We start from the raw sequence: 144179 nt of genomic DNA, 5'->3' as shown, positions 1-144179 counted from the left end.
CCCTCTCCGAAGAGAGTACTGTATGTCCGCCGATGAGCTATCGTGATCCGGCACCTTTGTAATCACATGCTTAAGATTGCTGAAAGAAAGATGAGTTTTGGGAAAGCTGCACATCTTATTTCTTTGGGCTCTTCGTGGATTCGTAGGCAAGCACCCTCGGAATCGTAGCAAAAGGGTCTTCTGAATGTTTTTTTGCTAAAAGCAGGTTCTCGCTATGCCCCTACCTGCTTGCGCCTTAGCAAACGGTTGACCAAGAAAATATCGCATTCAGTTTTCTTACAAACACATAAAATTGCAGCATAAAGTAATCGCACAAAATTGAAAATGAATATGAAGAACTCGCACTCCGAAGAGAAACCATGTCAGTGCGTCATGGGTTTTTAACTCCCAGATTAATGTAGCTGCTGGCAGGAATGCGCACGCTGTTCTGAGGAAAGATCACCGTTCACACGGAAGAAAGTTGCCTCAAATGACTCTACAAATCACTTGGCAAACAACTGAACTAAATACTTCTCGCACGAAAAAGGAATGGTGTAATCCGGGCTACACCTAGACTACCCCATTGGTCTCGCTCCTCTTCTGTGGTAAAATATCTCGCCTGAAGCTTGCCTCGGCAATTCGACTATCATCCGTAGTAAATGTCCTGCCTGTCGCTTCCGAAGACGACTGCGTTCTCGGTGTCTGGCAGCAGTACTTGCGTAAGGTTACGCCGATGTCAAAGCCATTCTGTTTCGTCACAGTAACACAGTTAGCGCGAGAAATTTTCAGAGTCGGACAAATAGGTAGTTCCATCTTCGGGGCCGGATTATAGATATTCGCGCCGCCAGTGTGCACGTGCTGGTTGGTTCTTACGTAGGAGGCCTGCGCGCCAGCGGATGGATACATGATAGGAGCGTTCCCTTTGAAACGGGGTGGTGGGAGTTGTCATCATGCTCGGTTTTTTGTTTCTCGTTTTTTTTCTTTTTCGTTCATTTCTTCTTTGTATTTCTTTAGCAGTGTTATAAATTTGTCTACAAGTTCACCATTTTCTTTAAATAGATTTTTAATATTGCACTTGTAACATTATGTCGCCTCTCTGCTTTTGCGCCATCAATCTTTCAATCACTTTTTACTAACTTCCACCGCAGATTCCTTCGCATGACCATTATTATCTCTAAACCCTATGCCCTCAGGGGGAGTGACTGTGCCTGCATCGACATCCGGAGGGACTCCATAACTTTCGAGAATAAGATGTTCAATTATTTCTGCAGATTTACCAGACACTGCACATGCGTTCTAAGACATCCTGATCCAGCTTCAGAAATAGTGCACTGCCCCTTGAGTTTTCATAGAACGTTTCCTGTCTGATCTGCCTTTCCCAGTTTGTATATAGTTCTGCAGGCTGATTCTTTTCAATTGGATTAATAATGTTTGTACTTTCTGCGTTAATTAGCTATCGTTTTAAGCTCTTTATTTCTCTGCACTTGTTTCCTGCATACTTAGTGGTTATTTTCCTAGTTCTTTTCCACCACAGTGAGTTAACGCTCTGAAAGGCGTTTATATTGCACGTATATTACACACACTAAAATATCTCACCTTCATACTTTTCGTTTGAGTATAGTTTCATCTTAAATAAACTAAAAAATACAAAAAATTGTGTTTCAATGCAAAGAGAGAAATAAAAACATGTGCAAGTTGGTTTGGGCAGTGACTTGCTCCGTGGCGCACATGTAAGCGTTAACAAAGGAGGTAATCCGCTGATATTCATGCTGTGGCAAATTAACGCTATTAGCGTTTCATGCCGACAGAAAAAAATTTGTCGGTGGTTTAGCTTTGGTTAAACCTGGAGTAACGCGATGGCTACAGCTGGCCGAGTGGAGCTTGGTCACGTGCCAACCACGTGATCTGCCACGGCGCTGCGCCGCCGGCAACTGCTCCGCACCACGTGACCAACCACGTGACGGCGGGGCAGCGCAGCCACAGGGCGGTGGCGCCGCCACGCTGAAGGCTCGAAATGCTACCGTAATGTAGCTATCGCTACAAAACTTTGGCCCCCGACCTGTGTTTCATGAGGAGAAGGAAAATGCCAAAAACAAGCAGCGGTGTTCCCCGGCCATCAAGGCTCAGGCGACCACGCCGTGAGGCGAAGCACTAATCGCTAACACGTGCCGGTGCCCTCCTCCTAAAAGATGCGAGAGAAGGAGATGAGATTGTTTTGTGCCGCACGCCCCTGCGAGCAATTTTTCATCGAAGATGCGAGCTGCTAATTATCAGAGGCGTAGCGTAATCGTGGCATTCCCGCAAGTAAAATACGCCAAAGCCGTCTGTTAACTCAAACGATCTGGAGGGCGCTATGAAATACTATACTCAGTTGTGCACACCGTTTTATGAACCCCATAACAATAGGGCTGACACAATTCTTGATTTCGCTACCTTGTCTCCTAGGCGTGCAAGCAGCATTGAAAACGAATCCTGCACATAGGTCAATAAGGAGTGTTTCGAACTGGAAAACCTAGCCCTACTCGTTAGATATTTTACTCGTAAATGCATGCGCACATTAACGCCAAGTTTCAGACGAAGGAAGCGAATGGGCCTGCCTTCACGACGTCGTCGCTTGTCCCTTTTAGGCTTAACCAATCACAATTCTGTCTGGTAAATCAGAGCAAGTGTTGTAGAAATACGAATATTATTTGCACACAGTACTGCACGCACCCATTTACAGGGCACAATGTTCAATGCTGAAAGTGAATTCCCATGCCATGCAGATGTTTTCTTTGAAGAGGTATGTTCTCTCCTGGCCTTTTGCCCCGCCCCCCCTCCCCGCTTACCACGCCCCTCAAATTTATTTTAATGAGAAAGCAATATATTTTCCTTTAGCAGAAAAGCTGGCGTCCGCGTCGCCGTCTAAGGCACAAAATTCCTCAATGACACCACCACGCTCTCGCATGATGTCAGCAGTAGATAGTGACATCTACAGGAAATACAAATAAATAAAAATGCTCCCACAGATATGAGCAATAGAACGAAAAGCCTTCAGACTGCGAGGCGAGGAGGCAACCCGTAGGCCACAAAAACGCTTATTTTAAACATAGTATTTGTTACAATGAAATTGTTTACATGAACTTATATTTATATTTACATGAACTATTTACAGAGCCTTTATGAAAGCCACGAAGGAAATCTCAAAACAACAAACAAACAGAGCGCTAGATGGCAGGTAAGGCTGAGCACATCGATTTAAAGCGGGTTTGTTGATTTAGTTCCCTCACATAATCAATCATTCGTCAGAAATGAGATTTTGGCGAAAGAACTGAATCACAGCGACGGGTCATCAATCTGGTTTTCAGTAAGCTGTTAAGTCCAATATGAAAAACCTATCAAGAGGCTCATCAACGTATAGCACTACGGAGAGGCATCGTATTGTATGAGAAGTCAATTAAATTCGCCTGTTCAAGGTTTGTTGCAAGCTATTTCAGAAAATAATTGCGTCCTTACAATAGATGAAGCAATTTTCAATTTTTTAGGAACATTACAGAGGCGGCAGTTCACTGAAGAAACAAAAAAGCTGTTTTGCTGAAGCTAAGTTATCGCGGGCAAGTTTCCATTTTAATTTTGGCGAATAAAGGTGAACTTAGTGTTTACTAATGAATACTGTATCATACCCAAGAATTCTGGACAAAAGCATTTTTGAACTGTAAAGAGTTTATGAGCGCAATTTTTTTCATATATTGTAAGATATCGCTATAACAATCAATATATCTACAGATGTCCTGTCGATAGGCTTGAATTTTTTTGCTATTAACGTTTTTACTATCGTCAAAAGTGTTGCCCATTCATTTTTCATGCCGGTCATAACTGCTCGATGCGAGCGATGGAAATATTTTAAAAGATTTTCCTAAATGTCGGAAGAATAGAGTACTACCTTCAATATTTTTATATCAGTACCTTATGATTTTCAAATCTTCAAAATTTTTGCCCAGGAATGTTGGACACGGTATGCTGTAATGCGACTGTATCTTAATGAGTAGTTGTGTAATAAGTAAGAAGGAAATCTTTAATAAAACCCCGAAACAGAGCTCACGATGAAACAAGGCTTTCCTTCACATTCGAAGCACGTTAGTAGTCTTAAGTGGCCTCTGTATTTTCTTATTTGTTCTCTTTTTGAAAGCTAGAATACCGGGCGTCTTCCTCGCAGTAGTTCGAAACAAGTCACACTGAAAGCCTAAAGCTTCGAAAAACTTAGTTGGGAAACTGCTACAGCGCGAAAGTTTTCAACGCAACCTAGTAGTTAGCTTTCGGGTTCAGCGTTGTAAAGCGTACTCAATCCCCTTCTCTCTCAATTCCTCTGCTAGTTTTGATTTTTCTTCCTTGGTTCTTTCTAAGAGCCCTAGAAAAATGTCGCAAGCAGCGCAAGACAGTCGCCTCAGAAAATGACGCATGCACAGAAGAAACGCCCAGAAGCCTAGAAACGCGGGCTTAAGTACTGCCGCCGCCAGTGCAGCCGAAGTAACACATGTTGGTCCGTCGATTAGAGCGAACTTAAGGTTTGAGCGTTCCATGTTGGGGCTAATCGATCGATAGTAGGACAGCGTTCTTTGGCCGCTTGAGAAGAAGAAGCTTTGAACCAGGAGCCTGCTTTGAACAGGAAGAGGTGAAAGGCCACGAGGGCAGGGGGGAACGGAGACGGGTCGGTCGACCTCTACATCTCTCACCGTCGCACCCTTTTCCTCCTTTCCTGCCAGCACTGGCGGCACCGGCGCCTTCTACAACGGGCAACACTGCCCTACGTGCGTTCCCTCCTTAAATATTTACCGCACCGCTTCTCGCGACTCGCAGCACTTTCAGTGCGTCCCTATAATTAGATTTCTTCTAGGGGAATGAATTTACTAGTTAAGCAGATTTCTAGTTCGCTTCTTCTCTCCCCCCCACCCCATCACACTCTTCTAACCCAAAAGTCCTCGCGACCCAAATCTCTTGTCTTTACTTTCACTTATTCCCAAGCCGGGTACTCTCTCTCTCTCTGTTTCATTTCTTCTTTTGTTTCGGTTTCCCTGTGTATTTTGTTTAGTTGCCTCCTCCCCTTTCCATTGATAAGTGTGTGTGAGCGAACACCGCCATCTTCGAAAGTTACGCCACCCCTTGCATGTGCAACTCTGGCTGATTTCTCAATAACGAAGCGTCGATAGCGGGCGCTCCTGTTTTCTATCCTTCCTTGTATTTTTTTTGCCCGCACACGCGTGCACGACGATTGACATTGGCAGCTGCACCGAATAAAAGGACATTGTTGGAATCCGCTCTTTCATCTGTTCCACCAAGCGTTATTCATCTGTGCGGTGCTGCTGCTGCCAGCTTATCCCCTTGAAGGACATTTCACGCCGTCCCATCGCTCAGAATGTATCGTCAAAGCATAACACCTTGTCCGGTTATTAAGAACGCGAGATGAAGTGCGACTAAAGGAAATTATTTATACTGTCACCGATGTCGACACTTCCTGCTCTGCTGACAATGCGGGTGCGCATACTATACGCTGCGCAAAAAAACTGAGGTGATTTATCGGCACGCGTGACTTCGTGCGGGTGCCGGGCGGGCGCAAGTTTTCTAAGCCCGTTACCTAAGAGTAAAAGGCAGTTGTGGGTTTTGCTGAATTTCCACCGAAGAATAAGCGATATTAACGCGTGGAAAGGTGAAATGTAAACTTTTTTCTTAAAATGAAGCACGACTTTCAACCATGAGTATTTAGATCTAGTAGAAAGTGCGTGCATTCGGGCTTGACCAGGCCGGCGTTCCAGCTTTGAAATGTAATAGTTTCAGGACAGGAATTTTCAATTTCCGCAGCAATAATGACCGCCTCTTTTACTCTGCCCATTTAAGAAGTTTCCCGCAAGATAATCATGCTGAATGCTTTTAATGTTCGACGACAAAAGTCTAAGGAATGCATTGTTTAAATAGGATCCCACCTTCCCTCGGCCTCTCAAAAAGGGACCCGTAAATCAGCCCCCAAGAGGCGGTAAATGCAAATCCGTCGTCACTGCAATTCTTTCGCACTGTCACCAGTGATTGACGGTGCGTAACACACGTAAACCTGTGATGTTGTGCAGGAAGGCACGCTTGCGATTGAATTCCACTCTCCAAATTATTAAGACAGCTTCACCACAACTCTCCTTGTCCTCTAATAACACAACACTCAGGTAAAACCGCCAAATAAGATTTGTTGCCACAAGCACTGCAATTCTTACTGCGACGTCTGTCCGCTCTCTACTTCCGCTCTTCCCCTCGCCCGTTTCATTCGCTGCGACTGTCATGACAGATTCCCACTTTACATGGATGGATGAGAGGATGTGCATGACTCATGCCTACTTTACAACCTCCTTCTACATCCCATGACTGGTGGCCGCACCTTGCTACTTGAACACTCAAAAAGTGAGTTGAGTGAGTGTGAGAGCTGCCTCTGCGACCGCATAGCCAACACTCTCCTCCTGTTTGCACTGCAGGCATGATTTCTCCTTTCCGGCTTGCTTCTTCTTAGCACCCTCCAAGCACCGTGGATCATTGTTTCCTTGTTGCTGCCTCATGGCTCCTATGTCCGGCTGCACATGCGTTCCCGAGCAGTCTTGGGTTGGCTTCGTGCTGCCCTATTCCAGCGACCACACGCGTACTGTGTGCACTCCTTGTTAAAATGATTTTCGCTGACCTCTCTGATAACATCTGGTCAGCCATGTCAACAGCTTACTCTTTTGAACGTATAAAGTGGCTGCAACCCGAAGTCATTGTCAGTGAGAATGAGAGCTGCCACTGTGACAGCATGGCCAACACGTAAGTTCTATTTGCGCCGCAAGTTTGTAGATGCTTCTTTATAAAAGCTGAAAAATATGACAAGTTTTCTTGGTCTTGCTTCTATGGCCGCACGCGCTTTGTGAATAGCAGGCGGTTAATTTGATGAGGCACGATTGTTGCTCGCTCTGGCGACACTGAGGTTATCTATACTTCGCCCCGCTAACGATTAAATGGACGAAACTAGTGCTATGCATTAGATGCTGAAGGCCAGAAATAAGCATAAACTTTGAACCGAAATTAAAGAAATCAAAACTAGTGAACAATCTATTGAAATTAATTGCTTGACATATCCACCTGGCTACAAAGCATTGAGACCTAAAAGAAAACGTTCGATGTCTGAGCATATAGTTTTCCTACCACCGCACAAAGTTCCATCGAAGATCTGACCTCCAAGCAGGCTGCACTACAGTCTCGCCTTGACGATCTCGAAGATTGATCCAAACCTCCCAATGTGATCTTGATAGGAACCTCTGACGCACGGGAGACACAAAACCAAACAGAGGAAAATGTTATTGTCGTCTTGGCTCCCATCCTTAATCCAGGTTCACTAACCTCGTGTATCGAATCTGTACATTTCATGGGCTCCTTTTCAGCTTCGAAATACACAGCCCCGCTCAAAAGAACACCCCCTACAGTGCGCTTTCCTGTGCAATGGACTTCGCTTCTGACCGCTAATTTGGTTCCGCACGATATTTTAAGAGTTGATTCGAAATTAAACGGGCCAGTGGAAAAAAAAATCACGATTGCGCGCTGCATATCGCCAAACCTTGCAAGAAGTTTATTGAACTGCTCTTTATTTGCGCTGTAGAATTGAGGAGGTCATGTCGCTGGGCGCCTTGTGTCTTTTGTGTTGTGAAATATCTCCTGGCGCTTAAAAGATATCTTTTAATGCGGTCCATTTGCACCGAAAACTTAATTCTCACACCAACATCATCGACCAAAAAAAAACAGGAAAATGTAGTGTTATATCTCTTATAGAACTGACCATGGCCATTGATTTGTTTAATTTCAAAGCATTCTGTGATTTTCTGTTGAATAAATATTCTTAAGCTGCCGAAGGCAATGCAGGAAGCTTCTTTGATGCTGAAGCGTCTATTTGTGCTTTCGCGTTGATGAGGACTTCTGTTGTGCAAAAAAAAGTGAACTTAGCCTGGAGCATATGGAAGAGGGGCTGTATTGAGTCACATACGATACCTCTCTACACCCTGTTATGCTGCTGCCCCGAATACTCCATCCCGGAATATGTGCTTTTAACATGGAATTCCTCATGTAGGAACCAAGCGAACATCTTCCGAATCAGGCGTTCATTAAACGCAGAAGCGCGGGATAGATATCTCCCCAGACTTCCGTCCCAAAGGAGAGCAAGCAGCGTGGCAGGGACCAAGAGAAAAGAAACCCAGCCGCGAATTCAGTTATGTGTAATAACTGGGAGTCTGTCTCGAAGGCGAGCCTGGTATCTCGGAGCGACTAATGACATTGGCGCGTGATGCCTCACGACGCAGCTCCGCAGATTAGTCACCCATAGTAACCAGCCACCGGTGGTGGCCCCCTTTGCACACGCACACAGCAACACAAACAGAGTCGGGGAAGCTGTCGACAAATATCTAGACCCACACGACGACCTAGATGGCGCACCAGAATTGAGTGAGTGTGGCCCGAGCCCAGTCTTTCGGTCTGGTACTGTGCCTGCGCGGAGGAGTCTGACAGAGTGGTGGACCGAGGAAAAGACGGAAGAATTGAGGACAGGGGGGTCGGAGCCTCGGAGTCCGCCATCATGCGCCGGGTCTGGATTTTATTACCAGCGCTAATGAACCAATAAAAGGCAGTCGGCCCGCCCCGGATGTAGAACTGGTCGGGCTCCGGCAGCACTCGAAGAAAACAGCATTTCTCTCAGCCCTCTCCTGGATTATATTGGCTCCAGAGGCGAAAATTTCCCTGGGTAGGTGGCGCTGCGCTGGAAAAAAAACAGAATTCTTCGCTCGACGGAATTGCTCTTCTTCGCCTTTCTTTCCTAGTGTCATCTGCGCCATCCGCATTCTATTTTCTTATCATTTCACGCCACTCACACAAATCTTGAAGCTTCCTGGAAACGTGCTTGCTCGACTAAACACGACATGAGCGCTTTTTTTTCCTCCTGCTTCGACGCTCTTTCGTTTTCCTGTTCTCAAAGAATGGTATAGGGCATGCACTAATCATTTGCAGAGTAGTAAGTTTTTCTATTTTTCCTTTTTGCTAAGTTCAAAAGCATCAAACTGAGGTTAGCTGTTTGTCCCTAAAGTGAAAATGTGAAAAAAATGTGTCTTTGCTTTCTCCTTTTTTGTTTACAGGAAGAGAAAATTAAAGTAACAAAAAAGTGCGCCACAGTTGAAATTCAGCAGTGCTGCTATAGAATTAAGCCTGGCGTTCGGAGTTTCACGGAATCCGGGCTTGCTGTTGTCAAACTGTGAGCTCTCAGACTCTTACATGTCTGTCAAGGAACACACGCTTCTTTACTCGGGCTGCTGAGCGGTGAAAACATTGAAAACTTTTTCGGCCTCACAATAGCAATGTGACCGAAAGAGCACGCAAATATTTTCGGACTTAGTTTGCCGTAAATGCTATTGCTGTCTTGTGAGCTCATATTACTGCTCACATAGATGAAATTGAGTCATTATTTAACATAAAAAGTGACGATTCTTTATATCAGTTTCCGTAGAAACTGTACGCGTGCACACAAGATCCTGTTTGTGGTGTACAGACTGCAGCGCGGTAAATTTTACAGGCTTCTAAGCGTTGATTAGGCTTTGAAGCTAGAGAAAACTTACCGCGGTAAATGCCTCAACTCTACACAAACACACACTTTTTTTAGCATTGCATGAAAGGAAATCTTGAAAAGCTGCGAGGGGATTGAACAGCTGCATATTCTAATGCTTTTCGTCCGAAACCAAAGATTCGAGGCCGCGTTGCGTCAGTATACTAAGTCGAGAGGAATAGTAACTCTGTTATCTAGAACGCATTTCCTGTCTTTCAGCAGCTTTTTCTATCTCTGGAAAGATGATTGCTACGTACGAAAAGTGCAACCTGTCGATGGGCGCAACGCTAGAGTCTTACGCCTACTGCCTCCCTTTAGTGTTTGGGAGCCGAAAATAAATCACTCTAAATGCTAACGGTTCGCTTTCGGTGGGTTTGTTGTTCAACATTCAAACGCTTGGCAATACGACGCACATGGTGCAAAACCCCAGATATAAAAGAAAAGTGTCGAGATCCGGTGCTTATGTAACATGTGGAGATCGAGAAGGTGAACGCGAGAGAAGCCGAGCTGTCAGCGTGACGCAAACTCGTTGAGCCAAATACGAGACGCCGTTACTGCGAGATGACGCAATTTTTTTGTTTCGCAAGTTCTCTATTGACATTACTGCGCGCTGAATTGTTCGCAGGAGAAAGTGGCGCGACCATGCAAGCATTTGCAGGAGTGAAGAAAGCTGCTTGCGTTGTCCCGTTCTCAGCCATGTTTCGTCATATCGCGCATGGTTTCTCCATCTGAAGCAATTACGCGGCGCAGCTTGTCGCTGATATTCACTGAGTTTATTGCGCCGTGCGAACGTCCCACGCATGACTTTCTTGGAACATGACAAGCCCCCTTGTTTCTTCTGTCTCTTTTTCCTTTGGGAAAAAAGGTGCGGGGGACAAGAGTTTCAGAAAGATGGGTTCGCGTCTTCCTTTTCTTATCCGTGGCAACACAGCCGCCTACCTTGCTGGGACGACCTTTCTGTCTTGTGCTTGTGCGGCTTTTCCCGAGGCGACTTTCTGAATGCCGAGTTCCTCGCCGCTAGCATTTCTTTGTATGCTCGATTCCGTCCCTATTTTTGTACATGTTCATCGCTTCGCACATGTGCTTGTACTTCTCTTCTCGGTGCTCAGCAATTCCGGCGCTGGCGAAATTGGGAAAGAGTTGAGCGGTGCAAGGCTTAGGTATGAAAGAAGAAGGCCACTTTCTGAGAGAACAGAAAACCAAAAGATAAAACCAGGAAAGAAGGGAGTGAGGGCAGTCTACAGAAGAGCCCTAATTGGAGGCGGAGCGCTAGACTCCAGCGCGTCCCTAGTGTGCGTCAGTCGTTCCCAGTCCCTCTCGGACAAGATAGGAACCCAACCCGCTCTCTTTTCATGTCCATCTCGCGCCGGTCAGCGAGGCTTGGCTTCCACCACACTTTCTCCTTTTCCGTCCTTTCCTTTCTACCTCACTCTCGTGAATGGATTTTGCTTGTTGCCCAATTCTGTCACACCTTGAACTCACGCACACACGGCCCACCGCGACGCAAGACACAAGAGAAATGAATAAAAAAATTATATTTTACTCGGAGAATTTGGTTTGGTTTATAGGGGTTTAACGTCCCAAAGCGACTCAGGCTGTGAGACGCCGTAGTTAAGGGCTCCGGAAATTTCGACCACCTGGGGTTCTTTAACGTGCACTGACATCGCACAGTACACGGGCCTCTAGAATTTCGCCTCCATCGAAATTCGACAGCCGCGGCCGGAATCGAACCCGCGTCTTTTGGGGCAGCAGCCGAGCGCCGTAACCACTCAGCCACCGCGGCGGCTCGAAGAATTTGGATACAAGGTATCGTGCAGACATAACAGCACAGATTAAAATTCCGCTCCCACTGAACCAAAAGAAATTTGCAGGAAAATTCTTGCATGTACTTTCGTTGCACCATCTGCGCGGACATCAAAGAAATATCTGGCACGTGAAATAAATACACTGCAGTGAAAGGTAAATGAATATTTTTTTGTAATTTTAACAATACTTCGCATAATAAGTTCGTCTCTTAGTGCGCTTAAAAGTTTGACGACAAGCAAAAAAGGTTATTTATTGTAAAAGACGCGCTCTGTGCTGAAGCCAGGGAAGTTAAAACATGATGCGAATGGTTGTTGTGTTTTAGTTTTTCATAGTACAGGTCTAGTTTGAAAGCAACATTTTCAAATGGTGGCGCACAGCCTGCATATATCGCATAGGAAGCGGAAAACTTTATTTTTAAAAATTTACTGTTGAGGGTGCGGCTATTAATACAAAAGCCCAGAGCTGTCTGTAATCTCTCACACACGGCCAACCAGCAGAAGCTGGTGCGAGGAAAGTGGAGAAATCGCCAGTGGTCCTAAAGATGCCTCGATGGGCCAGCGTCACGTAGCATCGAGGCACACTAGTGGTCCCATGAGGCCCCTGAGGGGTTGCGGATGGGCGGTTGGGGGTGCTGGCACATTCCCAGATCACGTGTGCGGTAGAGTGTTCTAGAACCTCTGCATATGTGCACGTTAGAGGGTAGTCGGTCGTGCGACACACATGTGAGTTTTGAGGGCAAGGGCTGCCGATTGTTGACAGCTTCGTCCCTGGATAGTGTGCGGCGAGGTTGTGTCGTATAACAGTATCAACAGTAATACAAGGTCTTTTTTTTTCATGACTTTTTCTTCCCAGATAAAGAAAGCCAATCATCAGGCTGTCCACGATTCTTGTTCATATCATATCATGGAGCCCGTGTCAGCATGCGCTTTATAAATGATAAACTTCACACTTCCCTGCGTAAAAAATACCGATACTTCAGCTCCTTGCGCAAGCACTGCATTTTTCCGGATGGATGCCTCGATCGCTCATTCTCAGCTTTTAGCATTTTAATAGTGTCTTTGTACTCTATACGAGAACGAATTGTTCCAAGACGAAGAAGCTACTGACTATATGATGCGTCGATATCCTTCCTCCGCAAGTAATTCATCAACGTCAGTGGAATGATCAATGCAGTAAATAGTTCAGTTTCGCCGGAAGGTCTGGATAACCATTTCACTTCAGTGGCGTGGAATGCATGTTTCAAATTAATTTCTCTCGAGCACGGAGATAAGTGAATTTATTTCATTCTTATCACAACATTTATGGCTATAATATAACAAAGGAACACTAGGCACGCCGTTTTATTTCGGAACCGTGGACTCAAATTAGGCCTATTTAGGCCGTCTGTCCTCACAGTGATTCCAACAAAAAGCAAGACTTGCTGCAAAGCTATCTATTGTTTCAGATCATTATTTTTGCTTCTTTATGGGAGCGTCGATTGACACAACTTATTTGATGTGTTCAATGTGCACTGAATTACCTCTTTGCAGAGAGCAGCAGTAATTTGCGAGAGTGAATTTAGTTCAACCACCTTGCTCATTGTTACAGTAAACTAGTGCAAACTTAGTGCACTGGTGTTTTTTAAAATTAATATTTCTCAGCATACTCAGTTCAAAAGTGGAAAAAATTACGTCGAAAATTTATAATCGGCTTAGAGCAAATCAAGAAAGCAACAATCAGGTGGAGAAATACAAAGGTCACAGTACAATGATGGAAGATTCGTCACGCTTGAAGACGTGGCTAATGGTGCAAAATTAAGCAGCTTGTCAAATGTGCGTGTGTAAACATGCATAACAGATGCTGGAATCATTGAGGTGTTATTTTTGAAGTGTGTACTCTGTGTTTGGCACAGGCATTGTTTTTTTTTTTGCATGAAAGAACCAAGAGATTCCGTTTTTGCCATCAACATTGCGTGAACTGATGATTCCTAAGTTCGAGACATGGAACCTGTCAAACTTATAAGCTTTAAAACTTTCCATTCATAAGTCCTGAACTTCGAAACGCTGAAACTTTGGGAGTTTAATGTGGGTGTGATCAGGCTGACATTTTGGAACTAATGCATTGTAATGTGATGTGCAATAAACACTGGACACAAATGCAGTACATAGCGTTAAGATTCTCATTTCGTTCCAGTCCTTGGTCAGGTATTAAAAATACAGGAATGCAATCGCTTGTATGTGCGATATCTTGTCAAGTTTGTTAATTAGAACACGTTTAATATTGACCTTTTTTAAGGAAAACTAGCGTGCTGCTGAAACGTCACTTAGGGGGCATTACAAAAAAAAAGAGAAAATACAGTGCGTATAGGATCATTAACTACAGAAACGGCTTATAGTCGGTACCTACCGTATCGCGATATCTGACGAGTCGTGTACTGAGGCAATGTGAGTTTGATATCGCGTTAAGGTCACAAGAAATGACAGATTTGGAAGGGATGAAAACCTTACTGCAAAAACCGCTGCTGCAATTTTCCGAAAAGTTCAAGAAATCTCTGCAGCATACGCGTTGTTAAGTAACGCTGCAGATGATTTCGTACATCCAAGGAACTAGTTTCGGCTTTATGGGCAGTGCTCGCTGCTACAGCTTTCAAGCGTTTAGATTCTTTTTTTTTAATGAGGAAAGCGCATTCAATGAGGCCGTTTGTATCTCCAACATCAATTCTACTCATGACGTCGTCATTGACGGTAATATAATAAACATGGTGCGGTGGCTTGAAATGACAATTTTTTATAATAGAAGCCGTTTTTTTACCTTCTAGCGTCTATATACTGACTTAAATAGTGGCATGGGCCAACTGGCTAAGTCAGGATATTGCAGTCAGAACTATCCCAACGGCTTGAGGCTTATTGCGTCAAGAGCAGAGCATGCATTGCGCAAGTCGCCGTGAGTTTTCTCTGCTCCATTTTTTACAAACAGCGTCTTGGGGAGCACTGTTGCAGTGGACAGTAGTGTTTATTGTATCTTAGTTTAAAACTAAAAGTCCTAGTCCTGTTTTATTCTAGTGTCGCTTTAGTATAAGTGCGACTCAACATAGCAAAACTGTGTTGAACACGCCCTGGAGACTTCTTCCCACCGAGTTCACAGGGGGTACACAGGATCTGAGATTTGCTTAAAGTCCGTATTAAGGAAGAACCTTTTCTGATCGTCAAGATTAACTTACAACTGGAAGTTCAAAGAAGCTCTTGACCTTAGCAGCACCAAGCTGGACCGAGCCATGCAACCTTGGGATTAAGGTTCTCCTTGCATCTAAGAAACGAAGCTCTGCCCATCTGTAGATACGCTGAGTGAGAGCGCCTCACTCTTGCAGCTGGTGCGGTGCTTAGAAATACAGAGTTGGAGGTGCAATGAGATGCAAAGCGCGCAGTGTGACCAGATATATTCTCAGGAAACTCCCCGGACATCCTAACGAATTTTAGACTATCTCAGCCGACCGTTAGGATATTCTGCCATTTCCTCTCTCCTATCAGTGAGCGTTCGGCGTGTTGGAGTTGATTAAACCTTCATCATTTATAACTGGTTGGGGGCGAGCAGATGGTTCGGAGCCTCGCGGCGAAATTTCCCTTTTTAACATGGGAATATTGTGTATAACTGCATAGCTGTCCAGCCTGCAGTGGGTGTTCAATATTGCCCAGAAGAGAGGTCGTGAAAGGGCTGGGAATATTTGAAATATGTTTGATGGTTTATAGTAGCTTTTCTGTTCATATTTTGCCGCGTGCCTATTAGTGCTGCTTACCTAGCCTTGAGTAAAACTGGCTGAAAAATGCTAAGGCCACGCTTTAAATGCCGTTAGCGTTTATCAGGCCTGTCAACTCGTCCACGTACCGCGTCGGTCATATAGCCGACGGTGATACCGCCTCTTCTAAAACGCATTCGCTCGGCGTAGGAAGAATGCCTAGTTCATGCTGGCAATAGATAGCACAGCGGACGATGTTAACTGCGCCCAGTACCAAATACATCAATCGCTTATAAATACCTCATTGTGTTTATGGATCACCAAAGACACGCAGAACATTTCCTGTGCCACTGTTTTTTTTTTTCCAACAATGGTTCTTTATCGCCGCCGGCACTTGGCGTTATTACATTGTTTTGCCTTCGAAAGCAAGTTATCGGTCGTGTCCTTGCAAGACGCCACTGTATCCCCATAGAATAGTAGTAATAATGCATGATACCTTCTGCTATGAACGGCACTGTTCACGACGTTGAAGGCGCACCGTATGGTAAGGTTGAAGTCACCTTTAGGGGCAGTGCTGCTGAGAGCGGCGGTCAATGTTATCCCGAAAGCTGTCGATTGCATGAGATGCTACATTACCACCAAGTATATCTGTATCCTGTGTAGATGCTCTTTCGCACAAGAAGCTGCTTTTTCGATCTGTATGTACGGTACGTCAATCTACTCGTCTGTCGACAACGCCTGTGTCCCTGACTATCGGTAAAATCCCAGGTTTAGGGGATAGACGCTAAATTAAACGTATTCTTTATCTCTTTTTCACTCTCGGTGTAACGTCACTTTTTTGGTGAGCTACGTTAAACGTCGAGAATTGTCTAGTTTGCTTCACCTGCTTAGACAGCGTTCTAGTGGCAAATTTTACGTAGCAACTCGATCGCCAGACGTGTCGCTGTCGCAAACACACGAGCATGCGCACACGCGCGCGCGCTTATTTGCCTTTATATGCGTGTGGGTATATGCGGGGTATGAGTGCCTTTCACAAATAGCAGCTTAAATGGGGCATGGGTTTGTTCGATGACTGCTCTTTTTGCTATCACCTCTAGTCGTCGTCGTCGGAGAAAAATTAGGAACCACTCTCCAAATACCTTTTAAGAATAAAGAAATCCATGTGGGCCAAAGAAAATAACCTTTGCTACTTCAGGAAGCGTGCGCTGCTTACGTAGCAGCTGTCACAGGCGAATGACAGGTGCCGCTTTCGGCACTTACTTTTTTTCTTTTTTCGGGTTTTTTTTCCTGCCCTTGCATAGGCGTCTCAAGTGGCGGCCGCCAAGCAAGCTTACGCGGGAACACAGGCTGGAGCACTTTCAAGGCGTCGCCACAACAATGTGTCATGTGCCACGCCAAGATATGTTTTCATGCTTTGCTGCTTGGTAGTTTATGGTACTGCCTCGCGTTTATTCTGTCATCTATTTCTCCTCTCCTGTCGACGCGAAATGCGCGTGATAGTTCTCAAGCGCTCAAGTGCTGCCCAAAACTTCCGCGCACCGAGAACAGATCTTGAAAGACAAACTGCCGGCCTCGAAGGAAGAAAGCGAAAAAGAAAGAAAGCGAAGAAAGAAAGCAAGACCGGCGCCGGGGCCAAAAAAGACCACGCGCAAAACGAGGGAACAGAGATGTGAACAGCAACAGCAAATGGCCCGGGTGGAACAGGTTCGGGACAGTGGCACATTTGTTTATCTTCCCAAATTATGCGGGCCCGCTCTCTGTTCTAAGATGCACCAGAGTGGTCAGACGACGGCGTGTAAGCTGGCCGGTGCCGCGTGAAGGAAAAGCTGTGGGCTCCGGCCGAAGGCTCCTCTTTCTCTTTCTCGATGGTGAAATGCGTGTATAAAGAGCGTCAAGAGGCAGTTTTAAACCAACCTCCTTGCTGGTTAGCACAGCTTTCTTTTCTCGTTCCCCTTTATGTCACATATTCCCTTTCCCACAGCGAAGGTTAGCAAACTGGTGCCTTCTTCTGGTTGATGTCTGCGCCTCTGTTTATCTGCTGTTTGTCCATCTCTTTCAGATTCCCAAGGTTTCTCGAGAAGGTACGCTCGAAAGAGTGCTTTTCCAAGGCCGTGAAGCGAAGAAAACCGATGACTTTGGGCGAAACCAGGAATCTACCCTCCGGCGTCTCGATTCCAAGGAAGCCACTCTGCTTACTGATATTTGAGTCCACAATTGCAATCACGTGGTGTTGCCACCGGCGTAATGCCCGGTGCACGTTTAGTGCACGTTCTAACGCAATAAAGAAATTACGGGATGCGTGGTCTCGGAATGAAATATTGCAGCCTTAACTCGCCCCACAGTCGCGTCTTATCGCTACCAGCGATAAGAGCATGCAAGTACCTTGACATATTCAGACAATTAGAATATGTGACTTGCCGTAAAATTGGTTTTGGAGGAAAAGAAATGGCGCAGTAATTATCGCACATTTTGATGGACACCCGAGCCACACCGTAAGGGAAGGGACGGAATTGGGAGTGAAGGGCTCCGGAATAATTTCGACCACCTGGAGATCTTCATCGTGCACTGACATCGCACAGCGCATAGATGCCTTTGCGTTTTGCATCTATCAAAACGCGGCCGCCGCTACTACGGTTCAGTAGCCAAGTGCCCTAACCACTGAGCCACCACGGCGGGATGCAGCTCTTCGCACTGTTCTTTTCGCTGAGGCCTTTTTATTCTTATTCTCTTTGAAGCCTCACCATAACTTGAGGTCTTTTTCATGAAACACTAATCTACTTCCTTTTTGTGATGTGTTCGTAGAAGGCACTATACGCAGCTAGAGGCAGATTTGGCCCGATCGAGACACCGGAAAGCTGCACAGAGAAACGTGTCGCTCCGTGAACAAAACCAAGAGGCAAAAACTATAGTCATGGTGAGAGAAGCAAGGCGATGTGATGACCTGGAGAACAGGAGGGAAGGAAAAGGAAAGAAAGGAACTGCTGGTGTTTGACAAAGGTCCTGAATGGCGTTTTGGGGCTCGCTGTGGCGTGTTTCTTTAGTGTGCCCGTTTTGCATCGATCTTGAACTCTGAGGACAGGATAAGGCATGGGATAGGAGAGGGGGAGAAAAGGAAGAAAAGAAGAAAAAGGAGAAAGACACAGGCCATGCCATGAAGCACATGAAGAAAAACCCTGACAAGCCGCACCACTGCCTACAGAGACCTGAGTTGCAGCGTTGCTGCTTGTATGTTTGTTGGTGCGTTCGTGCTTCTATTCCTTGCATCTTGAAGAGCGCCACACAAATAGTTTCCTGTAGTGTTTAGCCACGCTCTTTTAACCTTTGATATTGAACGCTAATCGTTGGAGTTCCGCCCTATTTAGAGGACAGGAAATGGGCAACACAATACGACTGGATTTGTGTCACTGAACGAGAAAGATAAGCAGCCTTAAATAAAACTGCAGCAATACTTCACAGCTGTTCAGGAAAATAAAGTAAAAGCAAATCTCGTCTGCAAGTGCGATATATTTGTGCACGCGTTTGTGCGCGCATATCAGCGTAGCCTCTGTTCACAACGAAACCTTAATGCTTGCAATGATACTTGGAATTAATAAATGAATTTATTCTTCAAAGAATGGGGGGGGGGGGGGAGTCCTGAAGATTTTGAGTGTGCGTAGTAACAGTTGCAGGTAGGGAAACGCCTGCTTCTGTCCTGAGTCTTCCGCTGTCACATGTCTGGATGCAGTACAGCACACTTGACAGGCTGCACAGCAGTGCAAGCGGTTTGCACTGCACAGTATGTGATGGGGTGGAGTTCACATTTGCTGGGGAAGTTCGACAGGCTAAGGACAGTGACGGAGTTATCTTGTTTTGGTTGGATGCAGTAGTCGCATCATTGGACGCGTGGTGACCGGTGTCATCTCCATTCCGCGCCGAAAGCCTCGGATCGCCACGCGATGTGCACTGCGTCGTGCTATGGTTTTTAGCAACGTAAGCATAGTGCGGGTTGGTGGTCATGTTTAGGCTGGTTCTTGAGAACTTTATAATGAATGCGGTCATGTCATTCCGACTTGCTGAACACGTCGTCGGTGACCGCAGTGCACGCACACCATGTGATATTGGAATTAAGTATGTTTATCTTAATTTGTTCCTCGTGGTATAGACATTGGCTCATGATATAGTGAAATAATGGTCATTGAAACAAACGTCCGTGTTGCTCAAAATATGTTGTGAAGAAGTCTGTACAACAAAAACTGAGGCACATCAGTTTAGACTCACACCGAAAATGCCACATCGTTTCAGTTTCAACGTTAGCAATATATTGATTCTCACAATCTTGTTTACATCATGCCCTTTGTTGCGTTTTGTAATTGCCTCTTGTTTCTTTCTCTTTTCTGTATTTGCCCTGTTCCTTATGTAGCCTCATTACCAGGTGTACCCTTCTGGCTTATGTGATACAATGTTTAATTCCGCGCTAGACCCTTAGATAATACAAAGCCCCTTTTATATTTGAATAATCGGTCATACAAGCAGCTTGCTACAAAGCGACGAAAACACAATTACTCGTAAATATGGAAGGTGGGAGTTTAGCTGTTCTATCCAGACGAATGAGTCTGTGAAAGCACCTGGACCCCACCAGGGCTTCGGGACAAGGTGTTGTTTCAGTCTAGGCATGCATGATGTATCCTGGCGTACGTGCTGCGGAGTGTACGTTTTATGAACGGGTGGCTAAATTTCGCGATGCTAAAGCTCTGTTTGGGCCTGGCAATAGGCTGCTAGGGAACAACGCCTACCTTGGCATTCAGCATTAAAAAAGCCCGTTGATGTAAGTAAGGGTTTGGTTCCCAATTAGAACTGGCTCCCCCCTCCCAATCACTGCTTCCTACTTGGGGAAACCACGCAGGCGGAGTTTCTCAATCGCGTGTGGACTCCCGCTAGTCTCAAAGGTCGCAAGCTCAGGAAAGTGGTACGCCGGTTCCATGCAGAGTAGTGCAATGATCTTCCAATTCGGCCGCTGGCCGGCTTAGTCGCGCTACCACCCAGTCGCCGTGATGGTACATCCCTCGAAAACCCCCTTCCACACTACGTGTGCATTCGAATTGCCGCTTTTCCAAATCTCCTGGGCGGATTCAGGCTTCGTCATCGGAGCAGAATGTGAAAGCGGCTCCAAGCGAAGGCCGTACATGACTGGCACATAGCAAGGCCTGAGCGAAAGGGTGGCCAGGAAAGGAGAAGAGTGCGATAGGGTGTACACGTGTAAGCTGAGGTGGAGGCTCGCAGCAGCACTCTCCGAGAATCGATACGGTCCCCGAATGAGTTATGTGAAAAGTACATGCTGAACAATCCACAGAGGGGGCCGGCATGGAGCCGAGATTGACGACAGTGATGCGTCTAATCAGGCTCGGCGGCACCGAATTGCTGCGCCGTGCATCGACCAGTTCGGCGAGTTTCCGACTCTTGTAGCACAGCTGGAATCTTATTTCTGCCAGTCTGTTATTACAATACCGGCGTGCTGTGAAATATAGAGCGGCCTGTCCGATCAAGTCTTCGCTTAACAATTTTCGCAATATATGTTCCTTGCACTGGAGTTAAAGAGACGTTGTAAACAACCTTTGTTAAAGAAGCGCGAACATCTGCTCTTAGGCTGCCAGCTCTAATAAATGATCCGTTCGCAAAGCTTCGGGCATTCACCTCCAGATGTTCCTTCTTAACAGGCGGCGTAAACAGATAGCAGTAAGCACCCCATATCTGTAGCCAACACAGAGCCTAAGCATATGCAGTCGACTGTTTTTCTTATCCGAATATTGTTCCGCGGCGTACACCCGGAGCTCGAAGCGAAAAAGGCGTGGTAAGGGGAACGAGTGAAAGGAGGAGGAGGTAGGAGAAGGATGGTGAAAACACCGAGCTTGCGGCATGCGTGAGAGCCACCGCCGCGCAGTTCACAGGTGTCGCAGACGGTCAGTTGTATATATATGTGTGCCGGTTTCGCGTCGTCCAACCTCTTTTGCGTATCCTGGCTCCTAAGATCTGTGCCGCCGGTATTCAGTTTTTGGAGGCGTACGCGCACTTTGCCGGAAGCGGTCCACGCACTTACGTCTGCCGTGACCCTGCTGAATTATACATGGTGTCTTGGAAGCGGTAACTCCGATTCATGGCACCGGCGCTGCAAGGCGTATCCGGGCTGCTTCATTCAGTAGAGCGCAGTCTCCCCTCCTGCCTGTGCTCTGAACCCTCGGTTCTGAATGAAATGCTGAGAATAAACAGAGTGAATGGTAGTTTAGAAGAGCAAAAATAATACATAAATCAGCACTACGAAGAAAAACCGAAACAAAAGCGGAACCTTCAAAGGAGAGAAATTATTGAAAGACAGAGAGGCGGAAGGAGGAAGGCAAAAATGTGGAGATATCTTAACTGTCTCCGTTGTCGCCTTAGCCATTGTCCGCGTGCCAGCGCTGTCTTACTTTCGACAGGCTTTCTTTCCCACCACGTCCTCCCCCTATTTTCGCCGCGAGAAAGCGGAGATGGCGGCGACCTTCGGCCGACCTCTGCAATCAGGCTGTCCCTGTATCCCGAGCGCGCCCCTGGGTGATAAACGATACGATAACGGTTGTGTTGCGCCCTGTTTTTGTTCTCGGGGCCAGGCTTTGTTTTTCTTACCTTAGGAGGGCATTCCGCCTCCTGACCCGACCATATGTGGGTTTCAGGATGGAGCGGAAAAGAAAAGGAGTCCCTCCTACCTACCCCCCCCCCCCCGCCCCCCTCTCGAAAGTCCGGGGGCGGTGTATGCTTAGGGGCGCCTGGATCGGACGGCCGAACACTGGCGTTACAGTGAGACAGCGAACAGCGAACACCACCGCTTTTCCTAAACAAAGCTCTGACCTCTCAATTTGCTAGTGACCATCTCGAATTTATCAAATAACATTTTTAGTGTATTCTAGTTAAGATTTTTGGTTACAAATACCGATTTCAAGGAACGTGACGTTTCTCTATAGCATGCGATATCGTGGAAAAATGAAATCACGACAGGTCACCTAAAAAATGCGGCATTCGAGGCATTTCTGAGTTCGCGTTAGAGTTGTGCTGTCGTGATTTCATTTTTTCCACGCGTGCACTTTGAGGTGCTCCATCATGAACTAATCACGCACGCAACCAGTACACATTTCTTATTATGTAATTAGTTTCTGTATATCACCTCTCCCCCCATCCTCTCCTCATGTCCCCTCACTTCTTTCAATTAATTTCTCCATTCTGTCTGCTATCCTTTATTTCCGCTGCCCCAGCTCAGGTGCTTCAGTATCGATGGCAGGTGCCTTCCCTACGGTGTGGTTGAGCTGTCCGCCGATATGCAACACAGATACTGGACCATTTCCATTCCCCAAAAATAAATTTTTCCGGTCGGGCGTGCGATGTTAGTGCACGTTAAAGATACCCAGGTGGTCGAAATTATTCCGGAGACCTACACTGCGGCCCCTCTTTCCCTCTTTTTCTTTCGCTCTCACCTCCCTCCCTTCCCTCACGGCGTGCTTAGGTTCTCCAGGAGATTTGAGACAATTACTTTGCCATTTCCTTCCCTTAAAAACTAATTTTCAATTTTCAAGAGCTGCAGGCTGGAAACAAATTCGGCAGAGACACTTAAGGCTGTTTACGGGTGCAACGCTAAAGCATTACTGTACCTGGTTACATTGACACCAACCCACAGACGCGAGTGTGTGCGTGTGTGTAAGTGTAGAACACAAACCGAATTGCTAGCGCACCTGATTCGCATTTGGCCTAATTACGCACAACGACCGCCAATTTTTTTCATAAGGCAGAAAAGCCCCCCCAAAAAATTCAGGTGTCACCATCGCCAACCGATTTAGCAAGTAAAATGTGCCCTCCTTCAGGGATCTTAGATTGTGGATCCAAGAGGTTACGCTTTAGTGCTTTCTTCTAATCGAGGCGTCTTTTGCTGCACACAAACGTCACTATTGCGAGAAACAAGCTAAAATTGCCTGTGGCTTAACTTGGCTAAGCCTGGAATTCAGTGAAAAGCAAGCACACTTGCGAAGCTCTTGAGGCTCGTCCATGGCAGCTCCGCTATACGCTCGCGGTAGCCGTTCTCTATATACCCACACGACCACGTGCCTATGACGTGGTATCACATGGTCTAACGACACCCCCATCGGATGTCATCACGTGGCTTCACATCATCCCAGCGGATGTTCTTAAAGTCAAAGGTCAACCCAAACGTCATGGGTCAAGGTCAGGGGTCAAGGGTTCGACACCATTACTGTACCACATATGGTCATACACAGCTATCATAGGTTGGGCTAAAGGTCGTTCTCCTGCCTACCCGAAGACTGCTTTACCTAGCGCAGTGAAGCTTTGAGCTTCAATAATCAATTTTTGCTGCGAACAATAATGGGGTGTAGTTGTTCTCAGTATCCCATTAGGAATGCTCCTAGCGTGAGGAGAACATTCACAGTGTTTTCGATTGCGGCTTTAGTGGCGTTGTTTTGCATCTAATATATTTCGTATGATCTTTCGGGACCATTAAAAACAGCAACCTTCGCGCTGTGTTTCGTATTTTTTTGGTTTTTTTTTTTAGAAGCAGACATTTATCGCTGCTATACCATTCAATAGTCTGCCTTTCACGTATTCCCCGCAACAGAAAAAAAAAATTATGTTCACAGCTTTGGGAATTTAGAATGTTGAGTGTTTCCGAATAGCTTCTTTTTGTTGATAAGTGGGTAACCATAGCAAGAGTGTCGTTGTTTCTTTTTTTTTCCTTGCCTGCTGGAATTGCTGCCGTGTTATCTTGTTCGCCAAGCACTTCGTCATTTTGGGGTGCCTTGTAACTGTTTAGAGCAGTCGAAAAGAAAATGCTTTTATTCGAAAAGTTCTTCAATGAACAACAACCTAAACTAACAAGCAAGAAAAAGAATGGGGTGGCAGCATTTGTAGGCAATTAAATCGGCTCTAGAAGCAAAAAGTATGGAAAAAGTTTTGTAAGTTGCCTGCGACATTATTCGCGGTGAAGAAGCTGAGCCGGTTTTCTGGGCTTGGAACTTCGTTCTGGCTTCCAGGAAATCGTTTTCATCCTTTTCAGCATTCCTCTGCAAGAAATTAACTTTCTTCAGCGGCAAGTTTGACTGCGCAGCTTCGAATTACGGGGAATTTTATATACCACATTAATACGTGTAACTCTCGTGGCAAGCAAACTCTAGGAAAAGGCGAGATCATTACGGACGACCTGCGAGGAGCGAGGCATGCGACGCGGGTGGAGTCTTGCTACGCGGAACAGAAAAGAAATAACGTGCCCTTGCGACACACGCCTGGGTAACCGGATGTCCCTTAAAAGAAAATGCAAATTCCGTTGCGGTTCGTGTTCATGCTCGCTCCATTTTGGTCTCTATGCCACGTAGTTATATGGGTGCGAGACGGCGTCTGAAAGTCTAATTATGATCTGGCCGTGGAAGAGCGAACAAGTGACTGCGTCACGAGCAGCATTGTTTTTCTCTCTTCCTTCGTTCTTTTATATCGTTCTCAACATCTTTTTTCTTTCTTCTCCTTTTTTTTGGCTCAGTCGTTTACCATGCGCGAAGGAGATCACTTCCTCCCACACTCGCTTCGCCTGCCTTTCGTGTGCGCAGAACGCAAGCTCGAATGAATTTTTTTTTTATAAAAGCAAGCATTGTGAATGCTCGCAAAAAAGGGGAGCTTTTTTATCGCACCGATTCTTTTGTTAGAGAGTCCTTCTAACCAAGTCCTTCTAAGTTACATTCATCAGCTCGGAAAGCTCGCCTGCACACGCAGAACCCAAGGAAAAGTGGAAAGAAAGGAATTAAGGGAGCAATAAAAGCTTGCCATTGTTTTTTTTTCTGCCAATAAATTCACAGGAAAGAAGTTTTCTTCACTCATGCTAACTTCTTTAGCCCCTTTTCTGGACACAACTGGGGATTTTCCTGCTGCGTTTCATTTCTTTACTTGGTGCTGTTTGTAATTTTATTTTATAGTGTTTCTGAGCTGCTAAAAGGGAGGAGCAATATAATGCAATCTCATGATATATTTCTCTAAGTACCAGAACGGTTGTATGCAGTGCCGCTAAATGATTCTGTATGCCGCCTTTGGTTTCCTTTTTCTCTTACACAAGCGATAAACTAACCTTGCGCCTTAAAAGGACAAAAAAATTGAAGCATGTGTACCTGGATACGCTTCAGAATAAAATTCAGGGAGTGCTCGTTAGTCATGCCGGTGCATACTACATGCAGAAGGGTCCCAAGTTTAGTTTATCATCTTCATTTTTAACGAGGCTAGTGAGTTATGACAGCTGCATAGAACCGCATTACCTTTTGTCAGCACCGCAGCCGGTGTCAAAGGAGTAAGTGCGATTGTAGTCGTTTTGATTTCGTTTTGAGACTCATTGTTTTCTGGACTGCTTCATTAATTAAGTGTCAGAAGGCTTTCTATCCTGAGAATGTATTTACGCTCCTTCCAAACAATCTAGTTGCTGGCCCTTTCATTCCTGATCATTATAATGCTATAGCGTTAAAACCTCATCTGGAAAAAACGTGCTATAATAAAATTCACCACTTGGTTGCAGTGAAGCGACGTCACACAATGGCTATTTTCCACTGGCTGTACGAAACTGATGTCGCCAGCGCGGATAATTCCCATTGGCTGGAGGAAAGTAACGTCACCAGAGCGGGCAAGTCCCATTGGCTAGACGGTGTTAACGTCACTTCCGGTAAAGTAATGCATAAAGTAATGCATAATGCATAAAGTAATTAAGTGTCTCGTACATATTTCCTTTGTTGACTCGCTGTTTCATTTCGCTTGCATAAATATTGTCGCGTAGTGGTGACGGCAGTCGAAGAAGTGATGAAGACGGACAAAAGGTCTTCTAAAATAAAGCTTTTTATTGGGCAGACCTGCGCCCACAATGGACTGAATCACTCGGCGGTGGCGAAGCGACAAGCGTGCTCAGCGGTTGTAGAACAGAATGCCCTCCGCTGTCCGCCGTGCTCAATTTAAAGCTGATAGCGAACCTTCTATATAAAGCGTGCAAATTTACTAGAACATTCTGGAACAACGTAGAATCAGCTCTGCTTGGCTGCGACCAATGGAGATAAATCTAGTCGCGTCTTGCGTCGAAACAAAGCGATTAAGCGGCGTGGTGGCAGATTTGAAGAATGAACAAACACTGAAAAGATTCGCGACATTACTCCCCTCTCAAGGAAGCGTCGACCCGGTGCATTAAAACAAATAATGCGACTAGCAACAAAAAAGAAACAGATCTTGCGAAAATAGAGTGTGGAAATGCAGGGTCCTTTAGCGCGCATAATAGGGCTTCAGACGGACGACATGGACAACTTCTTGTCGTACGCGGCGTGCTGGGATGCAGTCATTGCGTCAGGGAGGACTTCATAATCCAGTTCACCTAGCGGACGAAGAACCTTGTACGGGCCGAAATAGCGGCGCAAAAGCTTTTCACTCAATCCACGGCGGCGAATGGGAGTCCAAACCCAGACTTGGTCTCCTGGCTTGTATTCTGCGTTGCGTCTTCGTAGGTTGTAGCGTCTGGCGTCGGACCGCTGCTGATCTTTGATCCGTAATCGGGCAAGCCTTCGAGCTTCTTCTGCGCGTTGAAGGTAGGCGGCAACGTCGACGTTCTCTTCTTCTGTAACGTTGGGCAGCATGGCGTCTAGCGTGGTCGTGGCCTCCCTGCCATAGACGAGCCTAAAAGGCGTCATCTGGATGGTCTCCTGCACTGCGGTGTTGTAGGCGAAGACGACGTAAGGCAGGATGACATCCCAGGTTTTATGTTCGGCATCGACATACATAGCGAGCATATCGGCGATGGTTCTGCTCAGGCGCTCGGTCAGTCCGTTTTTCTGCGGATGGTATGCAGTTGTCCTCCGGTGGCTGGTCTGGCTGTAACGCAGGATGGCTTGCGTTAGTTCCGCCGTGAATGCTGTTCCTTTGTCCGTGATGAGCACATCTGGGTCGCCGTGTCGCAGAAGAATGCATTCCACAAAAAATTTGGCGACTTCTGCTGCTGTTCCGTTCGGTAGGGCTTTCGCCTCGACGTAGCGGGTCAGATAGTTGGTCGCTACGACGATCCACTTATTTCCAGACGTTGACTTTGGTAAAGGGCCAATGAAGTCCATGCCGATCTGCTGAAAGTGCCTTGAGGGAGGTTCAATGGGGTTCAGAACTACTGCTGGTCGTGTGGGAGGGCTCTTTAGTCGCTGAAAATCTCGGCAGGTTTTCACATAATGTGCGACATCGGCAGACAGTCGGGGCCATCGGCAGAAAGTGTCTTGAATGCGGCGGAGGGTGAGGGCAAACCCGAGATGTCCAGCTGTCGGCTCGTAGTGCGAAGCGTGTAGAACTTCTTCGCTGAGACAAGCAGATACAACAAGGAGGTAGGCTGTTTTGCTCGCTTCATAGTTCTTCTTCACAAAGACATCATTCTGTTCACAGAAGGAAGACAGTCCTCGCTTGAATGAGGCGGGGGGGGGGGGGGGTGAAGAAACCTTGCCTTCCAGGTGCTCGATGAGGCGTTTTAGGTCAGGGTCTGAGCGTTGCCGCTGAGCAGAAGAGCTGGGGCTGATGGGTCCCAGGAAGGCGTCCTCATCGTCGTCCAGCGGCGGTGCATCTACAGGGGCTCGTGAAAGGCAATCGGCGTCAGTGTGCTTGCGTCCGGACTTGTAAACGACGGTGACGTCCAACTCCTGGAGACGCAGACTCCATCGAGCGAGGCGGCCAAAGGGGTCCTTCAAATTGGCAAGCCAGCATAGCGCGTGGTGATCGCTGACCACCTTGAACGGTGGTCCGTACAGATAGGGGAGGAATTTCGACGTAGCCCGGATGATAGCAAGACACTCCTTCTCAGTTGTCGAATAGTTAGTATTGTCTTTGGAAAGGGAAAGGCTAGCGTATGCGATGACTTTCTCGGGCCCGTCGCTTTTTTGAACGAGGACGGCGCCTAGGCCTACGCTGCTTGCGTCGGCATGAACTTCCGTATCGACGTTTTCATCAAAATGCGCGAGGATCAGTGGTCACTGTAAACGACGCTGAAGTTCTTTGAAGGCTTCTGCTTGCGGCGCTTCCCATTTAAATGGCACGTCGGCCTTCGTCAGTTGGGTCAAGGGCTCGGCGATGCGCGAAAAGTATTTCACAAATCGTCGGTAATATGCGCACAGTCCGATGAACCTATGCGCTGCTTTCTTATGGGCCGGCGGTGTAAACTGTTCAATAGCAGCTGTTTTCTGCGGGTCTGGGCTTACTCCCTCCTTGCTAACGATGTGGCTTAGAAACAGCCGCTCTTCATAGGCAAAGTGGAACTTCTCTGCTTTCAAGGTTAGGCCAGACGACTTGATGGCGTCTAGTACTGTTCGAAGTCTTTTGAGGTGCTTTTCAAAGTTCAAGGCGAAGAAAACGACGTCATCTAAATATACCAGACAAATTTTCCACTTCAGGTTTGCCAGCACTGTATCCATTACTCGCTGAAACGTCGCTGGTGCGGAACAGAGACCAAATGGCATGACCTTGAACTCAAAGAGCCCATCCGTAGTGATGAATGCTGTCTTCTCACGATCCCTTTCGTCGACCTCAATTTGCCAGTAGCCGCTCTTGAGGTCCATCGATGATAAATACTTGGCGTTGCAGAGCCGGTCCGGCGTGTCGTCGACGCGGGGGATGGGGTAGACGTCCTTCTTCGTTATGTTGTTCAAGCGGCGGTAATCAACGCAGAATCGAGGTGGGCCGTCTTTCTTTCTCACTAGAACAACCGGTACCGCCCATTGTCTGTTTGAAGGCTGGATGACGTCGTCGCGAAGCATTTCTTCGACTTGGCCCCGGATGGCTTGTCGTCCTCGCGGTGACACAAGGTAGGGAGTTTGACGGGCGTCTTGATCGGTTATAATGTGATGCTTGGCAATTGGAGTTTGTCGGACCTTCGGCGATGACGGAAAACACTCGCTGTAGCTTCGAAGCAGATTGCGGATCTGGTATTGTCTGTTCAGGGGTAAGGCTGGGTTGATGTCGAAAGTGGGTGAGTTCTTTTGGTCATGCGAATCTTCTGCGGATGGGTCGGAGAGGGCGTAGGAGTCTCGTACGTCGGATATTTCGTCGAAGGAAGCAATCGTCGTTCCGCTGCTAATGTGCCGGTATTCTTCGCGGAAGTTAGTGAGCAGTACTTCGGCCTGGCAATTGCGGAAATGTGCGATGCCTCTTGCGATGCTGATTCCTCGGTCTAGAAGAAACTGCATGTTTCCGTCGATGATGGCTTCAGCGTTAATGGCTTTCGGGGCGCCTACGTTCACGATAACGCTTGAACGCGGTGGGACGCTCACTTCTTCCTCCAGGACACTCAGGGCAACGTGATTTTCTAGAGTTTTCATCGAAGTGATGACCTCGTCCTTCGAGAGCGTGATCATCTTGGATCGCAGGTCGATGATCGCTTGATGTTTATTAAGGAAATCCATGCCCACGACCACTTCGCGGGAGCATTGCGGTAGCACAACAAAGGTCGCAGGGTAGGTATGTCCGTTGACAGTTACTCGCGCTGTGCATCCTAATGGCTTAATGAGGTGGCACCCTGCGGTGCGAATTTGTGGGCCGTCCCAAGACATTGTGAGTTTTCTCAGATGCGCAGCGAATGTCCCATTCATCACCGGGTAATCGGCTCCTGTGTCGACTAGAGCGGTAGCTTTCCGGCCGTCGATAGTCACTTCTAAGTCGGATGTCCTGGATCTTGCATTGCATGTCGCCCTCGGCCTCAGGCCACGGCTTCGTCGCGTATGCGAGTCGCGGGTGGAGCGTGTGGTCGAAGCTTTTCTGGGTGGCGGTGTCGTTTTGAAGGGAGTTTGCGTCGTGGTCGGGGTTGTCATTTTGTGCAGCGTCGGTGCAGCGAGTGCAGGTTCTTCATGCAGCGTAGCGGGTGCAGGGTCTTTTTGAGGCGTGGTCGGTGGAGGACCTCCGGCGTATCACTCGTGAGCAACCTCACCTCCAGAGGTGCTGTTTTTAGCTTCCCCTACGGAGGCCGGGAGACCTTCCTCGTAACGCGGCTGCGTAGCTGCGGCGTGGCGACGCAATTCGCGAGGTTGTCGGGGATGGTGAGCGCGAAAGTCGATTTGGCGTGTACTCCTCTCGACGCAGGTACTCGTCGATTTCCTGCAGACCTTGGCCGAAGCGTGGTCGTTGGGCGCCAACGGCAAATCCTCGAAGACCGATACGTCGGTACGGGCAGTGACGAAGAATATGCCCGGCCTTACCGCAATGAAATCACAACGGTCCGTTGTCGGAAGTCCTCCAGGCGTCGAATTTCCTGGGGCTTGAGCGTCGATCGTAGGCTGGGCGGGCGGGGGCAGGAAGGTGGCGTTCGGGAACAAGTTGTTCATGTCGGACAGAATGCAGGGTTTGTCGTTGGGGCTGAGGAGTCATTACTGCAGCGGTGTAGGTCATGGCCTGGGGTTCTGTAGCCGTCGGGGTGCCGAGTGCCTGTTGCACTTCTTCCCGTACCACATCCATCAGAGTCGCTGCTTGTGGCTGCGGGGAGAATGACAGTAATCGGCGTAGCTCCTCTCGGACGATTTCGCGGATAACTTCCTGCAAGCTGTCGCTGGTGGTGGCCGTCGTGTCCGAACGGATTGCACAGGCAGAAGAAGTGCGATTGTACTGCCGAGCTCGGACGTCGAGGGTCTTCTCAATCGTGCAGGCTTCTTGCATGAATTCCTCGACTGTTTTTGGCGGCTGGCGGACGAGGCTGCCTAAGAGTTGTTCTTTTACGCCGCGCATTAAAAACTGAACTTTATTTTTCTCGGTAATCTCGGGGTAGGCCCGGCGAAATAGGCGATTCATCTCCTCGACGTAACCGCGGTCGGGCTCATTCGGAAGCTGGATCCTGGACTCGAGGAGTCGTTCGGCTCTTTCTTTCCTCACGACACTGGAGAATACCATCAATAGTTCTTCGAATAGCTCCCATGTCGCTAGGAACGAGTCGTGGTTTTCGTACCACGTGCATGTGGAGCCATCCAATGAGAAAAATACGTGCCCAATTTTTCCCGCATCATCCCACTTGTCGAATGATACCACGCGCTCTAATTGGTCCAACCACTCTTAGGGGTCTTCACCTAGGGATCCATTGAAAGTTGGCGGCACCCGCGGCTGCTGCAGTATGATCGGTGTCGACATCTTCGGCGAGGTTGCGGTGCTTGTATCAGCGTCTTTTCGCTGTCTGGTGCGGTCCGGCACGGTCCCGAACACAGGCTCCTCTCCCTGGAGACGTCGTCTGGCTCGCTGAGCTGCTGGCATGTCCTCGGGTCCGCAGCGCTGAGGGCTGGTGTCACGACTTGAACGGGGCATCCGGAACATGGAAGGCTACGCAGCACCTCCACCAGATGTCACGTAGTGGCGACGGCAGTCGAAGGAGGGATGAAGGCGGACAAAAGGTCTTCTAAAAGAAAACTGTTTATTCGGCTGACTTGTGCCCACAATGGACTGAATCACTCGGTGCAGGCGAAGCGACAAGCGTGCTCAGCGGTCGTCGAACAGAATGCCCGCCGCTGTCGGCCGTGCTCAACCTAAAGTTGATAGCGAACGTTCTATATAAAGCGTTCAGATTTACTAGAACATTGTGGAACAACATAGAATCAGCTGTGCCTGGCTGCGATCAATCGAGATAAATCTAGTCGCGTCGAAAACAAAGCGATAAAGCGGCGTGGCGGCAGATTTGAAGATTGAACAAACACTGAAAAGATTCCCGGTAATATAAAGTCTCCTAGCTGCTGTTTTGATTCTGGGTGTCAGAGCCGAGTGCAGTCGGTGTCTGGTTCAGCAATTACATACACAACGCTCGAGTAACCGACACCTGTCAGTGAGTTCCAATCCGGGCACTTTTGCCTCAAATATCATGCCGCACTCTCCAAAGCCGTGATGTGCGGCATTTTTGAAGTTCAATAAGAACTAGTAAGCGCGCTTCAGCGTCACTGGTGCCCCTTTCCTGCGGGAATTCTTGTGCAAAGGTTATTTCTGCGCGCATTTACACTGTTCTGTTTTTCCAACATGTCTGGGTTGGATACCGTGCTCTTTTTTCACTTTCGAATAACGTGCGTACGCTAACGTACCGTACTTGAAAACGTACTTGACTGTGTCTAGCTTTCTTTTTGTCCGTCGTTTTTAGCGCTGTTTTCGCATAGTGAACGAATACCAACTCGCACAGAGCCGCAGCGGTGGCTGAGTGGTTATGGCGCTCGGCTGCCAGCCGAATTTCGATGAAGGCGAAGTTCTAGAGGCCCGTGTGCTGTGCGATGTCAGTGCACGTAAAAGAACCCCAGGTGGTCGAAATTCCCGGAGCCTTTCACTACGGCGTCCCTCATAGCCTGAGTCGCTTTGGGACGTTAAACCCTCATAAACCAAACCAAAAAAACCAACTCGCACAGCTCAACGCTTTACTAAGTGCTCAGCTGCGCATGTTGCGAATGTTCATCAGGGCTCACCAGTGTTTAGCATTGAGTGGCTTCATATTAAATTTGCTATCTTTTCCTGCACTCGCGCTGGCACTTGGTGTTTCGGGACCAAGTACTGCTATCACATGCAGTAACGCAGCAACTTGAGCCATCTGCGTGCTCTTGAGGAACGCAAACTTGTAGGTCTACTAATTCCAGATGGTCCAGCGGACTTGCTGCATGCGGGAAAAAAAAGTAAATATTGAGCTGTCGTCAGACTGCGGCGTATCACATGAATGAGCATTACTTTTTACTGCTTCGCAAGTCAATATTGAGCAGCCGGCGTTTAATATCTATGCTCTGCTACTCTTCTACACCGCAAAGAGGTTCGTATCCTCCTTCAGTGGTGTAGTATACTAAAGCTTATAAATGAGTTTTCTCTCTGCGAACCTCGACCTTAAAGGGTATAAAAGAACCTGCAAAAATTTAGCCGTCATAACTCACACGGACAACAGTGCACGGACAACTGGACAATCGTTAACATTTCCTGCTGATGCGCCTGTGCTTTTCGCATGAGCGCGATACATTTGTGAGCCACCTGACGAAATGGGATATGTCTCTTGGTGACAATGCTAACGTGGCGTCTACTGAAGGTCCACGAGCAGAGAGGCGCCAGGTAATAAGACACATTTTCGAATTTCTCAGAGGACGCAGGCGTTCTGGAAGAGTGATAGACGTGTTTTGGGTTTTCCTTTTTTTTTTACTCTGCGCTATGGGCGAAGAAATCGCAAAAAAAAATCATCAATGCAAGGCTAACCCCTCCTGCTGTTTAACTAAACTACTAACCAAACGACTAGTCAACCTTTACAAGTGCACGATTGTCCTGTACTCGAATGTTGACTCAAGGTATCCTCTCAGCTTGCACACTAATTCAACAAACGTTAACTACCTCGCTAACCACCCCATCAAGAAGCCTTACTTTTACCTTAAAAGAATGGCAGCCCATTCACTTGAATAGGCAACGAATGTAAACACCAGCCAAACGTCGCTTGAAAGCTATGGCAACTGAGGTCTGCAGCAGGCGCAGCCAAAGCCGTAGCCACAGCCCTCGAAGTGTGTCCCAGCACAAGTCTACACGGACACCGAAGTATAGAGATGTGAGCCGGAACAGAACAAAAGCTTTTGAGAGTGAGTGATGTGGCGTCCCTATTGCGGCAGGAGGGAGAAGTATGTGAAGGACGTTCAGGAATGCTGCCACTTCACTTGCGGTGCGCGGGTCCATCTGTAAGAAGGTAAAAAAAAAGAAGGGTGCTGTCTGAGGAGTAAATACACAAACGCAATGAAGCGAATGACAGATGAGGCATTAAGATAGCCACGTGAACCCAGTGATTGCACAAGGGCAGCGCAAACAGCGCTAATGCACGGAGGAAATTTTTTTCCTTCGTTTTCATATGTACCCGCACTCATCTCACAGCACACTGCCGGTGCGACGAGTTCGTTCTTCCCGCCGATTGCGCGCAGGCAGCCACCGCAACAAACACCCGCATAGACAACGCGGCAATTGCGCCCTGTTTACTGGCGCCCGGCTAAAACAAAGCCTCTCTTCGACGAGGGGAGCCCAGCCTGTAAGATCGCATAACTGGGATGCCAGTACACTGCCGGCGGCAGGGAACACAAACACAGGCACAGCGGCTCTTCCGGCATCCCTGCTCCGCAGCTTCCGGAAATAGGAGAAAGATAAATATATGGGTGGGGAACGGGAACAGAGGGGACAGAAGGCGGTAAAGTTTCCCGCAGTGCGAGGTGGGGGTTAGGGAGAGAGGGGATGGAGGCATCGTCGAAAGGATGGGTTTATGTGAGGGAGGCCCGGGAGACTGTGGTGCAGAGGGAGAGAGATAGAGAGCATCTGTCCAGTGGACGTCGCTCTTGCATAGCTGCCGGAGGGCAAAATGAAAATGTCTCTCGTCTCGCGGGCACTCGCTTCTGTTTTATTGACCAAACGTCTTCAGCAAAACGTCGGCTCACTTTCAACATCAGCACGAAGGAAGAGGAGATGGAGGAAGAAGGGATGGCTCGCATTTTTTTCACGCGTGTGTGCGCTACTCTAGCGCCCTTCCTCACTGCGCGTGCGTATACTGCAGATGCGCGCGCATTTTTTGTTCGCACGCACAGCAGCAACGTCACTCTCCGAGCATGCGAACACTACACATGCAAGTGGAAAGCGAGAGACGGCGGCATACTAATTTTTCCCAGCGCCTTCCGAGATTACTCTTCGTCATCGCGGCTTTCTCGGCCGCGAGGAAAAGTGGGTGATAAATGACGCTCCTTCCTTCCTTCATTCATTCCTCTCTCACTCTCTCTTTCTCTCTCTTTGGAAGAAAAGCTACTTATCCCTCCACGCGTTCCTCATAGAGGTATGCGCCGAGAGCACATCTGGTTACGCGCTGGTTCAAGGGCTGGAGCCGTCAGCTCGGGGAGTTGAAGAGTAGCCGCTAGCGGGTTTCATAGGCAGTGCGTGAAATGAAGCCGCCGTCGAGCGCAGTCTTGCAGCAGCTACTTGCTAGATTGCCGCACCACACTGCAGCCAACGAACGCCTCAAGTGAACACTTCAAGTCTGCCGCGGGGCTGCGCGTGCGCATGCGTACTCTGCTCGTAAGCACGGCAGAGCGGAAAATATATACCACGGCCTAGCTGGCACCTATGTTGGTTCTGCTGGTATTAGTGGGGAGAAAGAAATGTATGTATGTACATGCTACATAGATACAGATTTCACATTTTTCTTTGCCTAACCGTCTTTTCCACTCTGGGGCTCCTATAATAGCTGTCGGCAGCTAGAAAGCAAAAAAAAATTAGATGCGTTAAGAACATGACGTCGTTAAATATTTATATTTTTACTACTTCTATCCCTCATTTGTTCTTATTTCTCTCAGAAAGCCGAGCCTACTTTGAACTTCGCAGTCGGGCTACTTTAAGCAAACAGTTCTTAATCACCTCTCTTTTCTAGTGAGATTTATTGCTCCGAGAAAAATATTCACCCAACACCACGCAGTTCTTCTCAATATTTTTTCTTCATTATCACTCTCAAGAAGACAGCGTGCCATTAAATAAGGTAGCAGCCACCCCTTAAACCTCCGGTGAGAATAATTAAGGTAGTGCCTCACTTTGCTTGAGAAACCTCGCTGCTTACAACTTAACTGAAAGGGGTGAAGCGCAAAGTGAAACGTGGCCCTCATCGCAGAAAAAACTGCGAACTTCTGAGGTCGTTAAACTTTCTCCTGGAAGACGCATAGTGATTGCTGTGTGGAGGAATGTTTCTTCGTTAAGCTTCAATTTTTTTATCTGCATGTCACTGCAGCAAGCAGACCGCAAGCACGTCGACTGTGCACGGCATCAACCCACCACGACAAAGTTCTTACTGGAAATAAAAGAAAAACGTTAACGTTCTACCCTTTCACAGTGCGTCTTGCAGCTGCCGGAGAGTACGTTTATACGACAACCTACATTTCTGGTATACTACAGTTCGATGAATATTGGCTTCTTAAGAATAATTTCCCGGATCCCTTGGCCGAGAGGTGTTTGTTCGTTATGTTATGGTGTTATAATTTATTTTCAGTTTCAGAAAAAGAAGGTTCACGTTTGCTGCACAGGCCTCTGCAAAATTAACGCTAACTTGCTGAAAAGTTTATTACTTGTGCTGACACTATCCTAAGTTCTTTTTGTTTTTACGTATCGGCATTGTGTTTATTTAAAACCAGTAAGTCTGCCTTCTGTAGCCGAAGATCAGACAAGTAAAATTACAAACTGCCAATTATCAACCCATTCAACGACGGGTTAATCAGTTTTATGCAGGTAGATTTTCTTTAGTGGCTAACAGCAGCCCGACATAGAACTTCATATTGGCTTAGCTATCGCTATAAGGTTATGCAGGATCTTTTAGGGAGAAGATTGAAGACATTTCTTTTCTCCCCAACTTAGGCGTACGGTTACACAGGGTAGCATGAAAGCAGGAAACGGGCATTTTTTTGTTTACATGAACAATAAGGGAGGGGTTGGTGCTGCATAGCGGATCCGGCTACTCGTTTTCACTAATTCATAGCAACCACTTGGTCCGACGATGTACTGTACAACATAACTTAACACAAACAGTACACAATATATAAAAAAGTAGAAGTAACATTAATGAGCGAACAAAAAGGCCTTGAATGTTAAGAAAACAGTACACAATACAATGTACAAAAGAGATATGAGTAAACAAGGACAGAAGGACAAGAAATAAGCTTACTTGCAGTACAGACTGCAAAAGTAAATAACGCTATTGATGCACTCATTCACAAAAAACAGAAAAAACTAACAAAAATAAGTGTGTTTGCAGCAAACACAGCAAAAGCAAAAATGAGTCTATGAGTTTATGGCGTTTTAACGTCCCAAAGCGACTCAGGCTATGAGGGACGCCGTAGTGAAGGGCTCCGGAAATTTCGACCGCCTGGGGTTCTTTTACGTGCACTGACATCGCACAGCACACGGGCCTCTAGAATTTCGCCTCCATCGAAATTCGACCGCCGCGGCCGGGATCGAACCCGCGTCTTTCGGGCCGGCAGCCGAGCGCCATAACCACTCAGCCACCGCGGCGGCGCAAAAGCTAAAAACAAAGATATTGAATCACTCAAGCACAGAGAACTAAGAGTTCTGGCATTGAATCCAATCATACTAAGCTAGCTTCTCTCAAGGATACCGCTGTCCCCAACGTATGCTATTTGGGGCATCGTTGCGCAACAGGTAACACTGGACCTAACAGAGGGCCATAGAAATGAACTTGGTAAACTTGGTGAAACGGTCATTCTGTGCCATATAATCATAGAATTCGTCCTCATCATTTTTTAGTACCAGCATATTATGGTAGTAAGGATAACTGACCCAGTATAGAGCTCGGCGCCCACTCTACCAGGTCACGGGCTCAATGAGAAACCTGATGCTTTATTCGAATATCAGAGAGAGGGCTCTTACTCATGCAGCAAACATATTGGCTGCGCTGTGAAAAGCTTGGCCATATTAAGTTGGCGGAAACACTCGATAAAGGAAGGCGGATAAAAAAAAAAAACTCTTATGCTATCCTGGGTGGATCGTTTGATTGCGTTAGCATTTTCTGTTGCTGCTGATTCTTTTGAAGCTACGCCTTAAGGAAACGACGTGATATCGTTAATGGGCCAATGCTCATATATGCGGAGTTGGTTATTCTCTCATTTACATTCATATATCGCTGGGAGTCCTCATATCAGTCCTGGCGCAGTGGTGCATCGGTTAAGCGATGCGCCACAGCCCCGGCAAGTGGCCGTTTCAAACGCGATAATGAATGGGGCTTGTGAGGCCCTGGTTGCTCTTCTCGAGCAATCCCTCGCGACCAATCGTTAATTGAACTGCCACCTGCAGCGGTGAGCAGTTTTCTCACAACCTGGTGGGCGGATTGCCAGCTGCCACGATCGTCACAAGGTTAGTACCACGTGACACGTCACGGCAGTCTCAATTCCCGCTTGCACAAACCCACCTAGCGCTTTCGCACTAGCAATTTCAATTTAGAAACTGAATTTAATTTTGTTTACCAGCGCATACAGCGCGCACGGTAATCAAACGTATCCCATGTTATGCAAAACATACATTATAGGTTAATAATTGGGCATCATGGCTAAGCTCCTCTGGCTTTCGCGGGTATTTTCGTGCTAGTGATTTTTTCTTTTCCCTCATGCAATTTTGGTGGAAATGGTTTGGTTTATGGTTTATTGGGGTTTAACGTCACAAAGCGAATCAGGCATAAAGAACGCCGTAGTGAAGGGCTCCGGATAATCTTCACCACCTGGGGTTCTTTAACGTGCACTGACATAGCACAGTACACGGGCCTCTAAAATTTCGCCTCCATCGGCATTCGACCGCCGCACCCGGGATCGAACCCGCGTCTTTCGGGTCAGCAGCCAAGCGCCTTAACCACTGAGCCACCACGACGGCAGGCCGGCTATTTGTCTCTCTTAATTGGCCGAGTATACAAAATTCAGAACAAACACCACACGACTTTCCTGTTTTACAGGTGTCGCCGTTTCTGGTAAGAAGTCGTGGAACCGGTTTCCGCATCATCAAACAAACATTCTCAAACCTCATTTTTTACGGGACCTAGCTAGAAGCTGATGTTTAGCGCTTTCATGGTTTGTTCTGTTGTTCTGTCATATCAGCGCTGGGTAAAAAAAAAACGACTGCATAGCAGAAACCGACTGCAGCTTGGTTATTACTTAAAGAAATAGCCACACCAAAAAGAGCAAAGTTTGGAGCCGATTGATTTAGCGCTGCATATAAGAGAGGAGAAGTGGCGTGTGATAAACGAGCGAAAGCGCAGTCTGAGCTCAACTGTCACTACATTCCTCGCGCAGCAAGTAATCAGGTCATATGAGAAATCGCAAAAGAGCTCAATAGTGCAAAACCTCCCATCATTTCCGGGTACAAATTCAAGTGCAAGAAGGAGGGGCTAAGTTGAAAAATTCACAGGCCTAATACCTTATGTGTTGGCGATGTAATAGCGCTAGCAGCTGCTGATATCTTTACTGGATAACAAGTATCACATACTGGTGCCTGTGATCATCTGCCGCATCACAAGTATCAATATTTATCCAGACTATTAGCTTACCTTATGTAACGCGCCCTGCGTGTCTGCCTACCTACTACCTGTGCCATGAGCGGTGGGCTATTAGCGAGAAAAAAAATAGTCCAGCGACAAGGATGGAAGAAAAAAAATCAACGTTGGCATTCACGTGACCATTCAGAGCTTACCCGCTAAACTGGCGTATTAATGGAAAGGCATGCGAAGTCCAACGGTCCCTCTTAAGAAACAAGACGACCACGTCGCCTCTTGGTGAAGAAAATCGCCCTACCCGGGCACTCACGTCTGCAGCAGAGGGAAAGAGCACACGCCGCTCAAATGAAGGCGCTGCACTTTTGCCTGGTTTCCGCATTTATACGCGTGAAACGTTTATTTTTACTGCTGAATGACAGCGTTAGTTTATCGGCTGTGTAATCTTGATTATAAGCACGTTGTTGTACGTTCGAAAGCTTCCGAAGAGGCTGGATATTAAAACTGGCGAACCGCAGACTGCGAGCGTTGTTACGTTTTGGTGCCCATTAAAAAACTATACTTGCTCAAAGCTTAGATGGTGCTATACACTGCAGCGGACTTCGCAACGCGGTGGGCAGCTTCTGATGACGTTAAGAGGTAACATAATCTCTCTCCACGGTGCCACAATGGACAGATTGCGAAGACGTCACAAGGTCATATGACGTCTATCAACCAATCAACGAATATCGTGGCATCGGACGGTGGATTTAGCTCCTGACGTTAACTATAACACTCTCGCAAGAGTCTGGACATTAGAGTCTTGGAGTCTAGACATTATAAATTTCCACAAGAGAAAAGCCAGATTTAAAAATTTGCCAAATGAATAGACGCGCGCCATCTGATCTAAAGGCATATCGCTGCGCAGTGCTTGTGAAAGTGATTTAACAACGCTCAACCACGCTATCCTGCTGAAACTTGCACCACGAGAACCGGCATTGCGGTGCATCTACAAGTTGTTTAAAGGGTGTCTCAACAGCAGCCAGACCGTTTATTTTAAGTTATTTTAAGTTTACGTCTTAAAAATTCCTGTTTTCATCGGTAAAGTATGTCGACAACGACTGCTGTCTTCTTGCCTTTTCATAGAAGGACCTTTGAAATTTTCTTCCCGACATTGACCTCGATTCACGAAGAGCGCCACGGGAGGTTTGAGACGCGGAAATTAAGAAGAAAGCCTCGGGCCTTCGACACGAAATTTGTCGCATACAAACGCACGCAAACACACACTTCCAGACACCCATGCATGTGAGGCGTCGCGTTCGAGCTGACAGAACGTTTGAACTTGCTCCCTTTACACGGACGTGCAGTAATTAAGGGCAGGTTGGGACGTGCCTTAATTGCTAACTAATGATGAGAGGAGGGTCCCACTGCCCTTGAACTGAAAACTTTCCGACACGTGGAAGTCCGAAGTGAGTTAAAGAACATTTTTAGCTTTTCAGCACGCCTGTAGCTTTCGTAATTGCTCGACCTGTCAATTAACCCGATTATGGAGCAGCCTTAAAATGAAAGTTTGTCCTCGAGTCAGGAAAAATGAGAGAGAGGGAGTGAGTGTGGAAAGAAGCGTCACGACAAGGAAGTGGCCTCGAAGCACCCACTTAGTTTTTTTAAATAAATAAACGTTTAAAATAACTTCAAATAAGAAACAAACTTAAAAACTGCAAAAACATAAGCGAGGCATCCACGGGTTGCGGTTTCGTCTGCGCTCTTGCCATTCCTGTAGAAATAAAACATAAGGACTGCCAAAACTAAAGATAGAAGAGGAATGGGAGGCCGCAACTTCTGAGCAGGCTTGTCAGTGCGATCACCAGTGTGAGGTGGCCACCATCGTTATGAAATCGGCTGGAAGCGAGTAAGGACGACAGAAGCGTTTCTTCAGTTCGACGGAGAAGGCTTTGCCATCTTTTCTCTTATTATAGAGTTAGTTCAAACTTTTGATTTAAGCTTCTCTGCTTTTTCCTAGTCCCGGAGTTAAATCACGGAAAAACTTCTAAATCACTTCTATGTGTCCACTTTTTTCCAATTGAACGCTCTTTTATTTTATGAGGATATACCGCATAGCTCCGTATTCGGTCTTGCGTTGCTTCTTCAGGTTCAAAAGTCTGGCTTCGCAGGACAGCGGACCCCATAGCTCAATATAAATATCGACCCATGCCTCTCTAAGAAGTTTTGCGCTCGAAGAAAGTTCGCAAATATAAAACAAGCGCAGCGCTGAAAAACACAACAAATGATCAGTTTATGTAGCAGTTTCATCAAACCCTTCTCCTCCGCTTTCTTCTTCTTCCAGAGGAGGAATTATATCAGTGTCGCTCATCTTGTCCTAAAAAATCTTATTTTTGCCGGAAGTATCATAAAGATTGCATGGTGTGTTTATTTTTGGTTAGGAAACTTGACGAGACAGGTTCATAACACGTTTGTCAGCAGTCCGGATTGCTCGCTAACCCGAGGAAGTCCACGCCCTTGTTAAACTAGAAGGCGTTGGCGCCGCTGTGGTTCATGCATTCGCCCTTAACTCAATTCTTTTTATTGTTCATCTGCTTCGCAGAGGTGAGAGAGCCTTAGAAGGACTGAATTTGCCGGCCACCTAAAGGAAAAGAAAAGGGCATTCGGCCTTAACGACAGCGTTATCTGTCGCGTTAGTAGCATTTCGCCGACCATAACAGCAGTGCGTGGTTTACGCGAGTAGCACGTTCTTGGCTGTGAACAGTAAAAAGAGAAATAATGGCTTCTTGCAAAGTTTATAAAGTAGTTCTCGGCTGAAAAAGCCCAGGCGAAAAAGTTTATCCGATTGCTTTGCAGAAGTGTAAACTGGCGAGCAGTTTTCTGCCACTGTACGAGTGCCAGCTTATGTCATGGAGGTGCTGGCGAAATGTGCGCGGAGTGGGTTAACGTATTCGGCAACGCTTTCGAAGAGCGCCTGGCGCTGATATGGTACGTTACATGAAATAACCCTGGGCCTGACAAACTTTCTACAGATAGCAGTATATTTTTTGTGTGTGCGAGTGTGGGATTATAGCATTCGGAAGCGAGTATTTTAACAACCTCTTCGCTTTTAAAGAAGATTGATTTTACAGCTTCCGCAGCTTATAAAACGCGATTGAATACATGCGGCTGAAGCCAGTCGTATTGCAGGGTTGCCCGGATGAACATCGACCAGAGTTGTCGACAGACGTTGCCTTTTCCAATGCCTTCATTGATCGACCACAACAATCTTGGAAGCTATTCATTATGCTTGGAGTCGTTAGGCACGCATTTAGGACCTTAATTTTATATTCGGGTACTTTCTAAAGTCTGCGTGTAAAATTTAAGTGTGCACGCAAGGTTCCCCTACTAATTAAAGGGGCCAAATACTAATGTATTTGCTGTCTTCACATTTAAGCTAAGTTGATTAGCATCAATCCAGTGGGGTGGATTCTAGAGTCACAAATTTCCAGTAGCGGTGAGAAATGATAAGCCATCAGAAGAAAACATTCGTATCATTTGCGTAGACAATAATGCCTTGGGTATTATGAAGGGAGACGATGTCATTTATATAAAGAACCAATAATATGGGGCCTATAATTGAGGCTTGAGAGACACTAAAATTTATAGATCCTAGTTATGAGGCGATTTTAAATACTGCGACAAATTGCTTACGATAACAACTGCGCAAGAGATTAAGTGGAAGGCTCTTAGGCGACAATACGGTAAACTTTCTGCTTTATGGAGTCAAATGCGTTTGAAACTCTAAAAGGATGCCTATAGTGTAATTAGTTGCTCAATATCCGTGGCAATCGCTAGCTCAGTCAATTTACCTTTTTGGAACCCATATTGCTACTGAGATACCAAATGGTGATTATAAATACGACAGTGTTTAGTTTTCGTTTTGCAAAAAGCACAGGGTTTCTCTGAAAAAGAATTCTCTTGTTGGTCGAGATAGTCGGGACGTATTCACCCCCAATTTTTGAACATTCGTGCACTCGAATATTCTAGTACTCACTAACCCAGCCCAGAATTCCACATTAATGCACCAACTAATCCACATTAACCCACTAACTAACCCCTACTTCCCTACATTATACAGCCACTAACCACCCTAATACACGCACTCAGACTCACTAATCTCCTTTAATCTATTTTCTGGGGTGGGCCTTTTGCCAAAATTTGGGGATGGTTTGGAATATTTGGAGGTGAGAAAACTTCCAAATGCTGTTTCTTTTTCTGTGAGGATGTGGTTAAGAAGGTCACAAATTTTATGTGAACTATTAGTTTATAGTTGATAACTTTCTATACGGGTTTTGAAAGCAACATTAGAATTGACATAGGCCTATGTTATGTGGGTCTATGTTAAAAGACAAACCCTTCAATCGAACTAACGTCGCAAGTTAATCTCGGAAGGTCGCCAGATATGATTGAGAAGTCAGAACATCCTGGCCTGATTACAGGCAACGGCTGAAATGTACGTGCCTCACGGTATTTCAGTAAATCAGCAGCGCCAACGGGGAGTCAGATAGGCAAGCAGGTAAGGCAATAGACATGCTCCGCAGATTGAAGCCAAGCGACTGCATCCCGCTGGCTGGAGTGTACGTCTCGCCGCTGTGCAAGGAAAAGGTACAACACTGAAGAGCTGCGTTGGCACGACATCCTCTTTGTCTTTTTACTAGATTCTCTCGCGGGAGCGAGCTGTGTGGACGAGAACAAATGAAGCTATCTGAGCGTTAGCGGTGGACTGCATTCGCTCTCCTGGTTAGCAACCTAACCTCGGAGAAAAATGCTTGTGCCTCTGTCGGTAATCAAGGCCCGGTAACGCTCAGTGAGAAAACGAAGCCAGATAGCCTTCCTGCTTTTTTCTCTAGCTGATGAGAAACTAGACAATATTCTCGGTAGCAGTTCGTTTCTTGATACGAGGTTAGAGACAGAGAGCTACGGGGCGTATACTGGCTCACACCATGCCATTATCGCTTTGATCTTCGGAGGCCTCACTGTGGGGATAGATCTAGGCGCCGATAGGACAGTTTGAGTTCGTGTTTGGGCACTAACTTCTTCATCAAGGTTCGCGAAATACTCTGAAACAACAGTGAGAACCCTTGGTGTAACACTGTGTTTCCAGCTTCTTGTTTTTCGTGGGAGGGCGATAGAAGGTAACCTCTTTCTTGAATGAGTTCTCTTTGCTTCTTCAAATTTGTAGCAACGTTAATCATATGAAAAGATACTACTCAATCCCTAAACCTCTTCAAGCACATTGTACCGCAGTAAGTATGTGGCAGCAATTGTTATGTGTGTTTAAAAAAAGCGCCAAAAATGGAGCTGGAAATCTACATGCAAGACGCTGGCGTTCGGAGGGATAAACCTTAAGTCGAAGGCCTAAAAAAAAAAAGCACCCATATTGGCTGTGTGCGCGCCTTTTCTTCGATTCTCTAAAAGAGGATCTCGACGAAGCTTTCACATTGCGCGCACTTTGTTCAATGACTAATTCTTCGCTATGAATTAACCGAGCCATGCTGAATGCCACCCCGACGTGCTTCATTGCACGTAATTTTCTCTGCAAGTTCTCGCATCAAAAATCGTGGAAACTACAACAGACATTTTTGCTAATCAGAAGCCTATCTAAGACATAAGAAGGATTGTGATTGGCCGACAAATTGGCGGCAGCCATTGGCTAAAGACTGCTAGAAACCGAGCAATTCGTGGCATTCGGTCCCTGCATAAAGGACACAAACCGCGGCCTCCCGAGCGCTGCGCGTTACTACTCCGCACAAGAGATGATGGATCCACCAGATGGCGAGCCCATTTTGAAAACTTTCTTCCTTAGGAATTTTAGGAAGAATGAAACCCCCGAGCTGTCATGCCAAGTTATTGCTTTGAGTTTTTTGGTGGCGCCCGCAACAAATGTTCTTGTTTCATCAAAAAATCAAAATCTTACATGCCCTGGTATGTGGAAGGGCTGTGATGGAGGTCTGCACTCTGAAAGAACGGCTTTAGAACGGCAGCTTTCAACTTTCGAAGTAGCTTCAACTTGAAAACAATTTTTTGTATTTTATTCATTTTCTTTGTGCCAGGTGCGTTTTCTGCGTTTCTTGCGTGTTGAACTCAACCACTCGAATTTGCAGCGGCTGTAGCTTTTTTTTTGCTTTTCTTGCCGCTGTTTTATATACATACCAGCGTGACGCCTCGCCTTAAGAATGTTGTGCCTGTTGTCGTGATATCGTAATATTTCTTCAATATAAGTTCTGGCATGTTAGTGGTTCAAAATTTATTTTTGTGCCTACGCTTGGCACAAGGGTCTCGCTGATATATCTGCCAGTGAGCACAACTTTATGGGGCACAGCATATACGTTTTTCTCGTGAAAAACAGCGAAAAAATATATGAAGGAAGCCTTCTTTTGTGAAGAATATACATGAAAAGTTTCTTGCATCATCCAATATACCTGGTGTTGGAGTCTTACGAATTTGGGATAATGAGCCGGGATAGGCGTACGTGCGTTCCACGTGAGCTGATTACGAAGTTAACCCGTAACTTGTTCCACGTCCGTCGCACCATCTTCCTGCCAAAACGTGCTCTCTTCATTCCATTGGTGCCTGTCTGCTTTGGCGTTCATTATGAGTACGAGATGCTCGGGGAAGGCAGTTTATTACACACATGACGCAACCACATTACGCGCACTCATTCGCTCGCTCGCGGAATCAAGAGAGAACGAGTACGAACTATACGTTCTATTCAGGCCGAGCCTTTACTCATCAAGAAGAGTTCGCCGGAAAGATGTGACAGTCGTAATAAGTCACATTAAGAACAGAGGCTCGCACGTTTGTCAAACCAGTCTGGGTGAGATTAAGTACAAACCCAGCAGTATATGAGGGCGCGAGGCGTTATAAATCATAACAAACAGGCACCTCAGGCGCCACCGCCGCGGACCAGCCCTGCCGCGTCTGACTAGGGGCAGAAACACGAGTGGTATTATATGGCCTGTCGCGCTCTTGTCTAATTAGAAATTTACGATGGAGCGCTAGGTGCAGGCGTGAAACGAGGCGCTTCGTCTTCACGCGTTATTCGGCGCGTACACGTGAATATTCCAAAACACGAGGGATATGTGCCTGTCTTAAGAGGCCTAGCAAACTCAGTTCTTCTTTCCCACCTCTCCCCAACTCGCGCCTCGGTTTTGAATTGTGGATTTTTAAACTTTCAAAACGAACGGTGTTGTATCCTAGATATTTGAAACTCGTTTTCTGTCCCTATGGGACTGCAGGACTGCAGGCTTTCCCGGGGCCAGACTAGGTATTATGGGGTGTTTTTCCATGCTGCTTATCATGCTGCTGCTGTTCTTGCTGTAGCTGGAACGTGAAAATTTTGGCAGAGATTTGCCTGGTCGAGTGGAACATACGAGAAGAAAGAACTTGGCACTCCTACCAAAGTCTCATGAGGAAAGAGCCGATGTTCTCCGGTCGGCTGGCTCCCTTCCTCATGGTTGACTGGATGGCAGCAAGAGACGCGGTATAGCCCCAAGGCTTCCTTCCATTAGAACATGTATTTTTTTATAAATATTGGAAGAAACTAGGCTTCAGCATTTTTTTATAGACGGCTATGTTGGCAAGAAATTTTTCTCGATTTGTAAATAGTTTTTCTCTCGGCATATTGTATCCAAAAGTGAGTCTCCAATTTAGCACACAAATAAAAAGAAGACCCGCAAGCTCATATTCATCACGACTGTACATGGTCTTCGAGACGCCGCAAATTCTGTCCCGTGCTGCTCTGTGAACACGCATTGTTTGCTTCCAAAGACATGTGATTCTTACGACGGCGACCTCTTGTCGGGAACTGAGGCAGTGGTCTGAATTAAGGCATAAAAGCGCGTGTCTTGCTCCTGCTCTGAAGAATGTGTCTAGTCAGCTCCGAAACATCAGTTCTCTCTTAATACTTTGGTCGAAGTGTTATGTTCGTTTCTCTCTTGCTGTTGATTCTGGTGCTTCCGCTGATGCTACACATGCCGCGCGTAATTCGCTAGCAAAAAGCAAAGCGCATTTATTAGCGTCTTCTTGTAGCCGTGAGCAGCGCCGCACACGCGAGCGTATAATCTCATGCTGAGCTCACGCATACAGTTTAAACGCTGTACTCTCCTCTCGTCGTCATCGTCCGGATCGTGCGGGACGTGTGGGTGGCGCCGGGGTTTCTCCGCGTGTGTATGCTTCTTAGTGACTGTTGTCACGCACCTCGTTAGCAAAGCGAATGGGCGAACGCTGTTATGACGACGACGATACGAGTAGCATTCATGACCTTCCATCCTGCACGAGAGCCTCGTTAAAATCTGAAATGAGGGGGATTAGTAAAAAGAAGACGAATTCGAGAGTGAAAAAGAAAAGAAGAAGGAAATTAAAGAAAAGAGGAATGAAAGAACGGGATTGCGAGGAGCTCGGCGAGTTACAAACTAATCTCGGCAAAAAAGTAGTGTGCGTGTTGGACGTTATTTTCTAGTGCATCTGCAGGGCCGTCCTCATTTTCTCGAAAAAAGAAAGGCAGAGTGCTTCTTTTTTTTTTTTTGAAGCTGCCTCTCCAAAACGCGGTTAGTGCGCAAAAAAAAAATAAAGTGCAAGGTAACCGAGTTTTGAGAGGAATCTAAGCAGGCATAAAGAGAAGCTTGTGCAAGAAAATTGGAACAGAGTTGGCAGGAGGAAGTTTAAAAAGAGAAGAGAGGGTAAGTGCGCGTTCTTTTACGATGAACCGTGCACGGTCTGAGCACCATAAATAACAGGAGAAAGGTTTGCCGTTGCTAAGTGCTCTACCAACGTATTTACGGCAGCGGCTGTCCAACCTTATACTTCCGGATACGTTACGTGGAAGCTAACCTTGGGAGTGCTAACCACCGCCACCTTCGTCCATAGCGGCGGACGTAGTACGTCCTGTATTAGCGTCGGTGTCACGTGGTACGTGACCGAACGGTAAGGCAGAAAGCTGCGCGAAAACTCTCTTATGCTACCTATAGGTCAAACAGTGCAAGGCTCACGGACATATAGGTTAAGAACGGACCCAACGCAGCTCTTCGGGACACTCCGGAAAACAGCTGCTTCCATTGCATCGCCAGCAGCCTCAAGAAGCAGGTCGAGAAGCTGCCCACTACGGGTTTCCTTATTTCAGTTAAACGGGCTGTTGCAATACCTGTATATCAGAAAATCGCAGGCCGTGCCGTACGAAGTGTGTCTACGCCATAGAGGAAAAATAAAAAAGGAATTAATGCCATACATACATAAAATCTCGCACAACAATACGAAAGTAGCGGGAAAGAATGGGACAAGCGTTGTTCTCCAAGCATCCTTACAAACAATGTACCATTTGCGCTCAAGTCTAAACTGCAAAGACTAACCAAGGAACTTAAAAATAAAGAAGTGAAGGTATTTATCGACTTCAAGATTTATATTGTGTGCCAGATCCTCCTGATTGGCGGGAAATAGCATATAGGCTCGTAAACATGATAATGCATGAACGTACTAAAGTGCACTCTTCGATGCAAATCGGGGTATGCGTCTGGCGCTTCATTGCCGTACTTGTAACAGACATAAGCCAATGTCAAAGCATGTCACCATATTAGGAAGGGGAAGGACAAGATATGTGAGGGAAATTTTAGAATCTTACATTGACACCACAGATTGAACTGAATAAGTGTTTCTTCCGAACATTTAAAGGAAGAGAATCTTGCCGTATCGCCCCGAAGGAACATATGAGCTATGAGGAAAGCTGAAGTGGAGGGCTCCGTATTAATTTAGACCGCCCGTAGTGTTCCTTGATTTGCGCTGACATCTCACAGTAAGCGCGTGTTTTTGCATTTCGCCTCCATTGAAATACAAGAGCCACGACCGGGATGGAACACCAATATTGAGAACAGCATTGTCTTCTTTCCCCTCATCTTCATAGCAAGAGGGTCAGTATGCTAAATATTCAAAACTACTGTTTTGACTTCGATTTTGCCCTTGCTGTTTCGACCTGCTGCTGCGTGGGCTTCTAGTGCGTGTAGGCCTCGTGAAGGGTGAAGGCAGTAGAATTAGTGGTAGGAGGAGCTTCTGGGGGGCAGAATTGGGTGGATGAGTGATAGATGGCGCTTCTGGATTGGGAAGGTGGGAGGGAGGGGGCGGGAAGGTAAAATCAGACTCGCGGTGAGTGGACGGCAACCCCTTAGCTGTAGGCTTTGCGGTAGGAAGTGTGGCTGGAGGATGGTGCTTCTGAAGGGTGAAGGTGGAGGGGGGACGCTCTTTGCTTGAGGTGCAGGGTTCATTTCAACAGACATCAAACTGCCGGGCGGGTGACGCTTGCTCTGGTTTCGCAGTAAAAACAGCCATTAGTCTTCCCTACTGCAAAACTTCGGACCCATGTTTCGTGCCGCCTGTTTTTACCAAGGATACACATGCAACCCCACTATATGGATGCGACAGGAGAACCATAGCCACTTCGCAAAATTGCCCGCGCTATCTGTGTAAAGCCTCGGTGAATGATGCAGCCACGCTGCAGAAGTACCGGCCACCAGCCACCCCCCCCACTACACCTAGGGGATTGCTACCCGGCCAACCGACACATTCGATCCACCTCCCACTCCGGCACCTTCACTCTCAAGAAGCGCCACCGCCCCCTCACCAACCTACCTCCACGTATCACAAGGCGTTCACCCGCTAGATGCCCATAGAGCAGCGGAAGGAAAAAAATGGTGGAAAATCGAATACGAAGACGCGGTGGGAAAGCCAGCTGCCCTCCAGAAGCTCCACGCACCAGCCATCTCGCCACTGCGCACACCACCGACCGCCATGCTCAACGCACCTGCTGAGCCAGTAAAAGCATTTGTTAGAGTAAATAATCAAACTAGTTCCCGGGTTCGAATCCGACCGCGGCGGCTCCGTTTTTATGGAGGAAAAACGCTAAGGCGCCCGTGTGCTGTGCGATGTCAGTGCACGTTAAAGATCCCCAGGTGGTCGAAATTATTCCGGAGCCCTCCACTACGGCACCTCTCTCTTCCTTTCTTCTTTCACTCCCTCCCTTATCCCTTCCCATACGGCGCGGTTCAGGTGCCCAACGATATATGAGACAGATACTGCGCCATTTCCTTTCCCCAAAAACCAATTATGAATTATGAATCAGAGAAGGTAAATCCAACTGCTGCTGCAGCTTTCTGGCATCAGGTTTCATGATCGTCTGATCACTTTTTAGTGCGCTAGCACTACTAGAAAATTGAAATGAATATTGCTTTTGGAGGAAAGGAAATTGCACAGTAACTGTGTCACGTATCTCGGTGGAACACTGCGAGGCGCATTTTTCGATTTCAGGCACCTGGCCGGCATTCACCAGGGTGAAGGCCTCGACAGTGAATGCCTTCAAGTAAAGACCTCAAGACCATTGTGGTAAAGGTATTTGCGTCAAATGCGTTGATGGGGACGGCTTTGTGGTAAATGCCATTAGGGTGAAGGACTTCGTGGTAAATGTCGTCCTTGTAAAGGCCTTTAGGTGGGAAGAATTTGTGGTAAAGGGCTTTAGGTCAAAGGATGCTCTCACATTCGCAGCACGTAAAGAACATAGGTGCCCACCGTAACTTGTGCTTCTGCACGACATTCCTCGCTTAGCCATGCAAAAGCGTCTGCTAATCTTTTCAGCAACTCGGTGCTGTGCCCGACCACTCAGAATTTGTCTTTATTTTCAATGCCGCAAGGCTTAGCAAAACATGCCCCATAGATGTATGCTGACACACCCTGCCCCTGTTTAAAGACGAAAAAAAAAAGGCATATTGTGTAACTCCTCTTTAAGGCACACAAAAGGAGACTTCATTCGAAGGAAATTTGCGGAAGAATTCTTCAAGTTTAGGCTATACCAAACGCAAAAAAATGTTACTCACGTCATGAGGACGGTACTTCTTCTCTTGTCAGGAAAGTAATGATAGTGGCAGGACAACTCACGCCGCAAGAGTTAAGAGCAGGGTAGCAACATCGAATAAAAAGATCAAAAAAACGCTGCATGTCCTTTGACTCAGGCGTGTTTTTCATCTCCTTTCAGACTTTCCCCATATTCGTAATGCTAATTCGACAGACTGCTGGTGACCAGAAGTCAACAAGTAAAAAGCTGCGCAGGCACTAATAGAGCGACGCCTGCAGTGCAGCTTCTACAGATCATGACTACACCGTTAGACTCGCCCTGCATCATTCTCGATGCGGTGGCTGGCAGTCACCGGGTGCTGAATGAACCACTCGAGCGGACCTTTTTGCACGCGCAAGACGCGTCAAGTTGGCTCAAATGCAATCCATACGCTTGAGGTTCTGTTCGTATTACTGGAGAGCACCTCGCGACCGCTCCACTCTTTCTATTTATATTAAAACGGGGCCCGTAGACAAGCCAAACTGAGGACGTATGAGTCACGCAAGTATAAAAGGCGAACAACGCAACAGGCGGCCAGTACAACCACGACAGCAATCTCGTGCAGCACGTCCGCGCTTCTTCTTTGTAGTCTTCATCTTCCAAGGGCAAGATCGGGCGCGTCCGTCATATTCACGAGTGCGCCCTGAAAAACACGCGAGGAGTAGCCGTCGCTCTGCATGAGCGAAACAAGCGCTCCCATTCAAAGTTTCTAATTAGACAAGACCATTACAGACCATATAACCGAGGCACTTTCCTGTAATAAGTGGAAAGTCGCAGTGGCGGCAGAGGATGTTTGTTACGATTCATAACTCCTGGCACTCTTGTAGACTTTCATGTTTTGCACTTAACCTAGCCCATGTTGGCTCGACAATCGTGCGGCCGTCCTTTTTTAAGCTATCTTATTACGACTGTCATCTATCTAGCGAAGTATTCATGCTGGACAGAGGCTCCACTGAGAATAATACGCGTAGTATGTGTTCCTTCTCATTTGCATACGCTAAGGAGCGCTCGCGTAATATAGTTGCGTCTTCTGTGTAATAGACTGCCTTCACCGCGCCGCTCGTACCCATAAAGAACGCAGAAACAGACATGCGAGAGCGGAATAAAGAATAAAGCGCAGTTTTGTGGGAGGACGGTGCGAAGGACATGGAACGAGTTATTAACCTCGTAGTTAGCGCAGTATGATATGCGGATGAGCCACAACGCTAAAGCCTCCAGCCGCAGGTTCATAGAATGACGCAAGAATCTCCTCATACGTATACGTTGTGTAAAAACAAAATCTTGCAAAATATTTACTGGGTGTTTTTTTTTTAACTGTTCCCAGACCATTTTTTCAAAACCTGCGAGAGATGCGTTGCGGCAGTTTGTGCAAGTAGATTAATTAACTGAAATTAACTTATCAACTATTTTCATTTGATCTCAAGGGCCAACATTATGTTAAGAAATAGAAGGCCGTCAGCAGCTTAGTCCAGTTATAAATTTTTCTTCATCAGCAAAGTATTTAAAAATTAATTTCAAAAACTCACATTGGTTAGCTCGTACATTTCGCTTTCCAGAATTAACATTTTTAAAATGGCGACGCCGGGCGTAGTATTGTAGGAAAGGCAAAATACGACACGATACGACGAGGGGAAATTGAGCGCTACAAATAAGAAACGCACTGAGCGTGCAAGGCACAAAGAGAACGAGCAAAATATTTTGAGGTTTAGGAAAGTTGCAAGCTGCACTCTTAAAGCCTTTCTTTGGGCGTGCAGCGCTCAATCCCAGCCATCCAACATATCCAAGCACGATTTTCTTTCCCGGCGGGATTGAAACGGCCTGTAGCGTGGGCTACCAGAAAACGCAAAGCGGTAACTGCATGTTCATCTGGAGGCGTTCTATTAAAAATATATATAAACAAAGAAACAACAAAACATTCTCGTGATCTGAGGATCCGTCACACAATGTCACTAAAAACATGCAGCATTACACTTCTCGCCCGCAATGCAGGGGAACGAATGCACCAACTCGCTCGCACGGCAAATGCCTTTCAATATTAAATGGCAGTGTAGCGGGAGTCAATAGCGGCCGCGAAAGATACTATGCCCAAGCCGCTGGTCAATTAACAGTAGTTCTTATTCTTGATACGTTACACTTGTCATTAGCCAGTGACTCTTCGTTTTCTGGTAACGCACCGTAGAGAATAATTTGCGTCCAGTCAAACACACCGAAGCAGTACTGTGCCTGGCGCGGGCCAAGGGTATCAAGAAACGGTGTCTGAATGAATTTTACGGAGGGCAAAAGTTTCAAAGCGCCTTGTTTTGCCCATTCCAAGAGGTAAGCTTTCAAGCAGTGGACTAGTTTGCTTTTCTGCTTTGCTTTGAGCACCAATCTCTAGCACGTAAAGAATTTAGCTCCGCTTATTCGCGACGTATCTGAAAACACGCGACCAGGGCTCTCTTATAATCACTGCCGTTCTGTGTTCATTGAAAATGCTCAGAGGTTTCAGTCGCATCGATTTGTATGATACGTGTTACCCCATATTGTTAGAAAGGTTAACTCATTAGTGATACTGATTAATGAGGAGACTGTCTTCAAGCTTTACCCTATACGAAAAGAAGGAAATAAAGATGATCACAGGACCATGTTATGCACAGGGTAGCAGTTGTAGTTGCAGTTTTTTAGGGAAATAAGCTCTTTAGCACGAGCTCTTTAGCAGCCGGTTCAGCCCCAAGATCTATTGGCAGCGCACGGTCTCCAGACAACTTATCACATAGCAGGAGCTATCTACATATTCCGCAACCCTTTATTTCCAATCCCCTGGAACAAGAAGCACTGATCGTGACAATAATCAGTCGTTTCTGTTCAGGTGGTGCGCAGCGCTGGAACATTCTCGGCCTTGGTTTTCTTGCTACTGGTTGCTGAGACTTGATTACCAGTAGCGCTGCAGATTGTGTGTTCTCCCAGCTTGGTTAGCTAACCAGACGCACTAATACCGCCAAGCGGTCACGCTAACGCGGAGTTCTCTTTGTTTGTTTTCGTCCTGGGAGCTCGTTCCAGCGAGGGAATCTCGGGTAACGAGAAAACACATACCCTGCCAGAGCCGGTCTTGCGAGTTGTAGTTTTTTCTCGCACCGACGAGGCGCACTCCAGCAAACCGGGCCCGGAGTGGCTCGTGTTCGATCTGCCGCCTAAGCCCAGCGGCTTGCCTGCCTGCTTGAGCACCACTGGAGCCGTTGATTTACCGAGGTGCCAAGGAGCACATTTCAAGCGTACTATGCAATGAGCCCATGCGTGGCGTGGTAAAAAAGATTGCATTCAGCATGGCCTGCGTATTCACAGGTTTGAGCAGAGGGTGATGAATCTGCCAAGATGTGTTTTTGCTATAGCTACAATAGTGTATATTTTCGCTCACAAGGAAATCTAATCTGTGTTAATCTCGGCACCCGCATAAGGAATTAGGTAACAGCTCGGCATTACCATTGTTCCAATCAATCGAACACGATTTTTATCGTGTTCGATTGATTGGAGCAATGGTTAAAGAGTGTCAGCTGATTTTTATTTTCAGAGTTCATATGGCCAATCTTGTTCTAAGATCGGCTTCAGGAAAAGCCACGTTGCTATATTTAGGCTTCCGGTGCAAACAAATCTCTTTTTCTGTAAAAGAACGGATGAAAAATAAGACTTGCCGCCGAGTGCAGTAGTCATAAGAAAATACACCTGGCAGCTACCGCGAGTTGGAGAGGTAGAAACCTTACCATTCCAGGATGTCTTTCATACAACGTGTCAGAATAAATGCGTCCTCCCTTCAATCGCAGTACTGGATACATTAGCCGCCTCGGCAGGCGTTTAACCAACACTGCCATAACATAAGCTGAAACTCGTAACGATAGAAGCAGCCCGCATTGAGATGCTTTTGCAAAGCAATCACATAATATTTGACAAATGCTTTCAGTCTTGGACTATCTCTGTACATCAGCAGAAAACTGTCAATAAATTTCTTAAGGTTCTCTAGGCCAAGAATATGCTACTTGCTTAAATTACGAACTGTTGTTACGGTCTTTGCAAAGTGGAGCAACATGCGTTACAAACTACTAATGTTGCTCAGATGTTTACGGGTGGATGTCAGTGAGTAGTTAGTTCCTTATTAGAAGCTGCTAAAGTGACAGATATGACACTCATCAGCACTGGACGCTCCTCTCTTTTTCTTCAAGGCTGCCGCAAAATGCAGTCTTCCCATTGTCTTTTTGCCAAGTCAGAGAAAATTAACAATAAAAAACTAAAATGTCTATGATTGGCGTAAACAAAGAGCCTTTCAGTTTTGTAAAGCAGCCAACTGATTTCAATTATGGTGCGACGTGATTGGAGAACTTCTGAAGCGCATTTAGAGCGTGACGGCGCAAACAATTTCCTCTTTGACGAAGGTGTAAGCTTGCTCGGGCTGGCGTGCAGCCCGTCCGGCGGACAAACGTGTCATGTTGAACCAGTCTCCTCAAGTTTCTTGAACACACTAAACACCCTGTACACTATGTGCCATTTTTTTGCAAAAAGAAGAGTACTACGTAACGCGAGAAGTTCGACAATGATGTAGTTCCAAAAGAAAACAGCAAAGCAACAGCGTATGATGAGCCCGCTACGCAAACTGTTCCTTTATTGTGCACTGAAAACTTGGAAACCTTGTTTGAGGACGGCCTTCAAGAGTGGCATGGGCTGTTATTTCTGCCGAGTTATGTAGGCCTTCGCACAGCTACAGTGTTGAAATTTGTGAAGGTGTGCAAGAAATAATGTAAGAACTATAATTTATATCCGCTATAGAAGATATGGACGTTCGCTAGCGCACAAAAGGAAAGAGAATGAGCGCAGTGTTTCTCCAAACATAAGGTTAAAGAACAGGCAGGCCTCTAAACATCCTAACAGACTCAAAGGAGGCGTGCAGGAATTACACAAGGGGCAGGATAAGCAGAACCGCCCTAAATATCCTCGCCGGGGTCAATCTCCCGAGGAGAGACATTACACACTAGTTAATCTGGATTCCGGCTCATGCAGGCATAGAGGGCAACGAAAGGGCAGACAGCCTAGCTCGAGAAACCACGTTCCGAGCCGAGCAGTCGCATGAGCCGGAGTATCGCCCACACGCGTGTGAGGGAGGATATACAGACATCCTAAACCTACACAGGGGACGATCGAGCTAAATACCCCCACCGCATAAATCCCTGACGAAAGAGAAAGCAACGTTTTGGCGCAGACTGCAAACAAACTCCTTCCCAAATTTATACATACTAAACAAAATGTACTCGGCGCAGTACAGAGATACCTGCCCCTCGTGCGGGGCCACACCCACACTCTACCACATCACATGGGAATGTAAACGCAACCAAACATTTCACCAACACAATTACCCGAGTGCGGAGCAATGGGAGAGTCGGCTCACCAGCTGCGAGCTCACGGCCCAAAGGGCCTTAGTGCAGCACGCAAGTGAGGTAGCTAGGATCAGTGGAGCCCTGAAATAGGGGCCCAACCTTGCTTAAGAAGAGGCCTCAAGTCGCCAGCGCAGTGAAGATGACGGAGGCCTCGAGACGCCAAGCCCTTGAAAGCACCCAAATGAAGTTTCTCTCTCTCCAAGACATTGAGACGCGATAAAGAAAAACAGAAAAGACCCTAGCCGAAAGTTTACAACTTAAAAGAAGCAGATAATGGAAGAAAATTGGGCATAGCTCTCTCCGTCCGATTAATGAAATAATTCTGTCGTGCTTAATCGCTTCAAGCCCTTTTGTTGTTGATGGAGGTCAACTTAGACTGGCGATTGCGCTCACAAGCCGGCCTGCTCTCAAGTTGCCACCACTCGTTCGCCTCGGAAACTTTGTTTTGGCCGTCTTTGCCTTTTATTTCTATAAAAAGGATAAGAACTCAAACGAAACCGCAACTCATAGAAGTATTATACTTGTTCTTGGTGTTTTTAAGTTCATTCTCCGCGTGAAATGTCTTTTTCGTGATGGTTCGAAAATTGAGCGCGTGTTTCGAGGCCACATCGTTCTCATTACGCCTCTTCTCTCAATCGTTTAATTTTTTAACGTATGTACAAACTTTCTTTTCAAGGCTGATCCATAATGGGGTTAATCGACGGGACAAGCAATTACGACAGCTACAGCCCAAAACGTTCCTTAACCCTCGCCGGACTTAGAAGTGTTGGAAAGTATTCAGCGTAAGAACAGCCAGCTCTCCCGTCACTATATGTTAGAAATTAAGGACGCTTTGACCTGCCTTTAATGACTGCGCGTCCGTAACACAAGGAGTAAGCTCGCTAGTTCTTTCAATTCTTACGTTGGGCCGGACATGTGCGGGTGTCGGCGGAAGCCTGTGCGGGTGTCGGCGGAAGCCTGTGCGTGAGCGCGTACGCAGCAAATAGATTGTTGTGGTCCCGAGATTATCTTGTTAATTTCCGCGTCAAATCTAAAACGATGCACTTTGAGTAGCGCTGCCAGCGTCGGCAACAAAACTAGAAAAGTTTCAAGGTCCTCTGAAGTGAAGGCAAAAAGAAGTCGGCTTTTATCGAAAGTCATTGCTGGTGAAATTAGGAATTTGTAATAGGACAATATAAAATTATAAATATCAAACTAGCAGCTGCTGAAGTACCTTTTGAGGAACTTGTCGGCGCGTTGCAACGCGGGTTGTGATGGGGCACATTTTAGTCAAGTGGCAGGGTTTTTTGTGACTATGCGTTGCAGTGGGAACACGCCTCCGTTGCCAAGAACCATTCCGTATATTTAGTGATAAAAATCTGCTCCAGGTCTTTGGCAGCATACCCTGCCCCTAAAAGAAATTACCTTTGAAGAGAGTCTACTCTCTTTTTGCTCCCATATAGGCTTATTCGTGTTTTCACTGTATGAGACTCGAGAAGGATAGTGAGCGGAAACTTATGGGCGCATTGCTGAAAAGGCTAACCGTTTTTGCGGGGCAGAACCCTGAAGTTTAGGCTAGAAGGCACACTGCAAAGAACAGCTCAGGTTAAATTGTTATCACTTCAAGTTCTTTAACGAGCTAACCATGGTCTAACCATGGTTGCATTCTGTGTTTCGCCTCCTTCCAAATGTAGCCTCTTCGGAAGTACTAGAGCCTACAGCATCGTGTTCAGCAGCTACATCACACCGCCTGAGATATAACGCTGCCATTAGGCGCTGGAATTAACCTTTTCACTTAACATAACCTATAGATGCGCCTCGTGTGGTATACTCCTCAGCTGCAGGCGCTGGTGTACGAGGCAGGGGGTTTCTGTTGAAAACAGGCGGCGCGTTCGTCTTTGCTTTCCCAATAAGGCGCCTAACACTGCGTTGCTTTCTCTATTGCGCCCGCTTAGCGGGTCGGCTGTCAATCATCAACCCGACTGCCATCTTTGCGTCCTTTCTTCACCGCTAATAGCCTACGTGTCATACGGTAGGTAGTCACGCACGGTACCTTGAGTAATATGAGGTTTGAGGTAAATGTTTGGAGAAATACGCGCACTTGTGATGCGATTCAGGCCGAAAAAACATTTTTAGCAGTCGCCTAGAGAAAGCGCGAGCATTTTTCTGCTTTCTTAAAAATTAAATTTTAGGGTAAATTAATTTACTCCCTTATACTATCCGTAAGTTACAAGCACCGGAATGCTCACAACGTGAAACTTAGTCGTACTTACATTTTCCTGCATGGCAGTACGTTTGTTGCAAAGCTCCGTGCAAAGTTCTGTGCCCCGAATAAAGCGCGCGACATCATTCTGTTCTTGAAAATGTTTAATGAAATGGCCCACGCAAACTTGGGAAGCCTACATAGCTGTTATTAGTATTATTAGCTGTACAAGTGTTTTGCTCATTTTTCTTTTTTTTCTGAAATACTAAAGATAAATCGGTGAAGATAAATTCATCCTCATGAAAACTGAGAAAGTCTTGCGCCATTAGACCATCCCTATACAACTTTTCGATATAAGATATTACGTTAACCTGACGGCTTAACGACGAGTTCGCCTAATCTAATTGTATCGACTAGTATAAAATTTTACGTACCGCGTCTTCTTCTAGTTGGAAGGCCATAGGTTCGCTCTCGCAAAGCATTCTATATCATGCATTTAACTCCTTACTCGCTTTTCGCGACGGCGATGTTCATGAGTGGTGAAAATACTTTATCGATAAAATGGCATTTCTATTTTTGTTACTTCCTTTTTCTGTTTAGAAACCAAACATTTTTATTGGCTTTAATGAGTAGCTAGGTGAAAAAGTTTCATCCTACTTAGGTAATTTTAATAACTGATTCATTCATTTCGAGATACTACCAGCCGCGGAGACATTGTAAAAATATGGGTACAGATAGAGAATTTGTACAAGTTGGGTTCAGTTTGAGCATACGGAATTTTACAGGAAACACAGAGGTGACACAATAAGTGGTAATATTATAACATACCTAGGCAATGGGTGCACAAACCAATATTTTAGAGAATAGAATAATGCAGAACAGATTTATTTCTCATACAACAGAAACACAAGTTTTGAGTGCACACATTTCATGCTGGTATTTATGTATACGCCATGAATCCATCAGAACCAATATATACAATATTTTCGTCGATAAGCGACTGCGTCTGCATTACCTTCAGCCACTTTTCTTTTTTTGAGTTACCGCCATGCATTTCCTTGTAATAGTTATATTTAATAAAAAACTTTAAAAAACGGGATAAAAACAGAATTTTAGCCTGTCTTTATTGTTATTATGTCGTCGCTACAGCACAGTAATTTACTGGTTTCTGGCAGTGCTTTGTTCCCCTTTACAGCAGCTGCAGGCATCAAAACAGGAGAGCCTTGCATTTGCAGTCCGGCTAAAAGAAGATTCTCACGATATCCTGAGAGAAGGAACAACAGGAGTGACAATCCACGTATAAATAGAAAAAAGAAATCTTTATACGCATACATTATTTACGAAGAAATGTCTCTTGCTCTCTTGCTGCTAATTTTCTGAGACTAATGGTTTTCTGCGACTAATGGTTTTCTGAGACTAATGGTGAGACTCTCTCGATCACGTGTTGCCGCCAACTTAATGCCTGTAGGCTTCTCGCAGAGACAACCGCGTATGTTGCACGCGCAAGACCACACTCAGTGGCAAGCAAATGAAATATCTGTCGCGACTGTTCCTCACTTTGGGACGTGAAACCAACATAAAACAAGCAACTGTTCCCGCCACTCCTGTTACTATGCAGAGCAGGCGCGAGGCTCTGCTCCGAATTGATCAGCGAAGTGCACCGAAGTGATCAAAGAAGGGTTCCATCATTACATGCAAGGAATTGCCATTTCCCCGAACTTATATATGTACCTTTTATATCTGGCTCTGTGATAGGGTTTGTGGTGGTTACTCGCTGAGCGGGCATGGCCCTATGAAATAGGAGCCTACAAATGCAAAAGCGCGAACCTTACCGGAGCACAGGACAGTACAAACATACTTACTCAATAAAGCAAGTTATCCAAACTATGGCCTTACGCATTAACATTCTAAACATATATTTTTTCGAGACGTAAACACAGCTGCTAAGAAGATAGTGACGTACAATCAAATGAGAAAACGCTGAGTGCACTTAAGTTTTCCTTAAGAATGAAGTCAGTGGCCATTAACAATGCATTAACAAGCAGTCAGAGTTAACTGGCAGTAATAGTTACTATCTATTCACTAATCTGTCATTAACATTGGTCTTACAGCTTCCGTGAATAAATTCTTGCTCCCGTTCCGCCGATAGGTTGCGCCCGCTCCTGCTGCGGGCAGGGTCGATACCATTATACCTATGTGAACAAAGCAGATACTGCTCTAACAACGAAGAAAAGATGCCGGCGTAGAAAGTCGTTGTTTTTCCCCAAAAAATTATTTTTAAAAAATCTCAAGGTAAATTTAAGGCGAGCGGAACCCTGAGAGCTCTGAGGGAGGAAATTGAGAATATTTGGGGGAGAAAACGACATTGGTCAGCACTTTTTGTCACATAGGAAGTTCAAGGATTGGTTCCAAGCTGAAGATAGAAGCGCATATAGCGTACTGCAAATCCGAACGATACCTTAGCAAACCTGAAAAGAAACTCAAAGTGGTGAGAAAAAAGCTACAGGATCCTAGAAACTATTCAAGAAAACTCGGCATTCCGAGAACCGGAATGTAGCTGTAGCATTTTCTAGTGAGCATGCTGACTGGCTGCTACAAGGTGCAGCGGAAAGGGCGGAGCCCAAATAATATGCAATTTTTTTTCGCGTAACAACTTTATGTAGTGTTCGTCTGCTGCGCTCAAAGTGTCTTAGGTCCGCTTGGTGAAGGACCACATGAAAACAAAACTGCGAAGAAGCATTCTTCTTCCACGGATAACACCATGAGCTTTTTGGGAACGCTTACGGCTCGAGAACTTCCATCTTGTCGAAGGCCTACCACCCCGAGGCACTTCACCCGTTTCAGGTAAATTCTCCTAGGGAAGTTTGAGAACGAGACTGCGCAATAAGCTTTAACGTTATTATTATCACCCGCGTCTACACCAGCCATTCGCACTTTATTTCACGGTGTGCTATGTTCTTGAGGGTGTCTAATGAACAACGAAAACTAAAAGGCCTTTGGGTGTCATTTGGTTCAGTAAACTTCACTTTAAAAAAATGGAATTATAACTGTTTGCCTAGAGCATCTTGACTGCCAAGTTCTAAGTGCCTCTGGCTTTATGAAGGAAATAAGAACAAATGAAGGGCATATAGTATAACACTAAAAAGCCTTACCAAAAATAGGGGCTTTTTAATGGGCATCACTTTTAATGTTTAATCCTCCACAGCGATTAGTAGCTGAAGAGTTAAGAACGCAGTCAGGAAAGAAAAAAATTCGGAATAAATAACAAATGTGTATAGCTAAATTGTTTCACCTCGCTTAAGCGACGGCAAAGCCCAGGAGAGCTACCGCCTCCGCTCCGCTGCGCTTCAGAGATCAGTGAGCCTGTGCGCGCAGCCCCATGGCTGTCTTGAAGTGTGCACTCGAGGCGTTGCTTGGTTTAAGCGCGGTACGGCCCGCAAGCGGCTGCTGCGAGTAGAGTGCGCTCGACGGTGGCTTCGTCTTACGCACTGCATATATCAGGCCAGCGAGCGGTTGCTCTTCAACTCCCCGAGCTGCTGGCTGGAGCCCTTGACGCAGGTTAGAGCCAGCGAAGAAGCTCTCGGCGCGTACCTCCCACGCGATATGAGAAACTCGCGCACGGATGAGTAGCGCATCTTCCGAAGAGAGTGACTGTGCGAGGAAGGAGCGTCGTTAATCACCCTCTTTTCCTAGCAGCCGAGAAATGCGCCCTGATGAAGAGGAATCTCGGAAGGCGCCGTGAAAATTGAGTATAGCGCCGTCGCTCACTTTCAACCAGCGCCTGTGTGTGTTCACGCATGAACACTCTGTGCGTGCTAACAAAGGCAGTGCGCGAGAAACACGTATGTGCGCTTTGCTCACACGCATTGCGCGAGGGCGCTACAGCGGAGCACGGGCGCGGGAAGAAAGTACGCTCAAATCCTCCTCCCGTATCTCCCGTTCCTTTTCGCTGATGTCCCCAGTGGGCCGACGCTGCGGTCCTACTATGCCTGCGGTGAAGCCGACGGGGCAACAAAACGGTAGCAAGTGTCAGAGAGACGAGAAACATTTTCATTCTGCCTTCCTGCAGCCATGCAAGAGGGATGCCCTCTGGTCTGGGACTCTCTCTCCTGTGCCACAGCCTCCAGGGTTTTTGTTCGTCTGCCTCAAGCCTACCCTGTTGACGACGCTTCCATTCCCTACCTCTCTAAAACCTACCCCGCACTGCGGGGGACACTTCACCTTACGTCCCCTCCGTTTCCTCGTTGGGTACACTTTTCTTCTTATTCTTCACGGAGGTTGAGGCACAGGGATGCCCGAAAAGTTGCTGTGTCTGTTTTTGTTCCCGTCTTGCCGGCAATGGGCTGGAATCCGGGCTATGTGGCCTTATACGAGCTCGGCGCCACTAGCCGGGTACAGCCTTTGCTTAAGCCTGGCGCTGGTAAACAAATAGCACAAATAGTGACGGAGGCTGTTGTGGCATCGGCATACTTGTGTTTGCTGTGGTGGCTGCATGTGACAACCGGTAGGAACGAACTCCCGGCCATAGCATTATGCAGCAAGTGAAGGCAAGGAGGTGTGATATAAAAAGAAAGAAACATTTAAGCATAACTTCGGTCTCTGCATTCTTATGTGACGACGCGTTCCACGTAGGTGTCTTTATGCCCCTTCTGTCGTGCGTTTTGATGAGCTTGTGCATTCTCCCTAACTATCCAACTTTTTTCTGTTCTTACCACGTGCACAGGAACAGCATTCCCGAGGATCCTGCCTATACCTCTCCCATTTGCCCATCTAGGGATTCGGCAAGGCTCAACCTCAAAGGCTTTCGTTGGGTTCCAACTTTATCCTGCGTAGTCCCAGTAGACCCGTGCTGTGGCACATTTACTATGTTGTGGCCGCGACTATGCTTAACGTGCTGCAGACATCAGCCACCACTGGTTCTCTGAGTCATTGTTGGGTGGCTTCTTTGGTGCGTAGCCGATTCAACTGAATTTATTTGTAATAATATGAGGCTAATAGCAATTAAGGTCAACGCAAGGAAAGAAGCGCACAGGACAATCCCTTTGTCGCACAATCATGCAGAGGAGAATCGTTCATATGCAACGAGTGGTTGGTGTTTGTATTAAAGGGCACCTGAACATGTTCGGAAATTTCGAATAAGCTAGTCTTGAGCGTAGATATGGTCGTTACCATAGTGCCTGAAAAATGTCAGAGACAACAGCACATTATAATCACCAATCCACATGAAGATATTTTCCTCAGAAAAACTGGCAAACGGCCGCCTGATGCCATTGGTCCGGCGACCGGTGGCTGTTCGCCGTCGATCAAGCTGTCTTATAGTTGGATACAACTCAAGCACGAAGCGGCATTTCGCCGACAAAAAACCCCCTTCCAGCCAATGGCTGGAAGAAGGTCTCTCCATGACGCTGATGGCACAAATATTTATTTCGGAGTATACATGCACATGCTTTGAGATATATAGTTTTTATATGTGAAGCATCGTTTAAATTCTTCTTAAAAAATAAGAAATGTAGAGCAAAATCGGCACTTGTAAATGGCCTTGAGAGATTATATGAACGGGAGTTAATACAAAGCACTGCGAACTAATGTCGCAATTGGAAACTCTGCCACAATTTTCCTTAATTTTAGTGCATACCTAATAAGCTCGCAAAGACTGCCATATTTCTGCCGCTGCTAACGCATTCTCCTAGTTGATGCATGCGATGTGCATATCTGGTTAATTTAACCGCTGATGGAAACAAAGCAATTCCTTGTGTTTTATAGAGCTTAATGCAAGCAGCACAACTAGGGAAGCAGATTACGCCCTTTAAAGGATATTAGGAAGTTCAGTAAAACCAGCACGTTGAGCCTCACTCGAAGGTGAAAGACAAGTAAAAAATAAATTAGAATTTTGAAGCAAAAGTTGTCTGTAGCCCGCAAATTACTATTTATTTGAGAGGGTTGAAAAAAATTATTTCAAGCCAGCCAGCTAAGTCACTTAGTACATAATTATTAAACCTTCACTCTTAAGTGTTTCCTCTCGGAGAATTTAACGAAGTCCGCTACTTCCATTAAGTTTTTAACGCGATAGCTTTAAAGGCTCTGTTCAACAGAAAATCCGGTGTCGGCATTGTAGGCGTCAGCGTTGTGAGCGAAAAAACACGCGCATGGATCTGGCAGGTGCTCCCCAGAGAGACACCTGGTATGCTTGTGGACCACCTAGGTCACGTGACCTTGCGGCCTCATAACAACCTGCCAACCGGATAGCGAGCAAATGCCCACCATGGCAGGCGGCAGTTGCACTAGTAACTTTTCGCTGGAGAAGAGAAACTTGTACCCCACAAGGCTCACGGCTGGGTGCACCTGCCATCGCAGGGCAGAAATGGATCGCTTAATTGATGCACCACTGCGCCAGGAGAGGTATGAGGACTCCCAGGGATCAATGATTGCAAAGTAGAGAATGACCTTCTGCATATATGAGAATCAACCAATTACGCTATGGCGGCAGGCTCTTAAGGCGGAGGTTAAGGGTCCCCTCCAATTATACTTTCTGTTTAATGGTCTTTCTAGTGGTCGGTCGGAGCCAGGAAGTTCAGTTGTGTTTATGCTTTGCAAATAAAAATCGCGAAATCCGTACCCCAGCATGCAGTGTCAAGTAACGTTTTCTAAGTCACAGTGTAAGTGCTTAAGAAGTTTACGGTGGTCATCCATGTGTACCCCCTTTTTCATGCACTCATTCTCTTTGCCTGCTTGCGATTCGCTGCTTTTTAATCACGTAGTGTAAGTCTGCGCAATTATTTGAACCTTGACACTGCGTTTTGACTGTTGTATGATAACAGGAAACATTTCCATGCAACTTTCAACAACAAATGGAAGTCGTTGCAAGGTAATGCAAGGTATTAACATCAAAAGCAGTAATACTTCCATGCAAAAAAGAAAACGAAGTCGAGTAAGTCCAAGAAAAACTGAGTGCATAACGTGCTTCGTTAGGGGTACGGTGTTAGAATATCAAGTCGTCTCGTCCTTACAGTTACAAAGCCGACCTAATTTGATGCAGTTGACGAAGTTAGAAGTTAGTCGCCGGGAAGCAAATAGAAAACCTTTGCTTAGCTCGTTTGTAAAGTAATTGCGTTAAGTGCGAATGTTAGAGAGTATGCATAGGCCTCCCCTTTTTACTAACGTGTGGTAACGTGCACGGTACTATCAAATAACTGCGGCGTGCTAAAATTTTTTATCTCTGTGCTGCGGAGCATATACTCCACCGTGAACTTTTTATTTTTGTCTTTGGTCCGGAGCCTCAGTTCATCTGGCAAACAAAACCAACAAGCTGCAGTTATGAGACATTCATTAAAATAGCAGAGACAATAAAAAAGTGCCGCTCAGTTCGGTTTGGAAATTTGATCGGAGGCTCCCTGCATGTGGCTGGTGAAGTGAAAGAAAGCAGTGTCTCGTCCGTTACTAACAGTGCACTGGACTGGAAATTTGCATTTAGAAAGCATTCTGCGACTGTAACTGAATTCAATCCAACCCCCGCTTCTTTTTGCTTATGTCTGTTCTTGTATATTAGGCGTATATTTGTTCTCCCGTCTCTGAGGATATAAAATTGCAAATCCTAAAAAAAAAGGTAGAAATGATACGCCAGGTCCCGGCGTATGCAGCCGGCGGCCCGATCTTCATTTTGCGGAACTTCCTATTCTAGGAGAGAAGTGCGCAGGTAAACAAATAGAGCTTTACAATGCAGTATGAATTTCTATTTTGACCTGGTGCTCTCGCTGAAACTGTAGGAGAAAAAAACATTAGAGATGCTTAATGATCTAAGAGAAAAGTTCATGAGATAAACTAAACGTGTGATATCTCCCGCCTAAGTACAAAAACATTTACAGACCAGCGCTTGTACCTAAAACCAGCTGCTCATTGTGTGACCAAGAAATAAAAATGCATTGTAATAAGCAGTAGTCCTGAGAATTTGTGGACTAAAATTTATTGCAATAAAAACGAATAACATAGGTGCTATTTACAGATACAGAACACTATTCACACAAGGTGCGAAGACGTACAAAGTTTGCAGAAATGGAGCACAACATTGCGGCTGCCACAAATGACAGACGGTAAAACTCGATTTCGGAGATCAGAAAATATAAGCTCATCAATGCGGAGGATTTCATAGGCATTTAACAATAGTTAATGGTTTCCCAGCTTTTCACATAAATATTTATTAGGCCTCAGATCAACTGGAAATTTACTGCAAACTACAGCCCCAACATATTCAATAAGTCGCTCACCATATGCAGTTTTAGTAAGAAGAAGATCCAAATTGTTGAGAATGCAGTTACTTGTGTACTGTAATTGCTAATTAAGGAGACAGGAAATGGATGACTGTTTTTTATTACGATATGTGTGCAACGTGACATTTTTTTCTTCATGTGATCAAATGCTTACAGATTCAGCTTGTGAAACAGAGGCGTACTGTGTCCAATATATTTCGTGGATTTCATTATTCTAATTGCATGCATTTCCAATTATCTGATAGGATTAAGATAAGTAGTGTAAGCCCAGCCCCGGCATTTTAAACAATATGATGAATAGCTACTCACAAATTAAAAGTATAAGATACGTAAAGTGTTAGTGTCGCAGTTTATCGTTTGCAAATGTATAGAAATTGAACAGAATACATTAGGCAGGCTACCCTACGCAGCTCAGTACATAGAGGAGCTAAATGTATGTTCCTGTTCCAGGACTTATCAGCATCAAGAAGAATTCCAAGGTATTTAATAGAGTACAAACATTCTGTGCGAGGCAAGTACAATAATCACACGTAGGTAAATAATTGTGCAAAAACAGATGTTGAAATGGGCGCTTGCTTATCAGGACTGTGAAAACAAACCAGCTAGATTTCGCGCTTATAACGTTAAGGTAAAATTCAAGATTTCGTGGTCATAGTTATGATGATGTGTAATTAGTAGGGTGTCATATGCGTATTGTAAAACCCTACTCTGGTGTGTTGTAGTAATAAGATCCTTTATATAAACATTAAAAAACAATGATGCTAAAAAAGAACCCTGCGAAACAATTGGTTCACTTTGAATTACTCCTAATGCTACGATGTATGCATGATTTGTGAGGTAATTCCATAAGGAGAGACAGGAGTGCACCTCGAAGGCCGTAATGGTACAACTCCTCGCGCAGTATACCGTATTTAACACTGTCAAACGCTTTAGAGGCGACTAAAAACAGAGAGCATGAAACATTCAGAGTTTTCAAATGTGGTATTTAGGACGTCTCAAACCAACTAAAGCAAGCTGTGTTCCTCTTCCTCGAAAAAAGCCGAACTGATGGTTAGAAAAAACGTCATTAGCCTCAACGAAGATATACATATAGAATGTAAATATGTTTTTCTAGGATACGATCAACAGCTAAAAGGATCTATATACCTCGATAGTTTTCCACTCTGCTTTTAACAGCGTAATCGTCCACACACGGCCGGACTGGAGCTGAAGCGTCGCGTTTGCCGCCAGTCTAGTCCGGCCATGGTACACACTGTTGTCTTTCTCTTTTTTTTCTGCATCAGAATCTTCGGAAATGATACGCTGCTTTCAAAGAAGCCAGTGTTGACATTTTTCACTTGTTTGCTCTCTATGAGGTCCAGAATAATTTGACGGTCTACAAAACAAACAAATTTCAGGCAGCCAGTGTGGTAACTGCGGATCAACGATTTGGTACGTGACGAAAACGGCAATTTGTTACGCCCGGACGGGTGATCTTGTTGGCAAATAAAACTCTATGTGCCCGCTGTGACTTTATCTGTCTGTCAGCACATCATTCAAGATAGACATCTCCACAAGTGCCTTCTTTGGTGGATACCTTCGCGGATCACCATACAGGGGCTCGAGCAGAGGCGTGGAAGGCATTGACGCAGCCTATCACTGTGTCGCGCAAATCTAGAGGTTATGACTACTGCTGACGCTAACTGTGTGAAGCACAACTGAGTAGTCTGAGCACTCAAGGATCAACTATTAAGCTATACCGACACAGTGGCAGCATATGTTATTAGTGCGTTGCGTCCAACAGTAAGGTGGCAGTCTGGGCATGTTGGGGATTCATGATGGAAATGTACAGCCCAAAGATAGACGAGAATACAAGGAAGACACGTGGAATACACGAGGGCTGACTTACAACAGTTTATTTTGAAACTCGGACCAGTATATATAGCTGAAAAAGCCTCGTGTTTCCTGTGTCTTCCTTGTGTCCTCGTCTTTCTTTCCGCCGTACGTTTCCACCTCCATAAGTGCCCGTTAAACGCACAAAAGGCTGTTGGCTAGTATGTGTGTAACAGATTCTTTATACTCTCGAACACTGAGCACAAACCATGTTTGTTTGTTTTTGTTTTCTGCTTTTCCAGCTGCGAGCCCTTGTGCATGCATTGCAGCCGGAGCCACGGGATATTGCAACAAAAAAAAATATGTTTACGTTCGTTGATAAAATTGCAATGTTCAGCGAAAGCTAACATAAACGCTGTGAATCTTTAATTTATACTCTTCGATTTACAACGCTCGCTTAATCTTTTCCTTCATGATACAGTCCCTATGTCCACCTGGACCGTACCATTACTGCTATTGCACCTTCCCTTATCTGTGGTTTAAGCAGAGCGAGAACGCTGTTGCCCCGAGCTACATGGCATGACGCAAAAGTAGTCAATTTAATGCAAAAAGCCATTCTTGAGCTTCACTTCACAGTCAAGACGCTGCGAGCTACCTCTCTTATAATTAAATTAAAAAAATTAATAAAGAATAAAGAAATAAAGAATAAAGAAATAAAGAAATTAAAAAAAAATAGACAAAATTTCCCATTCACCTGGGTTTTCTGTGACTGTTGGTTTGCTTAATATGTTTGTCAAACGAGCCCCTCATTTCATTTGTTTGTCTGCTAATAGCTTAACGGGGGTCTCTGTTCTGGCAGTCTTGATGCCATAGATAGCATAAGAGGGCTCTCGCACAGTTTCTGCTCTCGCCATTAGATGACGTTCTACGTCACACTTGCGGTATTACAGGACGTGCTACGTCCACCGCTATGGACGAGGGTGGCGCTGGTGAACACTCTTAAGGTTCGCTTACACGCAAAACATAAATACCCACGAAAGCAGCAGATTAGACCGCCGTCGCCGTAGCTCAGTTGGTAAAAGCACCGGACGCGATATTCGGAGGTCGTGGTTTCGGATCCCTCCGGCGGCATGGTTGTTATTTCTGCTGGTTTATCAGTAATTTTCTTTAAAGGCAATTGATTGGCACTAGAAATTAAAAAAAATAGACAAAGTTCCCCATGCACCTGGGTTTTCTGTGACTGTTGGTTTCCGGCATCTGCCATCGATACTGAAGCACCTGAGCTGGGGCAGCGGAAATAAAGGACAGCAGGTAGAATGAAGAAATGAAATGAAAGAGGTGAGGGGACACGAAAAGATGATAAAGGGGGAGGTAATATACACAAACTATTTGCACAATAAGAAATGTGTTCAGGTTGTGCGCGTGATTAGTTCATAATGGAGCAATAAAAGCACACGCGCACAGCACTGTGTTGGCTACAACTGGAGCGGGGCGTCCAGTTGTTAATCGTCCAAGGTAGAACCCGCGGACCGTTCGGTCACTGCTTGTGAGTACCTGGCGGAGAACCGACGGGACGTCAAGCCCGTCTATTCGAGGAACGCACAGAGGCACACCAAAATTCGCTCACGGGTGCGCGCACTGCCCTGCGGCCACAATAGCGTCTTGAGGGAGTCTGGTAGTATGCCCTGCACCCTATAGGCCGCAAGCATATCGCGACGAGCATCGGCACACGCGGCACAGTGAAGGAGCAGGTGATCTAGTGATTCCACTGCACCGCATCCGTCACACACATCACTCGTCGCGATTCCGTGACGCACCCGTCGTTACCCGGGCCACACGCAGCCAATGCGCGCGCGGAGGATCATTGCACGTTGTGACCGTGTAAGTGCGCGACAGCCGTTGATGCTGTCGATGCGCTCACCTCCCGCGATGCGTGGGTCGGGGTGCTGCTTTCGGAGATGGTCGTGGATGGCCGCACGCACGTCCTCTAGCGCAAGGGGCAGATCGCTGGCAGGGAGTTGGTGTGCAGGAGTCGCGAGGTCGTCAGCTTCTTCGTTGCCGGCGATGCCGCAGTGACCGGGCACCCACTGTGCACGCACGGCACATCCTCTCTGCGCGAGGCGCTCGATGCTCCAGCGAATGTTCCGCACTTTTGAGGTATCGCGGCCGTTAGATTGCACGCGGATGAGGACGGCGCGGGAGTCGCACAGCAGAGCCCTCCTGGGCGGAGGAGGGCAGAGGGTGAGCAGCAGGTCCAGCCCGAGCCGGATCCCCATCAACTCCGCCGTGGTGCAGGAGCCCAGGAAAGTTGCGTGTTGCTGGCTGTGCAGTCGCAGGGCGTGGATGGTAGTCGCCGCTGCAAGGGAGCAGCTGTCGCGGGCCACTGACCCCTGAGAGGGGTGTGCTGTGCAGATGACGGAAGGAAAAAAAACAGGAGTATAAAACCCCGTAGAGAGGCCACGCAATTTTATTAATTTATCTTTCAGTTTAAAATCACTGAGATTGCGTTTACACACATTGGCGCTTCACTTACAAACAGTGCTCAAGACGGAAAGAAAATTTTCCACGTGAAATCGGTCTTGTATGAACCATCTGTATCTAGAACACTCAGAAGTATATTGCAAGGCGAACTGATCCGGGTGAAGCAACCAGGCGAAAAAAAATTCCATGCCTGCATTCTCTGCACAGTGCCCAGGAATCAGCGCCATGTGCGTAGAAGTAGAAAAGGAGGGCTAGGGAATCAACGGGCGGAGCATTTTTTAAGGACCCTTAAATCTTTTCCATACCGTGGAAAATCTGCATTATGCGTGCGTATGGGGAACTTGCGCTGAAGTTTGCGGTGTCGATTGCAGCGCCATAGCACACTGCCTGGCGAGAAGAGCAAGCAGTTTTGCGTAGTACTCTTAGTACTTTTCCTCGCCACCTTCAGGCGCTTATTGGCGTGAGCCTCCGCGCTCTGTCGAAGGCGCACGTGCCGTGCGTCAGCTATCTGGGCTACGCCGAGAGAAGCTAGGCAATGAATGCTGCCAGCTAAACTCTGGTATCTAATCGCGAGGAATGTGTTCTCGCGTTTGCAGTGGCCCAAGCGGCTGACAAAAGCAGTTTTGAGTCACCGAATGGAACAATTGCAGTGCCACCTTGGCAGCGCAGGTTCCCCATAGCGGACAGCGCAGAGAAAAAGTGGAAGGTGTTTACACCCTATTAATGCGCGAATCCTACAGCCTAAAAACCAGCAGGCACTTCATTGGCCAGTGCAATTTAACTCATTGTTTACAATTTAATAAACCGCGGGTTCGATCCTGGTCGCGGCGGTCGCATTTCGATGGAGGCGAAATTCTAGAGGCCTGTGTACTGTGCGATGTCAGTGCACGTTAGAACCCCAGCTGGTCAAAATTTCCGGAGCCCTTCACTACGGCATCCCTCATAGCTTGAGTCGTTTTGGGACGTTAAACCCCACAAACCAAACCAAACAATTTAATAAAAGCTCTTTTACCAAGCACCATGATTTTAAAGAAATTCATCTCACAAAGGCTGGCTTTTGAGAGTGCCAAAGGAGTTATTGAGTTTCTGGAGACCTTTTGCAACAGAAGCATGCTCGTCCCTTCGACAATATGAAACGACTGTTATCTGATTCTGTTGAAACGTAGCGTGAATAAAAGTCACCGGAGTCTCCTTTGATATACTCTGATCAAGAACTGACGTCAGGCAAAAAAGAAGCTGTGAATGTATCTTTCATACGATGGCACCTCCTATCACCAACATCCCGTGAGCTCGAACAAAAGAAAGTGCCTCTCAACTCCATCAGTGCAGGCGCTGCCGAAGTACAGCCAGCATGGAGAGCGAGGCGGGCCACAACAAACTAAGGTATCTCCTACATAGCCCGGTGGCTCGGAAACAGCAAGACGCGTATCGCTTGTAGCAGCAGATGTAGCGAGAGCAACTTCAGGAGCAGTAGAGAAGAAGTGCACGCCCGGAAAAAGGTTGGGGGCAAACGGGTCACACCGCCCGATCTCTCGCTGCGGGTCGTCTCTTCACGTCTTCACACTATCGAACATTTTAATGTTTTCTTTTTTTCCTTTCCTATGGAGTCATTCTTTACGAGATCATGCCGCGCTCCACTTCTTCGGCCCCGGCATTTTGTGCGTGAGTGTTGGCAACGGACAAGGCCCCGCCAAGGCTGACGACAAGATGGAAGGCAAACACGGAGGCGAGTGCTGAGCTGCGTGGGAACACTTCAAGAAAACCGCGCCGGCGGCGGTCGTGCAAAGCGATGCGCAGTATCACTTGGCGGAGTAGAAGCGGGGTATTGTGTAGAACAATGTGCGCGCCCTAGACAACGCCGAACTCGCGAGGTGGCTCGATGCATGTGTTGCCTGCACGCTTCCCATCTCGTACGAAGACCTGAGAAGAGCTGTGTCGTTTTTCGCGCCGCTGGAGAGGAAGGCTGCTGCAGCACCGGTGTCGAGCCTCTCCAACGATAGTGCGGGCGTCTCCGCCGGCGTGCCACTATTTCCCGGCAATGTCAAGACTGAACTTGCCCTATTGAACTATTCCACTGCTTTTTTTTTTTGCCAGCATCGGCGGCATCCTTCTGGGTATTCCTCGATCCTCATCCCGATATTTCATCACTTTGCTGCCGCTCTTCCTCGCCACCGCTTTCGCCAACCGAATATGGTTTGCCGTGCGGGCTCGCGACTATGCCACCGCACAGTTGACTGTATTGCTACATAAGGACTTCCGACTTACAGGCTGGGGCATGGGCGCGACTTCGGAGTTATCGGCGGCGAACGATTGTATGCCCCTATAATGGCTGCCGGGTTTTCTCGTGCGCGCCGCATTCTTGGGGCAAGGCCAATCCCCGAGCATTTGCCGGGGAAGGTGCCGAGAGCGCGCGTTTGCTGCCCGCACTTCGCTGCTTGGAACCAGAAGTCCAGCGGCAAGGCACAACGGGTTCTGTGCGCCTGCCGCGGAAGGTGACGAGAGCAAGCGGCTGCAACCGCTCGCGCCGCTTGCCGGATCACGAAGAGACTCTGTCCGGTCCTACAGAATTCCGCGTAACCTGAGAGGTGGCGCTCCCGTCGCCGTTTACTTTCCCCTGTGAGGGAGACTTCCCTCCTCGCCCAGCCGGTGCTGTCCGACGCACACCGATGGAGATGGTCGGCCGCGTAGAAATGGAGTGGGGAAACAGGTTTTCACAAGGTGCGTCCCTCTTTGTCGACGGCCACTCACGTTCTGGGATGCAGCGCCTTTTTATCGACAGCGTTTTATCGAAGGCCGATGGGCGGAGTGACGGCCGGCACGGAATGCCGACCTCTTCCTCAAGTCTGACAAAGTTGTTGCACGCAAGGGAGCTCTTCTTATAAGCCTTCTCCTCCGCCTTCCACCTCTTCCCAACCTGTCGCTGCGCCTTGTCAGCTCTATGCAGTGTTCATTATTCTTTTCTTGGACGCCAGCCGACTTACTTTTTTGGATGTGCTCGAAAAAGCCACAGCACGTAGCCAGCTGCACCTTGGGCCCGATCGTGGCAGCGGAGGGCTGCGCAAATATTTCGTCGCATTCAAACCCAAAGGAAGGGCCGAAAACAGAATAAACAGCTTCGAAAGCAACCTGATGCGAAGGCGAAGAAACAGGGGGGAAGAAATAGGAAAAAGGTAGCTGCTGGCGTTTGACAATGGCTCTAAAAAGCGTCCCAGAATCCCGTCTTTCAGCTCCATGCACGCACTGCGGCGGGCCGCACGAGCCTGGTACCTGCGCGAGCAAGCCCCGCTGCATTAGACAGTTTTAGCTGTGCGTATGCAACGGCTTAGCGTACGCAAGGAATTTGCGGGGACGGTAGTGCGCATGCACAGAACGCAAGCGCAAGCCCTGCGTCTTGCGTGCGTACGCTAGCCAGCGGACTTTGCGTTGCGGCGTTTACGTGGCTTGCGTACGCTAACGTTGACAAGATGGCGGCGCCCAGCTCGGCCGCTTTGGAATAAATACATGTGACCGCTGGATTCTCCGACGCAATAGCTCGCTCAAATGGTAGCGGTTCGCTTTTATTTCGCCTACTCTTGCCCACACGTAGCGGTATAAGCGATAACTAACCCCTCTTTTTCAGATAATTTGGCGATTTTCAAACTCCTAGGCCTAACTAAATGCAGTGTGTTTTCCTCGTAGCAACGCCACCTGGCGAGGCAGTTTTCTAGCTTTTAGCCAGTTCTTACATTTTCTTCGGCTTGCGTAGTTTTTCTTCTTGGAACAAAAAAAGGCTCCTAATGCACTCACTCTAGTTATAAGTAATTACGGATGAAATTTTCTTGAACCGAGCGTTGATGTGCTTTGACGTCTTGTCACTAGATGGAGCTACGTGCGCCTGAAGGACGCTACGGCTCGGCCAGCTAAAACTATACTTCAGAGCGGACACCGTAACGCACGCAGTGCCGTGGCGATTTGCGTACGCACAGCTAAAACTGTCTATTAACTTCGGGGGGGGGGGGGGGGACATGCGGCCGTGGACCCGGCGTGCCCGCACTGGCAGCGAGAGCGCCACGTGGCCACTTTAATGGCCACATCCATGGCACCAATATCCAGGCGGGTGGTCCAAGCCGTCGTCCAGGCTTAAACAGCGGCCCAGCCAAGCAGCTCTGAAAGAACAAAGAAACGACGCATTGTCAGACACAAACAAGCATTTATTGCTACAACAACAATAGCGCCAGCTAACAACAAAATACGCTAGAGAATCGAGATCGTCCGACTCACCAGCAAGGTTACGAGCGAATGTTCGCCCACGTTAGGGCAAGGGGTACTCCGAAGCCGGACGGGACGAGATACGGGAGCAAGTCTCCCCGCCACTTCCTCGTCCCGCTGGTGAAGAGCGGAGCCCCCAAAAAAAACCAGCCGAAGAGTGATGCTGTGGGCTACATTCCGCGCTTGCGCAAGCAGTCTCTGTGGCGCCCTCCCTTGTCAGTTAAGGTAACTAAGCAAGGAATGCGCCCCTCTCTTGAGGCGATGCTGTTGCTGCAGGGTGCATCTCGGGAAAGCCTACAAAGAGGATGGCAGGGCAAGTCCCATACAACTTAATGAACATCTTAACCACACATCAGTGACACATGCATCAGCATCGCGCTAAAGACTTTCGCCTCATCGCGCCTTAGGTCAAGAAAGTTCCCTGAATTTTTGCCGTTACAATGTTCTAGGCTTGCCACGCGTCGTTTCTGCTTCTGAGGGCCGTCCTTTCCGGCGTTAAAATAGAACGAGCCTTCGCCGAAGCAAGAAGCAGCTCTCCATCTTAATGAAACTGATTTTGAGACTAATATTTAAGTTTTCCTGCTAGCTTACTGCCCCAACGCAATTCCTCTTATTAATATATTACTAGAGCATAAACGCAAATAATTACATTGAACATGCCGAAAAGGTAACTAAATACATGTAATTTTATTACAGTAGTTCTATTACGGCCGTGTTTGTCCTATATACTAAGAAGTTTTCGGCGGAGATTTGATCAGACGGCCCGCCCTATACACAACACGCTAGTAGTTTTATAAGAGATGGGCAGAAAAAACCTTCCAGCGGCGTTACGGGAGTGAGAAATTCGCCGAAATCGTCGTCATTTGTGTGGCATGGCAAGACGGCAACGCTGACCTTGATTCAATTGGCCGTCGTTGTCAATCTCAACTCCATCTTGGGATCGTTCCTGAGGTACGTGTCTCCCTAATAACGCATTCTGGGAACGTATCGAGTCCAGGGGACCAGGGCTGCGAGTCTATGCCACAGTCTCGATAAGGGCACTCTCTCATCCTCCTCCTCCATTTCCGACCCCCTTTTCGTTCACCCCTTGGTGGTGGTAGTTACTTGGGGCAGTCACGTACGGCATTCGTCTGTGAGAAGCTATCACGTCGTGCTCACTGAGAAGGAAGTGTCTCCACGACGCCACCCGAATTCGCTCTGGAAAACCGGAAAAGCGACCACTCGAGTGCATGCGTAGTCCCGCGGGGAGGTTTTGAAGGAACGTGCCAAGACAGCGACTAGACGGTGGTGCTAAGTTCGCCAGCGGCCGAATTAAAAGAGCACTAAGAAGCTTTATATGTGACCGAACCACTGGGCCGTACCTGCCGACTATTAGACTAGCGCTGTTCACATTCGATGAAGGTGATGAGTGTAAGAAGGTGACGAGTGTTTGACCGTCCTTCTCTTTGCTGTATTTTGCTCACAGTTTCTGAGCTTTCTAATGGTCCTAAATTACAAGAAAAAAGGGGGAGATGGAATGTTCCATGAGACGGAGTTAGGCGGGAAGGCGAAAAAATGTGCGCCTCACATTTTCATGGAGAATTTGATATATTTTACTCTAATTTCTTCAGGTGACAGTGAAACAGTGGCAGTTGATCGGCGTGGCTCATATTCAATTCAATTCAATTCTTTTTTATTATCATTTCTTCAGTACAGTACATAACATCACTGTCTGGATCCTTAGCCAAAGGCTAGTTATGGATCCATGCAATAAAAGCAAAGAGATTAGTGAGGACAAATGATTTCTACTGCATGCCAAAATAATACACATAAGAATGGTGGAAAAATGCAAAGCGTACAAGCAAGATGGTTCAAATTACAGAAATACAAGAGGGCTCATGACAAAAAAAAAAAAAAACATATGAAGACAGGAACAGCATTTTTTATACAAAATAAACGCAGTTGCCTTAGAAGTGATTATTCAATGACATATGAATGGCAAACCCAACATAGACACTACAGAGAATAATAAGAGACAATCACTAAGCGATTTGCATTGTAAATCAGGTAATTATTTGTGACAGAAAAAAGGTCTTTAGTGAAATATAAGGATTGGACGTTGCAAAGACTGCACAGGGGATTTCATTCCAAGTTTTTACCCCTTGATACTCGAAGCGGCGCTGGCCATAGTCATTGCGAGATGTAGGAACCAGAAATCTTCCCTGTGCTGCTGAAAGGCTGTTAGTTGGGGCTCTATGGAATGTGTTCAAAGGAAAGGGGGAGGTGCCGGGGAGGACTCTTAGTACGAGTAGTGCAACGCGAAAATCTCGAAGCTGCAATGCCGGCATTATTTGGAGTCTAAAAAACAAAGGGCGAGAAGGCGTATATGGTGTTGTGCAAGTCAATATTCTCAGTGCCCGCTTCTGCAGGCGTAAAACAGGTTCAATGTAAGTGATGTAAGTGAACCCCCATGATTCTATACAGTAAGTTAATTGGGACTGAAAGAAGCTAAAGTATATTGTTTTTAGTGTGTGTATTTCGAAATGTCGCCGAGCTTTGGCCAGAACGAAACAGGCATAAGATAGTTTGCTACGCAATTTTTCGATATGCGGTTTCCAGTTTAATGCAGCGGCTAAGGTTACACCCAAGTACTGAATAGTCTTAACTTCTTCAATTTCTTTATCTCCTATCGTTATTGCGGAGCAGGTATTCTGGTATTTTTTATAAGGGGATGCAAATATAATATATTTAGTCTTGCCTATGTTCAAAGTGAGTCTATTTGTTAAAAACCATTTATTGACTATCTGAAGTTCTGAGTTTAAAGTATGCTTGGCTGTTTCAACGGAATTAGCGGTCACCAACAATGAGGTGTCGTCGGCGTACATAATGGCACGGGTATTTATTAGGCAATCGGGTAAGTTGTTTATGTAAAGCGTAAAAAGTATAGGCCCCAGTACTGAGCCCTGCGGAACACCTACGGAAATAGAACGCGAACTTGACGCGTGTTCGTCAATAATAACACACTGCCGTCGCCCAGTTAAATAGCTTCTAAAGAAATCGACTGATACACCTCTGAACCCATATCGTTCTAGTTTCTTGCATAAAATATCGAGATCCACAGTGTCGAATGCCTTCTTAATATCCAGGAATACACCAACAGAAATATTGTTATTATTGAGTGCTTCATTGATTGAGTCAGTTATAGAAAGCACAGCCGTGGTGGTCGATCTAAATTTCTGAAAACCATGTTGGGACGTTGACAGAATTGCATTTTTAGTCAGGAATTGCGTAATTCTTTTAGCCAATAGTTTTTCAAACAGAGTGTTGATACAGCTAAGGATTGAGATCGGCCTATAGTTTCCGAGTTCATTAGGATTCCCACTTTTGTAGATAGGGACTACCTTGGTGAGCTTCAAAATATCAGGATAGATGCCGGACAGAAACGCTTTATTAAATAAAGATGCTAAGGTGGCAGCTAGGACGCCACTGTTGTTTTTAATTATGGAAACCGGAATACCATCGAGACCCGTGGCCTTAGTAGCATCCATTGAATTAAGTGCACTCATTACTTCGTCACTGCTTATTTCTATAAAACCGAAGGTCTTTTCAAGATACTCAGGCAGAGAAGGTTCGTCTGTGAGACCCATACTTAAACGTAAATCAGCACCCACTGAGCAGAAATGATCGTTAAACTGATCTGATAGCAGGTGTTTATCTGGGGAAAGGGCCAGGTCAGGAAGTATTCAGTTTGATGGAGTAGGCTGAATTATCGAGTTCACTGTAGCCCAGAGTTTCTTAGAATTGCCGGCGCATGCGTTTATTTGGTTACTAAAATATAGCTTCTTCTGTACACGCATGGTAGCAACAGCTTTATTTCTATGAATCTTATACTGAGCACTATAATAGGCGTTCCCTCTGTTTTGTTTCATTTTGGTGTGCCAGTGGTCGCGCGTTTTTATCATATTTAGCACAGCTATTGTCATCCAAGGGCACACTGGATGTGTATAGTACGTTTTTTTTTCTGCGTAAAACTACAATCATTTATCACAGCTTTAATTCTATCGACAAGGCTGCAGCAGTGTTCATTGGCATTCATATCGGCGAGGTCTGCAAAGCTCATTTCAGAGAGCCTGAGTGCGCATTTTTGATAGTCAATTTTCTTCCTAAGCTCGCATGTGCTGTCAGAAGTTCTACGGCTATCTCTATCGTCTACGCGGTATAAGAAGGCAATCGCGAAGTGATCTGCCACTGCTGTATCATATGCCCCAGCCAAATAACAAGGTGGCACGAAATTGCATATCACATGGTCGAGGCATGTCGAGCTGGAACCTGCGATTCGGGTCGGAGTAGAGATAAGATTCGTAAATCCATATGAAAATAACAGGTCAGTGTATTCGCTGTGGTTGGCACCTAAAGTATCAATATTAGTATCGCCGACGATGATTGTTTTTTTGTTCTTATCGGTTACATGTATAAAAACAGATTCAAGATCATTCACAAACTTACTACGATCTGCGTGGGGGGCTCTATAAACAACACCAACCATGACGCCCTCAAGTTCAACAAATAGAAATTCCGAACTGCTACTGACGGATGCGTTAAGATACGGATAGTCGCAGTGTACAAGGGTATTTTTAATGTACAAACCTACCCCTCCTCCTCGATTGTTCGAAATGCGGGGACGGGACAGAAATACATAATTGGGAATGTTATAGCTTTCACCGGGCATCAGCCAGGTTTCTGTAATGGCTATAACATCGTAAAGAAAGCTGTGCTCTGCTAGAAACGTACAAAGGCCGTCAAAATTTCTAGCTATGCTCCTTACATTGCAATGCAGTGTGGTGCGTGATTCATTTAACGTGAGAAATTTATGAGTGGTTCGTACAGTCAGCATTTTGAATGAACTAGACTATAAGGCCGAGGTCGGCCTCTGTAGAAATTCGGATCACGTCCAAGTTGTCTGCTTTTCGCGCCAAGATCCGGCCACGAGATACTCATGCATACTTCCAGTTGTGAAGTTTCTTCGCCGCTATAGCCCTAGCAAGCAACACTTTATACTCTGGGCAAAGATGTTCGTTTACCAACACGGATGTTGATCCAGAAATGCCAAGGTCCGATGTGATTAAGCGAGTTTTTTTTGCCGATTCGAGCAGTTTATCACGGGCATCACTTGACCTGAACTTAACGATGATATTCGATTTGTTCCTGCCTTTTGTTGGCACTCGATGCACGAGGTCAATATCGTTCACCGTTATTTCCGCTCCCACCTTCGTGGCAAGAGCGGAGACAATGCCTGTCAGTGACTCGCTGTCAGTAGTAGGGATGCCTTTTAACTCAAGGTTATTTCTGCGACTGTACTGCTGAAGTTCAGTTAGCTCTGCTCTAGTACGCTGCAGCTGTTTCGAAAGTTCACTGTTTTCATGCTTTAGATACTTCTGCTCTTCCTTAAGCTCGCTTATCTCCCGACGTGCCGCGGCCAGTTCTTTATTAAATTCTTCAAAACTTTCATTCATAAATTCAACTGATCCCCGCAGGGTGCCAAGCTCATGGTTCAGGTTACTTCCCAAGGCTTCCAACTTGCTGTTAAGCTTCACAAGAAAACTTCCAACTTCTTTCACAGTAGTTGGAGCCTTGTCGAATAGCTTTTCTCTTTTCTTTCATGGTAGACGCGGTACCGGACCCTTCATCATCACTCATTGCTTTAGGACGACCCAGGCACAAACTACCAAATGTATGTACAAGTAAAGAGTATTACAGACCTGTAATACGAAAAGTAGGATGAGCGTCGGGCCGATGCGTTCGTGCCTGAATCGTCCTCAGCAATGCTTCGTCCAGGGTCAGGAGTTCAGCTTTTATACGCCCCGCTGCATCAGTGCGCCACAGTCGGAGAGCTGGAGTATGCGCACATGCGCCGACGCAGTAACCACTGGGCCCGGTGTGACGAAGTTAGTAAAAGCCAGCAAGTTGCGTTGGCAATCGTTGGCACGTGTTGGCGATCCGGGAAGCCGCGACGGTGATCCAGACAGCCGGGCCAGCTGTAATACGAAAAGTAGGATGAGCGTCGGGCCGATGCGTTCGTGCCTGAATCGTCCTCAGCAATGCTTCGTCCAGGGTCAGGAGTTCAGCTTTTATACGCCCCGCTGCATCAGTGCGCCACAGTCGGAGAGCTGGAGTATGCGCACATGCGCCGACGCAGTAACCACTGGGCCCGGTGTGACGAAGTTAGTAAAAGCCAGCAAGTTGCGTTGGCAATCGTTGGCACGTGTTGGCGAACCGGGAAGCCGCGACGGTGATCCAGACAGCCGGGCCAGCTGTAATACGAAAAGTAGGATGAGCGTCGGGCCGATGCGTTCGTGCCTGAATCGTCCTCAGCAATTCTTCGTCCAGGGTCAGGAGTTCAGCTTTTATACGCCCCGCTGCATCAGTGCGCCACAGTCGGAGAGCTGGAGTATGCGCACATGCGCCGACGCAGTAACCACTGGGCCCGGTGTGACGAAGTTAGTAAAAGCCAGCAAGTTGCGTTGGCAATCGTTGGCACGTGTTGGCGAACCGGGAAGCCGCGACGGTGATCCAGACAGCCGGGCCAGCTGTAATACGAAAAGTAGGATGAGCGTCGGGCCGATGCGTTCGTGCCTGAATCGTCCTCAGCAATGCTTCGTCCAGGGTCAGGAGTTCAGCTTTTATACGCCCCGCTGCATCAGTGCGCCACAGTCGGAGAGCTGGAGTATGCGCACATGCGCCGACGCAGTAACCACTGGGCCCGGTGTGACGAAGTTAGTAAAAGCCAGCAAGTTGCGTTGGCAATCGTTGGCACGTGTTGGCGATCCGGGAAGCCGCGACGGTGATCCAGACAGCCGGGCCAGCTGTAATACGAAAAGTAGGATGAGCGTCGGGCCGATGCGTTCGTGCCTGAATCGCCCTCAGCAATAACGCAGAGGTTGCACTATTTCTAGATATTGCTTTCAGTGACTACTTACGCTGTCCCTAGAGACGCCATTGTGGACAAGAAATTGCTGCAGCAGTAACAAGTGAGGCTTACGAAGAAGTGTTAAAGATCAACTACTCGAATCTACATGACACAATGACTGATTAAATTCACCGCCGGATGATGAGCAACGTAATGGACTTTACAATATTTAGAGGGTGTACCAAGAGCTGAAAATGCATTTAATGTAGAACACTGAACTGACGTCATCAGCTTCAGCAGAGAGGCTTTTCAGCATGGCCAAGGACGGGTTAAATTTTCGAAACCAACTTTGAAGTTCAGTTGATCCTGCAGAGCAAGAAAATAAGAAATTTTAATTTTTTTCTAGAACGTATCTCGCTATAGTTCCATGCATGAAAACTAGAAAATAATTGAAAAATAATTAATTCACTTTATGATGCAATTGCAATGAAATGTCATTACTTTTAGTGAACAGTAATTGGTAATATATTTCAATACATTTGCGCGATTTTTGAAATCAATTAGTTAATGCAATTTATTTACTTACCAAAAAGTAATTCTTTCGAGTATAATGTACGGTCTTTGCTCTGACAGTGGTGTTCGCGGGACGACACCTCGATGAAGGCTTGTACGTTGGCCGCCCCGGCCTACGCCAAAGGGCAGAAAGCCCCCTTTATTGCAACAAGACAAGCATATATACAAGCATTGAGTACGTTACACATGCGCCGAGAATCACAAGAGTACATGTGCACTTGCTAAGGTAGATACTGCCACACGAGGAACGATAATTCCGCATCATCCTTTTCCCGTTAAGAAACCTAAAGCAGCAATTTACAAAACAGAACAACTATGCAAAGGAAGCGGCTCCATGATGGCATTCAGTAATACCGTACCGTTCCGGCTTCCTTACATTTCGAACAAAGCGTGTGACATACAACAACGAAATACCACAACGACAACAACAAACTACAACCTATTCAAAGGAAGCGGCTCCATGAATGGCCTTCATAAATACCGTACCGTTCCGGCTTCTTACGTTTCGACCAACGCGTGTGACATAATCCCCCCTAACCACAGGCGAAGCGGTTTCCGGCGGCGGCTGCACTGGATAATTTGGGTCAGTTAGTGCATTAGAAACGGAGTTTTCATTCACCTCTAGACCGTATGGGACAGTTTGTGCATTAAATACGCAGTTTCCATTCTCCTCGGGGCCGTCTAGGGTAGACAGAAATTCATACGCCCCGTCATTGGACTCTTCACCTGTGTTTGGCACTTGCTTGATTAGCGCTCGCCTGTTTCGTTCAGTATGAACCCCGCTCTCCAAAGCCACAATATACGAGCGTGGCCGCTTTGCACTCCGAAGAACTACACCTTTTCACCAGTAGTCCTTGACCCAAACCGAATCACCTGCCACCGACGGGAAAAGGTGACGGGAAGCACGCCGGCGATCATAATTTTGCCGCTGACTCTCCCAGAAAGCTGCGTCTTTGTCCCACGCTTCTTTGTGATTGGGCGTCTTGGGCGCCAGCTTCTTTGGGTGGAGAGGCAAGGTAGTGCGAAGCCGCCGCCCCATGAGTAGCTCTGCTGGCGTTTTGCCTAGGTGTCCCAGCGTGTCCCTGTACGTTAACAAAGCCAGATTTAGTAGGTCACCAGATTTTAGCACCCGCTCTTGCACAGTTTTTACCATTCTTTCTACCTCCCCATTTGCCTGCGGGTACCTAGGGCTAAACGTTAGACACTTGAATCCATAATCGTTCGCGAACTGGTCGAACCCCTAGCTGACACATTGGGTACCGTTATCGGTTACAAGCGTTTCCGGTATACCGTGCGCAGAAAACACCTTGACATGATAAGTAACTTCAGGGCTGCTAATAGAGGTCTGCGGACACAATTCTGCAAAATCGAGATAAGTAGTCCACTGTGAGCAAGTATAGTTACAAACCTTCACATGGCAGATATCCGCCGCAACCCTTTGCCATGGTGAAAAGGAGTCTTGGTCGGAATCATCTGCTCGCACGGCTGGACGCGAAATCGGGAACATGTGCGGCAGTTTGCAATGAATACTGCAAGCTGAGCGCTTAATCCTTGCCACGACACAGACTCTCTTGCCCTTGCTCTACATCTTACAATCCCCTGGTGTCCCTCGTGGAGCAGCTTTAACATTTTGCTGCTAAGGCAGTGTGGCACAGCAAGGAGAGTGCCGTGCATGAGGACACCCTTACATACGCTCAAAACGGCGCGATCCTGCCAATAGGGCCTCAAAACGGCCCATAACGATTGTAGACTATGCCACCCCTCACGGACGTAGCGACACAACGTACGACAAGTCGCCTCCTTCGCCTGTTCTTTGGCTACTAGCCTGAAGTGCTCCGACTCGCTCAACTCCGATAATATGCCGGCAACGGAACAGTTGATTTTATCGACCGAAAGCAAGTTCTTCGTCTTTTGGCCTGGCACTGGGAGTCTGGAGAGTGCATCAGCGGTTTTTCAGGTTTTTTCCCGGGAGTCATATTGCACCTCAAAACTGAATCGCATTAGCCGCATTCGGAACCTTTGAATGCGATGCGGAATGAGATCAAGTGGCGTCTTTCCTAGCAAAGCAACCAACTGTTTGTGATCCGTTTCTACAGTAATGTGCAGTCCAAGCACACAGCTTTCGAGACGTTCTGCAGCCCATGTTATCGCTTAAGTCTTCTTTTTCAATTTTCGCATGACACATTTCATTTGGCGTCAATGACCTTGAGATAAAAACAACTGTCCTCTTTTCTTCATTTGGTTGTACGTGCAGAAAAACTGCTTCTAAACCGTAGGACGAAGCATCTGCAGAAATAATTGTTGGACGTTTTCGCCAAACACCTATCTGAGTAGATAGCTTTCGATAGCGTGAATAGTGCTATCTGCTGAGGCGCTGCCCAGGCCCACTCATGCTGCAGTGTCCTTTTGCAGCAGTTGACCCAAAGGCGTCGTTTGTTCAGCCAACTCTGGAATGAATCGTGAGCAATGATTAGCAAGGCCTAGAAATCTGCACATATCTGCAAAGTTCGATGCCGACTTTAACTCTGCAATTGGCGTATGCCATCTTGGTTCACGCGGCACCCCAGAAAACAAAGCTCTTTTACAGTGAACTGGCACTTCTCTTTGATTGGGTCACGCCGTTTTCGGCCGAGCGTTCCAATGTGCGAAAGAACCGTTCGTCCTGTTCCCTCCGGGTAGAGGCAAAGACCAGGACATCGTCCATTACGTTCACGATAACTGGAATTAAATCCAGAATCTTGCATATTTGTCTTTGAAAATACTCCGGAGCCGAACTTATGCAAAATGGCAGCCGCTCAAAGCAGTACCGGCCAAACGGAGTAATGAAAGTTGTGAGCAGTTGACATTCCTCGGCTAACCTCACTCGGTGGAAGCCAGAGTTTGCGTCGAGTTTGGAAAACTTGACTGTACCACTGAGCAGCCTGAGTGTCTGATCAACAGTTGTTAGCGCAAATCGTTCGCGTTGCACAGATTTGTTCAGTTGAGTTAGGTAAACCAATATTCGCACTTGTCCTGACGGCTTTAAGATGAGCACTATGCCAGCCCACCACTCCATAGGCCCTCGAACTTTACGAATGACCCCATTCTTTTCCATCTCTTTCAGCTCTTCTTTTACACCGTCTCGCAGCTGGATGGATATGCGACGAGCAGTGTGAATGGCATAGGGCACCGCGTCTGGTTTAAGACAAATACAGCATTCGCCTTTCATGGTCCCCAGACCGCTGAACAAAGAACGAAATCGTGTCTGCCCTACCTGGTGAACTAATGCCGCGTCCACAAACCTAAGTATTCCCAGGGCTTCTATTGCGTGTAAGCCAAGAACCACATTGCTCACCGACTCGAAAACGAAAACATCCTGTCTAACCAAAGCACGTTTCCACAGAATGTTAGCAGTAAACCTTCCCTTCAAATCCTACCTGTCACCGCCTGGACCCAACAGAATAACATCAGTAGGCTGTAGTACCTTCGGCAGCGCTGGAAGCGACCCTGGCACATTTAGCTCAGGTACCGTGTCAATTTTTGCGAAAACAACTGCACCATTAATAGCAATCTGAAAAAAAGCGAGCCTCTGCAGATGTCGCAGCCAGATCTCCCACTGAAAACGTCTCACAGTTCCTCTTCGGTTGTTCACCCCGAGGACTGTGAATGCCTACCTCAGAAGGCCATACTTCGGATTCCGTGGTCCTGCGTGACAGCCGCGACTCCTCTGGCAAGGCACGAAAACCTCGAGTGAGGTCCCCTACCGCAAGCGGCGCAAGTTTGGTGCTCCGGACGTCTATGTCCGCTTATGAACGGTGTCGACTTCAGCGCTCGTCAGGGGTTCATGCTCTTCAGGGTCCACAATGCTGCGAAGATCCTGCTGCGGTCGCCGCAGCGCTTCTTTCAGGCGTCCCTTGGTGAGAGTACTTTTTATAGTCGGCACCCAATCCATTTGAAGAGCTTGTGACAACTTTGCATCTCGTGGTCCAACGACAAAACGGTCGATAATCATTCGTTCTTTCATCTCCACGTAGTCGCATCTATCGGCCAGCGTATGTAACTCCGTAACATACTGATCTACAGACTCAGCTGGCTCTTGGTGGCGGCGATGAAAGCATGCGCTTTCATAGACTAAGTTCCGTGCGGCAAAAAAAAAATGGGCATCGAACTGTTTCTTCACAAAGTCGAAATTTTTCGAGTCTTCCTCGGACAAGCTGAAAGTATTGAAAATGTTGCGCGCTGTCGTCCCATCGTGTACAGCAACGTACGCACCTGAGCATCTTGAGCCCGCTCATTAAGTCCTGAGGCGAATCAGTAGCCATCGAATTCTTGTATCCACCCCGGCCACTCGGACGTCTTGTCAAAATTGAAGCTCGCTGGCGGCTGCACCAGAAAAGGCTGGGACGAAACCGTCGTTTCATGTGATATTTTCTGTTGCTGTTATCCGGCCGGCAACAGGCGGAAGCCTTACATATGCCATGGATCCAGTATAGCCTGGACAACCACTTCTGACAACACTTGGTGTTCGCGCGACGACACCTCGATGAAGGCTCGTACGTTGGACGCCCCGGCCCACGCCAAAGGGCAAAAAGCCCCCTTTGTTGCAACATTATAAGTACAACATATATGCAGACAGTGAGTACATCACGCATGCGCCGAGGATCACCAGAGTACACGTGCACTTGCTAAGATGAATACTATCACACGAGGATTGATAATTCTACACTGACAAGGGGCAAAATCACTAAACGCTCTTAATCAGTAGACAGTCTCACAACAGTCTCAAAGTGATCAGGCCCGGCCAATATGAGCTGGGCTTTGCGACTTGAGGCTGCTTTCAGATAGACAGCCTTCCGTAACTCGTTCCGCGGAAGCGGTGTTCTTCAGTAAGCCGCTTCTCTCTCTCTCCTTTATTGTTTCTAGGTCTAACGAGGGTACCGGTCGCTAAGCCCTGAGATTTTATCTCCCGATATTTTCTTCTTGGTGGGTGGCGTACAGAGATAGCCTTAACTGCTCCAATGCTGTAGTCAACAAAACGCCCGAGAAAATGAAGGAGCCTGTATTTCTGATCCAAATATCGTTTCGCAGCGTGCGCACGGTTCTCTAAGCGATGAAGGCACGGTAAGGTGAAGGAAAGAAAGAGGAGGAAGGAGGGGAGGAAGCAAGAAAGCAGCGAGAATGCACCATGCGATCTGCGCAGGTCGCGTAAGTTCCGGACAGCCAGCTGAATATTACATGCGAGCTGCGCTTCCCCCGCGCTACATCTTTTGCGTACCCTGGCTCGTAAAGGTGTGTGCTCGTGGTATTCAATTTCCAAAGAGGCGCACACGCCCGTTGCCGCCAGGGGGCCTCGCGCTTGTACTTACCATGACCCTGCTGAATTATACATGGAGTCATGGAAGCCATAGTTCTGATTCACGGCACCGGCATGGCAAGGGGCAGCCGGGCTACTTCATTCAGTAGAGCGAAGCCTCCATTCTTTCCTTTGCGCTGAACGCATGGCTCAGGATGGGAAGCTGAGAGGATGACAGAGAACGAGAGTACAGCATTAGAGGGATGACGAGGAGAGGGGGGGGGGGGGGTCATTACAAAGAATTCCTAAAATAGCTCTCCGTAGAAAATTCGGGGAAAAAAGAAGGCCTCTAAAGGTCAGAAAAAATAGAAGAGAAGCAGGCGGGGTGGGAAAGAAAAGAGCAAAGTTAACTTAAATTATTAATTTTGCGATCTCGGACCAATCTTGTCTTATGCTAAAATGTGCGCCATGAGCGATTTGTGTGCAAAGTTCAAAGCAGACTGTAGCTTCGTTCCTGGAGTAGTTTTTTCTTCTTTCGCTTCTTTTCTTTTTCTTGTCCTGGCTGTTTTGCTTGCCCGCTGGGGTAGCGATCCTGGTGATGCGCCGTGACACAGAATGTTGTGTGTGTTTGCACGCAGCCCCGGATCACACATGTGCCGGTCGAGGGAGCCCAGAAGAGATTTTAGGACTAATGTAGGGGACCAGGTTTTGCTACAAACCTCTCTGCTCATCTTTAATGCAAGTAATGACGGTGCCAGGTATAACGAGGGAGAGGAGGGAAGTAATCAAGGTGTTCACATTTGGACGAGCTTACGTCGCGAAAGCGCCGGTGGCCTTCCTCTAGCTGCCTGCCAGCGAGCGGTTCCTTGACCAGTTCGGTACCGATGCAGCCCTTTGTGCATGATGACAGGACATCTAGTGAATGCGTACAGAGACCTAGGCGGTCTCCGGAAAGTCATCGGAGCGTGGTTTGATGTTGTGTGCCAGTGAATTAAGTAGGACAGAAAAAGGCATTGAACGAAACTGACATCGAAAACAGCAACGCACCTCCGCTTCCCGCCGACAGGTGTCCCCGACAAGCAGGCTGAAGTGAATCACGTGACTACAAATGGATCTGGAAAACTTTCTCTGCCTACGGGAGGACGCTGGAGCTTTTGGCGACGGCATACCACGCCGGCGGTACGCATTTTTACTCCGCAGAAAACCCTTCCTACCGCTATCGCTGTAAGAGCTCGGATCCCCGTACGGACACAAGGAAGAACAAAATGAGATCACTGCCGATTGAGCGGATCCACTGTCGCTGTTGTCGCCAGTGCCTCTGACGGTGTGCCGGGTTCGCAATATATGACCAGAGCATCGTAATCTTTTCATGAGGCTTCTTTACCACTCGGTGCCAGCCAGATCCACCCCCTATTCGTCATCAAGAAAGCGAAGATGGCGGCGACCTTCGGCCGACCTATGCTATCGGTCCTTCCCTGAGTCCCGAGCGCACCCCGGGGTAATAGTCGGTACAATAACGGTTGCGCGGCGCTATGTTTTTGTCCTCGGGGCCGGCCTTTGTTTGCCTAACGTTAGGATGGCGTTCCGCCTGCCGACCCGACCACATGTGCGGCTAGGGAAAAGAAAGGCGGTCCCACTTCCGAAAGCCCAGAGGTGGTGCGCCCTTCGGACACCCTGGAGCGGATGGCCGAATATTGGCCCCTAGAATGAGAGAGCGAGCTGATCCAGTGACTTACACAAGCCTATGGTCTCGTTCCTGCCCTTTCAACCTCTCTTGTTTATAGGTTTTTGTCTTGTGCGAATCCGACAAACCTTGTTTTTTGAAGCGAAAGCTTCACTACGCCAGGTAGAGCCGCGCTTCGCGTGGAACTAAATTTGAACCTCACCGAGTTGGAGGTCATGTATGGCTATAAGTCGAATCACAGCTAAGCCCTTGAGCCTAACCTTGTGGACCATCTTGGTGTCGCACTACTTGTTCCTGACCTTCGGCGTTTGGCCTTGACCTTTGACCTTTCGATTCGCCGCTAGAGGGCGGTAGAATAGTCACGTGACAATCGCTTGATGTCGTGCGATGGAAATTGCTGTTGTGACGTCAGTCTGGGGGGAATATAAGCCACAGCCGTGCGCTTGACGTAGACGCCATGGAGGAGTACGGCGAGGAGCGCACGTATAGCGTTCACTGGGTGTCCAACCTTTCGCGATCAACCATTAACTGCTACCTGCCAGGGTGGCAGGGTGAAAGCGCTGCCTATCCAGTGTGCGGAACGCACTCAACGTTACAGACGCCAAGCCGCATCTACTTGCCCGATACACCACAGCATTCGCTCTCTAACCAGGTTCAGCAGTTTTTCTTTCGCAGGTTCAACTTTGAAGTCTGTAATTCGTTTTCAAATCAGCCTGAATGCAATATTGTAATATTGCTTGTAATATTTGTAATATGTGCTACAGAAAGAACTTCGCTTTGCTTCCGCGCTGATTTAGTGGTTGCGGAACTTTTTCTGCTAAGCACGAGTTGGTGCGCTTGACCCCCGGCTTTGCTGCAACGGTAGAATTTTTGTGGAAACAAACTGCAGTGACGCTCACGTACTTTCTTTATCTTATCTGTAGACATCCTTTACAATGTGCCTCTGCCATCTGTGCAGCTACGGCACATAAATCCTTAATAACTTTAAATTTAGGACATTTCACTTTTCTCCTGAGCACCTAATAGGCAATTTTCGATCTTATTCGTTGCTATGATAAGGAGTGGTGCATCATTCGGGGCTAGTCCCTAAAGTCCGAATGATGCACAGTAACCATGTTTTGTAACTCTTGCACTGACTTTGTCACAACTGTCCGGCCCACAGGTCTCACTGTCGAGCGCTGTAGCATAGTACTGACGGCATTCCTAAAGCTCCAATATTCCTGGAGGGTGCCCAAAGTCTCGTTCTCACACATGCAGGTAAGTGTTTTTGGAGGGTGGCCAGACCTCTTGTCTTTATCTTTGGGAGGCTCTGGAAATACAGAGGTGGCGTATTTATTGCACTACACGTTTCAGAAAATGAACTTTCGAGTCGGGCATACAATCATTACGTTCATCCCCATTTTGGCTATGAATTTATATCATCGAGCAGGGCAATAGAGGACTGGATGAAATCCTGGTGCACAGTGCCATGTGAAGAGACGTTGCTCTTGGTTTGCGTCCACCTAGCTCTGATTTGGCCCTATATCCACGCGAAGTCATTTCCTACCTTATTGCCAGGAAAAAATGAAAAAATGAAAGATGCAAGCTGTAGCAGTGTTGTTAATGCTATAGCATTAAAGGCAACCGTTAGACCGTGTCACGAAAATACAGCTGGCCCAGCTGCCATGAGGGGCCGGTGTCAACTTGTCCACTCGGTTGTGATTTCGTATTTAGTAATTTCATTGCCTGTTGTCCTCGACTGTGACCATTCAAAAAGCCAACTTTTCTGTGAGAAATTTCATCCCAAGAACTTTGTCATTTTTTTTACAATAAAAAATGACATTCTGAAAGCTTTGGCAATAACAGCTTGAAAGCAAGTAGTGAGAATTACGATGACTCACCTAGGGCTTTACCGAACAGTTTCAAATATCTCTGAAGGAAGAAAATATTTTCGTGAACAAACCATCAGCAGCGGCGGAAGGCAGTTACTACATGGCTCATATTGATTGGCTACATAATAACTTAAACTACACTAATTAATTAGCAGACTGTGATGGTTAGTACCAGTTGGGAGTCCAAAGCCATGAAGTTGTTCTCCAAAGCTCTGTAGCGCGAGGAAATCCGGCTTTTTTCCCGCCCAAAAGCCCAAGACGTAGCGCATTCGAAGCATAAAAAGGTGGATGAAAACGATACGTCCGCTGATGCTGTGTGGTAATTACTGCAGCGCCTAATTTCAACTTCCTGCTCCATTATTGAGCGGCGTGCTCTTTCTTTTGCCTTGTCGATCTGAAAAATAGGGACCACGCAATTCGCAACAACTGTCCTTTGTGATACACCCAGCGCCAAAGCAAAACAATGTGCGTGACATGGTACAACAGCGCACGCTGTTTGAATTTGGCGCTGCATGCGTTCTGACACATCATCAGCGAAGCTGGGGCTCGCACCACGGATCCTATGCAGCTCATGCGTTAAGTTGTAGCTTTGTCCGGAAAAAAAACTGAATTTTCTCGCACTGCAGAGCTTTCGGTAATGACTTCTTTTCAAAAACTGATACGGCATCGTCTTGCACATGGCTTTGAAATCCCAATTGGCACTGACCAGCCGACTGTGCTAATTAAAAAGAAAATTAATACATTTTAGTTATTTACCTACAAAATTAGGATTTATTTTAATTTTGTGCAGGTCAGATAGTGCGCATAAGATATAAGAGAGCAGCTTTTTCGCCCTGCAAGCCTCATGTAACGCAGTGTAGGTACAGAGGCTGCAGAAGTGAAGAAAAGTAGTGCAAAAGTATGGCAGCTGTCCTGCCATACTTTCATCTTTGAATACAACCACTCAAATTTGAAACTACCGACTTTCTTGGTCAATAATCTTCGTAGTCGTGTTACCAACGACTCTGACGTGAAATGGGAGCCAATCGAAGCAAACTGCAAATTTTTATAGAGCTTTATTTTTCTCAACTAGATCATAGAACAGAAGTAAAAAATTTATCAAGGGAACTTCCGCTTTGCAAACCGGCCTAGACAGATTTTTGTGTATGTAGCGTTGGTCGGATTCAAGGAATAGTGTCGTCAGCTGTGGCTGATTACTTAGCTGCTGCAAAGTCACTCTAGCGTCGGCTTTTTGTGAATTTCTCTGTGTCGTGACTCCAATTGCACGTCAGAGATGCAAGCTGTACACGCGCAGTTCCGATGAGTTGCATTCATGCGCAACTCACAAATGACGTACAATAGTTTTCCCCAAACTTAATCCCCACACATTCTCACAGAGGCGGATTCCTGGTCACGGTTGAATTCCAGGCAGTAAGGTGCGGTGTCGCCTCGACCTTGAACATCAACACCGGGTGCTTGGGATCCCCTGCCCTCAACCACCAACGTGGGCCACTCCTGCCCTTTGCAAGCATGAAACATATCTTCATTACAGCAAGATTAGAGAGCTCGGCCTACCCTTCTTGCTCTTTAAAATCTCTTAGCACCAATCAACTACGAACTCTCTGGCGAACCGACTTAAATGCACTCCTCACCTCTGCCTGTTCTTCCTTCTACCGTCTCCTACCCTGTCCTGAGTGCGCAATTCGTCCTGGAACATTTCCTGTTCTCCTGTTATTTTGGCATTCGATCCCCCATTACCGATACCCGTCTCTTCCAACGTGGCGGGCCTGGAATATCTGGGACCAGCCGACGGTCCAGTTGCTTTGATGTCCCTGTAATGTAGTAGCGTGCGGCAGCCGAGCGGCCGCACCAAAGAACCAGCGAAGACCGGTGCAGGACAAGGAATCAGCGTTTATTTGTCTGACGCTTCTTTTATACGCAGCGGTTGCTTATCCGCTGCTGCTATCAGTGCGCGTCATGGTAAAGTGACGCGTCATGCACTTGACGCTATCACATTCCGTCCCTCCAAGATCTTCGCCTCCACTCATTAGCTGCAGTGGCGGAAATCGTGGGAGGTATATCGGTCTGGGGGTTTCCGGGCGCGCTGGCTTCTGCGCAGTGTTGTTGGTGGAGAGTCGGAAGGCGCTTCAGCTTGCGCCTCAGGGTGTGCGTTGTGAGCAGCTGGCAGCTGCAATTCTTGCCCGTCTTGTGGTGGCGGGGTCGGGGTTGGTGCATCATTGCGAAGAGGGGGTACTGCCGCGTCCGCGTCATGCTGCGCCTCTTGGCGTGGGGAGGGGAGCGTCTCCTGATGACGCTCAAGGTCGTCGGTGTCGGGTCGTCTCGGGGCTTCCGCCCCGGTGTCCAGTCCTGCATACTGGAAAGAGCTGCGCGATCGCAAATGATCAACATGAACGTACCGAACTGTGTTCTGAGTCTCTACGAGATAGGTCACAGGGCTGACTAGCCGCACTATACGCCCTTCCGTCCATGACACCTTCTCTTGCCGGACAGTCTTCACGTACACCCAGTCTCCTTCCTTAAACGAACGGAAAGTTGATCTCCGTTGGTCATGCTGCTGCTTTAGCCCTTCTTGCCTACTCTGCATGTCATCCCGAAATGATGGTCTTAGTAAGGACAGTTTAGTGCGTGGAGTTCGTTTCAGAAACAGTTCAGCCGGACACTTGCCACTTGCCGTGTTATGGGTTGTCCTGTACGCCAGCAGGAAGTCGTCCAGTCTCTCCCGCATCGATCTGTTGTTACCTCCCTTGTTGTCGTGCAGAAGCTGCTTACGAAGACTCCTTTTTACAGTTTGCACCGACCTTTCGGCAGCCCCGTTGGACTGCGGATGGTATGGCGGGCTGTAAGTGCGTCGGATGCCACAGGCATCGAGGAAGTCCTGGAACTCCTGCGCTGAAAACTGGGGGCCGTTATCAGAAACCAGTTGTTCAGGGTATCCGTAAGCAGCAAACAGACTTCGCAAGCGCTCGATAGTTTTCGCGGCTGTAGTAGAGCGCATAGGAAACACTTCGATCCACTTTGAAAACGAGTCCACGCACAAAAGAAATGTCGTTTTTTCAAAGTCAAAAAAGTCCACATGCACTCGCTGCCAGCAGCGGGCGGGAACCGGCCATGGCTCGAGTGGAGAACGGGGAGCGCTATTTTGCATTTGTTGGCAAATGCTACACGTTTTTACCGTGTTTTCTATCTCTGCGTCTAGCCCTGGCCACCAGAGCAAGCTACGTGCGAGCATCTTCATGCGTGAAGCACCGGGGTGTTCCGTGTGCAACAGACTCAACACTGCATTTCTCATCTTTGTTGGCACAACACGACTGCCCCATGTGACGCATCCCGCTTCCAGCGACAGCTCCGCACGTCTGTTATAGTACGGTACAAGTTGAGCATCTTTGATTTGTGCTGGCCATCCTTCAAGCGTATATCTGTAGACTTTGCTGAGAATGCCGTCATACTTGCTAGCTTTGGCAACGTCTTAAGCCGTCAGTGGCGTAGTTTCAAAAACAGCGAGCGTATGTGTCTCATCAACGCTGTTTTCGGTTGCAACAGGCAGTCTGGACAGCGCGTCCGCCACTTCCATTTGAGATCCTTTCCGATATCTCAAGTCGTAGCGATAAGAAGCCAGGATTAACGCCCACCGTTGCATTCGAGCAGCCGCTAAAGATGGGACCTGCTTCCGTGGCCCTAAGATGCCGAGTAATGGTTGATGATCCGTGAACAACGTGAATGCCCTTCCATATAGGTAACGATGAAACTTCTTGAGAGCAAAGATTATTGCCAGCGCTTCTCGCTCGATCTGGGCATAGCCGCGCTCAGCTTGCGATAACGTCCTGGAAGCAAAAGCGACAGGCTTTTCTTGCCCACTGGGAAGTATGTGAAAAAGAACCGCGCCGAGCCCATACTGCGACGCATCACAGCTTAGAGCCAAGGGTTGCTTCGGATTGTAGTAAGCAAGTACCGGACTGGTCGTGAGCAAGTTCTTTGTTTTTCGAAACGCGCGAGAACACTCGCTTGTCCATTTCCAACGCGTGCCCTTCTTCAGGAGCTCGTAGAGCGGCGCAGCCACAGTCGCCAAGTTCGACAGGAACTTGGAGTAGAATGTTACCATTCCCAGGAAAGACTTCAGTTCAGTACCATTTGTAGGCTCCGGTGCACGCTCTATTGCCCTTGTTTTCGATTCCAGTGGCTTTATTCCATCCGCTGAAATTATGTGGCCCAGATAGCGGACTTCACTGCAAAAGAGCTTGCATTTTTCCATGCGCAGCGTCACATTGTGCTCCTGCAATCGTGTCAAAACTTCTTCCAGCCTTTTCCGACATTCATTCTCACTTGAACCTCCAATGATGACATCATCAATATAACACCCTACTTGAGGGATACCCTTGAGAAGCCCGTCCATGAGCAACTGGAATATGGCAGGAGCACTGGCAATGCCGTAAGGGAGCCGCTGGTACTGGTAAAGGCCTTGGTGGGTGTTTATAGTTAAAATCGCCTTTGCATCGTCGGCAAGTTTTACTTGCTGGTAAGCGGCAGCAAGGTCTAGGACGCAGAATACTTTTGAGCCTGCCAATGTTGTGAACAAATCTTCTGGCAAGGGAAGAGGGTAGTGCTCAGTCAGCAGCACAGGGTTCACCGTGACCTTGTAGTCACCGCACAACCGCACTTTTGCTCCTCCGTCTTTCGGTACCACTACCAGCGGAGTCGCCCAATCGCGTCTGGTGACCCTTTTCAGTACCCCCGCCCGTTCCAAGGCGTCTAGCTCTTCGGACACAGCTTGCTTCAATGCAAAAGGCACGGGACGGGCCTTGCAAAATACTGGCTTGCTGTCTGGCTTCAAGAGGACCTGTGCTTTGTAGCCCGTTATCAGCCCCATCTGCGGTGAAAACAAAGCCTGAAACTTCTTCTTAAGTTCCTCCACGGCGTCGTCTTGCTGTATAGCATGGACTTCCTGCCAGTTTAATTTCAGCTTCCTCAGCCAGTTGCGGCCGAGCAGACACGGCAACACTTTCCCACCGTCATCTACTATCAGAACAGGTAGAACGTCAGTTTGATTAGCGTGCTCAACACGCACATCAGCCGACCCTACGACCGGCACTAGTTCTCCTGTGTACGTTCGTAAAGGAACCGTAGCCGTCGTTACTGTCAGATGGGGAAACTTACGAAGAAAAACTGACTTCGGCATGACGGTGACGGACGCCCCTGTGTTGATTTGCATCCTTAAGGCCTGTCCTTCCACCAGAACTGTGACATAGTATGCAGACTTATTTGTTGTCATACTGTATATTTCTTGCTCTTCGTCAGACTCATCGGCCGAGTTATTGTTCGCATTCAGCGCGTTCGGTTTGCCTGTGCGCTGCCTGCACTTTGATTTCAAGTGACCTTGCTCTCCGCAGTTATGACACTTGTACTTGCGATATCGGCAATTATTGGCCGCATGGCGTTTACCGCAACGGAAGCACTCTACGGGCTCAGTCTTGCTTCGATAATTGTCCTTAGCACGGTAGCCTTGACTCAGAACATCAACTTCTAGTCCTGAGCGCCTTTGTGGTATACTTTTCAGCTCTTCTAGCTTTACTTGTTGAGTCTGGGTGGTGGCTAGTTCACGATTTAACGCAATTTTGCACGCCTCTTCGAACGTCAGCTTTTCAGCGGCAACCAGCTCACGCTGAGTGTCGACGCAGCGTAGCCCGGCGACTAGCCTGTCTCTAAGCGCTTCGTCGAGAAACTTGCCAAACTCGCAAGTTCTGGCCAGGTGCTTCAGCTGCACAATGAATTCGGCTACAGTCTCTCGCTCAAGTTGCAATCCTCGGTTAAATCGGCACCTTTCCGCAATCACGGCCTTTCGGGGACTGTAGTGTGTTTTCAGTAGCGCCGTGACCTCGTCATACGTTTTGCTGGCAGGGGAATTCGGAACTAGCAGGTTCTTCAATACTTCATACACTCGAGGTCCTACTACAGTCAGGAATACGGCTAGCTTCTTGCCTTCAGCCACATCATTTGCCAAGACGTAAAGCTCAAATCTTTCCAAGTAAGACTCGAAGCTGTCGCTCCTTTCGTCAAAAGTATCAATTTTTCCCACCTTCGCCATTGCAGCATCCGCCAGGCAGTAGTCTTCAGCAGCAACCGAAGAAAGCAGCCAGCCGCCTTTATCCCATCCTCGTCGCCAGTGTAATGTAGTAGCGTGCGGCAGCCGAGCGGCCGCACCAAAGAACCAGCGAAGACCGGTGCAGGACAAGGAATCAGCGTTTATTTGTCTGACGCTTCTTTTATACGCAGCGGTTGCTTATCCGCTGCTGCTATCAGTGCGCGTCATGGCAAAGTGACGCGTCATGCACTTGACGCTATCACAGTCCCAGGAACAGGATATTCTCGACGCCTAATGCTCTGTTGTAATGAGGTTGTTTCTGTCTGTCTACTATTCAGTCACCGTAAATGCGGCTGACCATTGCTGCTTATTCATGCTCACAAAGTCATCAGTGTAGACTTGCAGGTTGTCCCCGGAGCTGCCGTTCTGGTATTCCAGCACTTACTCGCCAAGGGGAATCGGTCGTTTTGAGCGTAGGCCTGGTATGACTAGGCGGCTGTTAATGTGACCGTAAGTCCAAGGAATGTGCCTGATATTTGTTCTACGTTAAGTGAAAGACCAGCCTGCTGTGGGGAGGGTATTAAATGCAGCAAAAAAAGTCAATTTGTGTCCCAGCCCCTAGTCGACGAAGCTGGGCTCGACTTGTCTGGCTCTCTCCAAGGCCTCTTAATTGATCGTCAACCAGTTCAGCTGCAAACGCTAATGAGTGTGAACACCTGACGAACGGGCTGGGCTGCCGCAAGTTTGCAAATAAAGACAGTATCGTTAACTACAGGTGAGTTATTGCATGAAAGGAAACACATATCATTAAACTATTTCGGGCATCACTATGACTTAAACGATCTTATTAGGACCCAGTTGCTTAAAGCGGTAGTTACTTTTCTTTTAAAACGTAATCTGCAGATGCAACTCACCTGCCCATTGACTATAAATGCGCTTTTGAAAGCCTCTTCTTGTTCAGATACAATCATACTTCTTTGATCAACTACTGGTTTCCATAAATTGAACGTGAATACCTGCATTGCACTGTTACGACGAAAATTTGCTTCGTTTCGAACTTATCTACTTGCGAGTGCTGCTGTTCTGTTGTGTGGTATACAGGAAATTATTGCTAGTTGAGCATATGTTTAGTCATTCGTGTCGCTGCCGTTTGTCATCTGTACACAATTCCAGGTTAACTTATTTATTTATTCATTTTTGTAATATTATATTATAGTTGTTCATGTATTACTATTTTCATACGTTATTTATTTGTTTTTTCTTGATTTCAGTTATTTAGTCCTGTGTTCTTGACTGAGTAAATTAACTCATTTAATGGTATCGATCGATAGATTTATCTCTAGTGGAGAAAAATCTTCTTCCCATAACATTGGGTTCTGTATATCCTCATTTCGGGCGGATACTTCAGGAACGCTGACTTACAGGAACCCGCAGTATAATCATGCATCCCTGCCGCTGAAATAACGTGATATTTCACATATTCCGAAATTCATTTTGTCCATGCTTACACATAGCTGTCATCTCGCGTACTGAAACCCCTGTCGACTCATGCCTTTCCTGTGTCGGCATCGAAGGTGTGTACTCTTGTTTAAAAGGCAATAGGAGAGCGAAAGAGGAAAGAATGAGGGAGAAAGCAAGGGTTTTAAAGGAATAATGCGTGGAGGATACGGAGCCTCGGTGACTGGTGGAAGAAGGACATGAAAAGGGACCGCCTTGGTCCCAGATAATGCCGGAAGGAGGCTGGGACCGAGTGAAGGACTCTGGGGAGGCGCCAGATTCGTGCGCCCCGCCTCCAATTAGGGCTCATTTCGAGACTGCCCTCACCCCGTCCTTTCCTTTCTTTGTCTTTATTTCGTATGTCCTTAGAGAGTGTCCCTCCTTTCATGCTGAAGCCTTGCACTGCTACACTCAATTCCCAAAGAGCCGACGCTGCTGAAAGCCAGGAAAAGAACAACACGAGAATATACGAAGTGGTGAACATGCGCGTACACACAAAAAGTAATAATAAACGCGGAATACAGCGGCAAATAAATACCTATGGCATGGAACTTAGTATTCACAAGGTCACCTCAGGGCCGTCGGCAAAATGATGGAGCCAGAAAGGTCATTCTTAAGAGCTGAGCTGCTGTGTTGACATAGATTAATCAGACAAAATGCGAACCAAACCACCTCCCTCCAACTCCTGCTGCCCGTCCCCTCCTCTCAAGTGAAAAATGGGAAGATTAAAGATTGGTGCGTGCCCTGTACCCAGAAAGTCACGCCTAGGATGTTTGTACATAGCGACAAGGTGCAACCTGTCATTGCTGCAGATGGCGAAACCACGCATTGCTTGAGAAATGCCGGACAGAACGGCAGAGCGCAGGCAGTTTTCTCCCCTCTGCGAATGCCTCCAAGGCCACGCCACTTTGTCTTATGAGCAACAAAAAGCGCAGCAATGTTAGCAGGGCTCTTGGGAAACAATAAATTTCGTTATATCGAAATAACTGCATTTCGTCTTCCGTTCAACAAGTTTGCGTCACGCTGGCAGTTCGCCTTTTCTCGCGTTTACATTCTCGTTCCACCCGCGTTACCTAAGCACCGGTCCGTTTATATCTGGCGCGTTACATCACGCGCGTCGCGGCACCAAGCGCTTGAATGTAAACAACGAAACCGCTGAAAAGCAATCGTTCGCATTTCGGAGGGATTTATTTTAGGTGGCCAAACAGTAAAGAGGAGTGGGCAGTGAAAGCTGATGGTGACGTGCCGAATGACGTATTGCGTTTTCGTACCCAGCAATACTGCTTCGAGAAAAAGTCGTAGGCGCTGCCGAGAAAGCGATCCAGATGGTTTGGAAAACAAAAGTTATTTCTCTCGGCGTTTTTAAGACGCAATCCAGCTGCACATTCGCTGCCGCACGCATTACACAACGCAGCTACACAAACCCGTCAAAAGCTTTCAAGATTTATCTTCAAGCAGCGGTTAAATATAACTCCGTGTACCAATACGAAAATATCGGGCTGTAATTCTTTCCGCTAGAAAGCCTTAAAAGGCTAATGTTCACAGAATTTTCCGCGCTGCAGTATGTGTACCCATAACAAGCAAGACACTTGTGGAGCGCACGCGCGCTTTGTAGACAAAAAATTATAAACATCGATATTTTTCATGTTAAACAAAGAAGCTATTTCACCTATGCGAGCTGTAATATGAGCTTATAATATAAGAGCACTGTTTACCGCTTTTAAGTTCCTAAAAATTAGCGAGGTCTCTCGGACACACTGCTGTAGCCAGGTCAAAAAGTTGAAGTTCAGCATCTTATTCCTAAACCTTTCGGTTATATTTTCACCACTGTACTGGCCGAATGACGAAATATATGTGTTTTGTGAGATAAAGCGTAAGACTTTGCAATACAACAATTAAACATAAAGCCCCACGTTCACAGAGCCACGAACGCGGCATTCGTACCAGCACCAGTAAGTCTCTGCTAAGAGCCTACTTTCGTACTAACTTTAATTCTTTCATTTCTTAAGCAAAAACTAGAAAATAAACAAGAATTCCTTCTACATCCGCACTTTAGAGAACCTATACTTACCTTTAGTTTGATGGTTGGGAACTAAGCATTAGTTCAAAATATTAAAGCTTACTACTGTGAAAACGAGCAGTACATACGGGATGCGAGGGCTTCAGAACTGAAAAACGAAAGCGCAAGGAACGTTGGGGCGGTGCAATATATATATATATATATATATATATATATAGCTTAGTGCAGAAGTGTTCAATGCAACAAGAACGTCTCTAGGACGCTTAAGGGTTGGTGTGTACAGCGCGAAATGATAAGAAGAAAGAAGAAACGGGCGTTGAAGACGATGCGAGGGAAGGAAGCGGCTTCTTTTTCTACCCCCTCCCGTCCGAAGCACGAAGGTAGGCGCCTGTTCATCCCGGGGATCTTTGCTTCTAGAGCCAATATAATCCAGGAAGGCCAAGCGAAAAGCTGTTCTCCGCTAATGCTGGCGGAGCCCGGGCAGTTCTACGTCCGAGACGGCCCGACTGCCTTTCGCTCATTTATTAGCGCTGGTAATGAAATCTAGACTAGGCGCATGATGGCGAATTGCGAAGCCGTGATGCGCCCACCCCTTCTCCTTCTTCCAACCACTCATCTCTCTCTCTCTCTCCTTGTCTTCATTTCGGTCCATCATTCCCTCGGTAGTGGGTGGCGGACCAAGGCCACAGTATTTTGTGCCTGCGCCTCCATGTAGGGACCGGACTCACTCAATCCCGGAGTGCCCCCTGGCTCGCCGTGCGCGCGTTAGATGCTTCTCGCAGCTACCCTGATTTTCCGTCTGCGCGTGTATACCAAGGGCGGTTTGTTGCCATGGATGACTGATCGGCTGCAGCCACTCTCTGAGGCTGCACGCACCAACATAGTTAGTTGCTCCCAGAAACCATACTCACCTTCGGAACCGAATCTTTATTATATTCTATAATTGCGCGTGCGTGTCGATTTCTTTTCTCTTCGTCTCTGCAACGATCCTTCTGGTCGTCCAGACCCGATCTCTGGAAGATATATGTCGCGCTTTTCCGCGTTTGATGGACGCCTCATTCGCATGATGTTGGCCTGGCACACGCGCGCAGAATTCCTTGTTAGAAGCAATATTCTAGGATATACTATTTGGGATCGCAGCATAGCAGCAAGAGCGAAGTTTCCTCATATCAGTGTAAACAGTGCTCCTCTAACTGCAAATGTAAGCTTCTGGGTTGTATTGTATGTTTTGATAGAAGAAAATAAGTTCGTCAGAAATTTGGTATCAACACTAGACGGAAAAGGAGAGAAGTTCTTGCATTGCCGACGGCAGCCTAAGAAAGATTTAGCAGTGTAAAAGCACAGCCGGCGCAGGGACTAAATAAATATGGGGTCAAATTGTGCTCCAGGAGCTATATATCACTGCCTTTCTATCGATTCTTTTTTCTTATTTTTCCTTACCATACAGACCTCACCGGAGCAACAAGCTAGCGGCGACCAATCGGCGTCGTCCAGACGTCGTCAGTGAAGGCCCAAGTGCAGAGAAATTACATCAACTGGAATCACATGACAACACCCCACTCGAGAATGACCAGTGCCGGGAGGGAAGGGACTCTACCAGACCGGTAGTGACGACACCAGACCAGATTCGTCTGTACGACGACTGCACGTGCCGACGGTGCCAGGTGGCAGAAGATGTGCGCGAAGAGGCGCAGTGAAATTAGCTCCCGATAATTTCACTGCGCGTCTGTGCTCACGGTGTGGAATAACTTGGTTTCGTAATGCTTTGCGTCACGTGATGTAGAGGAGAGTTCAATCAAAGAGTTCAAAATACATGTCCTTTCGAGAGGCTTTCAGGCATAGGAACCACTTAAGTGCGCGTAACTCGTAGAAATGGCTAAAATTTGTAGGGCCACAGCGCCGGAGATAACCGCGTTTTCTAAATTCTAAAGACTGATATGAAGATGACTTGCGGTGAGCTACAAACCTCTCAGTAATTTGAAAGCCTAATAGTAGTAGTTAAAAAGTTAACAATTCAATTTTAGTTAACCAGCCTGCTAGTTAGCACGTATTATCTGGCTTCTGAAGCATTACATCGCTGACAATGATACGCCGAAAAAAAGCGCCCTTCTAACTCAAAAAGCCTGTTTTCAAAAATTGTGCAATCACTTTGGTGAAACGACACGTATGTCAAGCGTCTATAACTTATCTAGAAGGTGCAACTAAACACAACTCAAGAAAAGAGCGCAACTGTTAGGCAACGAAACTTATGAGCATGCCCCAAAACTATTGCTTTTGTAGCAGAATGATGTCTTGAACATCAGCGGACAGCGTAGAAAGAAAAACATGAAACGTATGCTAGATATGACCGAGCGCGAACATCTGTACTGTTAATAACTGGCAGTACTGGATAAAATCATTGTTCAAAGAAAAAGAGGTTATGAGTGCCATTTTTTTATATATTGAAAGATTTCAATATATCAATCGATATATCTAAAGACCTCTCGTCGGCAGGCTTGCAGTTTTTGCTACCGTCAAAAACGCTCACGATTAGTTTTTGATGGCAGTCTGAACTACTCGATGCGAGCAATGGAAACATTTTAAAAGAAATATTTTTCTACGCATCGGGAGAATAGACCATTACCTTCAATATTCCTATAGCGGTGCTTTACACTATCCCAATGTTAATTTTTTTTGTCCAATAATTCTGGACATGATTACTGAAATGAGAACTAACTATATCAGTAAGTTAGAAAGCTGTTCATTGTGTCAGGCTGCATCACGTCGCAATTATCTTCGTTTTCCGATCGCTTTGGATCATTTGATGTGTCGCAAGAAGGTGCTCTTCTTTTCTGTGTAGTCTACGGCACTGTACTCAATCGCAGCCATTCGGGTGTCCCATTTACGGACTGCAGACAAAATTCTTTAAACTTAGAACACTCTGGCGCCGGGGACTCCCAGGAGTGCCGCTTCAAGCTTTCGGTCGAAGTGGGCTAAAAGGAGGACGCTCAGGATTGAAGCTATTCACGAACTAATGCACACACCCTCATTTATTTATTTATTTATTTATTTATTTGTTTATTTATTTATCAGTATACCCACCGCGCCGTCAGGCAATACAGTGGGGGAGGGAGGGGGGGGGGGGGCAGGACAACTCAAACACCGTCGAAAAAGCAGGAAATTCAGATAAAAAGCAAATAGGCAAGCAACTGAATCAAACAAGCATACAGGCAACACTTTTAAAATCAATGAAAAAAAAAAAACAAAGGCTTTCTTACAATGCATATTTCGTAAAAGTTCTCGTTGAAGCTGATGATTGTGGTCTGCAGGTAGAAGGAAAATAGTTCAAGGAAGCTGCTCACACTTGTGTCGCACTGGTTCCAGCGCGACGCCCGAATGCCAAGATTGCCAATGGGGTGACAGGAGGCAAAGTCGTCGCAAGTGCAGCACGTGTGGACGACCGCAAAGTGATCGCCTGAGAGAGCATACTAGATTGTTGAGAACATCGGCCCCAAAGAGCAACCTCACGCTGCATTGCCGTGATTTTCAAAAAGCCGCGTGTAAGCCAGACCTGAGTCACTGCAAAACCTTGACGAAGCACAGGACACAACTCACGCGGCGGATTACAGAAGCCTTCGCAATCAGCAAAAGAGGCGCAGATTGTGTTAGTGCTCCAGCGGTTAGTTTGCTGACCAAAGTGATAGCCGTCTTAGATAGCCGGTAACTTTTGACTGCTGTGGCTGCGATTCTTTATTTTCTGTTTGTTTGTTGTACATCCTTCCTATTTATTGCCTCGTTGCAATAAAGTCTTTGTTGTTAGTAGCGCTCGTGGTGTGTCCCTCTCGCGTCCCGTTTCTTGCGCTAAGGTGTTTTCATGGATAACCAACAGGCCCAAACTCACACCTTAACTCACACCTTAGTACCGATCGCCTCCGCCATGGTGCATGCCACGTCCAAAAAAAAAAAAGGCGGTGAAAGGAAAAAAAAAAAGAAGCACCCGCTCTCCACGCTTCATTAATTAAGACACGAGAAGGAATTGCACAAGCAAGGAGCGGCATAACAATCGCAGGAGGTGACAGTCGCTCAGAGATGCCCGCCGATGGAGAGTGTGAAACTGAATACGAAAGAAAGGAAACCGAAACAAAAGAGTGAAAGAAAGAGCGAGAGTTATCCGGAGTCGGGGACAAGTGAGAGAAGAGATACAAGACACTCAGGGCGCGCAAGCTTCTGGGTTGGGAGGGGGGCCGGCGGGGGACGAAGCGAACAAGAAATCTGCTTAATTAGTAAATTCAGGCCCCCCCAGAACAAATCGAATTATATGAACACAGAGAAAAACGCCGCATGTCTCGAGAAGCGGCACGGTCAATATTTAAGGAGGGGATGCATATTTAAGCAACAAGCGCCGGCCGCCTGTGTTGCAGTCTGACTAAGCTACCGGCGCCGCCAGAGCTGGCAGGAAAGAAGGAAAAGGGTGCAAGAAAGGAAGAGGTAGGGGTCGGCCTCCCTTGCCCCCGTTCAACCCTGTTCTGGCGGCCTTTAACCTCTTCCCGCTGCTACGCCTTACCCAGACACTGTGACGCGGAGACCGCTTTTAATCAAAGGGTTCCTGAGAGTTTCAAGATTTTTTTTCATGTGCACTTTTTGATGTTCTTGTTTTCGTTTTTTGTTGTTCACTCTTTTCTTCGGCGCCTTTTTTTTCGTGGTGGTGTTAGTAATTATTCGTTGTCAAATGTTCAGTTCATGCCGGAGTATTAGATTTTTTTTAAACATCTTGTTTTACTTGGAAAAACGAGCATGTGTGATGAGTAGCTGAATTCGCGTTCCTGGTGCTGTTTATTTTTGTGTAGAAGGCTTCTGGGACATGCTTTGGTTCTATCATTAAAATTAGAAGGTTCTGCGTGAATAAACCCCAGTATTGAATGGCAACCGTCCTGTTCTTTCTATGCTTCGTCCTTGTTGCTGTCAATTTTGCGCCGATTCTTACAATAAACTGCAATAAGGTGTTTGTCTGGGCTAGTCGGTACATGGTACTAATTGAAGGCACAGCGCACGAAGGACCGGACATAGAAAGAGACAAACATAGCGCTGTGTTTGTCTCTTTATATGTCCCGTCTTTCGTGCGCTGTGCCTTCAGTTAGTACTTACAGTAAATTTCAGCTAGAAACCAACTCGCCCAAACCAAAGCACTGTATTTGATATTACCCTTCAGTGACCCTTAAAGTTTGCTGCAATTGAAGCCCCAATACGTGTCGTTCTGCCTGAACCGCTAATGGAATACTTGAGATCACTGTTTTCTGCTTTGGGGCGGTTGCCAGTGTGTTTAATTTTTTTTAGCACGACAGGAGAAGAGGGATTCTTGAGGGGTCAGTGATTTCAATGTATGGAAAGAGCACGTATGCCAGCGATACCTCGGTTGCTCTTTCATTTCATGGAAAATTTTTGCCTTCTTTGATTTCGGAAGCACAAGCTTTCAGGCGGTTCTAATTTTCACGGCACCAGCAACGCGTTTACGTTCTTTTTTATATAGTGTTCCTTTTTTCCTGTGCGAAGCCTTTCCTCTTTTGTAATCGCAAATTGTCCGTGTACATGGTTAGATATGTGGACGGGCATGTGCATTATTTTTATTGAATGTGATCCTGGAATAAAACTATCAGTTTCGAGTGTGTGCTCGTCTTTTCTTTCTTAGTTACCGCGCTGTCACTTTACCTTCGCAAGAGCGGAAGCTGTCTGTTGCTTGATATTGGAGCGCTTCGCGTGTGTGTTATTCTGTGCATGTTTGGTATTGCCAGTATCAGTTGAGCGCGATATCTGCTCTTTATCAAATGCAATACCAGTTAGTCCGAAGGTCCACGTTGCTAGGTACCATACCATACCATACCATACCATACCATACCATACCATACCATACCATACCATACCGCACGATACCATAACATACCACACCATACCATACACTTTTTCTCCTAGCCGATTATGCGATCATTTGATTTCGCTTTCATGAATACAGTGATCTTTTTTCAGCGGAAACGAAGGCGAATAGCTCCCAACAGGCTTAATAATAACAGGCGTAATTTCTTTTGTACTTGAGTGATTACTGAATGCGTGTTTTATTTATTTATTTATTTATTTATTTAGGACATACTGCAGGCCCAGTGAAGGGCCCTGGCAGGAGGGGCACAATAAACACAATACAAAAAAGCACAAAACAAAAATCAATGAACGGCCTGTTCAATGGCATCAACGTCAACTGTTGATGATGGTGGTAACTGATTCCACTCGGTAATGGTGCGGGGAAAAAAAGAGAATTTGAATATGTTAGTTCTGGCAAAGTAAGGTTTTAACGATTCAGTGTGCCTGTTTCTTGTTGACCTGGACGTTATCGGTTGGAGATACAAATCGGGGGCCATTGACAGTTTGTTAGTTTTCAATAGAAAGAGAAATCTTAACCTTAGTATTCTACGCCGAGTTTCAAGGGACTGTATATTATGTTGAAGCAACAGAGCAGATGGTGAGTCAGTGGTGCGATATTTAGAAAATATAAACCGAACTGCTTTGCGCTGAATTCTTTCAAGGGCATTAATGTTAGTCTTTGTGTGAGGATCCCAAACAGTGCATGCATACTCAAGTTTTGGTCTAATCATGGTGTAATATGCCAATTGCTTAACGTTAGGGGGAGCTAGTTTTAACTTGTGCCTAAGAAAACAGAGATGGCGAAATGAAGAAGAGCATACGGTTTCAATATGTTTATTCCAACTAAGATTATTCGTTAGTGTTACTCCTAGGTACTTGTATTCTTTGACTTCTGAAAGGTGCCGAGTGGGAAGATTATATGAAAAGAAATGACTGTTTCTTTTATTAGTAATCCGCATAAATACTGTCTTGTCAGCGTTTAGTTCCATCCCCCATTTAACGCACCATTCACTAACATTGTGTAGGTTATGATTAAGTAAAATCTGGTCGTCTTGAACTTTAACTTCATTAAACAAAACACAATCGTCGGCAAACAACCTAATTTGAACAGGATGAGAGATGATGTCTGTAATGTCCTTAATATAGATAAGAAACAGTAATGGCCCAAGGACACTGCCTTGCGGGACACCAGAAGTGACTGGAAGTTTGTTAGAACAATGACCATCGATACTAACATATTGAAATCGGTTAGATAAATAAGCCGCAACCCAATTAACAATAAAAGAAGGAAGACCTATAGTTTCTAGTTTATGGATAAGCTTATTGTGCGGAACTAAATCAAAAGCTTTCTTAAAATCTAGAAATATGACATCTATTTGGCCGGAATGGTCCAGAACTTGAGCGAAATTGTGAATTACGGATGTAAGTTGGGTGACCGTAGAAAAGCCTTTGCGGAAACCATGCTGGAAAGCCGATAATTTGTTGTTGTCATCGAGAAATGTTTTAATGTAATTGGCTACGATATGTTCAAGAAGCTTGCAGCATGAAGAGGTCAACGATATGGGACGGTAATTATTAAAGAATGCGGTATCACCTGTTTTGTGTATGGGAACGACACGGGCCACCCTCCAATCGGGTGGTAGACTTGAAGACAAAAGAGAAGCACGAAAAATGATAGCAAGAAAGTGCGAAACCATCTCAGCATAACGATGTAAAAATGAATTAGGTATTTCGTCAGGCCCAGGAGTTGCTTTTGTTTTAAGATTCAAAAGCATTGCAAAAATACCAGGTTGAGATACGAGATCGTGCACAGGCTGGGAACAAGAATCACGAGTTGTGAAATTATTTGCAGATTGGGAAAACACACTGTGAAAATATGAATTGAACTTGTCAGCAATATCTTTTTTGTTGGTGAGCAACGTGCCCTCATGCATCATCGCAGGCAGGGATTTTTTTTCTTTGCTTAAAAAATTCCAAAATTTCTGAGGAGCGTTACGAATGAAATTCGGCAAAATGTTTTGAAAGTAATGTCGCTTAGCAGCCGCAACAGCTTTGTTCAAAGAAGCCTGCTTCATTTGAATGATGTTGTGAGGGACACGGGCTCTTCTTAAGCGTTTAAGTTTTCTTTTGAGATGCAAGATTTCTCGCGTAATCCAGGGATTAGATTTGCCACTTTTTTTAGCTCTTGATGGAATAAATTGGTTGATACAATATGTGCATACGTCTTTAAACTTGATCCAGAGATCAGATGTGTCAGTTCCAACAAAGGTGCTGAGACACAGATCTAAACAATCTAATACACTCTCATCCCTGGCACGTGAGAAATCTTTTACAAGTACGGTTTTGGACAGTACGGCACATTTATCAGCGACGAAATCGCAAGTGAAATACACCAACTCATGATCAGATAGTCCTTGATGGATCGAAACTGAAAACATTTCAAAAGAGCGGTTCACAAAAATCAGGTCAAGAATGGAAGCAGATGAGCCATGAATACGTGTAGGTTGTCCGACTACCTGTTTCAAATTGTGACACAGCATAATATCAAATAAGTGCTCAGCATTTGCGCAATGTCGTGAATTAGATGAGGCCAACTCCCAATTAGTGTTAGGTAAGTTAAAATCACCGACAAGAACTACGTTTTTATGTTTGTATGATGACATGTGTTCCGACAAATCGCGTAGAAACTGAGGAGGGGAATCTGGAGCTCGGTAAACAGCAAATAGAAAAATGGAACGGCCCCTAAAAGATAGCTTTAGGGAAATGCTTTCATGGTCATCAATTTGCCGAGTTAAAGTCGCATGAATATTGTTTTTAACTAAAACCGCCACTCCACCACCTCTTGATAATCTGTCACGCCGATAGATTTGATAAGTTGGAGGAAAAACGTCTTTGTTATCTATTTCATCGCGAAGCCATGTCTCCGTAATGATGACGATATGTGGATTGTACCCAAGAAGGAGTGCATCAAGCTGTTCGCTTTTGTTGATTATACTCCGCGCATTAATGTTAATAAGTCTTAATTCCTTCTGGATCCGCGCACTACGTCATTCACTTTTTCGTGTGTTCCTCGATGGCAGTTTCACTCTTGCGCTAGTGGTATCATCCCATGAAAACATCTGGCCAGCAACGAGCAATTTATCATTGATTAAGGTCACTTTCATTTTCTTGTCTCTCTCAGTTTTAGTACTATCCCATAATAGTTTTCGTTTCCTGAGGGTTTCCTTTGAGTAGTCATTCTGAATAGATACTTTTTTTCCTTTTAGCTTGTGAGCGTTTTTAAGGACTTTTTGCTTTTCATTGTAATCCTGAAAAAATATGATCACAGGCCTGTTGACAGTGTTCTTTCCTAAACGATGAATTCTACCGACAGAAGTGCAATGGACATCAAGTGTTTCCGAGAAAATTTCAGTCAGAACCTTCTGTTTTAGATCAGATTCTGTCTCATCTGGTTTCTCGTTTACACCAAAAACGACTAAATTGGAACGTCTACTGTAATCTTCCATATAGACCAGTTTCGACTGCAAAGCGTGAATTGTGCGTTCCATATTATCAATACGTTCTGTTTGTTTTTAAAAATCCGCAAAGCGAGAGTCTAAGTCAGATATTGTTTTTTCCAAATCTACTTGTTGTGTTCTGAGTGCTACAATCTCTGCTGTTAACTTGGAATGAGCTGTAAGCAACTGCTTTAATAGTTCTGTACTGTCCTCATTTGAATTATCAGGCCCAGGGTTACATTCAATGTCACCACATAAAAGCAGCGCGCAAACACAAAACACGTCTTGGGCAATGATGACACATCGCTGTGGGCACGGCAGGACCAAAAGACCGCGGCAATCACTTTTAATTGTAGTAGAATAACAACCAACCTGTGCAAAGCAGAACAACGAAGCGTAAGGCAACATGCCTATGTGCGGTCCGCTGTGCCCACTGAAGTTGAAGCCTGGCTGTCGGTCTTTTAAACGAAGGTCCGGGCAGGTCACATGGAACGGGGGCGGTGCTTGAAGAAGGTAATCATTCCGCCAGGAAATGAAATCTCCCGCATCTGTTGTCAAATAATCTTGAAGGCACGTGTCGACTGTAGCGGTATCCTGATGAAGAAGCCTAAGTCAGTGTCAGAAACATAAGTCAGTGTCAAGATTATAGTCACTATTTAGAGAGAGACAAAGAGAAACTAATTTTAATGAGAGGAAAGAAGGTGAGGTTGGCCGGTGGTACCATGATCCCTGCCTGCTACTCCACGCTGGGGAAAAGGGAAAGGAAAGAGCGAATGAAGGTTGATGATGGCATAATGCAATGAGTTTCATGGGTGATGTTCACACACACACACACACACACTGGCTGGCACTCGCATCGCGGTGTTTAGACGCACGCGAATTTCATGCCATGAACACATACCGACGTATGTCACTATTTCTGTTAAGTCACAAACAGGTAGCGTCCCAATGAGAAGCTACTTTGGTCCGCCTAATGTTCCCTGCGATGCTTTGCGCACAGTTCTGGGGGTCCTAGTCTAGCTCTATAATGAGCCCGAAGAAAAAAATACACCTGCAGCGTTCTCAAAATTCTTTTCTCTTTCAGTGGTCCTTATTGGGTGACCGGGAACGCACAGCCTCAAAATTCGTCTTGCGGCGGGTCATATTGTCACGTAGTGGTGACGGCAGTCGAAGCAGCGATGAAGACGGACGAAAGGGTCTTCTAAAAGAACTGTTTATTGGACTGACTTGCACCCAAAATGGACTGAATCACTCGGCGGCGGCGAAGCGACATGCGTGCTCGGCGGTCGTCGAACAGAATGCCCGCCGCTGTCGGCCGTGCTCAATTTAAAGCTGATAGCGAACATTCGAGATAAAGGGCGAAAAGTTACTAGAACATTCCGGAACAACGTAGAATCAGCTTTGCCTGGCTGCGATCAATCGAGATAAATCTAGTCGCGCCTTGCGTCGCAAACAAAGCGATAAGGTGGTGTCGCGGCAGATTTGAAAAACGAACAAACACTGCAAATATTGGCGGCATTACTCCCCTCTCAAAGAAACATCGACCCGATGCATTAAAACAAATAATGCGACTAGTAAGAGAAAAAAAACCGGATCTTGCGAAAATAGAGCATGGAAATGCAGCGGCTTTTAGCGCGCATAATACCGCTTCAGACGGACTACATGGACAACTTCTGGTCGTACGCGGCGTCGCTGGGATGCAGTCATTGCGTCAGGGATGACTCCATAATCCAGTTCACCCAGCCGACGAAGAACCTTGTACGGGCCGAAATAGCGGCGCAAAAGCTTTTCACTCAATCCACGGCGTCGAATGGGCGTCCACACCCAGACTTGGTCTCCTGGCTTGTATTCCGCGTTGCGTCTTCGTAGGTTGTAGCGTCTGGCGTCGGACCGCTGCTGATCTTTGATCCGTAATCGGGCAAGCCTTCGAGCTTCTTCTGCGCGTTGAAGGTAGGCGGCAACGTCGACGTTCTCTTCTTCTGTAACGTTGGGCAGCATGGCGTCTAGCGTGGTCGTGGCATCCCTGCCATGGACGAGCTTAAAAGGCGTCATCTGGGTGGTCTCCTGCACTGCGGTGTTGTAGGCGAAGACGACATAAGGCAGGATGACATCCCAGGTTTTATGTTCGGCATCGACATACATAGCGAGCATATCGGCGATGGTTTTGTTCAGGCGCTCGGTCAGTCCGTTGGTCTGCGGATGGTATGCAGTTCTCCGGTGGCTGGTTTGGCTGTAGCGCAGGATGGCTTGCGTGAGTTCCGCCGTAAATGATGTTCCTCTGTCCGTGATGAGCACATCAGGGGCGCCGTGTCGAAGAAGAATGCACTCCACGAAAAATTTGGCCACTTCTGCTGCTGTTCCGTTCGGTAGGGCTTTCGCCTCGGCGTAGCGGGTCAGGTAGTCGGTCGCTATGATGATCCACTTATTTCCAGATGTTGACGTTGGAAAAGGGCCAATCAAGTCCATGCCAATCTGCTGAAAGGGTCTTGAGGGAGGTTCAATGGGGTTCAGAAATCCTGCTGGTCGTGTGGGAGGAATCTTCCGTCGCTGACAATCTCGGCATGTTTTCACATAGTGTGCGACATCGGCAGACAGTCGGGGCCAGTAATACTTGTCTTGAATGCGGCGGAGGGTGCGAGTAAACCCGAGATGTCCAGCTGTCGGCTCGTCGTGTGAAGCCTGTAGAACTTCTTCGCGGAGACAAGTAGGTACAACAAGGAGGTAGGCTGTTTTGTTCGCTGTAAAGTTCTTCTTCACAAGGACCCCATTCTGCACACAGAAAGAAGACAGTCCTCGCTTGAATGAAGCGGGGGGTGAAGAAACCTTGCCTTCCAGGTACTCGATGAGGCCTTTTAGGTTGGGGTCCGAGCGTTGCTGCTGAGCAAAAGAGCTTGCGCTGATGGGTCCCAGGAAGGCGTCCTCATCGTCGTCCAGCGGCTGTGCATCTACAGGGGCTCGTGAGAGGCAATCGGCGTCAGTGTGCTTGCGTCCGGACTTGTAAACGACGGTGACGTCAAACTCCTGGAGACGCAGACTCCATCGAGCGAGTCGGCCAGAGGGATCCTTCAAATTGGCAAGCCAGCAGAGCGCGTGGTGGTCGCTGACCACCTTGAACGGCCGTCCGTAGAGGTAGGGGCGGAATTTCGACGTAGCCCAGATGATGGCAAGGCACTCCTTCTCAGTGGTCGAATAGTTAGCCTCGGCCTTGGAAAGGGAACGGCTAGCGTATGCGATGACCTTCTCCAGCCCGTCATTTTTTTGAACGAGAACGGCGCCTAGTCCCACGCTGCTTGCGTCGGTATGAACTTCAGTATCGGCGTTTTCATCAAAATGCGCAAGGATCGGTGGGGACTGTAAACGACGCTGAAGTTCCTTGAAGGCTTCTGCTTGCGGCGCTTCCCATTTAAACGGCACGTCTGCCTTCGTCAGTTGGGTCAGGGGCTCGGCGATGCGCGAAAAGTTTTTCACAAATCGTCGGTAATATGCGCATAGTCCGAGAAATCTGCGCACTGCTTTCTTATCGGCCGGCGGTTGAAACTGTTCAATAGCAGCTGTTTTCTGCGGGTCTGGGCGTACTCCTTCCTTGCTAACGATGTGGCCTAGAAACAGCAGCTCTTCGTAGGCAAAGTGGCATTTCTCTGCTTTCAAGGTTAGGCCAGACGACTTGATTGCGTCTAGTACTGCTCGAAGTCTTTTGAGGTGCTCTTCAAAGTTCGAGGCGAAGACAACGACGTCATCTAAATATACCAGACAAATCTGCCACTTCAGGCCTGTCAGCACTGTATCCATTACTCGCTGAAACGTCGCTGGTGCCGAACAGAGTACAAATGGCATCACCTTGAACTCAAACAGCCCATCCGGAGTTATGAATGCTGTTTTTTCGCGATCTCTTTCGTCGACCTCAATTTGCCAGTAGCCGCTCTTGAGGTCCATCGATGAGAAATATTTGGCGTTGCAGAGGCGGTCCAGTGTGTCGTCGATGCGGGGGAGGGGGTAGACGTCCTTCTTTGTTATGTTGTTCAAGCGGCGGTAATCCACGCAGAATCGAAGTGCGCCGTCTTTCTTTCTCACTAGAACAACCGGTGCCGCCCATGGGCTGTTTGAAGGCTGGATGACGTCGCCGCGAAGCATTTCTTCGACTTGGTCCCGGATGGCTTGTCGTTCTCGCGGAGACACACGGTAGGGGCTTTGACGGAGAGGTCGGACGTGTTGATCCGTTATAATGCGATGCTTGGCAATTGGCGTCTGTCGCACCTTCGGCGATGTCGAAAAGCACTCACTGTAGTTTTGAAGCAGATTGCGGATCTGGTCTTGTCTGTTCCGGTGCAGGGCTGGGTTGATGTCGAAAGTGGGCGAGTTTTCTTGGTCAGGCGGATCTTCTGCGGAGGGGTCGGAGAGGGCGAAGGAATCTCGTACGTCAGATATTTCGTCGTAGAAAGCAATCGTCGTTCCTCTGTTAATATGCCGGTATTCTTCGCTGAAGTTAGTCAGCAGTACTTCGGCCTGGCCATTGCGGAAATGTGCGATGCCTCTTGCGATGCTGATTCCTCGGTCTAGTAGCAACTGCATGTTCCCCTCGATGATGGCTTCAGTGTTTATGGCTTTCGTGGCGCCTACGGTCACGATAACGCTTGAACGGGGTGGGACGCTCACTTCTTCCTCCAGGACACTTAGGGCAACGTGATTTTCCCGAGTTTTCATCGAAGCGATGGCTTCGTCCGTCGAAAGCGTGATCAGCTTGGATCGCAGGTCGATGATCGCCTGATGCTCATTAAGGAAATCTATACCCAAGATCACTTCGCGGGAGCATTGCGGTAGCACAACAAAGGTCGCAGGATAGGTATGTCCTTTGACAGTCACTCGCGCTGTGCATCGTCCTGATGGCGTAATGAGGTGGCCCCCAGCGGTGCGAATTTGTGGGCCGTCCCAAGCCGTTGTGACTTTTCTGAGCTGCGCAGCGAATGTTCCATTCATCACCGAGTAATCGGCTCCTGTGTCGACTAGAGCGGTAACTTCCCGGCCGTCGATAGTAACTTCTAGGTCGGAGGTCCTGGCTCTTGCATTGCATGTCGCTCTCGGCGTCGGGTCACGGCTTCGTCGCGTATGCGAGTCACGGGTTGGGCGTGTGGTCGAAGCTCCTTTGGGTGGCGGCGTCGATTTCAAGGTAGCTTGCGTCGTGGTCGAGGTTCTCATTGTGTGCGGCGTCGGTGCAGCGAGTGCCGGTACTTCATGCGGCGTCGCGGGTGCAGCGTCTTCATGGGGCGTGGTCGGTGGAGGATCTTCGGCGTTTAGCTCGTGAGCAACCTCACCTCCAGAGGTTACTGCCTTTAGTTTCCCCCACGGGGGCTGGGCGACCTTCCTCGTACCGCGGCTGCGTAGCTGCGGCGTGGCGACGCAAAGCGCGAGGTTGACTGCGATGGTGAGCGCGAAAAGCGGTTAGGCGTGTACTCTTCTCGACGCAGGTACTCGTCGATTTCGTGCGGACGTTGTCCGAAGCGTGGTCGTGGGGCGTTAACGGCAAATCCTCGAAGACCGATACGTCGGTACGGGCAGTGACGAAGAATATGGCCGGCCTCACCGCAATGGAAGCACAACGGCCGGTTGTCGGAAGTCCTCCAGGCGTCGCATTTCCTGGGGCTTGAGCGTCGGTCATAGGCTGGGCGGGCGGGGGCTGGGAGGCGGCGTTGTGGAACGATTGTCTCATCTCGGGGAGGACGTGGGGGTTGTCGCTGGGGCTGAGCAGTACTTACTGCAGCGGCGTAGGTCATGGCCTGGGGTTCTGTGGCCGTCGGGGTGCCAAGTGCCTGTTGCACTTCTTCCCGTACCACATCCATCAGAGTCGCTGCTTGTGGCTGTGGGGAAGATGGCAGTAATCGGCGTAGCTCCTCTCGGACGATTTCGCGGATAACTTCCCGCAAGCTGTCGCTGGTGGTGGCCGGCGTGTCCGAACGGATTGCACAGGCAGAGGAAGGGCGATTACACTGCCGAGCTCGAACGTCGAGGGTATTCTCAATCGTGCGTGCTTCTTGCATAAACTCCTCGACTGTTTTTGGCGGCTGGCGGACGAGGCTTGCAAAGAGTTGTTCTTTTACGCCGCGCATTAAAAACTGAACCTTCTTTTCCTCGGTCATCCCGGGATCGGCGCGGCGAAATAGGCGCTTCATCTCCTCGACGTAACTGCGGACGGGCTCATTCGGAAGCTGGATCCTGGACTCGAGGAGTCGTTCGGCTCTTTCTTTCCTCACGACACTGGTGAATACCTCCAATAGTTCTCTCTTGAATAGCTCCCATGTCGTAAGGGACGACTCGTAGTTTTCGTACCACGTGCGTGCGGAGCCATCCAATGAGAAAAAAACGTGTCCAATCTTTGCCGCATCATGCCACTTGTTGAATGACGCCACGCGCTCAAATTGATCCAACCATTCTTAAGGGTCTTCGCCTAGGGATCCATTGAAAGTTGGCGGCACCCGCGGCTGCTGCAGTATGATCGGTGTCGACATCTTCGGTGAGATTGCGGTGCTCGTAGCCGCGTCTTTTCGCTGTCTTGTGTGGTCCGGCAGTTTCCCGAACTCAGGCTCCTCTCCCTGGAGACGTCGGCTGGCTCGCTGAGCTGCTGGCTCGTCCTCGGGTGCGAAGCGCTCAGGGCTGGCTTCACGACTTGAAGGGGGCGTCCGGAACATGGAAGGCTACCCAGCACCTCCACCAGATGTCACGTAGTGGTGACGGCAGTCGAAGCAGCGATGAAGACGGACGAAAGGGTCTTCTAAAAGAACTGTTTATTGGGCTGACTTGCACCCAAAATGGACTGAATCACTCGGCGGCGGCGAAGCGACAAGCGTGCTCGGCGGTCGTCGAACAGAATGCCCGCCGCTGTCGGCCGTGCTCAATTTAAAGCTGATAGCGAACATTCGAGATAAAGGGCGCAAAGTTACTAGAACATTCCGGAACAACGTAGAATCAGCTTTGCCTGGCTGCGATCAATCGAGATAAATCTAGTCGCGTCTTGCGTCGCAAACAAAGCGATAAGGTGGTGTCGCGGCAGATTTGAAAAACGAACAAACACTGCAAATATTTGCGGCAATATCCTATTCGTTTTGGACAGAAGCCTTAAGCGATTATAACCGCATGGCCTTGCAACAAAGCTCAGTTCAAACCGGCTGGCAAGCAGACTTGGAAACGCCTTCTCATCTTCAACTTATCTTACCTTCTGGGCAAATAAATGAGGCCTTTGGGTTAATCTACATAAGACATACATTGAGAAAAAACACATGTCGTGGCCAAGTGAATTCGTGACTAGTGTGTACTGCGGTCGCATAGTGAGCGTTACTTCTTTTTGGCTCTACTAGGCAGCTAAGGCAAGGCGTATTTAGCGCGGGGTTAGTGTTCACTCGAGCATTAGCATAACAGTGACCCGAACATGAAAACAAGGTAAGGCGGTGCTGGAGGGGTGGCTGGGAAAAGCAAACAATGCAAGCGGTTCCTGAAGACCCCGCTCATTATGGGAACAAACACTTTCTTCCAGAAGCCGGAAGTAACATATTTGGCGAATTCCTCTTCACTAAATGGCTAACTTTGCAGAGCGATGAGATACAGCAAAATAAGCCGCAGGACTATGTACATGACTCAGTTTGTTTCACTCATCTCGGTCTATGTCTTTTTTAGAAACCTGGTTACTTTTAACTCAGCCACCCGACATGTGCACGAATTCGCCTTGTCGTTGCTCTTATAGCTATAAAACATCGGTATAGAAACAAGTCCATCTTAATTTGCCCAATATAAATAAGGTATTTTCTTTTTAGAGTGCCTGTATTACGAAAATTCTGGCAACCGCGTTTTAACATTGAGCTTTTTGCACCTTGGTTGCTGCGAGTACTACTTAGATACTACAGCTTGGGCTAGGTACTTATTACCTGGAGAAAACAGGGGTTAAGTTCTAGGCTAAACGGAAACTAGTTTTGTAACGAGGAAGGTTACTTCTCCATTTTTGCTCCGAGCAACCTTTTCTAGTTTGTCCCTGTGATAGAATGCCTTCGCCTAACTACGGCACGACGGCTCCAATGAATGCATAATATGTAGCTAGAAAATTCCCTCGTTGTAACGAAAACGAGCCGTCAAGGAAAAATTCCTGAAATATGAAAGCATGAATACAAACCACTGGGTCCTGCGGTTAATCGAATATCGTCTTTTACTTCAACCACACAACTTCACGAAAACCTGCTGAAGAATTCCGAGAAAAAAAAACGGTGACGAAAGTGCATATCTGAGTTCCAATTTCGCGCGGGGCTCACAACGTAAACCGAATCGAGCTTGAGAACGAAGCTCCCAAGGGCATCACGGGACGCGGATGGAACGACGGGTGCTGTTTGCGTTTCAGCGCAACTGGCGTTTCTCACCGCCGGGCAAAGCAGCTCAGCGCTCTAATCCTACTCGGAAAGCCAGTGGTCACTCTGCAGCTGCTTCCGGCCCTCCGTGAGGACACCGTCGGTACGCGTAAACTCCAATGCGAACGGGCGCCAATTCCAATGGCGGGAAAGTGGTGCGCATTCCCTGTGGCGAACAGAGAGGGAGCCTCTCTCTCTCTCATCCACTCAGCTCCTGCCGCCTCCAGCCTCATTAATGCTTGGACGACGCCGGCGTTCTGTACGGCCCGACCCGACTGTTGACAAAAGAGGCCCCGTCATTGTGTCGGGCGTGGAACTCTTCCGCGAGGTTAGTATCGGCTGGGATCAGTGAGCCGTGGCAGCAGCGAAGTGACAGCGCAGCCGTTGGTACGCAGTTCAATGCCTTTCCTGTGAAAACAAGGTTCAGTATGTCAGCGTTGATGCACACATATTGCTCATGCCCAGATATTGCTATCAATGTAAATAAAAGGTTTCAATTTCCAATCCAAAGGTTTAACAGTTCTTCCCCTGTGAACTGTGTCCGTGCTCTGTGCTGCGATTCTTTGTGCCTTCGCAAGCTTGAAACAATATTTTGTGACATATATTGAGTAAAATGCACACTCAGCATAATATGTAATAAAATCAAAATTACAAATAATGCCATGATGAATAGCGAGAAGCTTGGGAGTTTCCTGGCCATTGGAACTAGGAATATGATTTCCCGCATAACTGATGCGCTTTTAAGGCACGATAATAACCAGAAGCATACTATATCGCACGTACGATCGGGTACGAATGTACGGAGGAATGGATTAAGTTCACACAATGCTAGACAGGTGACAGGTAAGAAAGTGGTGACTGCCTCAGCTGTCTACTTTTGTGCTGCGTAGCCTCACACTCGGTTGCAGTCATGAGTAACTTCTCTCTGGGCGTTTTGCGCCGAATATCTAGGCTGTCAAAATCATTTTATTCTACTCAACTCAATAAAGGTGCGAAGAGAGCATTAATAAAGTTGGAACGTAGATTGAGCGCTTAGTGCGTCGCAATTATCCAGCGCAGCGGCGCCGGTCATTCCTCGTCTAGTTCTTCAGTTCGGTAAATTTCGTATACCTTACTGTGTGCATCAAACGTGCGCCAGATGGGATGCCGTCTGGAGTTGCAGTACCAAGCCCCCGCCAATGCCTGAGACGAAATTATCTGGTTGGTCGATACAATGATATATCAGGTGTCACGCGACCACGGCTAGCCAGGATGTCCACCTGCCCCAGTGGGCAGGTGTCAACAACCTGCCAACCACTGCAGGTGGCAATCAACTTCAAATAAATTCAACGCAGTTGCCACCTGCCTGCCGTAGCACTGCGCTTTTGCTGATTGGTCGAGAGAAAGACAGCCTTCCGAAGAACTATCTCTGCAAAAATGAAGCTTATGGCTGCCCAGGAAGAGCAACCAGGATCTCATAAGCACCACAGTGTCGGTGTTTGGAACAGCCAACTGCCGCGGCACTGGCTCATTGCTCAACGGCTGCACCACTGCGGTATATAGCGGTATGAGGACTCGCAGCGATCTATCAATCTATGAAAGAGAAGGAGTACTTGCGCGGTAGGGATCCCTAATAAAAACGCACTGTACTCTTAATTGCAGGTTAAGCGGCGTCCAAAATTTTGTGACTCCAACGACAACCGCGCCATTTTTCACAGTTAGGCACACGGCTTCGTAAGAATGTCGATTAAGAGAGAATTTTGTGCAGTCTTCATCGCATGTAGTAAATGTAACGGAATACTTTTCACACAAGTGACTCAAGATTCTTGCCAGTAAAACACATGGTACATTTGTGAAGACTATGCTTCAGTTGTAATTAGCCTGCCTCTTGAGACATTAAGATTGTGGCAAACCTGCATGTTCCACCGAAAGCCAACGAGTCTCCTCGCTGTGAAAACGATTCGAGGTCAGACGGTTAGCACGCGCCCGGGACTTCTTATTTGTGCCTCAAGACCTCCTGCAATTTACACCGTCAGAGACCACCCGGTACACACTCGCACATGGCTGTCAGCTCTCGTAACGGTCACAGTTCTCATATATCTGGGACACCTGGCCTTCTCATGGTTTCGACTTTAAATCCGCTGAAATGTCCTTTTGTGATAGGCTGGAATGCTTGACAACGTTATCGAAGCACCTGAAAGATATTTTCTTTCCTTCAAACGTGCCAGTGATGAAAAAGAAAAAAAGTCTCAGTAGATGCACGTTCATAGGTATGCTATGACATGGATTGTCACGTTGGCGCTTTTTCCAAACAGCCTAGCCCTGCCACTGTCTTCATGAAAGAGCCTCCAGAAAACTCATAGTATTGCGCGCTGAGAGCAAAGACGGGTTCGAGCCGCTCAATGCGATCATAGACGCACGAGAAGTAGCGTAAAACAAAAGAACGATTCAAATACAAGATGCAGATTCCAATTGATTATAGAGTGGTAACCGCATCGATATGGATGCCGCTAGGCAGCTTAATGGTCTGCGTAGTTAAGGAAATAGCAATGGTAAGGCGAGGCCTCAAAAAGAAGCTGCCGTGGCGCATGCCTCCAGTGCGACTCAAACTGCTCGTTTTCTTTATATCGGGAGCGAAATCTTTCCTTCCTTTCATTCCTTTTTTTTAGTGTATCCCTGCCCTTAATGTCCTTTTTCCTAGATTTTAGAGAGAAAAGACGCATTTTCCTGTTGCCACTGCAGACACAATATCGCAGGCATGGCTTTCGAAGATCGGTTTACGTTAGAAGAGGCCGTGTGGAGAAAAAGAAATGATTCTGGCTTTCGTGACATGCACGCATGTCTGTGGGCAATCGCCGGAGTCTCTCAAAAGTTGGCGCAAGAACGCCAACTTGCTTTCGTGAACGCGGGCTGGCGATATTGTCTCGGCGCTGGCAAATTCTTCTTCGTTTAGAGAACCTGAAGAGACGCGCGGTTTAACATTTCCGCAGTAAATACAAAAAAAACGTACTTTTTACTTTTTTAAGCCGCACACTGTATGACGACAGCAAGTACCGTGTGAAAGGCAAAGAAAAGGGCACAAAACAAATTCCTTCGCAGCCTTCAGGGCCCTTACCCAGAACTGAATATATTTTAACGGTCGACTTAAGAAGTAAAACTAGGAGGCAAGAGGAAAGAAAAGAGCAGTAATCTTCTTTGTTCAAGCGTAGTTCCTACGCTGCACCACGTTTTACGGCAACAGTTTTGCGGTTTCGAGGCACGCATGCTTAACTCTTGAGCCAAGAAACTAAGAAACAGAGGCCGCTCAGAGCGTGAAACTTTGTGCAACGCAACTATGCAACGCACTCGAAGCAGTCATGCGTAAATCAGGGGTATGACCGACAACAAACATTAGAACCTCAGAAGCATAGTTAATTTCTCTTCACGAAAGAGCGCTTGCAGTCCGACAGTACATCTGCTAGGCATGGATGACGAAAACCGTCTTGCCCAGAACGTTGAGATCTGGTTTCTAATATCTGAAATTGTAAAGTTTCCTCTCTGTTGTTTTTTTTTTTAGTCCGTGCGTTTTTATTTCATGTCAGAGGAGAAGAGGATGTAAGTTCTTTCTAATCAGAGGGTGGTGCGAGCAATGCGAATCCTGAACTGCCGTGTGTAACAGGGCTTGGAATCCTTACGTAAGTAGTGTGAAAACAGAAAGTTGACTAAAATGGCTATTCAAATTCATTACACGCAATCTATTCCTACTCTATTAAAACTTTAATTTTATTTTTCGGCACGGTCTCTTGAATACTGAGTATGATGTTTAAACCGCTCTAGGAGATGTAGTGATCTCGGGTAGAGAGAAGACTAAAAGATGGGATTCCATGCAATGCAAATTAAATTCCACAAACGTCGGCAAGGTGCCTCAGCCGTCTAGCCTAGATCCGCTAGACAAGTCCTTTTGTCGAAACGTTGGCTAACTGAGTGAGGCTTTCCGTCGACCCTCGTTAATTTATGTTTGTGCTGCATCGAACATGTCTGTAGCGCGTATGATAAGTGCCCAAACCGCAACAAATCCTGTGATGATATTGTTGCTTCAAACAGAACCATTGCCTGGTCGATTTACAACTTTATCAGCTGGCGGTTTCAGGTTGTATAGACCAGGGGAATCCAGGGGCTCTGCGGGTTGCTTTTATGGATTCCTCGAGCATCCACACTGGCTTGTTCTCCCTTTCCAGTACCGTTCTTGCTGGAGTTTGCAGACCAGAAACAGTACCTGATTTGTTAAAACTGATTTTAGGACATCAGCTCTTCTTATCTTGTTCCTCAGTTTTGCGCCGTCGACGTCGACTCCGTTCACAGCGCATACCTTGGCACCTGACCAGTAACGGTGCGGCGTATTTGTTTTGACGGGAGCACCGACGGCAGTATCTCACTCGGCAAAACTGGCAGCGTACCAAGGCGCCGGTGAGCCCGGCTGCTCCAGGGTATGTTTAGAATGCCGATGAGATAGAGTAGAAGGGCCTTGGTGCAGAAGACTGTGCATGTTAGAACACGTGCACTCAAGCATCACGTACTGCAGCTGATGCTCGAATATTCGCGTTACACGCTCATAACCATTCTCTTTCTTTTTTACTATTCCTCGAATTCGAAACATCACATTATATCGCACGTCCCGCCAGCGAAGTAGCACCGAGCGTCGGCAGTGGGAACACTACAACTCACGGCATTTGGCAATCAGCACCACCCTCATTCATCGTCCGCCGTGTGTTCCTGGTCAGCATCGCCCGGTCGTGCCCCAGCACGCCTGACCAGAACGGACCTCGCCGTTCGCCCCAGACCCATCCACCGCCTCGACCAGGAAACAAGACGAACTGATGATGCCACCATGACCAGACCCTACAACCCCACCGATCCGAAACATGTGAGCACATCGCCTCTGCTCATGTCGTTTGGTGCGTCCAGGGACCTCAGCCGTAGGCTCCAGGTTACGTGTGGCCCGAAAGCTTCATGCGCTAGGGTTCATCCGATTGTCTTCTCATCCACTGTGGCCGCAAGTCCATCATCTTCCTTTCTTCTCTGTTCATCCCTTCTGTCACGCCCATCGTAACGTACTGTCTTTCATCGGCGCTACCTTTCTTCTAGTTTGCGCGATCGGGACGAACGCTCGGTGGCCCCGAGTCATGCCATGGACTAGAAGACGACGAAGTGAACCAGGCTACGAACGAACGAAGTTATCGAGGCCTTCCTTCCTTCCTTTATCGAGCGGACCAGAAGTAAGGGGGAGGGGTGGAATAGCTGCTCATATTCACCAAGGCCCAAATGCATGCACATCGAAATCATCATCACCCATCTCACTGAAGGCTCGGAGCACCCTTTCTGTGGCCTTCAACATGCCGTACACGTTCTCTAACGTCATCAGCGTGTTTAAGTGAATATCAGCACGGACGGGGATGTTTCTGAACCGACAAAACCCCAGTCAAGAGATTATAAAAGTCGATACTTCGGTGCACCGTTCGGGTTGCGGTGCATTATTCTCTGACCTCTATTATCGGAGGATCGATGACAGGGAGCGTCCTGGAAACAGCGCTGAGATTGCAACAAACCGGCTGCTACTTGGCTTTCTAATTCAATAATTACATTGTTCAAAAAACTTCTATACCATAAAGGAACTACTTGATTTAATCTAAAATCGCATGGTAATGAATATTCTCGTGTAATTTTGGCACAAACTTCATGATCTTAAATATTTTGATGGAAGCAACTAATCGGGCGTACTTGCGTTATTAAAGCGTTCTCTTGCGCTCTCTCTCTGTCAATTTCTCGCGTTAACAAGATATAGAAAAGAAAAATGTTTTCTATCTTTTTCGCTCTTAATCATACGGTCTTTTTATTGTGTGAGATTCAGAACTTTACCGCAATCTTTTGCGCAGCGAAGACAACATCATAAAGAAAAAACGGACGAAGGGCGTAACGTCACGCTTCCTCGGAAAATTCAAAGACAGAAAAAACAAGGGTACTGTGTGCCAGAATTGCCGAAGGTTTCTTTCTGCCTGAGCGAAAAGTAAAGTATAGGTCCCCAAGGCCATTTCGACCGACAACAATTGCCCCCAGATGCCATTTTGTCCGATCGAAGGACCATTTAGCGGGACGTTCAATTGCCCCAAGTGCATTAGCTTTGCAGATGACCCCTATGCAGGAAAGCATTTACGGCTCACGATTTATTTCCCTCGTCTGAATTCGTGCGGGAGAATAAGCGATTTCGGCATCAGTTTAGAGTATTTTTGTTGTCTATCATTGTTTCTTGTTCATGAACTGCTTGCCTTAACAAAATGTGAGCAGCGTGAGTTGAAAACTATATAAACAGAGTTCTATAAAGAAAACAAGTAAATCGGCTGTATATTTTGAAAAAAAAATAAATCTTATTTAACTTTCTTGAAAGCGAGCCATTTCGGAGGCTGACGCAGCATGCCTATTCAAGACCCTTATTCAGGTGTAATTGACACTGCCGGCGTCTCGGTAATGTTAAGGCCTTCTGCAGCAGTGTGGCTTTACAGCTGAGTTACAAAGCCATATTGCAAAGGCGTAAAATTTGAAATTCACTTGATTGATGTAGTTGTACATAGTTGTTTATTGGCCGCTAACATTTTATTTCGAAAAAATCTGAAAAAAATGGAGAAGTCACTCAAGCCACGCCATAAGGGTATGGGGCGATCGCTTTCGCGGGTTAACGCCCATATATGCGGAAGTGTTCATTCTCTACTTCATATCCATAGATCCCTAGGAGCCCTCATACCACTCCTAACACAGTGGTGCAGCGGTTAAGTGATGGCACTGCGATGGCAAGTGCTGCTGTCGGCGGGGCTTGTGCGAAGCAACTTGCTCCTCCTGGTAACTTCTCGCGACGAATCATTAATTTAACTGCCTCCTGCCACGTTTGTCACTTTGCTTACAATCCAGTGGCCAGGTTGTGATGACGCTACAAGGTCGCGTGACCTAGGTTGCCCATCTAAGTTGGTTCTCCGGGAGATCTTTTGCTCATGCGCCGACGCCGACGACTCCGGATTTAATGCACAACGGGAACCTGACGCTATAGTGTTAAAATATCTTGAGGGGCTCGATGAAGGTGCGTATGTGCCTCCCGGAAACAACAGAACCTATCACATTTTCAAGTATGTGCACAGCGAATATTGGAGAAGAACTCGCTATAGCTCTCTCGCCAATCGCGTTATCTTTTTGAAGTATTCTGGGCGAAAATGCGTCAGGCTGGAGGCGCAATGGGCAGCAGTTTCTCTTGACATTATTTTATACCGGCGACGACGACGATGATTGCCACGAATCCGCACGAGTGCAAACCGGAGCTTCAGCCCTGAGGTATGAGGTAAAGAGAAAATAGACGCAGACGCGTGCGCGATCGCTGCTGGCTGTCCGCCTGTACGGCTCTGGAAAGAAATAAAGGACGCACAAGGGTCTGCATGAAAGAAGAGGGCCATGGCCTCTGCACTGTTGGTACTGTGTTTCTGGAACAACAAACTGGTGACGGTGCAAAAAAAAAAACTGAGAGGATCGGAAACAGCGATGAAAGAAAATAAGGAAGCAAATGACAGGAAAGTGAGCAGAGGAACGGGGAACCTGAGGAAACAAAAAAGTGATGAACCAAACGGGAAAGCTCAGCGAGAGCAAAAATAAAAAGAATAAACTAAGTGCCTAAAAAGGAACGACGTGAGAAAATTGGTCCATCGTTCAAGTACGCACCCGCGCGCGCACCGGGAAAGGGACCCGTAACGGAAAATTCATCTTCGCCGCGCGGAATAAGCAGCCACGCGGTTAGATTGGCGCGCTCTGGCAGGCGAAAAATGCTGTTGACGATCGTGAATTTTGCAGGGTGAGAGAGAGGAGGAAGAAAGAAAGAGAAGGAAAGCGTGAATGAGCTGCGTGCTGACTCCATCGCGAACTCGGGTCACGCCTGTCAGCATCGCCGATGCTGCGCTCCCGCTGTTCCTGCTTAGACTGTCACAGCTAACTGCCGCAATACTTAAGACGCTGTTCAAAATTTTCTACACCCGCGACGCGTTTTCTTCCCTACAGTGCAACACTCCTGCCAATGCTAGAGTATGTGATACTCATATGGGATTCATTTGCTAAAAGAAATTTCTTTAAATTAAAATACGTACAGGAAAGGGTGGCCAGATTTGTTTATAACTCATACGGCGGCACTTGCATTAGTGGGCTAGTGGGTTGAATGGGCCCAGTAGTGCGTCTCTATATGTGTTCCAAAGCAACCGGACATTCCATCTAAATTTTTTTTTGCAGTTTAGAAATGAACACTATAACATTGATATATCTCACATGATCATTCTTTCCACAGGTAACGCAGCACGACCGCGAAACTCGCTGATAACACGAATAGGTTGTACGGTTTATGGGGGTTTAACGTCCCGAAGCGACTGAGGCTATGAGGGATGCCGTAGTGGAGGGCTCCGGAGATTTCGACCACCTGGGGTTCTCTAACGTGCACTGACATCGCACAGTACACGGGTCTCTGGCATTTCGCCTCCACAGAAATTCGACCAGCGAGGCCGGGATCATTTAAAATTCGATATATTCTTAATGCTATTTCTGCTTTAGGTTCATCAACAGAACGATGGCAGTGATGCGTAAGGGCCGCGGCGGTGGCTGAGTAGTTATGGCGCTCGGCTGCTGGCCCGAAAGACGCGGGTTCGATCCCGGCCGCGGCGGTCAAATTTCGATGGAGGCAAAATTCGAGAGGCCCGTGTGCTGTGCGATGTGAGTGCACGTTAAAGAACCCCTGGTGGTCGAAATTTCCGGAGCCCTTCACTACGGCGTCCCTCATAGCCTGAGTCGCTTTGGGACGTTAAATCCCCATAAGCCATAAAGCAGTGATGCGTAAGAAGCGTTCAGGTCACGTGAGGCAGGAAATAAACTGCAGTATAAGCGCTTATACGTCTTTTGCTGTCATGCCAGCTCATGAAGTTGGCTGGCTTAAGCGTTGCAACCAATTAAATATACCTATCAGCGATTATATTGCAGTTTTATTGATGTCTCACGTCACATAAATTCTCACTGCATGTTGCAGCCATCACTCCGTCGGTGAAACCAAGCTGGAACAAAGTGAAAAAGAAATAAATTACTCAGAAGTCGTAGGAGAATATCACATGGTTATCCATGTATTCTAACGTCAAGTGTATTATTAGAACGAAGAATGCATGCAGCTATTAATAGGTGTCTATAGTCCTCGAAGCAAAATATTCTTTAAAAGATACTGTAGAGGGACAGAGACTTAGTCCCCTACAAATTAACGGTGCGCGACATGGACGAAGCGAATAGGCCGGGAACCGTAGCCTTGAAGTTATCATACGGGGAGGAAGGGTCGGGCATCTTCAAAACGTCGTCAAACTCGTCTATTTTCTCAGGGGAGAGAGTCGACACGACGTGGAGATACTTCACGCGTTGTGAAGTGATGCGCCGAAGGCCAAACACACACTCCACTTGCGCGAGCTATATGGCAGGATTCTGAGGCCAAAATGACGGCAGCTGAACGTGGACGCTGGCGATGTGCTCTGCAGGCGGTGCATGAGCCGGGACCTGGGGCCTGGGCGCCACAACCTGTGGCGGCGCTATCCGCGTCCATCACGTCCGTGTCACCAAACTGCAGAGGGACAGAGACTTAGTCCCCTTTTTTAATTTAATTTTAATTGGTTTTTGGGGAAATGAAATGGCACAGTATCTGTCTCATATATCGTTGGACACCTGAACCGCTCCGTAAGGGAAGGGATAAAGGAGGGAGTGAAAGAAGAAAGGAAGAGAGAGGTGCCGTAGTGAAGGGCTCCGGAATAACCACCTGGGGATCTTTAACGTGCACTGACATCGCACAGCACACGGGCGCCTTAGCGTTTTTCCTCCATAAAAACGCAGCCGCCGCGGTCGGGTTCGAACCCGGGAACTCCGGCTTAGTTCCCTACAAACTAACGGAGCGTGACGCAGACGAAGCGAACAGGCGGGGACCAGGAATCAACTGTTTTATTCTACTTCGCACGTGGCCCCACGTTGCCAGCGCGAACGCATCTCACGAGCCGAGGCGGCGCAGCACTGCTGATGATGATAGTGCCGCTGCAATACTATCAACTAAATATTTAACTTCAGATAACGAAAATACCGGAAGCTACGCCACGCGACTCTAAACAACACTCAGTTTGTTTCGATCAGCTAGTACAGTACATATACTTTTATTTCTGCTTAATATTAGCTGAGACACCCTATATAAACCGGTGAGCCAGTCTTAAGGTGGTCGTCGTATGCACAGTGTCTGACGGGCCTTTCTCTTGAGACAGGATGCAACCAAGGAGATGCCCGTGGATATTCTGTGCGCCAATATCTTTCTCCTTACCGTTAGCTTCTTTCTTATCTTCGACAGGTTCCATCTTTCCACGGCTCTGATCTAGATATGAGAGAAAATGATGCAGTGAACAGCCGCTTCTTTTCCGGTCCTGCTCCCGGAAGGAGCTCGGAGGAAATTGTGCCTAGCTTCTCGGCTTCGGATACGGGCTGGCGAGGCTGTCCGGCGGGGAGATCTGCGCGGATACAAAATAATCGAACGGCGTCTTCCAGGCCGATCCCGCTCAGCCCGCTTGTCTGCGGAGTGTTTATTTCTCGCCGCTCTCTATCTTTTGTGCCTTAAGTCACGAGAGGACGCTTATGTGCTCCATTCGCAATAAACACAGTACATACCACTGTTCAGTAAGGTCACAGATGGGCTCTTTTTCGGTTGCGAGTATCTATGGTCACTCACAGTACATTCACAGCACGAGGAACATAAGTCAGGATCAAATTAAAGAAAAAGGCACGACACAGGCCACCATGTATGGTAGCATGCAGAAATGCATCTTTGTAACAAAAAAATGCTATGTTAACAAAGCGGACAGTTACTTCAAATTTTCCTTAGAAAAATAGTTCTTGCTTCACCTCAAAGCGTTCTCTTCGTTATAACTCCCCTCCCCTAGCCCCTTAACCTTTTTGTGTGATCGTTGCCGAAATGGTGGCTTCTCCTGAAGAGCTCATGTGGGTTTTGTGTTCCTTAGTTGACACCAGAGGCAGATGTAAAGAAAGCAGGGTTGCGGCCAAGCGGGAAATTTTACATAGGAATGGCATTTTGCGGCCCAGTTTTCAACCAAAAAAGTTCAACAAATATATGGTTCAAAAGTGAACCTCTCCAGACCCATCCGAAAGACTAATTCATAAATCCGTTCCTCTCAGATACAAGCGTTTTGGGCCGCATTTCGGCAAGAGATAGCATCAAGTGCATTTGTATTTACTTTTCATTTCTTTGTACTGAAAATATTCTTTCCAGGTAAACGAAAGAGCTTTGCACCAAAGCTACTCACCTTAAAGCTATATTTACACCTGCGAGTAGATAACTCCAACCACACTGACCGTCACATGTCGAAAGCTACAAGGACTTGCCGTAAAAGTTATCGGAGAGCACTGCGAAACCGTGTCTGCGTACTGCGAAACGGCATCAGCATGCCTAGTAATGTCCAGCTATCTACTCATCGTTTCATACTATAGTCTGGTGCTCTACAAACGCATATCCGGCACTCTTATGTCATGACTGCATAGTTACTAGAAAACAAAATCTACTTGGCGTACATTTATCAATACTCAGAACTGTGATGGCTGTATACGCTAGGTAATACTTGTATCCTAGCAATCAAGCTGGACTTTTACGTGCATGATTTCTAAGTCTTAAGGTTTGCATTTATCTGGCGTGACGACACCGTTTAACCTTTAAACTGGTTGCTCAGTTTCAGCACGCAGCTGCGTGCGGAAACCGAGAAACCAATGGACATGTTACGCAATGTTTGCGTGCGTGAAAAAACACAATGTGAAATCATCTGGGCGAATAACGGTGTGGTATCGGAACGTTGCATCAGAAAGCGCTGTTTGCAAAAGCGTGCGGTATACAGCAGAACGAACTCGGCATATGTGTTTCCCACGCCGCTTCATTTACCGATGCGATTCCTGGGTTCTTTCCACGACCGTTTTTATGTGGCTCTAACCTATACAATGTGGTCCTTTCTTGAGCGCACGTCTCCCTTTACTTTCTACAGATGTGAGTGTACTTCCACTCAAGCAATCGACGGCCGTGAGTGAGACGGTCGGAGTACGAGTTCTGCCTCTGCATTGTCCTCTTTCTGCCTCATCTCTCCTGGGATCAATATTTGGCCAGACTCGAATTTTGAACAAGAACCCTGCATCGAAGCTGTAAGGAACGAGTGCGCACTGAGAACATTGTGCCGTAACGGGCCACTTCAGATTTTGGAAAAGGCAGGAAAAACGTTTTTTGGGTACTGTTCTGATAGAATGTTTACCCTGATATCCGTGCCCTTCCACCCCCCTCTCTATGTTTTCGTTTCTTTCCCTGTCTTACAGTTTGTACACGACTGAGTGCTTGAGGAGCATTTTGAACTGGCGATGCGTGTGACTGAAATGCATTCTTTAATATATTTATGGGTTCCCGTAATTACCGGATATTTTTTTTCCCCTGCGACAGACAGCGCCGGAGTGTTTGTACTCTGAAGCGTTCGCGGCAAGTGTACTTCTCGCATGCCACATGCTACCTACTCTTTGTTGCTATGTGCTCTGCCTTTTTAGCTTTCTCGACATCATCTGAGAGCAGAATTCTTGTTATTAAGCCGATTTTATTGCTTATTCAAGGAGGTACACGTGGCTAAATGGTCATAAAGGCCAGTATGGTTATTACAGTGTCAAAATAAAAATATTTCACACGACGCAGAGACCTAACAGGACTTATGAAGAGCAAGTACAACAAGCCTGCAAAACAAATGTCTTTTTTGCTCTTTCTTTCTTTATTCTGGAGGTGTTCACTTTTAATACATCAGGTCATGTTCAAATTGAGTTATTTCATCGTGTTTGAATTTGTTGTACAGTATGCATACAGAAAGAGGTCCCAGAGTCAGTGAATGCATTGAGACGTTTTATAAAGATACAAATAAATAATCGAAGTTTAAAGCAGCACAGACAAAATATTAAATAAACCATACAAGGTTACAAAAGTAAATGAAATTAGATATCATTAAATCAGTTTTACATAAAGAACTAATGCGTAAGTCATATAAATAGCGCATTTTAGCAAAAGAAAAACAGTTCAACGAACACATGAAACCACACAACACACAATACTGTTGCAAAGCAGGACAGAAAGAGCGAGGTAGCTCAGTAGAGCACAGAATTCAATTATCTGTGTACAGAAATAAAAGGTTTACGTTTCAGAACCAATAAAAAAAAACACTGGTCGTCAAGGTATCAGAAGTAATTTTCTGTAGATAATATTAAGCTTGTAGTTTCCGAAATAAACGTAGCCCTGTTTAGTATTTGAATACCCAATGCGGAGGCATTCTAACTGTTCATATTTTTGAGACAGCTGTTTCAATGTAGCTGTGCTGCGATGAAAATTAAGTGAATATATAGTTGTAGTGTCAGGTTATTGCTTACTATTTCTATTTGTTTGCGTGAGAAGAAGAAATGTTTTACAGCTAAGCATTAGCGAAAATCCTGAATCCTATTAGGTATTTCCGAAATTTTATAAAAGAAGGAAGAATTAGAGTATGCCTGGGATTTAGCACAAGGCTTAAGCCGATGTTAGCGCTAAGGAAATGGAATCTAATTTATGTAACCGTCGTGCCAAGGCAGAACTCAAGTAAGCTGCATCGCTGCGGCTTTCCAACTTTTCCGGCTTAGCAGTTTGCGCCTTCCCCAAAACTGCATCGAATTCAGAGAGTGACGCAATACATATAGTGTAATTTGTTTAGAATACAAACCAATCGAGACTCAAAAGTAACCAAGCAAGGCTACGTAAGAGGGATGCGTTTGTATTTGTCACTTCCATACTAAGAAATACTGTCGCAGTGGTGATAAGTACCCACAATTATTTTGTTAATATTATCACAAAACAGCTTTCCGTATTGCCTCGACTGGAGGTGGAATTCTGGTCAGAAGTGTTAAGATTACTTCAAGAACGTGAGTTGGTGACGCAAATGTCACCCACGCATTGAAAGACCATGTTATACTGTTATAACAAAAAAAGAAAAGAAAGAGGGGAAGAACTCAAATTATACTGCCATAAGAAAGAAAAAAGAAGAGGGAGCAGAACTCAAGCACCAATACACAAGTTATGCGCAAGCCATTAGCTCCTCTCCCTTTGTCAAGAGCATGGCTTCCTACTTGCCAAGCAACAGCCGATGCATTTCTTCCTGCACCCCGCCCCCTTTTTACACGCCCAGAGAAGATGAAACACGCTGTAGGAAGGACCATTTGTCTCGCAATGGCGGCCATCAGTGCACCCCATAAGACGTTTCTCCCGGACGTCCGCTCCGTCGAAGGGAATCCGAGCACAAGGCTCAGACCGTAAAAAAAGCGCGGCGCAGCCCCCAAATCCGTGGTCTCTTCAGCAGTTAAAGCCAAGCTCAAGAATGGTTCCTTCATACCCTTCTTTGGGCTAGGAATAAATCGCCTGGACAGGGGCGCCACTTCTTAACGCATCTTTCTTCAAACGCAGCTATCTCTCCTACCTGCGCTAGGAAGCTCCTGTCTTGCTGCTGCAGGCCCACGCTTCGCCTCCCTTTTCATGCCCCGAGTACGAGCGCGCGTGTGGCGGAAAATGACCGGATAAGCAATACCCCAGCATCGCAGCAGGACACAGCGCGCGGGGGTGCATTAAATCGCAGTCGGGACCACTCACTCTCTCTCTCTCTCACTCTCTGTCTCGCCACTCTCTCTCCTTCGCGGAGCGCATCTTTTATTCTTCGCGCAGCCCTGTCACCGTCCGTGGCGCTTCCTTCCCTCCCCGTCATCCCCCACAGTGCGGCTCCACTCGAAGCTCGATCTCAATCCTGGGGCGTGCAGAGTCTGCTTTCAACTTGCCCATTTAAGCGCTCTCCCTGCAGCAGAACCCCGTGGACGAGTGCGATCAGTTGCGAACTGGCGGCATTTGTGTGTGCCTGCTGCGTGGCATTTGTGTGTGCCTGCTAAGCCGGCCATTGTCCGTCTCCCCCGTTCTCGTTTGCGAGATGGATATCCAGTCCTGGACTGAGGCACCCTGCTGTTCCTGATTATGCGCTCATCGCTATCTTCGTGCTTCTTTATCTTTTTTTGTTTTTTAAAAGCGCCTTGCTCTGCTCAATTACGTGGCCTCTACCGTCACTTGGCTTGTGCCTTATGATGCGGTGAGACTCGTGTCGTCGAGATGGGCTGCGCAGCAGCGCCAGAGAACAGCGTCCTAACGAGGCATCAAATTTGTCCCCTCTCCACGAGTGCGGAACTTACCAAAGTTCGAGACGAAATCTGGGCGCTTTTCTGAGGGGTGTTTCGTCCGAGTCGAAATAATATGGAGGAGAACTTGTCGTGGAGAGTGAGCAGGCTATGGCCAGAAGGAGCCAGCTACTGGATGAAATGACACCGCAGTAAATGTACTCGATGTGTGAAGTGTAGCTCACAGAGAAAAAAGCGGCACATCAATTGCAAGTTGAGTGACTTTCGGGACTGCACGTCTGTCCACTGTATTTGGGGAGATGCAGTGCAAGGTTAAATGATATAGCGAAACGACTGTGTAAAACTACGCCTATCTTCTCCCGCTGTTTACAAAGGCCAAATCTGATGCTATCATATATGTCTCTTTAATGTTGTCACATATCTCCTAACAGGTTGTCATATATGGCATAGATCTCTCCTAAAGCACTCAGGCTGCTGCATGGTTATATAAATGCCCTCTTCCCGCTGGCATAGCACTCTCCCCCGGCTACCGAACCACGAAGCCAGAAACTAGTAGTTGAGTTGAGTTGAGGTGTTAAATGCTACAGGTGGGGTTAGCCTTGCTTTATCTGCCAGCAGTTGCTCCACCATAGCGTCCCTTCTATATTAACAATGTCCTAAAGCCTGTCGCATCTACCATGCTATGCGCACAGTCTCATGTAATAGCACACATTCTCTCCCACAGTCACCATCTATGCACACAATCAATCCACACAGTCCACATCACAGTCCACTCCAGAAGTCACCATCTATGCTCATATTCAGTCACAGTTGAACATAGGCCATTGTAGTGCTACAATCCATACCCACATTCACTCACAGTATAACGTAGTCCACTCCGGAAGTCACCATATACGCACACACTCACAGTAGGCCGTAGTCCGTTCCTGCTGTCACCATTTAGAAACAAGATCCGTGTCCTGCAGAAATGTTAAAAGGAGGCGTGCGGCCTCCCTTCTGCATGTCTAGTTTCCACTCGGGTAGGCAATGTCCTGAACTGTACTGTGACGAGTTCCTGCCTTCTTGAAGGAAGCGAACATCCCATATCTTTCCGCGTTGTACTCTGGGCAGTACATAATATAATGTTCGATATCCCCGCACACACCACATAAAGAGCAGAGCGGAGACGATGCTATGTCGGTCTTATGCATCCATGCTGGAGTGCGAGCAGAGGCCGTGCGAATTCGATGTAGACGGGTCGCCTGTGATCTTCTCAGTCCCTTGGTCACACGTGGCTTGTGGGACGCACTCCACAGGGTACTGAAATGATCGAGCACCGTTTTCCTGGAGAGACTTTTTCCATTTTGAGATACTTTTTTTTGGAATCCTTGAGAGAGCTTTATGGGCGAGATTGTCTGCCACCTCATTACTGTTGACTCCTATGTGAGAGGGCACCCATTGGAAATGTAGAGTAAAGCCTCTGCTGTGCAGATTCTGCACCAAGCGCAGAGAGCTTATAGACAAGGCGTCAGTAGGGAATCCGCGCTCTAACCGCAAGGGTCTTTTCCGACCCTCGACTGTAAGGTCACAATTTCCCATGTGAGCGCAAAGCGCAGCTCTCCTTTGTCAGCAACGCGTCCGCTTGTACTTGAACACTTGGAAACAGAGTATGCCCACCATCTTCAAATTTTCACGGATGGTTCTGTGGACCAGGTCAAACAAGCTAGCGAAAGCGGCTTTTTACATTCCTTCTTTGTACTGTAAGTGGTCCGTACGCTTTACTGCTGTCGTATCCTCCACAACGGCTGAAAGTGTTGCTATTGAGGCGGCTTTACGGAAGTTAGGGTCTTGTCCGGCTCAACCTGTTGTCATCCTAACTGATTCAAAATATGCCCTTCAGAGGTTAAAGCCAGAAACTATTCACTACGCGCAACTGAGCGGGAAGGCATTTCCCGCGTTTGCTCCGATCGCATGAAAGCGTCAGCGCTCCACACGCTCGTGACCGGTGGCTACATCCACTGCTCGAATGTTTCTCCCCCCACCGGCAAGCGCGAACACTCGGCGGGCAAGGGGCGTGTTATTGCGTAGCCCCCGCACAACAACTATTCAGGTTCCCTTTCGACCCACGCCCAATGATTATGACGCCAGCGTAATAAGGGTATCATAATTTGTCTTCATTAGCCACGGGCCTCGCGGTGTAACACTAGTTCCTCTCCTTCTTTGCGCGCTAGCGCTTTCGCCCTCTCTCCCCGTCCTCCTTGTCTCACTTCCCCCGCCTATTATTACGCCGGCGTCTCGCGTTTCCTACGGCCTAATTAAAGCCGTGTTGAATAGGAGCATCCCTCTACACGTTGTCTATCAGCGGGTAACCTGTTTTTGTATTGCGACTGCCGCCAGCGTCGCTGTTTCGTTAGGAGTCGGTATATTGGTTGTAAGCAGGCAGTTGGGCGGAAATCAAGGTGTGTTGCTGGACAGATTGGTTAAGGAACACTCTGAGAAGCACAGCGCTAGCGAACAACGGACGAGAACAAAAAGACCACAAAAATGCACTGAATAACAACTTTATATAAAGTAGTTAGTCTGCGCACTTGTGTATACTCCTTGTTCTCGTCCGTCGTCTGTCAGTGCTGTGTTTATCAGAGTTGCGAAAAAGTACTGCTCGGGAAGGCAAACCGAGCAGCGAGCCACGCCGTTGAGTTTTATGGGTCGAATATATCGGCAAAATATGTGAGCTCGACTCAAAGCTCAATATTCGAAGGCAGCAGTGTGTCATTGCGACTGCTTTTAAAACTGCGCGGAGTAAGAGATACGTTGCGAAGAATAACTTCATTAAACGATTGATCTCCTAGGAATAGTGTAAAGTGGTCGTTTAAGTAATCTCTCCGATATTTTTTAGTTTTATTTCATTGAATTTTCTTTTTTACGTCGAACGTGTCTACCTTTAGGAAGAGCGAAGCATGGCTCGTATACAGAAAAGACAGCATTGTGAAAACAGAAGCACATAAGTTTTTCAGAAGAAAACAGCCCTACATAAAGACGCCGCTCGATAAAATGCAGTTAGTTTTAAACGAAGTACTAAAAATATAGATTAAAATGCAAATACAGCAGCAAAACAGGCGGCAAAGCAACTGCTTTGATACGTAGTCGCACAAGAAATCTAAATATGCCTTAAGACGCTAAGTCCACTTATGCGGACACGAGCTGCACGCTTATTGCGCATATATGGGGTGCAGTTCCCATTAATGAGGGCGCATCAAAATGCGCTGAAGTTTGGAAACTTTGTGTAGAAAGATTCCTTGTAGGGCTTGCGAAATGAGTGCAGGAGTCTGCTTTTTTTTTTGTAGCGAATTACTGGGTATTTTACGGTGCCTGTGGTATGGCTTAGGCGATTGTCAATTTAGCGTGTTTGTTTTGATAACATAAACGCTTTTTAGTGCTAAACTGCATTTTTTGCACAACGACTTAATATGACAGGAATGATTGGTAGGAAGCATAAGTTATATCTTGAAAATAGTGCTGATACAAGATATGCTGATGTGATGATCAAACGAAATTGCATAATTTTTATCAGGAAACGCTGGATTTTTTTTACCAATTTCGCAACATAACCTTCCTTCTTAAAATCAAGAAGAAAAACTTGAGTTGAATTAAGTTGATTAATCGGCTAATTGTTGATCCATGTGAGGCACATACTGTCCGCCTAGCTGTGCAATTCAGCCCAACAGAGAGCGCCGAAGTATCTCTCATAGTTTTTAAAACACAAAAGAATCACCCTGCATATTTCATTGCTCTGTAGTGCCTTGTATTCTTGGCGAAACGTTCTTTTCAAGTAATAAAGATTACGTTTCGCCAAGCTCACACGCCAGTGAGCCTACTGTTTTACTAATATTCGGCTCCTACGTCTACTCGACAACGGTGCTGGATATGTAGAAAATATATGGGGCACATAATTCGGGGTTTTGTCACGAGCACGGAATATGCTCGCCTTCACCCCCGCAGTGATGTTTTCCGTTTGAAGGCTTGCCATTTTTCAATCTCACCCACAGCAGGATACAGAATTAGAATTTATGCTGGAGCATTAGAAGTAGGTCTGCTCAAATCGGACTTTTATCTTCTCGTGCACGTAGCACATGGCCAACAGCATTGAGCTTCTAATGATAAATCTACTACACGTATGCATTTCCTTTTTTTCTGACAGTACTAAAACACTGGCGAAAAAGTCGGCAGGTAGCCACTGGTGCTCTTTACGTATGGTTTGCACCAATACAATTCCTTGCAACAGGTGACCTGTAGCCTATGTGCTGTACATATGTGTGCATTTTGTAACGCACTACGCCTGGCCATATTGTTCGAAAAAAAGAGGGAGATATTTGGCTCTCACCATGTAGGACATCTAGTGACTTGTTCTTTGTTTTGCATGAAGCCGTGCCAATTAATTTAATCACACATTACTAATTATCAGGTATTGCATCACAATGAAAACCCAGGAAGTTGGCCATTCAGTAATCCTTTATGCTAGATGCCACATAAAACAGAACAACCAAATGTGGTACTTATTTGCAGTGGTTACGCAGATGACAGACAAAAGCCGGCCCGGCAGACTTCCTGCCACGGGCAGCGTTCGGTTCACCCAGATAAGCGAGTGTCAGGATCACTAGGCGCGAGAGTGCACTATCACTAAAGTCAGGCCAGCTGATTGGCAGCGGCGCAGCTAACACAAGGCTGCTTGCAGCCGGATGACGGCAGACGCAATTAAACGGGAGCAGCCCAGTCGACGCAGAGAGGACGTGGACATGAACAGCTGAAGCATTGGAGGCCTGCAAAGGCGCAAGAGGCGCGGGCGTCAAAAAGCCAATCACTTCCAGGCAGTGCCTGAACGAAGTGGCCAGGAAGGTAGGAAAGAGAAAGGGAGAGAGTATGATAACAACGAGGTTTCTGTTGCGGCTGTCTTCACGGACAGCCGAGCAATTACTGAGGGGCTTCTGTAGCCGGACGAACGCGGTCACACTGGCACGGAAGAACGATTTGTTGATGGGTATGTTTATTTGGCTTGAAATATTAAGAAGCTACGGTGGCACCTCCACAACACAGCTCTTCTGACGATTAGGTCTGTGCCGAGAATTTCGGGGAGAAGAAAAAAAACAAAGAAACGTCGAACTTCAAAAGTTCAAGTCTCGGCGTTGGTCCTTACTTTCATGATTGTTGGCAATGCTTGTAGAGAATGTTGTGTGGGTCATAGCTAGAGTGTAGGTCTTGCGGACACGGCTTTCCGCTCCCGGGAGTATTGAGGAAGGCGACAGCTCTCGGATATTCCTTGACCATGGACACCCTGGAAGGCAGAAATAAATATTTTTAGAGTGTACCAATGCAAATGTGAATCAACAAATATGCGCCGCTCAAGCATCTGTGATTTCGTGCGGAGGTTCACATTATTACAGAGGTCATTCCGACACGCATTTAGCGATTCGATGACCTCAGGCGTGTTATTTGCCAGATAAACTACTCTTTTTTGTCAGGAAGCAGTGGGTATGTGGATCTGCCTTCAACACTTAGAATACAAAGTACATGAACAGCTCTTTTGTCGGCACCTGAAACATTCGAATCGCCTTGTATAAAAAGCACAGAAAGCCTATTGCTAGAAAAGGTCACGTTGCGCTTCCTTCAGGTCACAAGGCTTCCTTCGGTTGTCATAAAAGCTACACTTTTAGCTCCCGCGCTAATTCGATCGCAATGGTAGCCATTACTTTTTTTATATTCTTTTCAAAGAACTCAGTAGGTTGTCTCTTTTCGCAGACAGGCTGTGAACTTTGGTACATTGACAAAAAAAAAAGAACGAATGAAACCTTGAGCTAGTTGTTTCTTTGGAGCTTAACAGCGCGATGACAGCGAAGGACGAAGGAACAGGTACCCGCAGACACATGCAAGGCGCTTATTCGCACCTAATGTTTGTTAAAAAAATAAATTTGATTTTAGCGAACAGGAATGCACCGTTTGTCACAGAAAGAAAGATGTGTTTGTTTGTGCGACCGCATTTACTTACCCATCGTGCAAGTGTAAACGGAATAAAAAAATTGTGGTGGACACGTGACCACCTTTCTTATGTTTATTTTACAATCGTGGAGTGTTTCGTCTAATCAGATCTAACGTTTAAATATATATCGCTGTACTTTGAGAGAATAAAACTTTAGCAAATTTCATAGCAGTCACCGGCTAGATTTACATATCTCTCCTAAAGAAAGGAGTATTTTGTTACAACTGATTAGTTTTAGTTAGAACCGGTGAAACTTCAGAAAAAGTTTTTGAGCGTTAAGAAAAACTAAAGACTGATATTTTCTGGGCTCTTTAGGATCGTTTTTTTTGCACATTAGTTTAAGCGAATGCACCGTCTGAGATGAACAGCCGCTTGAACAAATGTGTGGGGGATCTTTGTTGCTTTTTCTGCTTTTCGGCGTTTCAAACAGCAGTTTTGTTCATGATGACACCCTCGAGAAGCTAAAGGAGTATGAAACTGAGGAACAAATATTTATTGAGATGTTGTTTTATTCGTCCCTGATCACAAATTTTCGCGTGAAGCGAGAGGAGAGTCACAATTCCCAAACTGCCGCAGATCAGGGCTCTCAGTGCTACTCACTGTATACCCAAAATCATCGCACTTAGAACGTGTGCAGCTTGTACACTGCACGTCATCGTGTTCTCCTGACAATATCCAGATTTTAGATAACTCCATGACGCGCCATAGGCGTGTACCGTTTTCTAATATACAACGACCTTGCCGTTTTCTTAACTCGCACACAAGACTTCAGCACAAACTCGTAAAAGTGCGCGTTAATGACCCCGACCCACAAGCCCTTAACGCCGTACCCTTTGCCTATCGAAGTTCTCACAATTCGTTATTACTAAGCCCAGAGCTTTCTGGGTATCGTTTATCACTAAAACATCGTCCATGCTGACTTTATGAAGAAGCTTATTTTCACTGCACAGCTGCTGAACTTATTCGGCGGAAAACCACTGCGGATATCAGACAGGCCTATGTGAGTTATAGGTCAGGACAATTCTTGGGGCTTCTACAGTGTAGTGTGCCTGAGTACTCAAGCACTTGAAACACTAAGATCCTTTTTTCCTCGGAATCACTTCAACAAATGCCGTTGAAAATCACCCGCCCCACTAGATGTAAATAAGTAGCAGTTGACGACCTCTGAGTGGCGTGATGCACTTAATTGTGTGTTACCTCGGCCTTGCCTGGTTTTGTTGCCGGCGCAGGGACCACTGTGTACATACCCAGAATTTTTCTTCCACGAAAGGTCACTGACAAGCTGATGAGCACAAACATTTTTTCTGGCTTCTTTGCTGTGAGGCTGACTCTGGAGAAAAGTTTACAAACCAATTAACCTTAGTCACGCATATAAAACGGGCGTTAAAATTAAACAAGGACCGAAACTAACGAAACAAAGACCTTGGAGACTTGCTCTTTCAGAACGCCTCTTCTTTTCAATAATGCTTCATATTCGCTTTTTCTTTGAGATACACATTGGCAGCACTGCCACAGCCGCTCTAAGATTTTCATAAACTGGATTTTAATTTGTTTGACCCAAATTTCTTTATCCTAAAGGAAGGCGAGAAAGTGGGAGCCTTTTCTTTACTTCTAAAGCAAGGAAGTGTAGAAAGGCTCTCGAGCTCAATTCCACCGTTATCGATAAAGCCTTCAAAGTCTAACGTAAACTTGTTGAACTGCTATGCGAAGCGAATCTGCTAATTTCTTTTTTTGCAGCAAAGTAGTGCGCCGGCCAAAATTAGCCGGCTGAACCACGTCTGCAAGGTGTTACCGCTATGTTCTGCTAACGCTTATCATTTAAGGAGTGTCTTTGTTTATCGTCTCCCGACACTCGACGTTATGACTTTGTGCCTACGACGCATGCTGAGCCATTGTACTTAATCTTTCAGTGTTTTGCATTTAGCGAGATTGATTGGTTTACTCGATCTGAGATGATGTATTGCGACTCGCGGTGCAAATAAGGTGCAGACGACCCGATTAAAAGCTGCGCAGACGCTGCGCACACTTCAGCCAATATCGATACTGTTCTGACGCTGAAGAGAAATGACACCAATTCAAAGCACAGCGCAACGCTACCATCGACATCTACGATGAGCGCTAGTCGCGGGCAAGGTCAGACACCGGGAGGGGGGCACTGGGCAGGCTGCAATAGAAGCCACACTGAGCACGAAACAATAAGAGCAGCTGCACAACGCGGAATATGCCGGCCGTGCTCGTGTCCGACATTTGGGGAAAGCAGCTGCCACAACCGGAATCACCCTGTCCCATATTCATCTCGTGAGGGAAAGGACGGAAGTCATTTCCTCTTCCTTGACGCAGGAATAACGTGCGGACTTTCCAGGCAACGCCTCGGGGGCAGACGGTGTCTGACGAGAACGATGGGGTGTCAGTGCCACGTTTCGTGATTAATTTTCCCTCGGCTGATAGAGTCTCTACCCCATATCCCACTCCTGCCTCCCCTCCCCCGCCTTTCTCCACTGCAGGAGACGACTGGCTGCGTCATCTCCTTGTGACTCTCTATCTCCTCTCTTCTTACAGACCACGCTCTTCGACACGCACGCGCGCGGTACTGGGTCGGACCAATATATTCCTCGTTCATTTGTCTCCTGCATAGGTGCCCACATGTTCGCGCGCACGTGTGGGCGGGTTCACGAGCGCAGTCGCACTACACCCGGATTTTGAGCAAGAGGGACGACCGTCGATAGTGTTGGTAGTCTCAGCGTGCTTGTCGATCCGCGTTCAAAATCTTTTAAGCGTGCGCGGTGGTGACAGATAGGCGTGTATTGATTGCTGCCTCTGCTCCGCCTGCTGCTGCTGATGCTGCTAATTCCCAGTTCCGCGTGGCATACCGTGGCGTACTAAGCAGAACTTTGTCCACCTAGTTTTTATGATTTTTCGCCTTATTTCTCTGGTGTCATTCTACTGTCCACGTCAGTAGCTCACGCACTTTAATTAAGCAGCTACGTGCGTTATGCCCCGCATACCAGTTTTCAGGTAGTCACGCCGACATGACAGACCTTTCCCGCGTGCGTTACCTCTGAGTAGCTATCTAACTATTATCTAACCCTATCTAACCTTATTTAACCGTACTTTACAGTATCTAACCATGTATATAACCACGACTGCTCCAGAACAGTAAGCCATTGCATTTGGTTCATGACAGAGCGTATCACACGCACATTGCTTGCAATTTTGTACATGCATTTCTATTTTTTCGCAGGACACAAATACCCGTACCAGTTCTTTTCTCTTCAGTTCTGTTGGTACGAATGTGTGGCACAGGTAGTAGAAAACCAACTTTCATAAAGACCTTTGGTGACAATGATTTCAATGAGAAATTCGCCACGCAAGAGCTTCGGATACGAGGTAAAGTTTAGAACACCGAAGAAAATACAACAGGTCATCGGCAGGATCTGGTGGGATCGGGTGCGAATTGAAGGCTTTTCTTTGATCGCCTGTAAAATTCGTTGTAGATCATTGCATCAATGACATTGTGAGAATCCACCTTGTAGTTAAGATGGTACCAGCGGATGTGGGTTAGCTCTCCGTCGTTTTCCGCCGCAGACGAATTTCACGTGCTTCGCCCAGACAAAAAAAAAGTGTTCGCGTTATCATAGCTGTATATGCCGCAAGGAGCATGTGGTCATATCTGGTTGGGCGGATCTCAGCGAGGAGCTCTGTGAACTTTCGTGTGTGACGTCACCGATAGATTTGACACTACATACTACAGACTACTTCGGGCAGCGATCCCGTAGTAGCGGCGGCACATCGTTTCGTCGAGTACGGCTTGTAATTCCTGAGCGTTTTGTTAA

This window comes from Amblyomma americanum, chromosome 3, assembly GCF_052857255.1.
Source record: "Amblyomma americanum isolate KBUSLIRL-KWMA chromosome 3, ASM5285725v1, whole genome shotgun sequence".
Taxonomy (NCBI): domain Eukaryota; kingdom Metazoa; phylum Arthropoda; class Arachnida; order Ixodida; family Ixodidae; genus Amblyomma; species Amblyomma americanum.
Note: the sequence above shows the minus strand (reverse complement) of the source record.